The sequence below is a fragment of the Sorex araneus genome, chromosome 10, assembly GCF_027595985.1.
Source record: "Sorex araneus isolate mSorAra2 chromosome 10, mSorAra2.pri, whole genome shotgun sequence".
Classification (NCBI taxonomy): domain Eukaryota; kingdom Metazoa; phylum Chordata; class Mammalia; order Eulipotyphla; family Soricidae; genus Sorex; species Sorex araneus.
Genome location: NC_073311.1, coordinates 45,620,666 through 45,764,058, shown reverse-complemented (window position 1 = coordinate 45,764,058; position 143,393 = coordinate 45,620,666). Strand labels below are relative to the sequence as shown.

Below are 143,393 nucleotides of genomic sequence, written 5' to 3'. Positions count from 1 at the left end.
TTGCTCCTGGCTCTGCACTCGGGAATTACCCCAGCGGTGCTCGGGGGACCCTGTGGAATGTTGAAGACAGAACCCGGGTCAGCTACACGCAAGGCGAACACCCTACCCGCTGGGCCATCTCTCCAGTCCCAATTCCTGAGAGTTTACATCCCTGGATAGTTTTTGGGAGCCCCATTTTTGTTTGCTGTTGTGGCCTCACCGAATGACCCAAACTCAGTGATTTCACAAAATAGTCATTCTGTGCGTCGCAGGAACTCTGCTCTGTCAGGGGACACCAGCATCGCTGAGCTTGGAAATGCCCTCGGGGGGCACCCAATGGCTCTAGCCAGACCAGACCATGTGGAGCACTCGCCTCTGGGTGGAGATGACAAGGTGACTCATTCCATATCTCCCTGGAGCTTTGGGCACCTCCACATTGGGCCTCGTCACAGGGGGAGGTTGTGCTTTCAGAACCAGAACTTCCCTCCCCCTGCACACACCCCCAAAGTAAAGAAGGCAGCAGCTCCCTGTGTCACATCTCTGATAATCTGTTACTGGAGTGCGCTCTCCCTCTCTCCTCTCTCCTCTCTCCCCTCCCCCCCTCTCTCTCTCAATGTAGGAGTACTGCTATTTATTCAGCCATTGATTAAACTGATTGAATTAGGCATGGGCTCCACATTATTTTTTTTTTGATGCCACATTACTTTAATTTAAATTGAGCGGGTCAGGGAGGTAACAGGAGGGCTGGAGCGTGCCTCGCATGCACGTGGCCCCTGAGTCCCTCCTGGCGCCTGAGCCCTCAGGAATCAGGACTGGAGAGATGGCCCAGCGGGTAGGGTGTTCATCTTGCGTGTAACTGACCCAGGTTCTGTAAGTGGGGAAGGGGAGGCCGAGAAGAGGCGAGGGTGGAAGCAAGGTCAGACAGAAACAGGCTGAGGACTTGATGGGCCACGGCTGGCTCTGAAGATGGACCAAGGGAGCTGCCTCTGACTCTTAGAAGTCAAAGGACCTTGGGGCTGGAGAACCAGTGCGGCAGGTAGGATGTTTGCCTGGCACATGGCCGACCCAGGTTCGATCCCCGGCATCCCATAGGGTCCCCCAACCCGAGCACCTCCAGGAGTAACTCCTGAGTGCAGAGTCAGGAGTCACCCCGGAGCACCCTCGTCAGACTTGTTTTAGTCCAGTTAGGGGCCACACCTGGGTCTGTGCTCAGGGGCCACTCATGGCAGGGCTCAGGGGACCATACGTGGTGCTGGGATTCAAGTGAGTGGCCCAGCTGCAGCCACGTGCTGCAAGGGCCTTGACCTCAGGAATTATTCCCCCAGGGCGAGTCTTAACCTACAGGACCTAAGGTCCAAAATCCATTAGACTGTATTGGGAACGTACCTCCCGTCACCGGGCTCATGGCCCTGCATGCTCGAGGCACCCCAGGGCCTCCAAGTGGTATAGGGAGGGGATGGGGGCGGGGGTTAGCACCGCTGAGAGTAGCCCTATTTTTAAAAAGTCTAGAACACAGCATTTATGCGTGGTCACCGGAAGCAGCCCCTGGAAAGCCCTTGGGGGGCACGAGGGATGAGATGGTTGGCAACTCTCTTGCATTTATGAAGCAGCCCATCTCAAGCCAAAAGCCAGAGGCTGAGAATGACATGAGAGGTGGAAATAAAAAAAGCCACAGCTCACCGTGGAGCCTTCCTGGAACCCATCCGTAGACCCCTTGTTACGGGAGATAATTACACGTCTTTATTGCTGCAGCCGTTGTTAGGTGTTCTGGAACGTGCAGTTAGACATACCCTGACACCGCATTATAGAAATGAAAGACTTATTACGCTGCTCGTCTTTAAAGCAATTTTTTGAAGGATCACAAGAGACTTTCTAGACGCTTTTCCCCCAAACCATTATCTCAGACGCTGCCTCTGCCAGAATTTCGGCAGCTGCCCATTAATATAACTTCTGGAAGCAGGCAGGGGATCTGCAGGTAGTGTTGCTAATCTATAAAGCTGTTTTGATAGTGTAGTGTAGTATGTTATTAGCTGCAGAAAGCAGGGAGGCTAATTTCCGTTCCCTCTGAAATATACACAAAGAATAGGGTGTAATTCAGTCCTTTCTGAGTATTAAAGGGAAAATCATAAGGAACGTATTTTAAGCTTTCAGCGGGGGTTTTATTGGAATCACAAAAAGCCGGGGTTTTTTTTTGAAGATGACAAAGACACGAACATCTAACAATATGCTAAGACTCACTGGCAGCATTTGTGGAATAGTCTTTTGCTACATGAAAGCTTCTAGCTCTTCAGAAAGGTTTGCAAGCAACGGAATGATACGATCTGACCCACCCCTCTTAGCAATCCACAAACTTAACAGGAGCCCGGGAGTGGGGTTGGGGCTGATGTTTAGGGCTTAACGGTATTTTGGGGGGAGCTCTGAGAGGCTAGGCAGACGGGCACCCTGGAGGCAGCAAGGATGATATCCATTCGCCCGAGGAAGATGAGAAAACAAGTCCACTGAACAAGGTCACAGAACTCCAGTGGGGTGCCGGGTGCTATATTCGCAGGAATCTTGTGAACCAGATGTTAAGCCTCAGTAGCTTGAAATTAATATGGTGGGAATATTAACACCATAGAAATGGGCAAAGGCTGCCAAGTAGGAGCCTGGCTTCCCCCCGCCCCTCCCCGTCAACCAGCAACGCTGCTCCTGAGTGCCTAACGGACAGAATGGGAAGCCCCACACCAAAACAGGACGAGGTTCTGTTGATGGGGAGCGGCAGACGAGGTATGTTGTCAGTGGGTGGAGGCAGGGAACTGAAATAATAGGGCCCGGACAGATTCGGGCGAAGGAGTATAGGCAGGAGACAGGAAGGTGTTACGAGCACAAGAATCGTGTCTGTGCTTCAGCAAGTCTCCACGTTTCAAAAACAGTCAGTTCTTTAAAGCTTTAATCGATGTCACGGCCCCCAGCGCAGCCACCCGAGCTGTGTAAAAACACCAGACTTGAGATCTGGGGACTGGAGAATACACTTGCAAGACTAGAGCTATTTTAGAGACACTTGCAAGGGCTTTGGGATTTCAGAAAGGGTCCACCCAGTCGGTGACAAGAATTGAATCCTGGGCGCTGGGAGATGGCGCTGTGGTACAGTGTCTACCTCAAAAGCATGAGGCCCCGAGTCCGATCCCCAGAGCCGCCCACCTGTGCTGACTAGGACCCCTGGTGGCCCTGCTGTGTGTGACCCTCAGCTCCACGTGTGGTTTCCGCTGCACCCCAGCCAGGTGTGTGGGAATACTTCGACTAAAGAGTGGGACCCTCCCCTCTTGGGGCCAGTATAGCAGGTAAGGTGTTGGCCTTGCATGCGGCTGACCCAGGTCTGATTCCTGGCATCCCATAGGGTCCCCAGAGCACCGCCAGGAGTGATTCCTGAGTGCAGAGCCAGGAGTAACCCCTGAGCATCGCTGGGTGTGACTCAAAAAAAAAAAAAGCCAAAAAAGATAAAAAAGAGTGAGACCCCTGGTGAGCACTCCAACTGAAATAATGTGTGAGACTGGGGCCAGGCGTCCAACCCCTAGTGAACACATGTGTGAACAGCACGGCGACCCCAGCAAGCACTACATCCAGAGTGTCACGAGCACAGAAACTTATGTTCAGCCTTTCGCCAGCACCAAGACCTGATGCACGAGCCCTGGTGAGCACCCCCAGGTGAGCAAGCATGTGTGATCACTCCCCACTCCCGTTGCCACCCCATCTTGTCAATGACACCCACGGAGGCAGGAAGTAAGGGCCAGGAATTGAACCCATGTATGAGTCCAGGAATCAAAGGGGTGGCATGCCCGCCTGGCATTGTACTTAGAGAAATGTGAGAGGGGAGGGAGAGAGGTGTTCGAGGAAACATGGGCTTTTCTGGAGAGGAAAAAGCTCTATTTTTGCCTTTATCTGTATTGGTGGGGGTGTGGGTTGAGTGGTCATACCAGCTGTGCTCAGGGCTTACACCTCACTCTGTGCTCAAGGATCACTCCTGGTGGGGCACAGAGGCTGCCAAGGGCTGAACTGAAACCAGCCATGTGCAAGGCAAGTGCCTTGCTGGCGACACTGTCTTATCTCTCCAGCCTTCTACTTGTTTTATTTGGCCATTTCCCACCCTAAGGGTTTTATGTGATTCTGTAAACTCTCCCTCTCCCTTTCCCCTCTTTTCCTCCCTCCCTCCCTCCCTCCCTCTCTCTCTTTCCTCTCTCTCTCTCTCTCTCTCACACACACACACACACACGCGTGCGCGCGCGCATGCACACACACACACACACCTTAAGGGACCACATTTCTAATCTTTGATTCAATCTTCAGGTCTTGCCTTAAATGTCACCTCCTCTGAGAGGCCTCCCCTGATCCCCCCCCCCCCCCCCGCTTCTGAGACCACCTTCCCTCCCATCCTTAGTTCGAACTACTGGAATGACATACCTTAATTATCTGGGTGATTTTCATTGCTGTGGAGGCCACACCCAGTGGGGCTGGTGAGTGGGTAGTGGTGTGGGGCGGGGCGAGGTGTTCTACCACTTGGTCTATAATTAGGTGTTTGATGCCCCCCCACCCACCCCTGCTAAGAGCCAGAGCCCCTCACTCTCTTGGTCCCCTGCACTCAGCACACGGACTCATTCTCGGGGCTGAGTGAAGGATGCTCGGGTGAGCAGGGCGCAGGTGCCGTTCAGAGGGGCTTGTCAGGCTGCCTTCTGTAACGTCCAAGTGCAGGTAGGTAACACAACCCTTGCAAACGTAATGTGTTCTTGCAGGCAAACAAAATCACCAAGAGAATCCTGCACATCCTTCCCAATTTCAGGTAGATGGAAGAATTTTCCGGAACATTTATAGTAGGGAAGGGCTGGCTACTTCTCAAAACCTTGTTACCGGTTATATTGAAAATCAGAATCGGAGTAAAGTGAGCCTCCTGCCACCTGACCCTTGGCTTTATTAACCAGCCTGCCGTTAAAGAATGATGGACACTACAGGGGGCTGGAGCGATAGCACAGCGGGTAGGGCGTTTGCCTTGCACACGACCAACCAGGGTTCGATTCCCAGCATCCCATATGGTCCCCTGAGCACGGCCAGGGGTAATTCCTGAGTGCAGAGCCAGAAGTGACCCCTGAGCATCGCCCGTTGTGACCCAAAAAGCAAAAAAAAAAAAAAAAGAATGATCGACACGACATTCTCACCCATTTGTAATGCTTCCCCCTAACGTTTTGGGGGATGGGGGTGCAGGAGTGAGACCCCCCACTTGGTGGTATGCCAGGGCTTCCCCTGGACTCTGAACCCTGGCAGTGCCCAGGGGACCAGATTCCATGCTGGGGTGGAACTGGGCTTGGCCACCGCAAGCCAATGCTCCTTCTCTCTGGCCCCCAGCTTTCCAACTTGCTTTTACTTTTCTTTCTTTTTTTTTTTTTTTTTACTTTTTGGGTCACACCCAGCGATGCTCAGGGGCTACTCCTGGCTCTGCACTCAGGAACCCATCCTGGCAGCGCTCGGGGGACCATACGGGATGCCGGGGATGGAACTCGGGTCATCCATGTGCAAAGGCCAACGTCCTCCCCGCTGTACTATCGCTCTGGCCCACCAACTTCCTTCTTTTTTTTTTTTACCAGACCTGCTCCCACAAATTGCAGGGAGCTTTTCCTGAGGATTCAACAGCAACACTGCAGAATCCGAGCTCCCAATTGCCTATTACAGCAAGTACCGCGTTCTCACCCCCTGACACCCCTACGGGGTGGGGTGGCGGGAGGCAGGTCCTTAACAGCAACCGCCCCCGCCCCCCGGGGTTCCAGATAAGCTTGTGGGTCCCGAGTCTCCACAGAACCACGCACAGAGCACTCTCGGGGGCTCGTCAGCCCGTCTGTCTGTCCTGAATGCCGCGCGTCTTACTAACGGGCAAATGCTCCCGTCTCGTAGCCGTCAGCGCCGGCAGCCACAGATGTCCCGGCAGAGGCTGTAGCCGCTGCTGCCTTCTCTGCGCTGACTACAGAGACACGTGACACGGACCCCTGTGCCCACAGAGCCTGGGCAGGCCCAGAGCGCGGCTCCTCACTGTCCAGGCGAGGTCGAGACCCTCAGGCCGCCCGTCCCCTGCGACCTGTTTCCCTGCTGTGGGCCCCCTCAGCCCTCTGGTGAGCTGACCAATCTCCTGCCGTGCCCCGCCACCTACCTGGCTCTCGCCTGTGCCTCCCTGGAGATATCGGGGGGGGGGGGGGGGGGCTCACAGAGGCTACGTGACCTGTGGCTCCAGAGTTAAGTGTCTTCCAGGGAGTGGCAGAGACTTCAAAATGCCAGTGAGACAGGGCTAGAGCGATAGCACAGCAGGTAGGGCGTTTGCCTTGCATGCAGCCAAGCCGGGTTTGATTCCCAGCATCCCATATGGTCCCCTGAGCATGGCCAGGGGTGACTCCTGAGTGCAGAGCCAGGAGTAATCCCCTGTGCATTGCCGGGTGTGACACACACAAAAACAAACAAACAAACCAAACAAAATGTCAGTGAGATTCAAAATCGCCTCCATACCCCCGACTGGACTCCACCCTCTCAGGACGGATCTCACCAAGACATACTCAGCTGAATATTTGGGTATGTGGGTTTTGTGACTGAAATCTCCAAGCTGTCTCAGGGTCAGGATGGGCTACCTCCACCTCCCTCCGATCTCCCTGTACTTAGGGAAACCTCGGCAGTCACATCCATACCCCAAAGCTGCCACCCAATTAGAAAGCTACCCCAGGGGCTGGAGTGACAGCATAGCGGGTAGGGCATTTGCCTTGCACATGGGTGACCTGAGTTCAAATCCCAGCGTCCCATATGGTCCCCTGAGCACGGCCAGGGATAATTCCTGAGTGCAGAGCCAGGAGTAACCCCTGAGTATTGCTGGATGTGACCCAAAAAGAAAAAAAAAAAAACACCAAAAAACAAAAAACAAACAGAAAGCTACTCCAGCTTTCCCGTCCCGATAAAAAATACCAAATGCCCGGAACAAACACCAGGACCTCTTAGCCCCTGTAACGCCAACCATAATTTACAAAAGGAAAAGCAGAGAAGAGAGCAAGAAGGAACGTGCCTCCCATAGAGGGAGGCTGGGGTGGGGGGTGGGGGGTAGGGGGTGGTGGTGGGGAGACGGGGCACATTGGTGGAGGGATGGGTGCTGGATCATTACGGACAGATTTGTAATGTTCTATCTCACGGATATCCAATTTAAAAAAAAAAAGTAATGTGGAGTTCACGCCCAGTTCAATCAGCTTAATCAATGGCTGAATAAATATATCCTACATTAAAAAAAAAAAAAAGATGTCTGTGAGAACCACACCAGGCCGAGCTCAGGGCCCACTCCCTGGCATGCTGGGGGCAGGGGGGAAATTCGGGGCCAGGGACCAAACCCAGCACCACTCCCCCCTCCCACCCCACAACAAGGCATGTCTCCACCCCTGAGCAAAGCCAGTGTTTTTCCTTCTAACCTGAGGCCCCCAGATGGGTAAGCTTCCATGGAACTAAGTTGACACATTTTTATTGTCATTGACCTCAGTATTTGTAAAACCTGCAATTTTTCAACAAGAGGGAAGAAAAAATTGTTTTAGGGACAGAACACAGGGCGTCACACGTGTGAGATACGAGAAACGTTCCCCCCGCTGACGCGCATCCATGACACTGAAGTCACACATATCCGGGGCCCTCCCAAGCAGTGCTGGGGCGGGGGGTGGGGGGGACATGGGGACCTCAATACTGGCCAAGCAAGCTGGACGGTCAGTGCTAGGATGTACAGTTCCTGCTGTACTAGAAGCCGATGGAGCTGCCCCTCAGTGCTCAGGAGTCCCTGGGGCTCTGCCAGCATGCTGCTGGGGAAGGTCATGAGGTACCGGAGGCCGAGGCAGGGTCAGCCACGTGCAAGGCATGTGCCACACTATCTCTCGGCCACCAAAGTCAGATACCTAAGCTTCATTATAGCTGCTACATAGATACCCATCTGTTTGTTTGTGGAGGGGGAGGTCACACCCAACAGTAGTGCTTAGGACTTACTCCTGACTCTGGGACCAATCCTGGCAGGGTTCAGAGAACCATACGGGGTGCCTGGGATTGAACCCAAGCCCGCCACGTGCAAGGCAAGCCCCTTACCCACTGTACTGCCTCTCAGCCTTTGCTACAGAGTTTAGAATATCATTACCGCTCCTTCTTTCACCCATAGTCTTAGGTCCACGTTACTTTGTAACTGGGTTACTTTGTAACTGGGTTACAAAGTAACTTAGTTACAAAGTAACTAAGAACGCTCTTAGTCACTCTGTCCCTGTATCATAGTTCTATGTTGGTGTGCCACAATGCCGCCTGTCTATTTGGGCCGTGTGACTGGTAACTGGTGTGTTCTGATAGAGAATGGATATCCTGGGTCAGCCCATGTCTTTTATGCATCCGTGACTGTTCATCTGAGAAAGGGTCTGTTGCACAACAGAAGGAACTGTGACCTACCTGAGCAGCCTCCTGCCTCCCGGGCCCGGTTCCAGATAGTTCTTTTCTGCTCCCTGAGCAGCCTGGCAAGGTGCCGTGAAGCCTCCAAGATTCCTGCCAACCAGCAGCACCTGATGCTCGCCAGGTTTCTACTCAGTGGGCTGCAGCCCAGCAGTCTGCTCAGTCGGGCTGCCTCTGAGCGCAGGCTGGCACCCAGGAAGGCTCCCAGCCCCTTCCCACCTCCCCACTATGTGTGGGAGCGGAACCAGGAAGGCAGGAAGCTGGAGCACCCGGGGAGCGGGGCAGGTGGGTTTTACCACCAGGGCGGCGCTCTGGTACTGAGTGGCGTCTCCGCAGCAGCTCCTGGCCTGAAACCAGTGCTAGATGACAATGAAGATGATGATCGGGGGGTCATGGGATCGAACCCTCACACAAGGCCGGGGTTCTGCCCTGAGCCACACGGGAGCCTGGGAGCTGCGTTGTTAAGGCCGGGTCTGCTGCCTGTGTGGCCACCTTGCGGGGTGCAGGGTCCTGCGGGGCACCCCGTTGGCGTCCTTTGTGTCCTTGGGTGGGATGGGGGACCCCCATTTCCCTCCTGCCCCCCCAGCATGCCAGGGAGCGGGTCCCGGGCTCCCTAAGCTGCCAGGAAGCCGGGTCCCCTCGTGCTGGGTCCGCAGAACTGAAATTCAGAGCGGGAGCCTCTCCACAGGCTGCTGTCCAAAAGGCCATCTGTCCTTTCTCCCGTGATCATGTCCCTGGACAAGGGCCAGCAGACCGGGGACGCCTTCTTCACCCTCCACCCTCCCGGGAGAAGCTGCTCACCCACCTTGGCACCTCATCTCCCACCTGCCTTTTCTTTTTTCTTTTTATTTTTTCTTTTTTTTTTTTTTTTGCTTTTTGGGTCACACCCAGCGTTGCTCAGGGGTCACTCCTGGCTCTGCACTCAGGAACCACCCCTGGCCGTGCTCAGGGGACCTTATGGGATGCCAGGAATCAAACCCGGGTTGGCAACGTGCAAGGCAAATGCCCTCCCCGCTGCACTATCGCTCCAGCCCCCCACCTGCCTTTTCTTTTCTTTTTCTTTTCTTTTTTTTTTCTTTTTGGGTCACACCCGGCAATGCACAGAGGTTATTCCTGGCTCTGCACTCAGGAATCACCCCTGGCGGTGCTCAGGGGACCATATGGGATGCTGGGAATCGAAACCGGGTCGGCCGTGTGCAAGGCAAACGCCCTACCCGCTGTGCTATTGCTCCAGCCCCCCACCTGCCTTTTCTTAAAATTTTTTTTTTTTTGGTGGAGCTCAGGGCTTGCTCTCCGCTCTGCACGCAGGGACCAGGGGCCTGTAAGGGGTGCTGGGGATCATACCTGGGTCAGCTGTATGCCAGGCAAGCGCCCATCTCTGCTGTCCCATTTCTCAGCCCCTCCCCACTGCCGATGTAGCACCTCTGTCCTTGGGCCACAGCGCTGATCACTCACCTCTCCCCACATGCCAGCTTGCATCAGCCCCTCATTCTCAGAACCCCTGGACCCCCTGGTTCCTGCCCCCCGCAGACGGCTCTGCTCCAGCCACAGCCCCCATCAGCCCTCCTCAGGAACCCCCACCTAGTGCCACCTTCCTGCCCATCTCTGGCCCGTGGACCCCTGCCGGGCTGCAGATGTGAAGGGTTGAAGACCCAACAGACCCGTGTGTCTATGCGTCCTCGGGCTCCAAACTGGGTTCTTCATTCTATCCCCTGCTTTTGCTTGTGATCATTCCGTGGACGGGGCAGTCCTTGTGGGGTTCCCTCGGTTCCACCCCTCCGCTTCCTTCCTTTAGACTCGGGCTACTGGCTGAGCAGGGGGATGAGGAAACGCCACCAGCTTCTGTCTCTGGGGTCTTCTTCACCTTCTCCTGGGGGAGGCAGCTAGTGAGGAAACCAACGGGCAAGATGACCGCAGCTCTGCCGCCGTGACCTGGGAGCTGCAGACAAAGAGGCAAAGGCAGCAGCTGGGTTCCAGCTGGGCTTCCTGGGCAGCCCAGAGGGGGAGAGGAGGCGGCGAGGAAGCCTTTGGGTGGGCTGACCGCCGATTCTTTCCCTTTGGGAGTGGGCTGGGGCTGTGCTCCCGGGCTCCTCCCAGCAGTGCTCAGGGGACCTTGCGGCGTTGGGTATCGAACCCGGGCGTCGGTGCTCAGCTCATTAAACTGTCCGTCGGGGCCCCAAGCGAGGTTTCCTGTCTCTGCCTCCAGGGAGGACGTGTTGCAGAGTAACATCGGTGGGGAAGTAGCATGGGAAGTAGATCAGGCGAGGGGGCCCCTCTGAGCCGGGACTGCGGAAACGCTCCAGGCGCTAAGCCAGGAGAGACCAACCCGGGCGGAGGGTCTGGTGGGTACAGAGCCTGGGGCAGGGAGCAGGGACCGTCCATGTCCAGGCTGGGCTCAGGGGTTTGATGTGGCTGAAGGAGCAGGCGGGGTGCTACTCAAAGTGTCCTCCCCTCCAGAGAACGCACTGGAAACGCCCCTTAAGTCAGAGTTTGCCTTGAACGAGGTCCCCGGTTATTCACATGGGTGTCTTCATGCCGGGCCGGGCCCCAGAGAGCCCGTTAGAAGATGAAAAGGAATTTCAAATCCTTCCTGCCTCTCCCTCCAGGTCCAAGTGTTTACTTATCTGGGAAGCCCTTCCCGGCTCCCGTCCCTTGTAGCAATCTACCCCCTAACGGATGACTAAATGCCCTTGGCCCCGGTACCAGGATCCCGCCCGGGCGCTCTCGTCATCTCTGTCATGGCCAAATCCTCTTGCAACATCTTGTTCATCAGGGGTAAATTATGAAAAAAACAGAAAAGAAAAACAATAGTCATGCACTGGTGACATCAGAAGTCGTGACGCCGCTGTCTCCACTGGACTGTGAATGCGGGCGGGGTTCACTGTGATCATCTCTTGCTATCAGCAAGGACAGGAGGATGCAGAGTCTTTTCTAGCTGAAAGTACAGACTGAAAGTACAGTCTGGCTTCAGGCATGGCTGGGTCCAGGTGTTTCAAATAATGTGCTGAAACTGGGAGGTGGTTCTTTTCTCCAGTTCTCTACTCTTGTAAAACTTCATACACAGGAAGCCTACATCAATAAGGCTATGAGAATGTTTCTGAGCACGTGCAGTTGACAAACTATAGGACTCAGCATGCCTAGCTGGGAGGTAAGGTTACCTCCCTGGCCACGCGTAAGGAAGGAAGGGGATCCTTTCTGTGGAGTAACAGGCCCCCACTGTTACATCACATCACATGAGGCTGACACCCAAGGACAGTAGATACAAGGGCCAGGAGGATTGCCCCATAGCTGGAAGCCTGCTTCATGAGCAGAGAGGAAAAGGCAGATGAAACAGATAAGGGATTACTAAGAAAATGATGGCTGGAGGAACCAGCTGGGATGGGAGATGTGTGCCGAAAATAGATAATGGAACAACAAACATGATGACCTCTCAGTGTCTGTGCTGCAAGCCTTAATGCCCAAAAGGAGAGAGAGAGTATGGGGAATATTGTCTGCCATGGAGGCAGGGGAAGGGTGGGAAAGGGGGGATATACTGGGGATATTGGTGGTGGGGAATGTGCACTGGTGGAGGGATGGGTGTTTGATCATTGTGTGATTGTAACCCAAACACGAAAGCCTGTAACTATCTCACAGTGATTCAATAACATTTTAAAAATGAATAAATAAAATAAAAATTTAAATAAATAAAAAATAAGAGTTATATGAGAATTTTGTTATGGAACGGGACAAGGGTTTCACTATTAGGTCCTACTTTCTTTAATTTTATTATTACTTATTTTATTTATTTATTGCTTTTTGGGTCACACCCGGCGATGCTCAGGGGTTACTTACTCCTGGCTCTGCACTCAGGAATTACTCCTGGAGGTGCTCAGGGGACCCTACGGGATGCTGGGAATCGGACCCTGGTCGGCTGTGCTATTGCTCCACTTACATTATTATTATTATTATTAATATTATTATTATTATTCTATTTATGCTTTTAGTTACCATGAAATGACACAGTCATTCATGATTGGGCTTCAGGCATATAATGTGTCAACACCAATCCCTTCACCTATGTTCATTTCTGCCCACCAATGCCTCCCCCACCCCCCTTTTATCTCCTACCCACCAGTCTGCTCATACAAGAGGCTCTTTTTTCCACCCCCACCCTCAGGTGAATTTTGTTCTCTTTTTTAAAATCTTTATCTTTTAGTTTTTTTATTTTATAAAGTAGTTCACAATATTTGATTACATTTGATATTTGAACACCAATCCCACCACCATATTTCGGATGTTTCCATCCTGAACCCCAACCCCTGCTCCAAAGCAGAACCAAAATAATGTATTTTGTATTATTTGTTATGAAAAACCACTGAAAATGCTACAAAAAAGTTTCCTTAGAGGAAAGAGTGTGAAGATCATTGTGTTTCACTGAGCGGCCAGTAAACCCTTCTATAAGAGATCACTGACATGTTGTTAAAGGTTGAGCCTTGTGTGCTCTTTTATATATTTATATATAATATAAATAGATTCATATATCAATATTATAATTAAATATTTATTTTATATATTTATATATCTGTAAAAAATATTTCCCTCTAAGATTGGTTGAAGAAGCCCCTTTTGTTTCCTATTTTTGGGGGGATCACACCCGGCAATGTCCAGAGGTTACTCCTAAACTCAGTGCTTTGCACTCAGAAATTATTCTTGGCAGGCTCGGGGGCCCCTGTTGGATGCTGGGGATCAAACTTGGCTCAGCCACGTGTAAAGCAAGTGCCCTACTCACGGCACTATTGCTACAGCCCCAAGAGAGGCTCTTGGGGGCTGGAGTGATAGCACAGCGGGTAGGGCGTTTGCCTTGCATGCGGTCGACCCGGGTTCAAATCCCAGCATCCCATATGGTCCCCTGAGCACGGCCAGGGGTAATTCCTGAGTGCAGAGCCAGGAGTAACCCCTGTGCATCGCCAGGTGTGACCCAAAAAGCAAAAAAAAAAAAAAAAAAAAACCAAGAGAGGCTCTTTTTCGTTCTGAATATATATGCTTTGCACTGTGGCTTACTGTACCGCTGCTGCGAGGGTTTTGTACAGAACACTCTGCCACCTTTCAGCATCTCCTCCTCCTCCGGTTGATCTTCCCTCCACCCTAGACATTGCCCCTCCCTGCCCGCCCCCAGCCCCCCGAAATGGCATGTTTCCTACGGAAGCCCAGTTCTCATGCTGTCCCCGTTGTCTTTGGGCATTCATTCTTCCCCCGCGAGGTTCCCTTACATCCCGCATCTGAGAGAGATGGTTCTGTGTCGGCCTCTCTCCCTCTGGCTAACTCCACTCAGCACCCCCTCTCCAGGGCCCCCCACGGAGCAGCACGGGGCACGGCTTTATCTTTCCTCACGGCCGAGCAATGTCCCACTGTGTAGACGCACCACCGTTTCTTCATCCAGGCATCTACTCTCGGACCCTCTCGAGACCCTGCTTTCTAAACTGACTTTTCATGACTTGCTCTGGAGTTGGGAAGTGAGCGGAGAAGAACCTCTCCTCTGTGGAGTGTCATTTCAGGCAGGGCTGAGCGTGTGATGGTCAGCTTAGGGGGAGCAGAGGTCAGCCACGGAGGAGAGGGAGCAGCCCGATTGTTCACTTGTCATTAAACAAGGGCCCTTGTGTGAGCCATTAAGGCGGAAGCCACATACTCCTGAACTTACTTGGGGACCACATGTGGTGCTCAGGCTCCAACGGGGCTAGCGAGGCAAGTGCTGTGATCTCTGGCCCTCTGGATATACAAGCATGAGCTCTGGGAGTAGGTTGCTGGAGCGATAGCATAGCGGGTAGGGCGTTTGCCTTGCACGTGGCCAACCCGGGTTCGAGTCCCAGCATCCCATATGGTTCCCTGAGCACTGCCAGGAGTAATTCCTGAGTGCAGAGCCAGGAGTAACCCCTGTGCATTGCCGGGTGTGACCAAAAGCAAAAAAAAAAAAAAATTAAAAAATTTTTAAAAAATGCCAAGAGAAATAGTTACCACATCCCACGCGGCAAAGTCACGTGCAGGATCCAGAAACAGGCTGTTTTCCTCACGTGGCTTTCCCGCCACCGTCCTAACAGCTGGGGCATGTGGCCCGCCGTCCAGACACTGTGTTTCTCCCCCGCACGCCGAGTTCTGACATTAATGGGCAAACGCGTTCTTTCGTGACGCCAGAGCCGGCACATAGAAGGAGAAACATTTTCTTCTTGCCCTAGTAATTAAAAAATGGCAATTGCTAGTCATTAAAATGGGAAAGCAGATCGTCATGATAATTACCGCATTTTCCCCCCTCGGAGAAAAACAGCAATACTGTACATAGTCATTTTCGATTTAAATATAGAAAATAAGTAATTATTGCTGGAACTGTTCATTAGGAATCGCGAGCCCCGGCCTTGCTTATGTAAACACCATTCATCGCTTAACAGGATCATTCTGGAAGGGCAATCCCGACTTCTCACTACCAGCACCTCCGAGAGGGAAGCCCGGGGCAGCCTGGCTAGTGGGTTGTCCGGGTGCAGGGGATGAACGATTTCTTGGTGCGAGCACCCCCACCCCTGCCCCCACAGCGAGCGGGTTCCCCTGCGTCCTCACTCGGGGTGGCCGGAGTGAGGGTTCAGGGAGGGCTGGCTTTGGGTCCACAGCACCCACAACTGCTTCTTTCAGATCTCACCTTGACTGAACCCCATTTCTCAGAAACTCCAGCCCTGATGAGAAAAAATAAATTTCACGGAATTCGAATAGAGCCATTAAATGTCTCCGTTCTTGGGTCCTGAAACATTTATTTGCTCTAAAGCACACACACTCATCTCAGTTCTATTAAGAAGCGGGGCTGGCTTTTAGCTCCGGGAAGATTTATCTCTGTTCTGTTCTCCCCGTTCCAGCCTACCGCGCCCCCTCGCCCGACAGGGAGGCGCAGGAATGGGAGGTCAGTTCCTTATCACTGGTGGGAGAACCTTGGCCCTGCCCTGGGGGGCTACTTTTTCTTCTTTTTATTTTTTTTAATGTTGGGGCCACACTTGGCCATGCTGAGGGGTTACTCCTGGCTCTGCACTCAGGAGTCGCTCCTGGGGACCACAGGGGATGCTGGGGATCGAACCCGGGTCGGCGCATGCAAGGCTAGTGCCTTACCTGCCCTACCTGCTGTATTATCTCTCTGGCCCCTTCGGTGCTGCATCCTGACCAGGCCAAATCTCTACTCCAGAGTTCCGTTTTGTTGTTGTTGTTGTTGTTGTGTTTTAAAGGGGGTCACATCCATAGTACTCAGGGACTGTCCCTGGCCCTGTGCTCAGGAGTGAGCCCTGGGAGTGTTTGGGGACCAAATGAGGTGCCAAGAATGGAACTGGGGTCAACCACAGACACACAGACAAGGTAAGTGCCTTACCTCCTGTACTATTGTTTTGGTCCAAGCCCCATCACCCCCCGTTGTTGTTTTTTTCAGTGTGCTAGGATGAAACTCCAGGCCTCACACGCACCGGGCTACCACTGAGCCACACCCCCACCCCCTTCCTGATCTGCAAAGGAACCTGCATCAGTGACTGCTGAAGAACGGACCCGGGGGTCCCAGTTCTGCTCCTGCATTTGGGCCAATGACTGCCTCTCTGGGCTCTCCTTTCTCACCCATCCGGGATGGAGCAGCGGGTGGGACAGGGAGTCCCTCCGGGGTGCAATGGGGATCGGAGAGCACTGTTCCAACCCCAACTCCCCAGCACACACTGGCTAGTGTGGGCACTGGTCAGGGTACTAGATCCCCTGCAACACCCAGGATAGCTGAGGGTGCCATGAGACATCACTCCCCACGGGGTCAAAGAGATACAGAGGGCAAGGCATTTATTCACCTCGCACGCATCCAACCAGGTTTGATCATACCCTGGAGGTTCATACTTGGGGAAGTGTATTCAGTGCTGGGGACTGGGCTAGGTAGGGGCTGGTGGCCAGCAAGCTCCTGACTACGGTGCTCCCTCCTTCTCTCTGTCTCTCTCTGTCTCTGTTTCTCTGTCTTTCTGTCTCTGTCTCTGTCCGTCTCTGTCTCTGTCTCTATCTCTGTCTGTCTCTGTCTCTCTGTCTCTCTCTCTTGCCCCTGTGCCTTCTAATCTCCACCTGGGCTACCTTCATTTAAAGCCTCAGTAGGTGGTGCAAGCTTCTACGAGCACTGAATGACTCTGGTAACATAGAAATATATCCTCCTCGGGCTGACAAATATTCTTTCTCTTAAATGGCTTACATCGTCAATTTATTCCGGCAAGGCTTTTCCTTATAGAGATACAAAGATTAATTTTATCCCACTTTTTATGCAAACTGTAAAAGAGAATTTCTAAATGCGAGACATCAAAATTAATACAGTACTATATTTGATGTACTCTGTTTCTAGAAATAATATTGACTGAAATTATTATAGAACCTGGTTCTAAAATCCACTGACTAATGTTTTTTTAAAGCAGCTCATGGGAGAACATTTACATTATACATGTGGGTAGCTAAGTACAATTTGAAAAATTCAGGAGACGATTGAACGTGGAAGCAGAAATACACATGTATGATATAAATATCCAAACCGAATTTTCCACTTTCCCACATAAACCCCTCCCACCGGCACTCACGCTTTGATGAAGGGAACTATATCCTTCCTGTGACCCAGACCTAAAGCCTTACGTAAGAGTCAGGCAGTTACACAACCAACGTCTCCCAAATTCAACAGTTGAAAACATCTGGGTTTCCGCTCATGTTTCTTGATATCACCACCACCACCACCACCACCACCATCATCATCATCATCATCATCATTCTGTTCCTCACCGGAGACTCTTCACTCAGGAATTACTCCTGGCGGTGCTCAGGGGACCCTATGGGATGCTGGGAATCGAACCCAGATCGGCCACGTGCAAGGCAAACGCCCTACCTGCTGTGCTATAACTCCAGCCCCCTCACTGGGGACTCTAGACCGTAAGGTACTACACTGAGGTTTGAACTCAGAGTCTTGTTCTTGCCAGGCTCAGTGCTGTAAGCCCAGTCTGACGATGACAGTCTTACTGCTTATTCTGAGCAGTGCTGGGGCCACGCACAGGGCCTCACCCCTGCAAGGGCTGTGCACTGCCGCTGAGCCACACCCCTTTCCCTGTCACTGCCCTAAGACAACAGCTGAGCTGGGGCCTCCGTTCCAGCCCCTCAGGCAGCAACCGCTGTGCTGGAGGATGCAGAGGTCTCATCTGGAAGCTGGACCAGGGAAGGACCAAGCTCTAAGCTCATGCAGCCTGTAGCAGGACTCTGGTCTTCACAGGTGTTGGGCTGGGGGCGGGGGGCAGCAGCTCCCCACTGACCACTGCCCAGGGGTTGCCTCGGGCCATGCATAGGGGCCTCTTCTCCAAGGCAAGACCTCTTTCTCTGCATCTTCTGGATGCAGGAGTTGCTCGAGCAGGGAGGGTCAACAGGAAGAGCAAGACTTGCTCTTGCATCTTTTTTCTTCGCGGGGGAGGGGCTCACCTGGCCCCTCCCGGCTCTAGGCTCAGGGCTCACTTCTGGTGGAGCTCGGGGAGGACGAGATGAGTGGCAGGGCATTGAACCAGTATTGGCCGCAGGCAGGACAAGGCCTTGCCCACTGTGCTGTCGCGCTGGCCCTGAGACATGCTCCTTTACAGACCAATATAGACAGCCACGAAACCCCACCGGTGTGGACGAATTCTGCTTGTCATAAACAAGTCACGGGGCACAGCCCAGACTGAGGAGGAAGAACTGAATCCCAGCAGGTGGGCATCATGGGAGTCGGGCCCTACGCTGCCTGTCACACATTGAAATCACTCCCCCCGATTTCTCTCTTTATCTCACACCCTGCATCCAACCGGCCAACACACTTCCAATCAACAGACCCGGAAAGAAGCTGTTGTTCAAATGTCACCTGCTCCGTGATGATTGATCAGCCCCTGAGGAATCCCCCCGCCCACCCTCTTCTACTCCTGGCTCATGCTCTCAGGAATGACTCCTGGCGGTGCTCAGGGGACCGTATGGGATGCAGGGAATTGAACCCGGGTTGGCCGCATGCAAGGCAAATGCCCTACCCGCTGTGCAACACTCCAGCCCTTCGTTCTCCTCTTTACGGCCCTGGTCAGCCCCAGAGAGCTCAGCTCATTTCTGCTGACGGAGACAGAGGGAGTGACACACACAGGGTGTCAGCATAGACTTGGTCCCATGGAACGTTTCCTCTCACCTTGGCCTTGATTATGAAATTTTATTTTAATTTTATTTTTTGGGGGGGTTCACGTCCACTGGTGCTCCAGGCTTACCCTGGGCTCTGCACTCAGGGATCAGTCCTGGTGAGGTTCGGGGGACTCTAGAGGGGTGTTGGGGATCAAGCCCAGGTCAGCTGCGTGCAAGGCAAGTACCCTATCTGCCGTGCTCTTGTTCTAGTCGCGTATAACATAGTTTTGAACAGGCTCCAGGGGTCCACCCCGCCTGCCGGACTGGGAGTGCCCCTGGCGAGCACAGCTTTGCCCTCTGGGTCTCTGCAGACCCCCCTCCCCGTGGCTGTGAATAAGGCAGATCTCCCACCTTGGGCTTGGGAACCCATCAAGGACCTGTGAGGTGTACCAGGACCCGCCAGAGGTTCCCCGCCCCCAGAGAGACTGCACCAGACTCAGTGCTCCGAGCCCTGGAGGTCTGAAATGTTCCTTTTGAAAAAGCCCCAACAGGGAGCTGGAGCCATAGCACAGCGGGTAGGGCGTTTGCCTTGCACGAGGCCAACCCGGGTTCGATTCCCAGCATCCCATATGGTCCCCTGAGCACCGCCAGGGGTAATTCCTGAGTGCAGAGCCAGGAGTGACCCCTGTGCATTGCCGGGTGTGACCCAAAAAGAAAAGAAAAAATAAAGCATGCCCCAACAAGCTCCAGCCAAGAACGGACTCAGTGGCAGAGCAGCTGCCTGGCAGGCGTGAGGCCGCGAATTGGATCCCAGGCGCCAGCCCACGTGCCACCCACGCAAGATCCCACCGCCCTGTGGGACCCTCCGCGTGACAAAGGACACCGTGTGTTCCCCAGCACACCCTCCCCAGACCCTTTCCTGCACCACAGCCCAGTGTGCGAGCACCGGGCCCAGAGGAACAAGGAGGAGACGGGGTGAGGAAGGGACAGGCTCGTCCTTCACCGAGTCCTGAGCCTATCTGGACTGGACGTCCCCTTTTCTGGGGGCGGGGGGGGGGGGGACACGCCCGCGGGACTCAGGGGCTCCTGCATGCGAAGCCTGTGCCCCAGCACTTTGAATCATCTCCCTCCCTGCAGGCCAAGATCTTTTATGAAGGATCCAACAGTTGTGGCCTTTGGGGTCACATCTGGGGGAGCTCAAGACTAATGTCTGGTTCTGCACTCAGGAGTGAGCCCTGGTGCTGCTCTGTGGGGACCAACTGGGATGCCCGGGGTTGAATCAGGGTTGGCAGCATGCAAGGTCAGTACCCGACTATCTCTCTTGCCCCTAAGAAGAGGGTCTTGATCTTTGGCACGGTGCTGCATTGCCCGTATTAAGTAGCTCAGAAGTATTGTGGGTTGTGGGCCAGAGGAACAGTGCAGTGGGCAGGGCTCTTGCCTTGCACGTGGCTGACCCGGGCTAGATCCCTGGCATCCCAGATGGTCCCCAAGCCTGGCAGGAGTCATTTCTGAGTACAGAGCCAGGAGTAAGCCCCGGGCATGGCCAGGTGTGCCCCCCACCAAAAAACACACACACAAACACAAAACCAAGTGTTGTGGATTGAATGACTATTACAGTGGGGTGTGTGGATTCCCCCTTCTTTTAAAGGCCCAACACCAGAGGGAAAGCCTTACTCAAAGATCTGCAAAAATTCCATCCTCCAGCTCCACGTGGACGGACCCTGCTGGCTTCTCAAAGTGTCCGTGTCTCACCGTGCCCCCGGCCCCCCTGGGATGCCCCCTCCCGTGCCCACCAAGCCCCAGCAGGGACTGCTGAGAACAGTGAAAGGGCTCCATTTCAGTCGAGAAACTCTAGGGCGGTCTCCAAGTCAGCCCTGAAAACCGCACTCCTGAACCTCGGGGGGCTGGAACTCCAGGGAACATTCCACCGCAGGAGCCCTCCCTCCAAGCCCTTCCACCCCCCCCACACACACACACCCTCCCTGTGAATGGCAGGCCTTGGTGGTGCTGGGTCCGTGGGGTGGAAGGCAGCCCAGGACAGAAGGAACTGGCTGCTCCTGCGTAACCACCACAGCCATGAGACTCAAGGGACTCTTTGTCAAGCAGAAATCCTCAAACTTTTCCACATCGGTATACCTGAGGGCAACACACACACACACACACACACACACGCACAGACACACACGCATGCACACAAATGCACACGTGCACGCACACATGCATGCACACACATGCATACACGCATGCACACGCATGCACACATGCACACACATGTACACACATGAACACATGCACACATGTACATGCACACGCATGCATGCACACATGCACACACATACACATGTACACACATGAGCACACATGCACATATGTGCATGCACACATGTATGCACGCATGTGTGTAAATTCAACCTCAGGGACGGGGGAGGGGGAGTTGCTACCTGAATCTGACCAGAAAGCCAAAAATGTGAAATGTGTCTGCTATTTCTAAGCATCTCTTTAAAATACACCTCAATTTCATGGAATACAGCTGCATATACTTGAGGGCGAAAAGTCTAAATAACTTATTAACCAAAATCTTTTACTTTCGGGGGGGGGGGGGCGATCAGTGAATGGAATGCTAAAGTAGTGATGAATCTGTAGGTTGCAGGGAATTGGGGTGCTGCGGGGCCGGAATGATAGGCCAGCGGGTAGGGCACTTGCCTTGCACGCAGCTGACTTGGGTTAGAGTCCTGACATTCCAGTTGGTCCTGGGGGGCCTCGTCAGGAGTGGTCCCTAGGCACCGAGCTACGAGTAAGTTCTGGGCACTTCTGGGGGTGACCAAGAAGGAAATTGGTGCTGGAAGGAGGTGAGCGCATGAGGCGGGGGTCGGGGGGCAGCTCGGGAGCCAGACCACTGCTCTCCCCGGTGCAGAGCACCCCGCCCAGGGCGGGGCGGGGCACGAGGCTGAGCAGGGCCTCCATCCCCTCGGGGTGGCGTGGCTGAATCCCGGGTGCTGGGTGCGCTGACCCCGAGGCTGACTCGCCTCTGCCCGGGTTCTGCTCCCCAGTGGAACACGAGTTCCACGTGCAGAGGCTGTGTCCTGGGGGGCCGGGCCACTCAGCAGCCAGAGGGCAGGTGGGAGTGATGACTTCCAGCGTGGGACCCGGCATTTCATGTCATTCTCTGCTTCGTCCTCTAAACTTCCTCTCCCAGGACTGCAAGAAGCTGGGTCCAGGATGGGTGGTCAGGACCTGTGATCCCAGTATCTTTGGTTTTGGGGGTGTTTTACTTTGGGGAGCTCAAATGGAATTTTCCGTGAGTAAAGAGGCTGGGTTCTTTGGTTCCGGCTTTCTTGGTGAGCCTGTAACTCCCACCCCTGGAAATGAACCGAGTCTCAAATTCCAGCCCACAATCAACCTGGCTCACTCCTGTGCCCTGCCTCAGTGCCAGCCTGTTAATCTCGTCCTCAGCAAGGCAGACAGGAAGAGAAAATGTTGTATTTGGGAGCTGGAGTGATAGTAGAGCGGGTAGGGTGCCCACCTTACACACTGCCAACCCCATGTGATCTGCTGATCACCACCAGGAGTGACTCCTGAGCACAGAGCCAGGAGTAAGCCTTGAACATCACTGGATGTGCCCCCCACACACACAAAAGAAAGAAAACACTGCACTTAAACTTCTAACCATCACAACTATCGAATAGTCACACACACACCCTTTTTTTTTACACACCCCCTTTTTCCAGTCCAAATATTGGTTTATAACTTTTTCTTAAAGCCTCAGATGAGGTTCACACACCTGACTTTTTGGCACACACACAAATGTTTGGCATAAAAATCTGCTTAGAAATATGGTAAAATTGGGGCTGGAGTGATAGCACAGTGGGTAGGGCGTTTGCCTTGCACGTGGCTGACCCGGGTTCTAATCCCAGCATCCCATATGGTCCCCTGAGCACCACCAGGGGTAATTCCTGAGTGAGTGAAGAGCCAGGAGTAACCCCTGTGCATCACCCGGTGTAACCCAAAAACAAACAAACAAACAAACAAACAAACAAAAAGAAATATGGTAAAATGTGCACTGATTCAGCCTTTTTTTAAAAAAAAAAAATCTGCTCAATGAACATGGGCAATCAACACCCTGTATTTATTGGGGGGGTATCCACACTAGATGGCACTAGTCCATGTGGTGCCAGGGCTCAAATCCACGGCATCCACACATGCCATCCTGCCGTATAGCTCCCTCCAGCCCGGGAATAGAATGAGCTCAAACACTGAACTACATACTCCCCGCCTATAGACACTTTCCGAGGAATTCAACTCCCCGATTCAATCCTGGACTCTGACGAGGTGGGTGGCACTGCCATTGGATGAGAGGACCAGGTGCAGGCTGAGTCCAGAGGGAGCAAGAGCAGAAGCACTTGGAACAGAGCAAGTCGATGTTTGCTCTGCTTCTTTCTCCTTCCAAAGCTGAGTCAAGGGGCCAGAGAGATAGGACAGTGGGCAGGGCACTTGCCTTGCATGCAGCCCATCTGGACTCCGGCGCCTGCCCAAGGCAGTGGGTGGACATCAGCACAGGCTCAGGAGAACCAGTGGGACACACAGTGTTCGTCCCGCTGTTTTACACACATCATTGTGCGCGGTGAAAGGCAATGAGAAAACCTCCATTCAGAGGGGCCTGGGGCCAAAAGAGGCCGCGCTTGCTGGCAGCTGGGCTCAGTGCCCCTGCAGAGATGGGACAGCAGGGGAAAGCACTAACCTTGCACGCAGCTGACTTGGGTTCAACCCCCAGCACCCCCTATGGTTCCTGAACCCCTGAACCCCTCCTCCCACCACACACACACACACACACACACACACATACACACACACACACACGTACGCATGCACGAGGAGTGATCCCTGAGCATGAGGGCAGGAGTAAGCAAGCCCCAAGCACTTCTGGGTGTGGCCCTTTTTAGAAAGTTCTTAAAAATTAGGGAAAAAAAAGCCCCCCCCCCCCCCGCCATGCCGGGCTGCTTCCAGGCACAGAGCCGCCTTGTCTTCGCTCCGAGCTTGTCCTTTCCCTCGCATCAACGCTCTGCTCGGGCGGAAAATCCCCCCTGCTTCTTGTGGTGCACACCCAGTGGGCACACTCCTCAGAGAGCTCACAGAAGGGCTTGGTGGGCTCCCAGCCAGCGACCCCCGAGACTGGCTTGTGACCTCATCCCCTAGGAGTTTCCGTTTCCTTATTTAAGTGGGGCCAGCAAGGAGTAGGGTTTTGCATGAGTGGCTCTCTCGGAGTGCTGTGTGTGTGTGTGTGTGTGTGTGTGTGTGAGTGTGTGTGTGTGTGTGTGAGCCCTTCTTGCACCAACTGGCTGTCCAGTTAAGAAGACTCGTCATTTGACATAGTCCTAAGAACCCAAGGGCTGCAGCCAGAGAGATAGTGTAGGGGTAGTGAAGGCGCTAACCTTGCACGGGTTCAACCTCAGTTTGATCCCCAGAACCACACAGGGTCCCGCCAACACTGTCAAGAACACAGAGCCAGAAATAGCCTGAGCAGCCCCAGGTGTGCACAGACACACACCCCAAAAAGAGAGATAAAGACATTTAAAAAAAAATTTTTTCTTTTTAGGTCACACCCGGCGATGCACAGGGGTTACTCCTGGCTCATGCACTCAGGAATCACTCCTGGCAGTGCTGGGGAGACCATATGGGATGCCGGAGATCGAACCCAGGTCAGCCACGTGCAAGGCAACCCGTTGTGCTATCACTCCGGCCCCTTAATTTTTTTTATATTGGTTTGGGGTCACACCCAAAGTCCCCAAGGATCACTCCTGGTCAGGGGACCACATCAGAAGCTGGGGATGGAACCCAGCTCAGCCACGTGCTGGAAAGTGCCCTGCCCTGTACTATTTCTCCAGCCCCCGTGAAAATTTTTATTTAGTGCTTTATTTATACATAACACGTATAACCTCTGGGCACACCGTAAGAGGGAAATAAAGACGAGGATATCAAGCTCAGTTAGGTTATCCTCAAGACTTTTTCAGGGTACCAAATGTTCAGTTAGTGATCTTCAACTTCATGTTGCCCGCATTCCTATTTTCCACCCAAAGTCAGTTTTCTGGCAGGCATGATGAGGAAGCAGTTCCTCCGAGGGGACACACACACTCTGGCTCTTCCAAACAGTGTCACGACAGTGTGTTGGCAACAGTAGGACATTGGTCACAGCTCCCCTGAGAATCAGTGAAGTCGCGTGATCAAGGCGCAGGTCAGCCCTGCGTGCTGAACTAGTAGGATTGCCACGTCTGCTCATGTAGAACTCAGCCCAGTCGGGATCGAAACCAGCTCTCTTGGAGCACAGTCCCCGTGTCATTTCACCTGTTTGGCAACTCCGATCTCACCGCAATTGCATTCGAGGCAGTCTGGTCAGGACGAAGTTTCTCCAGGAGAGCTTCAAACCACAGACTGCGTTATTTTCAGAGAAAACATTGGGTCAGTTTTGATTTGTGAACTAGACTTTGCTTTTCTGTTGTTTGTTTGTCTGGGGACCACACCTTGGCAATGTTCAGGGGTTACTCCTGAGTCTGTACTCAGGAATCACTCCTGGTGGGGCTCCAATGATCGAACCCAGATGGGCTGCTGCAAGGCAAGCGCCCTGCCCACTGTACTATCTCTCTGGCCCCTTGACTCAGCTTTGGAAGGAGAAAGAGACATGCATCGTGTTGCTCAGTTCCAAGTGCTTCTGCTCTTGCTCCCTCTGGACTCAGCCTATGGGTCCAAGGCTGCACCCCTAAATAACAACCTGGTCCTCCCATCCAATGGCAGTGCCATCCCCCGTCCCCCGGAATGACAAGGGTACAGCCGCCCTCCCAGTGGGGAGGAAGAAAGAAGCAGAGCCTGGGAGGGAGCCCCCAAGCCCCCAGACCCCTCCCCCATGACTTCACGGGCTAGCCAAAGGTTCAGGAAAAGAGTTCTAGGAAAATAGAATGTAGCCGGGGAGGGGAAAATGAACGAAACATGGAGCTAGGGACACATGTGCAGGGAAGGGGGAGCACGGAAGGTCCTTTCTGCAGAACATGTTTTCTGACAAGGCTCTTTTTATTTTTTTTGGGGGGGTCACACCCGGCGATGCACAGGGGGTCACTCCTGGCTCATGTACTCAGGAATCACTCCTGGCGGTGCTCGGGGGACCATATGGGAGGCTGGGATTCGTCGAACCCTGGGTCAGTTGCGTGCAAGGCAAGCGCCCTACCTGCTGTGCTATCGCTCCAGCCCCAACGAGGAGGTTCTTTTTAGAGAGCCTTTTCAAGGTGCTCTCTCGAGTTTATGGAGCTGTACAAGGGGAGGGGAGTGTTGCAGGAGCCCAGGGATGGGGGTGGGCAGGGCTTGGATCAGCAGGAAAGAGGCGACTCCCTGAGGGTGGGGGCCAGGCTGCTCCTGCGGCTCTGGGACCAGCAGGGACTGGGTTCCTTGCCCTGCCGGGCCAGGCAGCGGCAGCCAACCGGCCCCTCCTGGGAAACGACCCTGTGGCTCTTTATTTGGTTCCCGATCCCGGCCCCGCCCCCACCTTCCGTCACAGGTGGTGTCGGTGTGGCGCTCCCAGGGGTTGGCACGCCTTCCGGTGTGGTGTCTGCACGCGTGCTGGCTGGGGAACACACTCGGAGCGGAGACGCACAGGTTCCGGCCGTGGTGCCCGCGGGAGGGGTGGAGGTGCCAAAGGGGCCGCCCTTCCCGCCCGCGCGCTCACGCACCTCTCTAGTGATGCTGCTCCCTGGGGGCGCACCCCTTTGTGTTGCTGACACACACCAGGCGGTGGTGCAGCTGAAAGCCTGTGAGGACACCAGGGATCCCAGCAGTAACTGGCCAGGACGGTGCTCAGCGCATGTGGGGCACTGGGGAATTGAACTCGTGACCCTCTGCCTTGAATCACTATGCTGACCCTCCAGGCCAAAAGGAACTATTTAAGAAGCGATAAAAATCTACAGGCCACTGTAGAATAGTGCAAAGGGTACATTTACCTACTCATAATCCCACCGCTGGAGCGATAGCACAGCGGTTGGGTGTTTGCCTTTCATGCAACGGACCCCAGTTTGATTCCTCTGCTCCTCTCAGAGAGCCCGGCAAGCTACCGAGAGTATCGAGCCCGCACGGCAGAGCCTGGCAAGCTACCCATGCGTACTGGATATGCCAAAAACAGTAACAATAAGTCTCTCAATGAGAGACGTTACTGGTGCCCACTTGAACAAATCGATGAGCAACGGGATGACAGTGACAGTGATAATCCCACCAGCCTTATGAAGTAATTATTTTCATTAATTAATCATTTCCATCTAATTTTAATTATTATAAGACTACATGATGTTTATATAGTCAGAGTTTTATATAATATATAGCTTTATGCATATTTCCTGATATTATATAAGTCTTCCTTTGTGGGTTTTTTTGGGGGACCACACCCAGCAATACTTAGGGCTTACTTCTGGCTCTGCACTCAGGAATCACTCTGGCAGTGCTCAGGGGACCATAAGGGATGTTGGGAATCGAACCTGGGTCAGCTACGTGCAAGGCAAATCCCTCCCACTGTTCTATCTCTCTGGCCCTGCCTTTTGGTGTGTTTTATAACCACCATAGAATTTTAAATAACAGCATGGCATTGGTTTGGTGTGTGTGTTGGGGGGTGGGGGAGCGAGGGGCATACCCAGCAGTGCTCAGGGCTTACTCCTGGCTCTGTGGTCAGGGACTCCTCCTGGTAGTGCTCAGTGGAACTTCTGTGGTCAGGGATGGTGTCCGGGCCGACCCCATTCAAGGCCCCCCACTCATCTCCTATATGACCCCACCCACCAGTTCTGTTTTATTTTGTTTTGGCGTCACACCCAGCGGTCCTCAGAGCTTATTCCTGATTCTGTGCTCAGAGATCACCCCTGGTGGGGCTCAGGGGACCATCCAGGGTTCCAGGGATGGAAGCCTGGGGGACTTCGTGCAAGACCAGCGTCCTGCTCGCTGGACAGTGGCTCGGTCCCAGCTCTGCTTTTCACTGACACACTCATCCTGACTCACTTAATCCAGCCCAGCCTGATGGCCTCCAGGCGCTCACACTTAGGGTCAGCGTGATAGAGATCTTTTGCATATGGCAGCCCACCTACGACTAAAACCCGTGGTCTCACTTAGGGTTTGCAGAAGCTTCCCAGGACTGGCCCTTGGACCACTCTCCTCTCATTGGTCACTCGTTTGCGAATCAATCACAGAAAGGGGGCGGGGAGTGGCCGAGAGAACCAATCATGTCCCAGAGCTGCCCAGCACAGGGGGTGGCCCTAGCTGGTGCGCTGTCACTACTGGGTGAATGAGTGAGGGATGGGTTCCCCAACACAGCCCCGCACCACTGAACCAGGTGTAAGACGGACGTGAGTCTTGGCATTTTTTAGGCTGTCATCTTGTTGACACACTCTTTGTTGTTGTTTAGTGGACGACTGAAAATTCATAACGAGGGCTGAGAGCACAGCAGAGAAGCCTGACTGGGGGAAATTATTAGATTGCATCAATTTCGCAGAAGCCTCCGCCCTAGTCTCACTGTCAGCTATCAGCCCCATTTTATTCGCTCCAGAAAGAGTTGTTTGGGGGAGGGCACAGTTGGTGGTGCTCAGGGACCACTCCTGGCTTCAGAGCAGGACTGTATGTAGTAGCTGGGACTGAACATGCGAGGAAGGCACGTTATCCCCGGTACTCTCTCTCTCTTTTGCCCCAGAAAGAAGAAGCGGGGGGGGGGGGGGGAGTAGGGCGCACCAGAAATGCTCAGGGACCACTCTTGGCAATGTTCTGGGGGACTATATGGGTTGCCAGGGATTGAGCCCGGGTAAGCCACATGCAAGGCAAGCGCCCTACCCACTGTACTGTCTCTCTGTTCCCCCAAAAGAAATGTTATGTCACAAGAATAGTAGGGATGGGGGGCCGGAGCGATAGCACAGCGGGTAGGGCATTCGCCTTGCACGTGGCCGACCCGGGTTCGATCCTCGGCATCCTATATGGTCCCCCAAGCACTGCCAGGAGTAATTCCTGAGTGCAAAGCCAGGAGTAACCCTGAGCATCGCTGGGTGTGACCCAAAAAAAGAATAGTAGGGATGGGATGGGGGAGGGAGGAGGAAGAAAAGAAAATACAATTGATCGTTCCCAGAGGAAGATGCAATCATAATAACTTAAGACCTTGTAAGTTACTTTCTACCCCCTTCATAAAGTTGACAACATGAGGTTGCTATCATTCGCATTTATGTCTATTAAATTGGATCAAATGAATGATCACCTTTGTACATAAAAGTTGAGGAGGAATAGAAAGAGGAGAAGAGAGATGAAGAAGAAGAAGAAGAAGAAGAAGAAGAAGAAGAAGAAGAAGAAGAAGAAGAAGAAGAAGAAGAAGAAGAAGAAGAAGAAGAAGAAGGAGGAGGAGGAGGAGGAGGAGGAGGAGGAGGAGGAGGAGGAGAATAAGAAGAAGAAGGAGGAGGAGGAGAAGAAGAAGAAGAAAAAGAAGGAGAAGGAGAAGAAGAAGAAGAAGAAGAAGAAGAAGAAGAAGAAGAAGAAGAAGAAGAAGAAGAAGAAGAAGAAGAAGAAGAAGAAGAAGAAGAAGAAGGAGGAGGAGGAGGAGGAGGAGGAGGAGGAGGAGGAGGAGGAGGAGGAGGAGGAGGGAAAAAAGAGGAAGAAGGGGATATCACTTAAATGTGGTATTTAGAATAACTGAATGAGGAAATGCAATGGTTTAGGGAGGAGAAGGTATAAATATACTCTTGGCCCCAGGGTATAGGCAGAAGGAAAGAAATAGAGTGAAGGGAAAGGGGACAGGAGAGAGATGAGAAGCAGCAGGATTAGGGGTCAGGAGGACCAGGTACATTGCTGGAGTTAGGGAATAACAGAAATATCCAAACTACAGAGTCAACAACACTGAAATCACGAGACCCAAATTTAAAAGGTTCCTGTCACTGGCAGACTGGGGCTGGGGCTAGGCCAGGTGGGTAGGAGAGGGCCCTCCTTCCCCACCCCTACCCTTGACGCTGCTGACAGAAACATGTACCTCAGGTGACCTGTGCTAGGCTCTGGCTTGAGGCCTCAGAATGGCTCCCTCGCTCACTCTCTCCCCCACCAACTGTCTGACAAGAGTGCCGTGGGTCTCCCATCTCGCCGGTGAGGAAGGGAAGTGCTGGCTTGGCGTGTTCTGTGTGTGATCAATCTACCCCCAGGCTCCTTCTCATCTGGACCCAAACATGCTGATGCCGGCTTGTACCACTGGTGGCTCACACTGGGAGGTGGTTTAGCTAAAAAATAATAATAATAATAGCAGTGCAGGTGTCAGTGTGTTAAGGGGCTGGAGAGATAGTACAGGGATTTTTTTTTATTTTATAAAGTAGTTCACAATATTTGATTACATTTAATATTCAAACACCAATCCCACCACCATTACACCTTCCCACCACTCAATTTTGGGTTGTTTCCATTCCGAAACCCAATCCCTGTCCCAAAGCAGAACCGAAATAATATAATATTTCCCACTAAGGTTGGTTGCCTCCTAATTTTTTTTTCTTTTTGGGTCACACCCAGCGATGCTCAGGGGGTTACTCCTGGCTTTGCACTCAGGAATTACTCCTGGTGGTGCTTGGGGGACCATATGGGATGCCGGGGATCGAACCCAAGTTGGCTGAGTGCAAGGCAAACGCCCTACCCGCTATGCTATCGCTCTGGCCCCTGCCTCCTAATTTGAATCCCATCAAATGTGGTGTGATACTCTTGTAGTAGTATGGCTAGGGTGTGTCCTATGAAGTGTCGTGCGGCAGCAAATGCGGCCACGTGGACCAGGAAAGGGTTCACTCATGGGTGAGGTTTGGCCCGAGCATGTGGAGAGCGGCTGTGAGCATAGGAGAGGTCGGGTTCTGGAGGTTTTCAGCTGCCAGGGCTGGGTCCCTTGGGGCGGGGAGGGCTCTCACTCGACCCCTCTGGGGCACCCTTCATGAAGCAACCTGGCAAGGGGTCTAGTGGCATCGTTATGGAGAGTGTCATGTTATACTCCTTTCCAGGAGGGAAGGACACGAGTACAAAAAATTAGGTGCTTGCCTTGCATGTGGCCAACCCCACCCCCATCCCCAGTATCACATGGTTTCCCCTTCCCTGCGCTGCTGGATGTGACTTGAATCTGCCTCACCCCAGAAGTACCCCACCGACCGGAACTTTAGAGATGGGGCAATTCCATGAGGTCATTGTGTTAGCTAAGATAGACCACGTGTGTTGGGACGAGAAGCAGGCCCCAGGCCTGAGTTGTTCAACACAGCCTCCATGGTTTTCTTGCTCGTAGAAGCAAGTGACAATCCAGGTCACCTGGCGTCTCTGGGCTGGCACCTAATTCTGTCCCCTGAGGCAGCTGATTGTGGAGGGGAGAGATGGACCGTGGGGAAGCCAGCCTGGGGGCCACACATGTTGCTCCTGCCTACTTTCCTTTTCTTTTTCTTTTTCTGTTTTTGGGCCTCACCTGGCAGTGATCAGAGCTTACTCCTGGCTCTGTGCTCAGGGATCACTCCTGGCAGGGCTCAGGGGACTGTATGGGGTGCTGGGAACCAAGCCTCGGTTAGCTGCGTGCAAGGCAAGTGCCCAACCAGCTGTACTATCTCTCCAGCCCTTCTGCTCCCCCTTGTTGGTCAGGGGGAGTCACTGGCCATGCACTGGACAAGGAAACAGAACTCAGTACCTATGACCACAGTAATGTCCAGTCATACTCATTCATTCATTCATTCATTCATTCATTCATTCATTCATTCATTCAATAAGCACCTTCAATGAGAGAAGACCAAGTGTGCAAGGCTACTGGGATTTAAAAACCAAAGATGGTATACTGAGCCCTTTCTCAGTGGCCCACCCTCCCTCCTTCCTTCCTTCCTTCCTTCCTTCCTTCCTTCCTTCCTTCCTTCCTTCCTCCCTCCCTCCCTCCCTCCCCCTCCTCCCTCCTTCCCTCCTTCCCTTCCTCCCTCCCTTCCTTCCTTCCTCTCTTCCTTCCTTCCTTCCTTCCTTCCTTCCTTCCTTCCTTCTTTCCTTCCTTCCTTCCTTCTGTCCTCCCTTCCTCCCTCCCTCCTTCCCTCCCTTCCTCCCTTCCTTCCTTCCTTCCTTCCTTCCTTCCTTCCTTCCTTCCTTCCTTCCTTCCTTCCTTCCTTCCTTCCTTCCCTCCTCCCTTCCTCCCTTCGTTCCTTCCTCCCCCTCCCTCCCTTCCTTCCTTCCTCCCCCTCCCTCTCTCCCTTCCTTCCTTCCTCCCTCCCTCCCTCCCTCCCTCCCTCCCTTCCTTCCCTCCTTCCCTTCCTTCCTTCCTTCCTTCCTTCCTTCCTTCCTTCCTTCCTTCCTTCCTTCCTTCCTTCCTTCCTTCCTTCCTTTCTTCCTTCCCTCCTTCTACTTCTTTTCCTTTTGTTTGTAAAAATAGACAACTGTGGGGGCTGGAGAGATAGTACAGTGGGTAAGGCATTGCTTTGCATGCAACCAACCCAAGTTTTATCTTTGGTATCCCTTATGGTCCCCTGAGCACCACCAGGAGTGATTCTTAAGTGCAAAGCCAAGAGTAGCCCCTGAGCATCACCAGGTATGGTCCAAAAAACAAAAGGCAACTATGTTTTCCCACTTTTGTAATCCGACTCACAACCCACCTGAGATGTCCTGATCCTGATCTTGCAAACCTTGGGAGAAAGCACGTTACATAGTGCAAGTCACGGGTGTGGAGGGTCTGAAGGAACCTGAGATGGGAAAAGCATCCTGGAACGTCTGAAGGGGGCAAAGGGCAAAGGGCACCCATAGAGAGATCTGTAGAGAGGAGCATTAGAAAGAGGAGCTGGGGGGCAGGTACCACCCCCAAATTAGCCCCTGAAGTCTCCAGAAAGAAGGCAGATGGCTTTGCAGGACCTTTGGCCTCTAGAACTGGGAGTTTAGTATGTCCTGAGTGTGTCATCATCTGTCACTGCAGCAGTGGGGAGCATACATCTACCAGCAGGGCTGGGAAGGGCAAGGCATGAAAAGTCATAAAAGGAGCAGTCCTCAAAATAAGCACAGCAATTGGGGGTCGGGGTGCCAGCCCACCATCTCGGCGGTAATGGAGGGGAGTCAGGTAATGTGTGACCTTATCTGCACGCCCCACCCCTAATCAGCTGGGGTGCGAGTGGTCATAAGAATTTAGACCTCTCTGAAGTGTGTGGGAGAGTCAGAGAAGAAAACCACGATCAAGGGCGTGCAAAGCTACAATGGACTCACTCACCATCACCCCAGAACCAAGGGAGAGAGCGCAACTCACGCGTGAGGTGCTCCGAGGATGTCTGGGAGCTGGGGGTGCTCAGTGGAAGAGACTGAGGAGGACCCAGAGGACCCGCCTGGCTTCTTCCACCAGCCCGTGTGGCCTTTGCCCGGGTTTCTAGCAGTGCTTCCCAGTTTCTGAAATTCATCCAAGATTGAGGCCAGGGGAAAAGGAGCAAAAGAAGAAAGAAACTCCAGCAAGAAAATATTGCAATAGCTAAGCCACTGAGGGGGGCGGGGAGGGCGGGGGGGAGAGATTGCGGAGATAAACCAGGTTCTGCAGCTGGAGGAAAATGCTTTGGAAAGTTGGGCAACCGAGGAAAGACTCCCCCGAGGCTTCTCGTGGGGATTTTATGTCTCTAGAAGGGCGTACGTGGAGAATTATGGTGACTCTGACCTCAAACTGTAGCCACTGCCCAGCTCTGTACAGAATCTGTTGACTGTCATCGTAAATACGCAAAAGGCTAAGATTTCTTCATCGCTGGCTTAGTCATCTGCGTCTTTGTAACTTATGGACTTAGGGGCCACATGAGAACATCCAGTGAGGGGAAATTAGTTTCGATTATGAAGAGTTATTCAAATAGTGACTTTCAATGGGTCCTATGCTGGACGAAAGAAACCAAGAATGTAAAAATTCAGAACTACTAGTCTCACTGCTAACTCCGAACTACTAACCTGAGCCATCACAGGCAGACTTGGTCTCTGGCGCCTTCTGGGGATGGGGGAGTCTGGGGAAAGGCGAGAACCCCACTCACACCCAGCACCCTTCAGCATATACATGGCCCAGCTTCATAACTAATCTCAAAGAGATGCCAAGCTGCTGAATCGTCCCAGTTCCACAGCACCCAGAGCATGTGGCTGAACGACATGTCCAAATTTCACAGTACTGACAGCCCAGTAGGAGCACAGAAAAATAGATAGGAAAGTAGCATAGAAGTCCACTTAGTGGATAAAAACAGCTACACAGACGCCTCAATGAAAACCTAACAGCTCAGTAAATCCTCAGATGACTTTAGCTTATGTTTATGAAAAATGAACTAATCCCTGATGTTCCATTTGCTCTCAATGGAAAGAACATCTCCGAATGCAGCAGCTATGTGTACCTGGGTTGAGAATTCAATATGAGGAACAACTTGGCGTCAGAATTGCGCAGGAGGAAGAGAGCAGCGTGGATCGCCTTTAAGAACGTCGAAGAAGTGGTTAAGAGGTTAAGCCAGAAGAACCTCTGGCTCTGGGAACATCTTTTCGATTCCACCGTTCTTCCCGTGCTAATGTATGCCTCAGGGTCCTGGGCCCCACGCAAACAGAACAAGAACGCTATTCGGGTCTCCCAAAGAGGAATCAAAAGAGCCATGCTAGGAGTATCATGTTTCACTCAAGTGAGAGAAGGAATCCAGAGTTCTGACCTCCTTCGACGATCAAGAATCAGGGACGCTGTCTCGTTTGCCAAGGCGTCAAAAATAAGATGGGCCGGACACGTAATGCGATTCAGAGATGACAGCTGGACTAGAGCTGTTACTGACTGGATTCCATGGAACATCAAAAGACCATGTGGCTGCCCACCAATGAGATGGTCAGACTTCTTCGTCAAAAACCTGAATGAACCATTTGAGGCTCTTCCTGTTCCTGGATTGAGCAGATATCATTGGGCTACACTCACACATGACAGGGACAAATGGAGACGTTACTGGCGCCCGTTCCAGCAAATTGAAGATCAACAGGATGACAAGTGATACAAGTGATACAAGTGACTTTAGTCACACCCTTGTGAGACATATCTTGTAACAAGTCACATAACAGTTAATTTTTTTGTGCCTGGTAAGGGGACAATCTGGGGTTGGGGGCAGGAAACTGGGGACACCGGTGGAGGGAAGGTGACACTGGTGGTGGGATGGGTATTGGGACATTGAATATCTGAGACAACTGTTTTTCAAACAGCAGGTAGGGATCTTGACTTGCATGCAGCTGAACTGGGTTTAGCCCCTGATATTTCCTATGGCCCCCCAATACCGCCAGGAATGACCCCTGAGCGAAGATCCAGGAGTCATCCCCGACTATTGCCAGGAATGGCCCCAAACCCAAAATATTTTTTTAATTTAATCCAGAACTTACCTCTCAGAGGTGAAAACATGCCAGAGCTTAAAATATTCATCACAGCTTTATCATTTATTGTGCCATAAGAGAGTAGAGTGGGTAGGGTGCCTGCCTTGCATCAGGCTGACCCAGGTTTGATCCCTGACAATGCGTATGATCCTCTGAGAACTTCCAGGAGTAAGCCCGGAGTACAGAGCCAAGAGTAAGCCCTGGAAATCACTCCATGTACCCCCCCCAAAAAAATAAATCATCATCATCATCATCATCATCATCATCATCATCATCATCATCATCATCCCGTTGATTGTCGAATTTCTCGAGCAGTCTCAGTAACGTCTCCATTTGTCCTAGCCCTGAGATTTTAGAAGCTTCTCTTTACTCATCCTTCCCAACAGTGCTGCATTGGAGGCTCTTTCAGGGTCAGGGGAATGAGACCCAGCTCGTTACTAGTTTTGGCATATGAATACACCATGAGGAGTTTTCGAGGCTCTCCCATGCGGGCAGGAAACTTTTGGTAGCTTGCCAGGTTCTCCCAGAGGGAGAAGTAGGCTATAAATAAAACAAAAAAATAAAATAAATAAATTTTTAAAAAATGCTAAATGTTTAAATCTTCTTTCATAAAAAAGTATTGTATCTTGGATGTGTAGAATAGCACCAACTATTATACAATCACTTTTGTACTTACTAATACTGTTATTTTCTTAGAGATGACTTATTAAGCAGCATAATATGACTTCAAGCTTCAGAAAGGGGTTCAGGACGGAGCACAGTGGTAGAGCCCTGTCTCACGTGTGTGAAGCTCTGGGTGTGATCCCCAGCAGCACAAAAATAAATGAAAAAGAGCAAGGGGTGATAGGAGAGGGGGGAGGGGCTGGGACCTGTGGACAGGGGGTGGAGGGAAGTTGACACAGGTGATGGGATGGGCGTTGGGACACCACACGCCTGAAACGCAACCACGAACAACTTTGTCAGTCACATTACCTTAAACAAAAATAGATAAAATAAAGTTCATTTAAAAAGGCTCCCTGGAGGGGCTGGAGCAATAGCACAGTGGGTAGGGCGTTTTGCCTTGCACGCGGCCGACCCGGGTTCTAATCCCAGCATCCCATATGGTCCCCTGAGCACCGCAAGGGGTAATTCCTGAGTGAAGAGCCAGGAGTAACCCCTGTGCATTGCCGGGTGTGACCCAAAAACCAAAAAAAAAAAAAAAAAAAGTTCATTTATTTTTTAAAAAAAAAAAGGCTCCCTGGACATTAACCTCCACCTCCCAAAGATCTAGAGGACTTTTTCCTGACTGCGTGGAAGTGTGTCCTGGAGGAACAGGGCTGAGGAGAGCTGGTGGGTTCCTTGGAACTGCCCCTCACTTTCCTTCCCTTTGTTGTTCTGATCCGGGGTCCCACACTCACGGTCGTGGTGCTCGCCAAAGGCTGCACTCTTTTATGGGGGGGAGGGTTGTATTGTTTGGGGGCCACACCTGAGGATGCTCAGGCCTTACTCCTGGCTCTGCACTCAGGGATCATTCCTGGCGGTGCTTGGGGGACCCTGTGGGATATGCCCAGGATTGAACCCGGGTCACAGCGGCGTGCAAGGCAAGCGCCCTCCCCGCGGCACTATCGCTCTGGCCCAGCTCACCTGCGTCTCTCTGACTCTCACTCACCTGCTCGCCAGGCGGCCGTTCTTGCACTCCTGGACTAGGTGCACGCACTGGGGGTGTTTCAGCTGCGACAGTAGACTCCTGGCTCGTAATCTCGGTAACGAAAGGACTCTGAGCCTCGTGCTCGCATGCCAGCGTCTTGCCACTGAGCCAGCCAGGACCCCAAGACGGCTCTTTTTTTTTGGAGGTGGGGCCTGGGGGGGAGGGATCCTTTCCCAGCCCAGGTGGGCAGGTTTGGTCCGCGGTGGGCACGGACATACACAACCAGCTCTTGGGTGCAGATGGCATTTGGCAGGCGCCTCTAGCCAGCGTCGCCCTCACAGGCCTCAGAAGTCAGAAACTGTTGCAAAAGGCCAGTCCCATCAAAGTCCTGGGAAAGCACTAAGAGACGGACAGAGCTCGCAGCGCCAACCCGGGGCCCTGGGGAGCAGCTGCGCGTGCGGAGCGCGCCACCTAGTGGTGATGTCGCCCCTGGGGTTGCTTCGCCAACGGTATCCTCAGGGAAAGGCGCCCACCCAGTCTATCTCCTTCCTGAGTTTCCTCGGGTGGGTCATGGGGGTGGGGGGTGGGTGTCTCCGGGGCTCCAGGGCGCTTTGGAAAAGCCAAGATCAGCTGGCTCCACGAAATGCTGCACGTTTCCACGGAATCTGCCTCCTCCCCAGCTCGGCTATAACTCTAAGGGTGTATGTCAAGAGCCAGAAAAACGGTTTTTCGATGTTTTATGAGTTCTGTGACCTGAAACGCCAGGGGAGAGAAAGAATGAGGGGAAAAGTGAAGTTTTTAAAAATTTATTTTAGTTTTGGGGCACACCCAGCTATTGTGCTCAGGGCTTACTTTTGATTCTGAGCTCGGGGATTACTCCTGGTGGGGGCTTTCACGGGGACCCATATTCGGTGTCCGGGATTGAACCCAGGTTGGTCGGATGCACATTCTATCTGCTGTACTATCTCACTCTGGCCCTGGGAAGTGAATTAAAAGCCACTGAGAACCGGCATTATTTGGACAACTCAGAATGGGCAAATTCTTCGAAATACAGCTCACTTGTGTGGGCTAGATCATTTGAATATGCCTACAACTGTTCAGGAAATTGAATTGTAATTAAAAGTCTCCAAAAAAGAAATCTCCAGCCCCAGATGATTTTAAGGAGAATTCTCTGAAACCTTGACTGAAGAGTCAACACTATCTCTTAGACATGCCTTGCCAGAAAATAGAAGAGGGATGTTAGTGTTATCTAATATCAAAACGAGAGGCAGCACAAGAGAAAAAAATTACAAATCAATATTCTCCTGAGACAATAATAGCAGCAAGCAAAATTTAGCAATATAGCCCACGAACGAGCCCTCTGGCGACAGAGCAAGCTGCTTAACGGCCGTGATCCCAGAGACCCAGAAACAAATCTTGGAACCCAGTGGCTTTTGACAGAAGCTCCTCCAGATTTAATTATTAAAACTTCAGAATTCCAAAATTGGCTGCTACATCATATGCTATTCATATTCAGCAATAGAAAACAAATTGTCTAATGTTGCCTTTTAGGGAGATCTGAATGTTGGGGTAAAATCCCAAATAATAATGGTGGGTCTGGTGTCGAAATATTGAATGTAATGAGAATAGAGAACAATGTGGAAATCATCTGCCACACAGGTGGGGGAGGGGCGGGATGGGGGTATTCTGGGTTTTTGGGTGGTGGAAAATGTGCACTGGTGAAGGGACGGGTGTTTTATCATTGTATGACCTAGACTTAAACCCGAAAGCTTTGTAACTGCCTTCACAGTGATTCAATAAATATTTTTTTTAAAAATTGAGCAGTATTTTTAAAGCCTCTATTCCAAGAGCAACGGGGGCTATTTTGGGTGCAAGAATGATCCAGTAGTTGAAAATCAGGGTCTGAAGTCATGCAATTACCTTGCATGCCACCGGCCTGAGTTTGATCCCAGGCAGCCCATATGGCCCCCGGAGCAACCCCAGGAATGATCCCTGAGTGCAGAACCAGAAGCAAGCCCTAAGCACCTCTGGGTGTGGCCCCGAAACAAACAAAAATATCAAAAGTGGAAAATCAGTGAAACGCACCATTTGAACAAGTTAGTGGAGGCAAATCACTTGCTACTCTAAGCCAACATTCAAGAGAGCTGAGCTGACATGAGCTGAAGAGAGTGTGTCCAGGGACTAGCAGACAGAGAAGATGGTGGGCTCACTCCCCCCACGCCCCTCTGCCCTGCCCCAAATCCCCACCTTCCTACATGTTTGGGTGGGGGGGTATATAGAAGAGCGTGGGCATAGCAGGAGGGGGGGGGGACTCTGCCTGCAGATGTGACAAATGGATCCTGGAGGATGATGCAGTGAATGGACCCTTAAAGGATGATTCAGGTGGATCCCTAAAGAATGATGCGGCGGATGGATCCCTAAAGGATGATGCGGCGGATGGATCCCTAAAGGATAATGCGGCGGATGGCTCCTTAAAGGATGATGCGGCGGATGGATCCTTAAAGGATGATGCGGCGGATGGACCCCTGAAGGATGATGCGGCGGATGGACCCCTGAAGGATGATGCGGCGGATGGACCCCTGAAGGATGATGTGGCGGATGGATCCTTAAAGGATGATGTGGCGGATGGATCCTTAAAGGATGATGTGGCGGATGGATCCCTGAAGGATGATGCGGCGGATGGACCCCTGAAGGATGATGCGGCGGATGGACCCCTGAAGGATGATGCAGCGGATGGACCCCTGAAGGATGATGCGGCGGATGGGTCCCTGAAGGATGATGCAGCGGATGGACCCCTGAAGGATGATGCGGCGGATGGGTCCATAAAGGCTGTGGTGGATGGATTCCTGGAGGACGACATCTTTTTGGAATCCCTAAAAGATGCTGCAACAGATGGGTGCTAGAGGATGATGCAGCTGATGGAGTGGGTGTTTGCCTCGCACAGAGCCACCTCGGGTTCTGTCTCTGGCATCCCCTTTGATTCTCTGAGCCCGCCCGGAGTGATAGCCCTGAGTGCCACCCAGTATGGCCCCCAAACCAAAGCAAAACAATGCCCTACCCGCTGTGCTATCTCTCCAGCCCCTATTTACTTACTTGGGGGCCACACCCAGTGGTACGCTGGGCTTACTTCTGGCTCTGTGCTCAGGGATCATTCCTGGTGCGGCTCGGGGAACCAAAAGGGGTGCCAGGAATCAAGTCAGGATAATCTCACGCGAGGCAGATGCCCTACCCACCGTGCTCCCTCTCCAGGCCCAGGGCACCAGCCTTGGGAAGGCACAAACCTCACAGGGCAGGCATGAGGCCAAAACTCTGACCCCTGGCCCCAGGTCACATGGGACTGGTGGCACGCTGTGCCCAACCCCCGGAGCCGCCACCACAAAGTGTGCTGTCTCGGGTACCACACGACCCAGTGAGTGTGACCGTCTCAGTCATGGCAACCACAAAGAGGGACGGGGGGGGGGGGGGGGGGGGGCCCGGGAGGAAGGTCCCAGGGCAGTCACTGATAAGGAAATTTCATGACTTAATTTTTTTAATGAAGAATATCATGCTAAGTGAGATGAGTGAGAAGGAGAGGGACAGACATAGAATGACTGTGCTCATTTGTGGAATATAAAATAACATAGTATGAGGCTGACATCCAAGGACGGTATAGCGACAAGGGTCTGGAGGATTGCTCCACGGTTGGCAGCCTGCCTCAGGAGCTGGGGGAGAGGGAAGCTGGGATGGAGAAGGGATCACTAAGTCAGTGATGGTTGGAGGGATCGCTCGGGATGGGAGATGTGTGCTGAAAGTAGACTAAGGACCAACCATGATGGCCTCTCAGCATCTGTATTACAAACCATGATGCCCAAACATAGAGAAAGAGAAAGAGAGTACGGGGAAAATTGTCTGCCATGGAGACAGAGGGTGGAGTGGAGTGGGGGGGGGTATACCGAGGACGCTGATGGTGGGAGTGGTACACTGGAGGCGGGATGAGTGTTCGATCATATGACTGAAACTCAATTATGAAAGCTTTGTAACTATCTCACGGTGATTTAATGAAACAAAAAGGCCTGGCAGCATCTCCTTAGACAATGCACGTGACCATACAGTCTGGCGTCAAGCTTCGGGGGGCAGTTCACGGGGTCCCTTGGAGGGTGCATGAACAGGCTGGACACGTCAGTGGCCCGTTCCTAAGGCTGTGTTCTGTCGGACCTTGGGGAACCCTGGGCTGTTGTTGGACCACACTGGCCACGGTGGGGGAGGGCGGGGGGAGGACACAGACTCCTGGGCCCAAGTTGAGCAGGAGCTCAGATGGCAGCGTGGGAAAGGCAGCCCGGACTCCATCAGAGACAGCGCCTCAGCCGGGGTCGGGGGGGGGCACTTGCCTTCCCCCTCCCCCGCTCACTAATTCTCCTCACCGTGCCCAGTACCTTCCGGAGGCCGGAACTGAATGCCGATGCTTGCTGCCGCCCCCAGGCTCTTCCAACCATGTGTGTTCAGTGTTGCAAAAGGAGAAGGGCTCCGTGGGGACACACACAGGGGTGTCCCCAGACTGGCCCCGGCCTGTTGGCTCCTGGTCGGTGCTATGCCTGCTGAGCACCGTTCCAGAGAGCACTCAGGAGAACACAAACAGGCGAGCCTGTGATTTCGTGCAGATTCAAACACAGGTCTCAAGAGGTCGGAGAGATAGTACAGCGGGGAGGGTGTTTGCCTTGCACACAGCCGACCCGGGTTCAATTCCCAGCATCCCATATGGTCCCCTCCACCGCCCCCCCCCCCCGCCCGCAAGTCCACCAGGGGTGATTCCTGAGCACAGAGTCTGGGCTAAGCCCTGAGCATGGCTAGGTGTGGCTCAAACACAAAAAACACAAAAACCAACCCGGGGTCTCAGGTCGGGGATGTGTCTCGAGTGGCAGAGCACTTTCCTGACGCGTGTGAGACCCTGAGTTTGATCCCCAGGACCACGCTGGACAGACAGCGCAGAGGCTAAGGTGCTTGCCGGGCACACGGCCGACACCAGTTCCATCCCCGGCACCACACCTGGTCTCCCCCCTCCCCGCCCCCAGCAATGCCAGAAGTGACTCACCCTGAGCATCCCTCGGTTTGGTCCAGCGCCCACGTCCCCAGAGTAAATCTCAGAGCCAGAATGACAGTGCGGGTAGGTCAGACCTTGCATGTGGCTGGCCTTGGTTCCACCCTGAGCACCACAGGGTCTCCGAGCATCAGCGGGTGCAGTGCTGGTGGTACCTTAGGACAGGGATAGCCCCCTGTCCCCGGCACCTGAGGGCCTGAGCAGAGCCACATCCTTGGAACTTTGCAATGGTTCACTGGGAGGGGCAACACTTGGGAGGCCCCACCCCCAACCCGGTCAAGCCCTCTGCAAAGATTCTGCAGCCCACCCAGTGGGGGCTGTTTTCAGCCCACCTGACTGTGCTAAACGGTTACTCCTGGCTCTGCAGTTCTGGCAGGGCTCAGGGAGCCCTATGGGGCGCTGGGGATCACAACTGGATCGGCTGCGTGCTAAGCCAGTGCCGTAACCCCTCCAAAAGAAGTTTTTCGGGGCTGGAGCGATAGCTGGAGCGATAGCACAGCGGGTAGGGCGTTTGCCTTGCATGCGGCCGACCCGGGTTTGATTCCCAGCATCCCATATGGTCCCCTGAGCACGGCCAGGAGTCATTCTTGAGTGCAGAGCCAGGAGTAACCCCTGTGCATTGCTGGGTGTGACCCAAAAAGAAAAAAAGACGTTTTTCTGGGGTGGAGTGATAGAACAGTGGGTAGGGCATGTGCCTTCCGGATAGCCAACCCGGGTTTGATCCCCAGCATCCCACATGGTCCCCCAAGCAGTGTCAGGAGTAATTCTTGAGTTCAGAGGCAGGAGTAACCCCTGAACATAGCTGGGTATGGGGGGGGAAAGTTTTTCCCTAGGCATCTGGTTAAGCCTGATGGTCTTTTTTTGTTTGTTTGAGGTGGGTCACACCCGGCTATGCTCAAGGGTTACTCCTGGCTCTGCACTCAGGAATTACTTCTGGCGTGGCTTGGGGGACTATATGAGATGCTGGGGATCAAGCCGGGGTCGGCCGTGTGCGTGGCAAATGCCCTACCCACTGTGCTATCGCTCCAGCCCCTCTGGTGAAATCTGGTTGGCAGAAGCCACGGCCTGTTCACCTATTGAACACTAGGGGGCACCACCTCCTTTTGGTTCCGCTTAACCTCCTGAGAGTTGGGACAAATGACAGAATGACACTGAACCTCATTTTTCCTCACCTGGAAAATGGGTCCAACCAGTCTCAGGTTTCTTAGAGATGGATTAGGCCCCTGCATGTAAAAGGACATGTTCTTTTTTTGTGTTTTTGTGCCACATCCGGTGGTGCTGAGGGCTTACTCCTGGCTCTGCAGGCAGGGGTCTTTCCGGGAAGGGCTCGGGGGACCCTACGGGGTGTTGGAGATCGAACCCGGGTCAGATGTGTGCACAGCAAACACCCTAGTCGCTGTACTACCTCTCTGTGCAAATGCTCCTTCTCCTCGCCCACTGACTCAGCATCTTCCTCCATGTCCTCGGGTCCCCCTGAGCACCGGCGCCCAGAGAAACATCCCTCCACCCCTGACATGGAAATGCACCCGCTCCCCAGACGGACAGAACGGAAAGAAACGGGACCTCAGCAACTCCATTCTGGAAAGCCAGGCTCATGAGTTGACCACCTAGCAAGGAATCCAGGCCAGAGCCCCAGGGCGCGGACATACATGCCCAGACACCTGACCGCAGATAACACGGAGATCCCAGGGAACGTAAGATGTGTTCACCGCTCTGGTTCGCTTCTGTAACCTCTTGCTGGCTCGAGGCCGTGAGAAGGCACGTAGGCACGTAGGCAGGAGGGCAAGGGCTTAAAAACCTCTCCCTGAGGGCGTTCGGGGTTCCAAGGTTCTTAGGCCTGTGAACCCTCCCTCAGCGCTGAGTCCCTTGTATGAATCTGTGTTGGTATGTGAATAATCACGATCACGATCACAAAATCCCATTAATCGTCGATTTCTCGAGCAGGTTCAGTAACCTCTCCATTCGTCCTTTCCCTGAGATCTTAGAAGTCTCTCTCGGCTCGGCCCTCCCAACGATGGATGTCATGGATGTCGCACTGGAGGCTCTTTCAGGGTCAGGGGAATGAGATCCAGCTTAATACTGGATTTAGCATATGAATACACCATGGGAAGCTTGCAAGGCTGTCCCATGTGGGCAGGAAATTCTCAGAAGCCTGCCAATTTCTCCCAGAGGGAGAAGTAGGCTACAAGATATTGCTTCTGGGAGCTCGCTTTTAAGTCTCTGGAGGTTGGCCGTTGATGGGATTACACACACCTGGGTTCCTCTGCCGGTACCTTCATGCGTGAGGCCTGTCTGAACGTGTGGACAGGGGCCTCGACCATGGCTGTGGCTAGGTTCCGGTGGTCCTCGGCCGCCGGGAGCTCTGCTCGGGGTGGGGAGGGAAGCTGGAGCCCATCCCCTCTGAGGGGTCCCGAGAAGACAGCCAGGTGTGCGGGCAAGAGACTTTTGTCTCTTGTGAATAAAACCTTGAAAAATCTGTTCCAGGGGCCGGAGCGATAGCACAGCGGGGAGGGCGTTTGCCTTGCACACAGCCAACCTGGGTTCGATCTCCGGCATCCCATATGGTCCCCTGAGCACCGCCAGGAGTAATTCCTGAGTGCAGAGCCAGGAGTAACCCAAGCGTCACCGATGTGTCCCAAAAATCAAAAGGAAAAGAAGAAAAGAAGAATCTGTCCCATCTCCGTGTCTCAGTCAGCAGCTGAGCTCAGGCTTGAGGCCACTTAACACCTGGAGCTGCCTCCGATACCTCTGGCACTTAACACAGATGCCAAGACCCTGCCTGCAGACTCGGGACTCCAGCCTCGGCTCCCTGCGGCCTTCACACGGCGCGGGTATCCCGAGCAGTTCTGCTGCACGTCTTGCCCTTCCTGCTCCGGCTCATGTTCTTTTGAGGGGTCTGTGCAGGCCACACAGGATGTCGCCAGCCCCTGGCCCTTGGTAGCCAGCACCCAGCAGCCTCGAGCTCCAAGCAGGAACTTCACGAGCCTGACCCTGTGCAGACCTGGACTCTGCACCTCGAGCCTCCCTGTCCTGATCCCAGACCCCCTAACCCACCCACGGGCGGAGCCCACCAAAGGTTGCCCCTACCCTCCACCAGATGTGGGACTTTCACTAGTGTTGTCTTGGACGACACTAGTGAAGAACCCAGGCTGGCCGCACGCAAGGCAAACGCCCTACCCACTGAGCTATCACTCCAGCCCTACCCGCTGCGCTATCACTCCAGCCCTACCCGCTGTGCTATCACTCCAGCCCTCTGAAGCCTTATTTTGTTTTGGCATCACCCAGGATGGGCCAGCTGGGCCTGGGCTGTGGTTCCACCTCCGGCTAGCTGTGGCCAGCTGTGGCCTGGCGTTTCCCCTTCCCAATGAGGGCACCGAACCTCATAGTCAGCTAAGGGACAGGAGGCACCGTGTGCTGAGGATGCGGGTGGGGAGGAGCCAGGCTGCCGGGTGCTGCCCGTGGCTCGGTTGCCCGCAGAGAATCCCACCTTCTCCCTAGGTCGCATCCTTGTGACCTCAAACGCGGCTTACTCCTTGAGACCACCTGGGCAGGGGGTAGTACTGAATCCGTTGGCTTAGGCTGGGACTCTGGAAGGTGTGTGCATGTGTATATGTTTGTAGTCTTGGTTTCTGGGTCACAGCCAGCGATGCTCAGGGCGTACTCCCAGCTCCGCGCTCAGCAATCACTCCTGGCAGGCTCGGGGGATCACAGGATGCCGGGGTCAAACCCGAGTCAGTCACACGCAAGGCAGGTGCCCTACCCGCGGTACCTGCTCCGGCCCCACTGGACTGCACTGTACCCAATGCTCAATCCCACATGCATGTTTCACTGACCTGAGACTCAGCCTCACTTCTGTCATCTGCTCCTCTGAGCTGCCCAGGGACAAAACTGCCTAGGGACTCTTACTCTTCAGTGTCTTTAACTGAAACCATATATATATATTTTCCCTTTTTGGGTCGCACCTGGCGATGCTCAGGGTTACTCCTGGCTCTGCACTAAGGAATCACCCCTGGCGGTGCTCAGGGGACCATACGGGATGCTGGGAGTTGAACTCGGGTTGGCCGAGTGCAAGGCAAATTGCCCTACCCGCTGTGCTATCACTCCGGCCCCCTGAAGCCTTATCTTTTTTGGCATCACCCAGTGATGCTCTGGGCTTATTCCTGGCTCTGTGCTCAGGGACCACTCCTGCTATTCAGGGGGTCATATGAAGTCCCTGGTCACTGTATAATCATTCTGGCGCCTTATTTTTCCCTAAAATAAGAAAGGTTTTCAACTTTCCTGAATGCAACCTGACTACATCCTACAAGCACTCTTTTCTGTTATTTGCAGTGACTCTATTTCTAATTAAACCTTTTGCCCAGTTTTTTAAAATGTATGTTTTTCTTGGGGCAGAGAGACAGCAGAGGGGTCATGGTGCGGTACCGGGGTCAAGGTGCAGTAAGGGGTTAAGATACTTGCCTTGCATGCAGTGGACTCCATTCGCAGTGCCTGGGGACCCCTCCCAGCTCGCCCACCCCTCAAGGAGGAGGCACACGGGCTGGGCATTAACACTTTTAATGTTTCACATTGCTTCTCTTCAGGAGACAGACAACAAAAACAGACGAGATCCTGGATGTGCGTCAGCGCACCGGGTGGGCAGACTCTGCACAAGGCTCGCCACGAGGCCTTCTGTGACCCTCCCGGTGGGGACAGAACGCTCTGCCCGCTCAGAGGGAGCCACAACATGATTAGACGGGACCCTGTCAGCTGTCTATTGTTTCCATGGCAGAGATGGGCAGATTCGGAGGGGGGAAAACAATTAAAAAAAATTAATAAGAATAAATAAAAATGCACCCGGCCTCCAGGGCCCCTTCTTTCCCTCCTTGCTTCCGGGGCCCAGGACGGGCGGGAGGCAGGGCCGGGTGGGCAGGGCCAGGTGCTCTGCCGACCGAGCGCCAGGAAGACGAGGGGGTTCCCTGAGGTGACCAAGAAATGCACTTGGAAGGAGCCGCTCAGGGTCGCCGCTGGGCCGGGCGGGCCGGGCTGAGCCGCCCGCAGAAGCCCCGCGGCCACTGGGCATTGTGTGTTCAGCCGGGCCGGGGGCAGCGCTGGCAGGAAGAGCCACTGTGGGCGGGCACCACCCGACAAAGCCCAGGGGCACAGAAAGTCAAAACCACTTGGGGTCTTTTTTTTTTTTGGGGGGGTGGTGTTATTTGGTTCCGGGGCCACACCAAGCTATGCTCAGGGGCTCTCCCCGGCTCAGTGCTCAGGGCTTGCTCCTGAGCAAGTGCTCAAAGGGCCGGATGAATGCTCGTCATCAGATTCGGCAAGGTGAGCGCCTTAAACCCTGTTCGATCTCGCTGGCTCCCAAACCACCAGGTTTGGTTTGGTTTTAGTTTTCTTCTGAAAATCCTTCACATCCACCTGTGTTGGAGAATAACTTAGGCGAGTACGCGTTTGCTTTAAAATGGGATGATTACAAAAGGGTGGAAAGAATTGTGTTCCTACGGGCACAGTTCTCAGAAAAAGGACACGACAGACAGACAGACAGATGGGAAAGCACAGCGGGACACTCTGTGTCCAGCTCCAGGGCCAAGCCAGCCGCCCCCTGCCCGCGAGCAGCCACGCCCGGGCCAGACCCAGCCTTCCACTGACTTGCTTTGGAAACGGGTTTTTTTTTTTTCTTTTAAATCAGGGGACACTGCTAAACAGGGAGGGGATGTCGTACACTGTTCACTGCGACTGGGTCTGGGCAGTGCTCCTTCACGGGGCAAGGTGCCCACCCAGCCCTAAGCCAGAGCCCACTGCTAACCTTTTTTCCTAACTAGGACCAGTAACGCCTTAAGACAGAGAGGGAGAGAAGAGGAGTCTATAGGGAGAGGGGGGGAGGGTCCTCCAGGCGGGGAAGGGCCCTCAGAGAGGGAGGCTGAAGAGCGCCGACAAGGTTCCATCACTGCCCACCCGCAGGCTTGAGGCCGGTGACTTCATGGACGCACCCTGGGGTGCCTGCCGGGCGCCGGGCTCAGCCGCTGGCGGGAACCCCAGTGCGGTGCCGTCTGCCTTCCGCCCGCTGCTTCCGACCCCCACGGAGAGCGCGAGGGGCGCCCCGGGCCGGAGAAGAAGTTCGAGACCGTTCCCGAAGTCTTCCTCGCCCTGGCTCGGGGCCGGAGGGGCGCGGGGCGGAGTGTGGCGGGCGGCACCCGCACCGGGGCTTAACCTCAGCAGCCGGCCTGCAGGATGTTGCCGCCAGAACGCTTGGTCACCGACAGCGTCGTGAAGACCTGCGGGGGGAGAGAACAGGGGACGCTCAGGCGCGGGGAGTGGGGCTCGGGGCAGGCACCTAGCTCAGGACCCGACCACACCTACCCCCACACACACACACACATGGGGAGTGGGGCTCAGGGCAGGCACCTAGCTCAGGACCCGACCCCACCTCCACACACACACCACACACACACACACACCACACCTACACACACTCACACCACACCCCTAGCTCAGGACCCGACCCCACCTCCACACACACACACACACACACACACACACACACACACACACACACACACACACACACACCCGCAGCCCCCGACCTCACCTCCACACACACACCACACACACACACACACCACACCCCTAGCTCAGGACCCGACCCCACCTACACACACACACACACACACACACACACACACCCCCGCAGCCCCCGACCCCACCTCCACACACACACCACACACACACACACACCACACCCCTAGCTCAGGACCCGACCCCACCTACACACACACACACACACACACACACACACACACACACACACACACACACACACACACACACACACACACACACACACACACACACACACACACACACACACACACACACACCACCCCCCCCCGCAGCCCCCGGCCAGGGAGAGCCGCTATTTCTCTGCAGGATCAAAGGTGGAAGCAAACTACAGAGGTGCAGACACCCCCAAGGTGGGCCCAGGAAAAAAAGGGTGAGGTTTGGGGGGGCGGGGGGGGCTTGGGGATCTACTCAGAGGGGGGCGGGCTGAGTTTCCCTCCCCGCCCCAGCAGCACCCCGGCAGCCGAAAACCTCCAGAACTCAAGGGCAGCCTTGCTCAAGGCCGCTCTCCACACAGGCTCGGAGCCTCGCCCACAAGGGAACCTGCAGAAAAAGCCAGGGGTGCAGGACCCGTGACTGAGATCTCCAAGCTCGCTCCGAGCAGGACTGGGCCTCTTCCTCCCGCCAGCTTTCTAGTTTTCCAGTAGCTTGGCAGTCACACCGACAAACTGCCCCCCCCACCCCAGCACAGTATCATCCCATCAACGGCCAAGAAGAGCGCGACATAGGCCTCACCCGCGAGAGAATCTGCTCTGTCATATTCTAAACCGATGAGCAATGGGGCGACAGTGATACAGGGATACAGAATTCCTAGAGCGTGCGACCACGAGTCTCTCAGACTCCGGCCCACTGATGTACCAAGAGTAGCTCACATTTGTTTGGGTGTAACATACGTGCTTGTAATCTCTTCTACGAGGGCCTGAATGGCTCCGGGATGAAATACGACAATCTCCACACACTTTCCTCTTAGGGTGGTGGGATTGGGGTTTGAATATTAAATGCAATGAATTATTGTGAACAACTTTGAAAAAAAAGGAAAGACTTGGGGTTCTGGAGGGAAGAAAGGTGGACGGGGCCACAGGTGCTCCCCCCCAGCTGGGGGGGGGGTCAGGAATAGCCACGGACGCCCCCCTCCCGGCACCTCGGAGCTGTCTAGCGCCCTTCTGCCCAGGCGCCTCTCCCGCTCTCAGCTCAGGCCCGTATTTCCTTGGGAGTGGGAGGCGCACCCAGAGATGCCCAGGGCTTGCTCCTGGCTCAGTGCTCAGGAATCACTCCTGGCGGTGCTCGGGGGACCATCCGGGGACGCTGGGATTGGAACCCAGGTCGGCTCCGTGCAAGGGCGGTGCGCTACCCGCGGTCTAGGACTCCGGCGGCTGCTCTGGACGTGTCGCTACAGACGGAGGCGCAGAGCACACCACAGTGCCCGGCATTCACGGACCAAATGCTTTACGAGGTGCCCGCCCGGGCACCCCTCCTGGCTCCCAAGTCGCTGCCAACGGGTGCTGGCAACAGGCCCGAGGCCTGCCAGGGCAGCTCCTGGCCCCGGAGCGGGAGGTTCAGCGGCCCAGTTGGCAGCCCCGGCGAGGCGCCCGCCCGGCTGCCATCCGCACTGGCAGGACCATCTCCCACGTCCACAGACCCTGGCTCGGAGCCTCCAGGGCCCCGGGGGGCTCTGACCCGCCCTCACATAACACTGCAAGGCGTTTGCCTTGCACGCGGTCAACCCGGGTTCGAATCCCAGCATCCCATATGATCCCCTGAGCACCGCCAAGGGTGATTCCTGAGTGCAGAGCCAGGAGTAACCCCAGGTGTGCATTGCCGGGTGTGACCCAAAACGCAAAAAAAAAAAAAAAAAAAAAAAAGAAATCCAGAGTGATCTTCACTCGGCTGCCGCGGGGCAGGGCCGAGGAAGCTCCTTCCCGGCGAGCGTCCCGAGTGCCTGCTTCTGAGTACGGGGGTTCTCGTACCACACAGAGTCAGCCATGCGCCGGGAACTCCTGGGGCCCACCGGAGTCAGCGGCCGATCTCCGTTATTTCCCCCAGACAGAAAAACCGACAGTCAAGACGGAACAAAACACAACACTTTCTATGCTCAGGGCTGGAGCAATATACAACAGCGGGGAGGGTGTCTGCCTTGCACGCAGCCAACTGGGGTTCGATCCCGGGCATCGTACCTTCAGGAGTCTGCCCTGAGCACCGCCGGGTGTGGCCCCCAAACAAACAGCAGCAACAGAAATACTCAGACATGCCCATTCCTGGCTGGACAGCCGCACGGGAGCCCCCCAGCCATCCCTGCTTCCACCGGAAGCCAGACAAAACACTGCTTTCGACAGCTCGGTCCTGCACACACGAGCGGCCGGTGTTGGACGCTGGGGTGACTCTGAGGGACTGAGTGGACAGCCTGCAGGGCAGAGTGGAGGGGCTCCCAGAGAAAAATAACTCCTGAAATCTGTGTGCTGGGGAGGCTGAGCACTGAGCAGTGAGTCTCAGGGACAAGCCCGGCCAAGTGAGGGAAACAAGACACCCAAACACACCTGGGGTGGGAGGCGAGCGCCTGGCGAGCAGAGCCCTGATCACACCCAGGCGGCCACGCCCGACACAGGGCGCTCCCAGCCCTGGAGTCAGTGCCAGAGGATTCCTCAAAGGCAACAAACAGTCAGGACGGACCCCCACGTGCGTGCTGAGAACAAACCCCTCAAACCCCTCGACTGGATGAACAACCTCAATTGCTGGAGTCAACGGCGCTATCCTCCCGAGAGGGAAAGGAAAACAGATCCTTCCACGACGGACAGACGCCAGGATGCGACGGTCACAATGCCCAGGGCCGGGGCTGCAGGACGGCAGGTGGGGCATCGTGCCCTGGCCAGGGCCGACACTGGCCGTGGGAAGTGCTTGCGGAGTGAGGGACGTTGTATGACCGAAACCCGGTCAGGAACAACTTTATAATCATGAATCTCACTGCAAATTTTTTTTCGATTAATAAAAAAAGTGTCTGAGATTCTGGGGATGGTAGGGGGTGGTGTGGGGAGTGGGGACAGGGGTGTGTAGGGGGGAGGCGGCTCCTGAGGGTGCCCTGGCAATGAAAGCAGCACTCCGAGGCCTGGGGGCCGGAGCGGCAGTACAGCAGGGAGGGCGTTTGCCTTGTACAAAGTCAACCCGGGTTCGATTCCCAGCATCCCATATGGCTGCCAGGAGTAACCCCTGAGCATCCCGGTGTGACACCCCCCCCCACCACCTCCGCCAAAAAAAAAAAAAATAAAAGACTCCGAGGCGAGGATTTCCCAGAGTGGGCGACTCGGCTCCGTGGGAGGCGGCAGTGAACCATCCGGGGAGGGGGTGGCCTTCTGTCTGTCCCCTTAAAGGAAACAGCTTTTTCTCCCCCCAAGAGGTGACAGTAGACAAATCTGGGCACCTCCAGGGTCTGTCCTTGCTGGCGGAGCAGACTCTTGGGACCGCTGTCTCTGCTTCCTAAGGACCAAGTAGTTTCCTGGCTTTTCCCTCAGAGTGACGACCAGGGGAGATTCAGGCCAAAGCAACACGGGTCAGCATCACCCGTACTTTTGGGGGGGAAAAAGAGGAAGTAACTTCCTGTGAAAGGGGGATCCTGACCACGGAAGCCCTGACTTCTTCCTTCTTCCTGAAGGTCAGCAGCACCGAGGAACATCCAGACCCAAGGAAACACCAGCCAGGATATTAAAATATTTAAACATGTACCCAGAGAAAAGACCAGTCATTCACATGCAAAAAAAAAAAAAAAAGAACAGCAAGAAAGAGCTTCAACCTTGTTAGCAAAAAAAAAAAAAAAAAAATCCTTGGAATAGTTACTTCTTTTATACTTATGGAAGAAAAAAAACCCATACTTACACTGAATTTTTCAAGAGTTTCATTAACACTTTTAAATGCAATGACGATGACACTGAAAGCTAGATCAGCTCAACTTTTGAAAAACACTGAATTTCCTTTGTTTAAAAAAAATGTGGCTTTTGTAAGAACAGAAGGACAATTTATATGACAATGGAAACGGCCGGGCACAGAGGAAGGGAAATAAAGAGCCAGGGAGCTCCACTAAAACAAATCTCAGGGTTATGAGCTGGTGAGCTTCACTTCTCAGAAATTTAGGAAAGGAACCTGGGGCCAGGGGTGAGCCTCTGAGCTCCATCCCCGGCACCATGAGAGCCCCAAATCAAGCAAAACAACAAATGGAGCTTGGGAAGGACTTGCAGAGTTAACACACCCCAACGCAAATGTGGAAAGAACTTGTCTTTTTCTCTAATACTGACGGGGATGGCAGAAGAGATGGGGGGGGGGGGGGGGCGGTAGCCGAACAACCACCCAGAGAGATGAACCTGAGCCTCAAGAAATGGCTAAAATCATCAGATGAAGTTCATTTTAACAAATGTTTTAGTCACTGCCTCTTCTGAATTTTCATAAAGACAATTTTTCGTTCTTGGGTGTTTGGGCTTTTTTTTTTGGGGGGGGGGGAAGGGGGTTGTACCACACCCAGCCGTGGCAGTGCTCAAGGCTTATTCCAGGCTCTGCACTCAGAAATTACTCCTGGTGGTGTTCAGGGTACCATCACGGATGCTGGGGATCAGACCCACATCAGCCATGGGCAAGGCAAGCACTTCTGCCCCTAAAAACACATTTTGAAACAGCTAAAAGCAGGGTCACCCCAATCCTGTCTTACTATGCAAGGTATACAACCCACAACACACACAACAGGGCGGTGGGAGTTATTTAAACATTTGATAGGGCACTAAAACTTATTTGGAGACATTCCACAGGGGTCTTTCAAACACACTTTCTTCTGGAGTTATCATTTTCCCTACAAACTTGATAAGTTGAAACGACTCCTCCAAATGAGGTGTAATTAGTTTCCTATCTGGATTCTCACTGCTCAGATGTCCAGAATACATTATCACCAGGAACTTCACGCTGAATAATGCTAATGCGTTTCTGCCTTGCAGGCTGACAAGGGCTGGTGAAACAGACTTCTCTCTCCTCCTCCTCTAGGACAATTCCAGGAGACCCTTGGGAATTTCTAAACTGAGGAACCTTGTCAGCTTTTCTAAGAAATTACTCCTTAACACACACACACACACACACACACGCACGCACTCCTTAACACACACACAGTTTGACAAAAGCCAGCCAGCCAGCCAGCCAGACACACACACACACACTGTTTAACAAAAGCCAGCTCGACAACTATAGAAAGATCCATGATTCATCCTACAAACCACCCACCTCAGGCCCTGGCCTGAGGCTACTTCTGAACTTGAGAACTAACCGTGCTCAGGGCTGGAGAGCTAGTACAGCAGGTAGGGCACTTGCCTTGCCTGTGGCCACGCTGGGTTCAATCCCCGGCTTCCCATACAGTCCCATGAGTACCACCAGCACTGAATCGTGAGTACAGAGCCAGGGGTAAGCCCTGAGCATCACTGGATATGGCCAAAAAACCAAAAGCAAAAACAACAACAAAAAATCCCCCGTAAACCAGACCCGGCAATGCTCAGGGCTTACTCCAGGCTCTCTGCGTTCAGGAATCACTCCTGGCTGGCTCAGGGACTATGTGGAATGCCAGAGATTGAACCTAGGTCAGCCGCATGCAAGGCAAACATCCTACCCATTGTGTAATGTATCACTCCAGCTCCCTTAGTTATTTCTAATTCACCCGAATGTGGTCTGGAACAACAGCACAGCGGGTAGGGCGTTTGCCTTGGACGTGGCCAACCAGGTTCGATTCCTCCGCCCCTCTCGAAGAGCCTGGCAAGCTACTGAGAGTATCTCGCCTGCACAGCAGAGCCTGGCAAGCTCCCCGTGGTGCATACTGATATGCCAAAAACAGTAACAAGTCTCACAATGGAGGCCGCTCAGCAAATTGATGAGCAATGGGATGACAGTGATACAGTGACAGTGATGTGAAAAATGAACCTCTAAAGGCATTTTTTGTTTAAAAAAAAAAAAAAGCACCTTAATCAGTCACTGTTAGTTTAACTGAAATGTCTCTCCAACGTTCTTCTTCCTGCCCAGCCACACGCCATCAAGGACGAGGACCCAAGAAGCCAAGAGCTGCAGGGCTCCGCGTCCCTGAGCCACCGCAGGGCTGAGGCTGGAGCCAGCAGGCAGGTGTGGAAGGCGCGACACCTCTCTCCACAGCACAGCCTCGTGCTGGGGCCAGAGCGGCAGCACAGCAGGGAGGGCGCTTGCCTTGCAGGCTGGGCTCCATCCCCGGCGACCCATAAGGTCCCCTGAGCACCACCAGGAGTGACCCCGAAGTGCAGAGCCAGGCGGTGAGCCCCAAACACTGCTGGCTGTGGCTCCCAAACCACAATCACCTTAAATATTAAATGAATAAAAATAAAGCACAGGCCTGCGGTAGAAACAGCGCCCAAGCCAGCCCCAAATCCAGCCGCAGTCCCAATGTGAAGCGACCCTCAGCAGGGGCTCCGGGACCCTTCCCGCAGAGTCAAGGTCACTCTCTCTCCAGGCAGACACGCCCACGGTGCGCAGGCAGAAGCCGGTGCGTGTTGAAAAATCAACTTGCTAACCTAGTAGTTCACCACCCGGGCCTAACCACTGTGCCAGGGGCTGGGGAGAGAATATGGTGGGCAGGCTGCTCGCCTTGCACGCGGTCGACTCAGTTTCCATCCCCAACATCCCTCATGGCCCACCCAAACACTGCCGGGAATAGTTCCTGAGTACAGAACCAGGAGTATAAATAATCCCTGAGCACTGCCAGGTGTGACCCCCCCCCCCAGAACAAACAAAATAAATTTTTAAAAAATCATTTTGCCAGAGAAGCTTTTTCAAATATACGTTCCCCTTGCTGAAATGTGGTTCATGGTCGAGCACTGACTTGCCCTGTAAGTATGAAGCCCCAGGTGTGCTCCCTAGCACCCGTGTGTAGAATGATATAGCTATAATATATAGCATGCGCGCACACACACATACACACACACACACAGCCACATCTGTGACAACGACACTCCTGCGGGGAACGCAGCCTCCAGGCAGTCACTGGACGCCTGGCCATGTGGGAGCTCTCCCAGACACCCCCGGGCGCTGCTACATCACCCCAGTATTCTGCACGCGGAAACCACGCTTCAGAGAGCTGAGCCACGCGGCCAGGTCCTGACACCATCTCTGTGCCGCCCAGGCTTGAGTCCCGAGGGGAAATACTGACACCCCCAAAGGCCCGCCCCGGGCTGCTTTAGACCCCCGTCACCTCCCAGTCACCTTCAGAACCCGCCCTTGGCTACACCTGACGTGGAGCGTGGCGCTTCCTCTCCAGGAAACTCAGCGCTAATCGGGCTTCAAGCCCGGCCTGGGCGTGAGGGCTCCCCGGGGAGGCGGGATAAAGGTAGGGCTGGCAGCGCCAGGCGGGAGCGGAGCTCAGCGGCAGGGCACATGGTTTATGCATGAGAGGCGCTGGGTTTAATCCCCGCAAATCCCTTTCAGCGCTTCCGCCCGCGGGGCCTGGCACCACTCCCCGGCTCCTCCCAGGAATGCGAAATAAGGAGAGGAGCCAAGACCGCGCCGGAGATGGCCGGCCGGGACCGTCTCCCGAGAGGCCCCCACTCCAGAGAGGCGGCGAGGGGAGAAAGAAGCAGAAGCACCTCGGGGGTCCTCAGTCCCTGGCCCGAGGTGGGGGTGGGGACCCACCTCTGCACACACGGGGTGGATCCCAATGGTGCTGTCCAGCTGGGCCTTGGTCAGTCCGCACTTGAGGGCGGCCGCGAAGCCCTGGGTCACCTCTCCAGCATTCGGGCCCAGGACGTGGAAGCCCACGACGCGCTCCTGAGAAGGGAAACAAAGCCAGAGGGTTACCAAGACGTTACTCACCCTGGGCTCCCCACCCACGGCCTAAAAACACGCCCCCCGTGGAATCTGAAACCCCCGAGGAATAATCTTTCCAAGGGCAGCTGTGCCCGAGTCTCCTCTACCTGGTTTCCTCAGGACGCCAGGTAACTCCCGCCTCCCTATAACACGTGACCAATTTTCAGAAGTGAGGGAGCTGGGGAGACACCCCAGAGGGCGGCAGGACAAGCTGGGCATGCGGAAGCCCCCAGCTGGAGGCCTGAACACCACCCGGTGTGGCACCAAAGCCTTTTTTTTTTTTTTTTTTGCTTTTTTGTGCATTTGGCAATGCACAGGGGTTACTCCTGGCTCTGCACTCGGGAATTACTCCTGGCGGTGCTCAGGGGACCATATGGGATGCTGGGATTCAAATCCGGGTTGGCCAAGTGCAAGGCAAATGCCCTACCCGCTGTGCTATCGCTCCAGCCCCCCAAAGCCATTTTTAAGGAAATTATGAAATTACTGCAGCTGACGTTTTGGGGGCAGACAGCACAACTCCACTTCAGACATTCACGATCTGGTAAGAGCCGTAAACTCAGAAAAGCTTGGCAAGTCTGCAATGCCCACGAAGGGGCTGATTCAGATCAATTCTAAGTCCCAAGCTGACTATGTGTAACGGGCTGCACAATGTTCATCAGCGGACAGGCTGTCAGCGCCGTCTCTGAAACTGGGGGAGGTGCCAGGATAATCCCCCCCTGGGTAGACTGTAACTAAATGGGCGCCATGGGGCAGGGGCGTGAAGTCGATCCAAAGTGCCACTATGGGGGGCCGGACCGATAGCACAGCGGGTAGGGCGTTTGCCTTGCACGCGGCCGACCTGGGTTCGATTCCCAGCATCCCATTTGGTCCCCTGAGCACTGTCAGGAGTGATTCCTGAGTGCAGAGACAGGAATAACCCCTGAGAATCGCCAGGTGTGACCCGAAAAGCAAAAACACAAAAACAGAAACAAAGTGCCACTGTGGGGGCTGAAGGGGACAGTATGGTGGGTCAGGCGCCTGCCTTGTACACGCCTGCCCTGGGTCCAATCCCAAGTGGTCCTCTGAGCACTGCCAGGAGTCACTGCTGAGCACAGAGCCAGGAGTGAGCACTGCAGGTGGCCCCAATGCCAAAAGAAAACAAACACCAACAAAGCAGAAGTGTTCCCTGGGAAAGAGGCAGGAAGGGGGTGTGGGGACAGCACGCTCTAAGCTGGAGTCATGTTGGCCATCGGGGCTTGAGTGTACGGACAAATGAAGTGCGAAATGTAGAAAGCATACAGAATACGCCGAGCTTACCAATCATCTCTAGCTCACTCTCAGTGATTTTTTTTTTTGCTTTTTTTTTGGGGGGGGGTGTCACACCCAGCGATGCTCTGGGGTTACTCCTGGCTCTGCACTCAGGAATTACTCCTGGCGGTGCTTGGGGGACCATATGGGATGTCGGGGATCGAACCCGGGTCGGTCGCGTGCAAGGCGAACGCCCTACCCGCTGTGCTATCGCTCCGGCCCCCACTCTCAGTGATTCTTAAACAGGCTGGGCCCCCTGACCCAGTCTGCACAATGCCAGCCGGAATTAGGAGGGAAACACACAGACAAACACCGTCGGGACACATGCCACCTCAGGACAATTGTCACTGGGGTTGGGAAGAAGTGAAGGGACAGGATGAGGGAGAGATACGACACAGGACTCGGGCACAGGATGGTGACGTCATCACCACACCGTCCCCATGGCCTGGCGCTGAATTCTAGCCCTGCCCTGAACCTGGACATGGAATCTGCAGGTGATTAAAAGTGGGGTGACACGAGCAGAGGCCTCGGGGCTGGGGGAGGATTCAGTGGGCTAATAAACCTTTCAGTAAAATGCTCGAAGGATGCCATGCGGATTTCTGGGACCCAGAGACTGTGACGCATGAAGGATCAAAGGGGCGGCGGGGACAATGCGGAAGGGACTTACGTTGTCTTTGATATGACAGATGACTTTCGCGTAACATTTGTTGTTATCTCTCGATGGGATCGTCCATTCCAAGGGCCAAAAGAAACTGTGGTAAACCTAGAAGATACAAGAATAAGCCCCATGACCTTCAGGGTGTGTCTGCCAGCCCCTAGGGGCGCGTGGAACCCTGACTCATCTCTCGGCTGGAATTGAACAGCAAGTTCACGAGCCACACAGGAATCGGGGCCAGGAAGGGGATGACTTCAAATTTCTGGAGTTATACCTCAACCGCTTCAAAGAGTAATTAAAGCTTTGTTAGCTAATAACAAAGCACAAGCTGAGAGAAAGAAAATAAGTGAAATTAAATGAAGGAAAGGAAGACAAGAACAGAAACCAATTGCAGAGACAGAGCCGAAGATCAGCAGTTGAACCAGGCCCGACCCTGGCGCCCCAGAGAGGGGAGGGAGAGAGAGGGAGAGGAGGAAAGGGAGAGGGAGAGAGGGAGGGAGGGAGGGAGAGAGAGAGAGAGAGAGAGAGAGAGAGAGAGAGAGAGAGAGCGCACGCACACACAATGTTGGGAGAGAATGTGTCACTATTCTACAGTTGTAGGACTGCAGTAAATGTTTAGTTTTTCTTGTATTTTCTATTTCAATGACCCTTTTAACGAAGCAGAGGCTGTGTCGGGGGGCCTACATTCAGCATTAAGGGCATCTGGCCGCATATGTGGGACCTGAAGTTCGATTCCCAGCACAGTCAAGCGTCAGGAGAAGTGGCCCCAGACTTTCCTGCACCGGGGAGGAAGGTCCTTGTTTCTAAAAAGTCAAAGTAAGTAACATTGGGTTGAGTAATAAAAACTGAAAAAAAATGTTCAGGAAGCATTATCAATATGAAATATGAGAAAGCGACTATATGGTAGATTAAAAAACAATTTTTTCCATCAGAAACACATGGGGCAGAGGAATCATATTTTTCAAACGGCTAAGACAAAAAAAAAAAAGTCCAGATATGAAGAAAAAAAATATAAAAAGGATAAAAAAAAAAAAAGCTCAGGTGCAATCTAGGTTGCTACGGGATCCCACTGCTGGTATTTCTGACGGCTGCGTTGGAAATGTGCAGAAAGCAGCCTTTAAGTTCAAGTTCCACGCTGAGAGGGCGTGAGCTACCACAGCCGTACTCAGGGGCCCGGGTGTGGAGAACGGCTGTCTTGGTTCTCGGCATCCAGTTACTCTGACATCAAAGATCTCAACACAGTACGAAGACGAGTGGCAGCAGGCTGTCTTCACCAGGAGGAGCGAAGGACTGCCGAGCAGGGCCCCGGGGGCCACTCCTGTCAGGCGCCGCTGCCGGGCTGGAGGGAATCGATGCTCAGGCCAGAGATGCGGCACAGTGAGGCTCAGGGATGCTGGGAGCCACGAAACACAGAGCTCAGACTCTGGTACCTGGACAAGACGTGTCCCTGACAGCCCAGCTGTCTCTGGCCCCTGGTGCCACTCCTCCAGAGGAGTTCTGTAAACGCCTTCTCTCGGAAGCTTACTGATCAAGAAGTTTATTAGCACTATGAAAATATTAGTACAGCAGCAGGCCGTTTGCCTTGCACACGGCTGAGCCAGGTTCAATTCCTCTGCCCCTCTCGGAGCCCGGCAAGCTACCGCAGAGTATGACGCCCGCACGGCAGAGCCTGGCAAGCTCCCCGTGCGTATTGGATATGCCAAAAACAGTAACAATAAGTCTCTCAATGAGAGACGTTACTGGTGCCCGCTCGAGCAAATTGATGAGCAACGAGATGACAGTGATACAGTGATACGAAAATATTAAATATGATTATAAGTAATTTTAAAGAGACGTTTGGAACAAATGAGGAAAATGTTATATGAATCTGGAGAATGGGCATATAAAAACAAGTTCTTTGCACTTTTTACAATTTTTTTCCCTGGATACTTCAAATTAAATCTTGAAAACACAATAGCGGAATAAAAAAGAATAAAACAATTACCTCAATATTTTCTTCCCCAAATTTCTCTATAGCTTTCTCTTCAGAAAGACCACAAGCACCATATTCCAATGGAGTAAATACAGTTGTTGGAACGTTTTCATAGTCACACTGTTTAAAAATGGAGAAAGGGAGTTATGAAAAGGGAAACTGTAATGCAAGAGGAATGGACTTCACAATCAGAGAAGGAAAGCAAACTAATAAACTCCACCAGAGTTCGGCAAGTCCAAGTCTCGGAGAGGAACGTACTGAACACCGTTACCCGAGGTCTGAGTTTGTGCGGACACCTGAGGACTGGGAGGGCTGGTTACCAGGGAGCCAACAGGCAGTTACAATTACTCGAAATGTTCACACGACGCCACTGCGGGGCCTCAGTTCATCAGGCAATGTGGGGTTCAAAACCCTTTTGCCCTTTATTTTGTTACTTTAAAATGAAAGATTCTTAAGATTACATAAAGGGGTAGGTGCTAAGATACACAAAGTGCTATAGTTCAACAATAAAACCAACACCCCGACCAGAACACAGGGAGGCCAGGGTCGGAGGGACAGTACAGAGGGCAGGGCGCCTTTGTAGGGTGTAGGGTTTGGTCCTCAGCATCCTGGAGGGTCCCGGTCCCCCGAGCTCACCGGGAGAGACCCCCGAGGGCAGAGCTGAGTTCAGCCCTGAGCACAGAGAGGAGCACCCGACCCCCCCCCAAAAAGGCATTCTCATTTTTTTTTAATCAGGAAAATGCTAATTAATCGAAATGACATAACACACCATTTCCCACCAGAGAGAACGACATTCATGGAAAAGACTGGAAACTCCATTGGTATTGCAGGGATGTGGTATAAAAGGAACGGTCATTCTCCGTGGGCGGGAAGCCATCTGGGACGACAGTGCTACAAGTGCTACCATCTAAGTACATTCAAAGAGTCTGTCATGAATTTTACTAGTAGCATTAACAAATGGTAGCGATCTCTGCTGATTTAAGCACTCCGGAAAATGAATAGGAACTAAGTAAGTTCTTTTAACCATTAGTGAAATTCCTTTTTAAAAAAAAGTAATTATGGGGGCTGGAGCAATAGCACAGCAGGTAGGGCGTTTGCCTTGCACGTGGCCGACCTGGGTTCAATCCCCAGCATCCCATATGGTCCCCTGAGCACTGCCAGGAGTAATTCCTGAGTGCAGAGCCAGCATTGCTCATAACCCCCAAGCATTGCTGGGTGTGACCCAAAAAGCAAAAATAAATAACTAGGGAGGCGATGTTGGTAATGGAGGATGTTATGTATATCCTGGGGTAGAAGGCCTAAGAAGAAATCTTTGCATGTTCCTCAATTTTGCTGTGAGCCAAAAAAATCCCGTTAATTTTTTTTAAGTGATTTTAGAACAAACTGATTTTCTCTGGCCAGCTAGACCTATGAAACCAATTCCCTTACAAATTCAAATCCATACAAAGACTTTTTAAAATCACTTAAAATATTATAACAAAACATTCGATATTCTAAAAAAAAAAAAAAAAACACAAAAAAAAACCCGAAGAGCACTCATGCTCTGAAAGAAGGGCATCAAGTCTCAGTCTTCATACAGCTCTGCCCCAGACCAGACCCCCAAGTCCCGTTAGGGCTGGTGTGGGCCCAGGAAGATTTAGAAAATTGTATTAAAATTGGCTAACAATAAAACTGACGTCAAATGCAATTACTACGAGGTCACGGAACACAGCAGTGTGGAAAGCGTCATTAACCAGCTCATTCCTAATGAGTGCGATTCCAAGAGTGTCTTTTTCACTTAAAAAAAAAAAAATCACTAAGGTAACTGCAGCTGTAATGACACCTTGGCTGCAGTCTGGCTATTAAGCCGTCTTGAAAAATGTGTTCCCCAGAACCCCACCATTACCCAAGACCGGGAAAGCTTGCTGACCGTCCTGGTCAGCTGCGGCGCTCACCTTTATCCTGGAGCCAGCGTACAGCCGCTGTGCCAGCAGCCTGCCCGCCTGGATGGCCACGGGGGTGAGCTCCAGCTTCCCCTCCAGGATATCGCCGATGGCGTAGATGTAAGGCACGTTGGTCTGCTCTTCATCGGTGACGGGCACTTTTCCAGTCCTGCAAATGCAACACCCGTCACCATCTTTAAGCAGGAACAAAAATCTCCCAGACACACACACACACACACACACACACACACACACAGCAAATGCAACACCCGTCACCATCTTTAAGCAGGAACAAAAATCTCCCAGACACACACACACACACACACACACACACACACACACACACACACACACACACACACACACACACACACACACACACACACACACACACAGTGACCATAGCTGAAAGCACTGTTTTCAGCACACTAAGAAAAAGTTCCGAGTGACCGAAAGATTAGGGACAATTCTGGCTGTTATTTTTAAAAGAAAAAAAAAAAAAGAATAGAATACAAAACGTGGGGGGTGAGAAGTCTAGAACAGCGTGGTAAAGAATGAGAACTAAAGGGAAACTAACGGGTCCGTGAGTACTCTGATGTTAGCAGTACTTTTGAGTATCTCTAACACTCATTTGTCCACCCGGAAATGGAAACAATCAGAACAGGAGCGACAGTAGGGAAGCAAGCCATCACTGGCCTCAGTGGCGCTGTGAACGCTGAGAGGCTGCGGGGAACGTTCAGCGCCAAGGCCACGGTTCCCGGTGAGTCCGGGATGATGACAGTCAGCACAGCCATCAACTAGCAGTTTACAAAAATCACAAACAGGGGCCAGCAAACTTTATGGGAGGACAGAATATCAGGTCTGCTAAAGCTTACCAGTGAACTCTGATTGGTCTCCCCCACCCCAGGAAAAATGAAGAGTCCCCACCCTCAGATTAGCTGCTGCTAGAGGAGAGAAGCAGGTGGCAGCTGCTCCCCAGAAATGACTTTTTAAAATCACTTTAAAAAATTAACAAAACATTCAACATTCTGGCGGTGCAAAGGTGGGGGTGGGCAACACCCCAGGGTGCTCAGCACTGCCAGCTCCCAGTTCTCACCGGCCCAGGCAGGGCCAGTTTCACTTTTAGGATCCTTCGTAACATAAAATCTCCTACTTGCAGCTGTTAAACCCGGCCAAGATCTCTGGAGAAGAATCACATGAAGCCGAGTTGCGATGCAATAAGCAAAGGGTCTTTACTGGCTAGCTCGAGCTAGGGTCCAAGCCTCATCCAATGCAGTGGCGTCTTGACAAAGACCCTGACTCCAAATCGCAAGCAGTTCATATAGGGTTCAGAGTTAAGAGCGGTTTATATCATTGTATCACCATTGCTCATCGATTTGCTCGAGCGGGCACCAGTAACGTCTCCATTGTGAGACTTGTTACTGTTTTTAGCATATCGAATACACCACGGGGAGCTTGCCAGGCTCTGCTGTGCGGGCAGGATACTCTTGGTAGCTTGCCAGGCTCTCCGAGAGGGACAGAAGAATCGAACCCGAATCGGCCGCGTGCAAGGCAAACGCCCTACCCACTGGTCTATTTTTAACACTGGCCTTATTATATCAGTGGCTAGCAATTAGATGGCAGGTACCAGTCCCAGTTTGGGGTTCTTTCCAAGAAGGGTGTGGCGACTCCTCAAGACTGGCCAGATCCAACTGCCCAGTTTCTTATCCAGGTGAATCAATCAATTGGGAGTTTACCAGAAAAGGCAAGTCCTGCCTCGGGGAAACAGAAACCGAGGCCCAGCTGAGACTTAATGTTAAGCTGCAGCTCACACAGCCATCACTGGAAATGCAGTGAGTATTCTAGAGACCTTGAAACTTGGGGACTCTGGGGGCCAGGGTTGTGGCTCAGACAAGAAGGGACAGGCCTTGTGTGGGGGAGATTGTGGGTCCCATTCCCGACACCATCAGCTGTGGCCCTGGGCTCTAGCACTGCCAGGAGTCCCGCTGTCCTGCAAAGTGGAAACGCGGTGGATTTATATGCAAGTGGCTCCAATCTACGTAGTTAAAGCAAAGCGCAGAGCATCTACTTGCAATTCACGATGAGGCTGGGTTCCTGTCTGGTATACGTGCACGGTACAGAAAGAATACCCAGTACAGACCGAGACATATTGCAAGGGTGTGTGTGGGGGGGGGGGAATAAAACAAACAGGAAGTATTTGTGTGAGGAGTACTGAAAAAAAAGTGTCTCCTCAGCTTAAAGCCTGCAACTACCGTACAAGTGAACTAAAAATCTAAAGCCCTCTATGATGTAGTAGATCAGCTTTAGTATAAAGCATAAGTAGTTTTTCTTACTTTTCATTTATCTTTACACCCACGGTTTCTAAACCAATTTTCCTCGTGCAGGCATCTCTTCCAATTGCCAGCAGGACCTTAAAAAAAAAAAGTATTAACATATTAGTAAGTATTAACCAAAAGTTCTGCATATGTTTTTCAATCCTACTTTTCTCTGCTCTTTAAGCCAATCCGATTTTCTCTCTTCCTTTATTTTTGCTTTCTTGGGTCACACCCAGTGATGCTCAAGGGTTACTCCTGGTGGTGTTTGTGGGGACCATATGGGATACCAGGGATTGAACCCAGGTTGGCCGAGTGCAAGGCAAATGCCCTACCCGCTGTACTATCGCTCCAGCCCCAATCAATCCAATTTTCTTGACCGAAACAGGAAAGAAATACTACACTGAGAATAATATAATGCAAGATTTAAAACAAAAGCTTCTTAAAATCCCTTGAACATAATTTAGCAAGAATCGTAATCCGGGCCGGAGCGATAGCACAGCGGGCAGGGCGTTTGCCTTGCACGCAGCCGACCTGGGTTCAATCCCCAGCATCCCATATGGTCCCCCAAGCACTGCCAGGAGCAATTCCTGAGTGCAAAGCCAGGAGTAACCCCTGAGCATCACTGGGTGTGACCCAAAAAGCAGAAACAAAAACAAAACAAAACAAAAAAGAATCCTAATGCATTAGTAACTAGTGCTCATTAAGAAAATGGAGCAGGGGCTGAGCGGGCAGCAGTTCGGCCACAAGCCAAGCATAGGCCCGGGCGTGGGTTCGATTCCTGGCACCTCACGCTCCTGAGTATTGCCAGGGGCAGCCCTGGCGGGCCCCAGCGAGGCCAGAGTGACGTGCGTATCCCCGGCACGGCAAGGCGCTGAGCAGGGCTGCGGCTCTGGTTCTCGCGCTACAATGCCGCCCTGGTGAACTGCCGGCCGGCACCCGGCACCACGTGGGGGGCTTCTCAGAATAAACACAGGGAAAAGGGAGCAGGGCTGGGTCCAAGGTGCTCGCTTCCACGTGGCCATCCCCAAGCCAATGATGGTCCCCCAAGAACAAGGGTGACCCCGAGTACAGGGTCAGAAGAAAACCTTGAGAACCACCAGGCAGGATCTAAAACCACCTCCTAACAAAACAAAACAAAAAACAAACTATGGGAGTGGGGGTGTGGGGCAGGGCACTTCGCTAACAATTCCTTAATAAACCTAGAGAAGTTCAAAGGTGAAGAGAGTCTGGGCTGGGGCAATAGCACAGCGGGTAGGGCATTTGCCTTGCACGCGGCCGACCCGGGTTTGATTCCCAGCATCCCATATGGTCTCCTGAGCACTGCCAGGAGTAATTCCTGAGTGCAGAGCCAGGAGTAACCCCTGTGCATCGCCGGGTGTGACCCAAAAAGCAAAAAAAATTAAAAATTCTGGGGGCTGGACTGAGCACAGCAGGCAGGGCCTTTGCCTTGCACGCAGCCAACCCGGGTTCGATTCCCAGCATCCCATATGGTCTCTGAGCACCGCCAGGAGTAATTCCTGAGTGCAGAGCCAGGAGTAACCCCTGTGCATCACTGGGTGTGACCCAAAGAGAAAAAAACAAAATCCGGGCCCAAGGGACAGCTCAACAGGTGGGTGAGCATGCGCTGCCCGAGCTGAATCCCTGGGGCCACGTGGCTCCCCGAGCACTGCCAGCAACGAGCACTGAGCACCGAGCAGAGAGGCGCCCCTGAGCACCCCCTGTGTGTGGCCCCACATGGGCATGTCTGATGCCCTCTCACAGGCGCCTGGTGGCATCCCAAGCTGGTAGAGGGAAGTGACGCCATCCCTGTAACCCAACCCAACGACCACCTCCCAAGGAGAGTGGCGAGCCTGCACAGGGACACAGGCAAGGCTTGGGAAGCCGCCAGCCGCCCCGCCCTGCTCCCCGCAGCCGCTCCTCACCGTGTTGTACTCTCCCTCGATGGTCTCGTCGCCCTCCGTGGACTTGGCCACCACCTTGAGTCGGCCAGGTGTCCCGGCTTCAATCTGTTCGATCTGTAAAAGCGACACGGGTCTGACGCCACCCCAAAGCCAGGCCTCCACCTGGGGCGCTCCTTGTCCTCTCTCTCCCCGGCCGGCCCAAAGCGGACCCCAAATCTGACCGCAGCTCCAGCCCCTCACCCTCACTGAAGCATCGCTGCACGGATCTGGGATTTTTTTTCTGTTTTGTTTTTTTAAACCTCGTACCTCTTAATGTCGGCAGGAGGAGCTAATTTCCAAACGGAATAAAATTCAGGGGACACAGCAGAAGAGGAAAGAGTCAGGAGAGAGCCCACGACAACCTCCCCAAGGGACGGCAACGCTACTGGCCCCTCCCGGGCACTGCTCTCGGAATGGCTCAGCACCGGGACAGTCCAGGGACGTCGCCACCACTCACACCTGGGACCGGGGAAGGAGGCTCGGCAGGGAGGCACCAGGGAGTGAGGTGGGGGAGGCCCCGGGCTCTTTTCCGGTACCCAGAAAAACAACTGAGATCTCTGAAGAGCCTCGGCACTGCCAACAAGGATCGGAGAGGGCGCGGTCGGAGGAGGGCAGCGTGTCACCGCAGGCCACTTATCTAAAGGACGGGTGTCTTTTGCTTATCCAGGACACTGGAATGCGCACGCCGTGGGCCGTGGCCCGTAGGGAAGGAGACTGGCGGGACTGACCGATGACGCTCAGGCCCGTGCGAGCAGCAGGCTGGAGCATGCGGTGAACACCTCAAGGTGAAGGGCCTCCACCACCTCAATTCCTCCCCTCCTTTACAGTCTACCTGGAACTATTTCTACACAGTGAGAGGACCTCTGCTCCCCCTGGCGCCTTTGCAGATACACTTCGTCCGAAGGCTGTCTGTAGGGGGCCCGGGGGCAAGTCTGTGACTTTTATTTGTGGCCGTGTTAAGAATATAAATTAGGGGGGCTGGAGAGATAGCACAGCAGGTAGGGCGTTTGCCTTGCACGCAGCCGAGCTGGGTTCAATTCCCAGCATCCCATATGGTCCCCTGAGCACGGCCAGGGGTAATTCCTGAGTGCAGAGCCAGGAGTGACCCCTGTGCATTGCCGGTGTAACCCAAAAAGCAAAATACATACATATACATATACATACATATATATATATATGTATTAGGATATTGTATGCACTTCTTAAAATATTAAATGAGAAAAAAAAAAGGCCAGTCCACATAACTACAAGAGACCGGTCGGGGAAGCAGAAGCACCTGCTGATTATCTACCGAGTGCCTCAGCAAGAAATGGCTCCGGAAAGGAAAAAAAAAAAAAAGAAAAAAAAAAAATCAGCCTGGCCTTGAACTCTCTTTTGAATCACTGATAGACACGAAACACAAAGACAGAGCTTAAGGGAAGAAAGTTGAGAGAGAAGAAAGGAAGGAACCTGCACGGAAAGCCTAAGCTCTTTAGGTTCCCAAGGGGAAGACAGAGCTGAGGAATTAAGCGCATCCTTAACCGGCTGTGGAAACCGTCTGTGGTTTCCAATCACAGCCTGCAGGGGGCGCGGGGCTGCAGGTGCAGAGTGGAAGAATGCTCAGAGACATACTGCCCCTACCCCCACCCCAACTTCCTCACGTCTGAGCAAGAGCACCCCATCAACAACCGGCAACTCCACTGACCTGTATTGGCACGAACTTTCTGATGAACTTGACACCGTGCTCTTCCATGTGTTCACCGATTTTTTCGGCCATGTCCTGGTCAAATCCTCTAAGGAGAATGGACCGCACCATAACCGTGACATCTAGGCCAATGCCAGCGAGAAACCCAGCACATTCCAAAGCAACGTAGGATGCTCCGACCACCAGAGTCTTCCCCGGGCAGTACGGTAAGGAGAAAAGGTCATCACTGAAAAGTAAAAAAAAAAAAAAAAATTAAAGGGCAAACCGTTTATATAATTAACAAAATTAAAGCAATTATTTATACTTTTAAAAAATTACAAGATTAGAAACATCTAATCACACACATTATCACATATGTCTTTATAAATCTTGGAAACATCCAATCACACACATTATCACTGATTAAGTCTTTGTAAGTCGTGGACAAGCTCCCTGTCATGCCACTCATTTGCTCCGGGAGCAGCTCGGCTAAGCACTTACCCCTGGAGCATCTGACTTCGATACAACTCACCGTCTAACAAAATGCTTGTGCACTACTCCTATGAGCCTTCATCTGTGGGCTCAAACTCCAACACCTGCAAACCGACGGCCCGGCCCCTTCTCATTCCACAACTCAGCTTTCTTCGGGGGTGAAAATCCTATGATGTGTCATCGTCTGCACATCCATTATCGAAAGGGGGGGTGGGGGGAGTTAAAAACCTTCAAAGTGTTACTTTGTAGTACTATAAAACCCAACTATACAACCTAGAATCTGACCAAACCTCCTAATCCTATGAAGAATGTACAAGACGAGTAAAATCATAAAAGCATTCTTGAGGAATGAGTTTTTTGTCTCCGGTGTACTTGTACTTTAAAAAAAAAAAGTTTTAACCGGCAGTGTAGTTAAGGAAACATGTTTGCCAGCTTTGTGAACGGTCACAGTCTTGATGGGGCGTGAGGCGGGAGACCACCTGGACAGCAATGACCGGAGCGACCCATGGCATGCGTTTATCAGTGATCTGCCACAAAACTTGTATAACCTCAAGTTTTAAAACCTCTGAACTCCAGCATCACCAGTTTTATCATCTGATGCACAGCAGTCACGGGGCCAAACTTTACTTCAGAAGGTCCCGTCCACTACACCAGCCGACTCAACAGCAGAGAACAGCTAACTCTGAGTAACCTCATCATCCGAGCTGGAGGACTGAGCTCTCTGGAACCCGTACAGCAAGTGTAAGAGCTTGACACAGAGGCTCTGTGCTTGGGAAGAGGGGGCCCATGCATACATTACTTTACGAAATGTCTGCGAATACTGACCTGGTTTCAGATCGCCTATAGCACATAAGCATATGTAAATACAAATATCCGTGTCCAGTACAAAGATTAAAGGAATGTATCTATGAACCGCAGTGATAGGAGCTCTGGATGGTAAAATAAACATTTGCAGTTTCAACTTCTTTAAAGGGGGGCTGGAGGACAGGACAGCAAAGAGGGCACTGCCCTGCACACAGCAGACCCCAGGTTAATCCCGGGCACCCACTCTAGTTCCAGAGTTTGCCTGGGGTCATCCCTCAGCATAGAGCCAGAAGTGAGCGTGAGTACCACGAGGCGCGGCCCCCAAGCCAAAATAATGGTAGTAGTAATAATAAGTTTTGTAAAAATTTTAAATGGGGGCCAGAGAGAGTACAGAGAGCAAGGTACTTGCCAGGTATGATCCCTGCACCCCATATACGGCCCCAAGCCCCACTAGGATTGGTAAATGCAAGTCAGGAATACATCCACCAGGTGTGGCCCCCGATTTTTTTTTTAATTTTAATGTTCTCTCTTTATTTTTTTTTTTTGCTTTTTTGGGTCACACCTGGCAATGTTCAGGGATTACTCCTGGCTCTGCACTCAGGAATTACTCCTGGCAGTGCTCAGAGAACCACATGGGATGCTGGGAATCGAACCCGGGTTGGCCGCGTGCAAGGCAAACGCCCTACCCGCTGTGCTATCGCTCCAGCCCCTAATTTTAATGTTCTCTTGGGTCAAACAGTTTTTCTTTTTCTTTTTCCCAATCTGTCCTCTTCACAGGTTAAAAAAAAAAAAAATACCATCTCTGAAGTTCCATGGAAGAGGTTAAAACAGGTTTGAAGAAAAAAGCAAAAGCACAAATCCACAACGGATTTTTCTTTTCCTGCTGCAGTCATCTTTCTTACCTGCTGATGCAGTATTCTCTGTCACCAGGGATTCCCAAATACCGCGGCCTTTCACCAGTGGCAATGAGAAACCTCTCCGCTGTATACGTTTTTTCTTGGCCTTTGTTATTTCTTGCCTATAAGGGAACCAATAAATCCACTTTAATGAACAACTATCCTTTAGAATTTAAAAAGCTATTCACCACATTGTCCAACAATTTACTCCTTAGGCACATGCAGCAAGGCTGTAACAAAGACTCTGAAGCAAAGGACTTGCTCAGGGTCCATGCCAGGAATGAGTCAAGCCTCAAATTCAGTGCTGACATGGGAGAAAGCCCCCCAAAAAATGAAACAATTGGAGGTCACGGTGGTTAGGACTTCTCACAATTTCTCACTGCAGTCTAAATAAAAAATTTTAATGTTTTTTATTGAAGTTCTGATTTCCAGTAGTGGTTTTTTTGGTTTTGTTTTTGGCCCACACCTGGTGATGTTCAGGGGTTACTCCTGGCTCTGCACTCAGGAATTATTCCAGGCACTGTTTGGGGGACCTCATGGGATGACGGAAATCAAACCCAGGTCGGAGATGTGCCAGGCAAACGCCCTACCTAGAATAATATTATTCAAGTCCAAGTTACAGTACTGTTAAGGATGTTTTCCTATGCACATAACTCCAACACCACACCCATCACTGGTGTACCCACCTCCCTCCCCCAAGGATCCCAGTGTCCCTCTCCCTTTCACCTCCCCCCACCCACAACTCAGTTGTGTGGATAAGTTCTTCCATTGTGATGCCTTTGAACTTTTGCTGCTACTTTGCTGTGTATCTTTAAGTCACAAATATTAGAGATCATTCTGTATTTATCCCTTTATCAGACTTCACTTAGCATATCCTAAGCTCCATCCATTTGTGTCAAAGGGCATGGTTTTTGTTCTTTTTTAGAGCAGCATAGTATTCCATTTCGTATATATACTACAACTTCTTGATCCATTCATCCATAGTGGGGCATTTGGGCACTGGGTCATTTCCATGTCTCGGTTATTGTACTAAAAGCAGTGGTGAACATAGGTGCGCTTATATCCCTTCAAAGTAATGTCTTTGTGTCTGGGGGATAGATGCCAAGAAGTGGTTTTGCTGGGCCATGTGGGAATTCTATTCCTACTTTTCAGAACTGCTCTCCATAAAGACTGAATCAGATGACACTCCCACCAGGGGGTGAGGGTTTCTCACAACGTCCCTGCCAAAATGAGGCATTGACAGACTTTTTAACATATGCCACTCCAGTTTTGCTTTCTTTTGTTTTGTTGTTTGGGGGCCACACTCAGCAATGCTCCTGGCAGTCCCAGGAGCCCATGAGGTGCAATGGATCCACCCCTCTGAGCTCTCTCTGAGGACCCACCCGCCCAGCTTTTACAGCAAAGCCAACCAATCTCCCGGGGCTGTCTCCCCAGTACCTTGATGGTGTGAGGACCAACAAACTGGCCATAGGCGTTCTCATAGGTGACCTTGCGCTCCCGCAGAGCCACCCGGTAGCCCCAGTTGAGCGAGCCAATGTGATTCTGCACAGCTTCTGTCATTTTCTCCCAGTCGTGTTTAACTGCAGAGAAAACAAGACCGGAAGGAAAAAAATAATAAAAGTTTAGCATTTCACCTGCCTCGTAAGGAGCATTTTCTCAGAAACTGTTCACCTGAAGTCAAAGAGTGAAGGGTTTTAGGCTAAAAGGGTTAAGTGCTTCATTTAAACAACCATTTTCACCCTCAAAAATTCACCTGTCTATTCCATAATGCTAGGTTTCCCAGTGAGCTTGAAGACGACAATAATCATACACAAGCTTTCTTTTTCTAATCTAGAAAGAAGAACTTTACTTTGGGATCGCAAATACTAACCGCAGGCAGTTTGGGGCATGGGGGAATGATGAGTGAGGTTTGGGGTCAGGCCTAGGATAATGTGTTTCTAATAGTCTCTCCAGTGCCGAGGCCCAGGACTGACAAACCAAGGTCCCACGGGCAAATTTAGCCCATCACAGTTCTGTTGTTTGGGGGCCACACCGGGCGGAGCTCAGGGGACCATACAGGATGCTGAGCATTGAACCCAGGTGGGTGGAGCCAAGGCACGCGCCCCCTGCCCACTGTGCTATCTCTCCGGCCTCCTGTACTTGCGCCTTTAAAGCCAACAAGTCCCTCCTCAAACTTTCTAAAATATCCTAAGTTTGTTCTTTTTTTTTTTTTTTAATCCAACAAAAACTAACCACTACCTCCCACAATACCTCCCCCCGCACTCCCAAAAACATCAGCTCACAAAAGACTTCTTGGAAAAGAGAGGACATTTTAATGCAGTTTCTAGAGAAAACAAAAGTTTCTAGAGAAAGCAAGTACCATTTGTGCTTCCTCAGGAAACACCACAGGAGAACTGATCTGAAAAAACTCTGGCTTTGTTACCGAAAAATGTCCCCCATAATGGTTAAGTACCTCTCTGACCCAGGATAACGGCATCGATTTGAACCATAAAAAAATAAAATGAAATAAAATAAAATCGCTTCCAGGGTTCTTCGCTGACTCCATGCAGACGGAGGGTCATGCGGGGCCGCAGCCCAAACCCCGCAGGCGCGCCGAGCAGGGCCGCTGCCCCGTACCTGAGTCCTGGATATCCCAGCCGTAGTTGCGAGAGTCGCGCACGGCCTGGCCCAGCAGAGCAGCCTGGTGCATGAGCTTCTTGGGGATGCAGCCCACGTTCACACACGTCCCGCCGAGACCTGCAGCGACAGGGAGGAACAGGCTCACGGCTCAGCTTCCAGAGAAACGGGTCGGCAGGAGTCACTGCTGCGACAAACACGCACATTCGCTTCATGGGGGCGAGTGTGTCGATGCTAACGTTGAAGCTGCCGTATCTGTGTGTAAGTCTCACTGGCAGTTCTAAGTGCAGAGAGTCTTAGGTACTCCAACAGTGACGTCCTCCTAAAACAGTATGTGGCTTTATTGCCACAATTTCCGCACCCATCAAAGATTCAGAATTGATGGCTGATAAAGACGCCAGGCTTCGGCGTTTAACAATGTGCTCGTCTCACACCTGCCACTGAGGCTATGCGCAGAGCGGGTAAAGGGCCGGTTAAGGAAACTGGCCTGGTCTGTTCCGCAGTGGATCTGGAACTACCCTGACCATCTGGCACAAATACTTATTTTGTCTTGCTTGGGGGCCAAATCCTGTGGTGCTGGGGTTAAGGGTCATTCCAATGTGCTCAAAGGACCGTGCAATGCCAGGGGTTAAACCTGGGCTTTCATATTATGAGGACTATTAAGCAGAACTTGGTGGCGCGGGAAGAAGGGGAAAAAAAAAGTTATGTACTTGGAACAGCGGGACTTCATATCTCTTCATTCTCAGCAATGAAAAACTAATTATCAAATGCTTCCTTGGCAATAGGGCTGTCTTTTTTGGGGGAAACTCCAACAACAATAGTGAGTTTTGTGTTGAAATATGGAATGTAATCAAGGTAAAGAGAAAATGAAGTGAAATTTATCAGTTACGCAGGCAGGGGTGGGGGGGCGGGGGGGTAGGAGGTATACAGGGGTTTTTGGTGGTGGAATATGGCACTGGTAAAGGGATGGGTGTTTGAGTATTGTATAACTGAGACATAAGCCTGAGAACTTTGTAACTTTCCACATGGTGATTCAATAAAATAAATTTAAAATAATAATAATAAAAATAAATAAATAATAAACCTGGGCTTTCTGCATGCAAAGCATACGCTCAGCCCGCTGAGCTATCTCCCCAGCCCCTGTAAGATGTCCACAGTTTACTACGGTTCACGTAAGAGAATTCATGTCAGGAAATGGAAATGGTTTAATATGCCTTCTGTGTTAAGCTTAGAGAATATGGTGATACCATTATTCATTGCTGCACTGTGTACAACAGCTAAGATATGGAATCAACCTAGGTGTCAATGGCAGGTGACCGGTTTATGAGGATGCAATATATATGCACAATGGGATACTCTGCAGCTGCAAGGAACATGACGTCATGCAATTTGCTGCCACACGGTTGGAAGTGGAAGGTCTCATGTAGAGTGAAGCAAGCCAGAAGCCACAGTAAGCCACAGGTTGATCTCACTTATCTGTGGTCTATAGGATACTGGTTCACACGAATGAACATATTCCTGGACACATCATCATAGAGGGAAATAAATATACATGCCTCTCGGGAAGCCTGGCAAGCTACCGAGAGTATCCCACCTGCACAGCAGAGTCTGGCAAACTCCCCGTGGCGTACTTGATACGCCAAAACAGTAACAATAACAGATCTCACTCCCCTGACCCTGAAAGAAGCCTCCAATCGTTGGGAAAGACGTGTAAGGAGAGGCTGCTAAAATCTCTGGGACAAATGGAGACGTTACTGACGCCCGCTTGAGTAAACCGATGAACAACAGGATGACAGTGAAACAGTGATACAGTGACAGAATACCGGATGAAGAAATGTACTGTAGCTAAGGGGGGATCTAGATCAGCCCTGACCCCAGTGTTTAGAAAGGAGAAGGACAGAAGGGGAAGAAATCCAGGGGAGAAGGAGAGAACGGGAAGTAGTGGGTGAACAGGCATCACTTACACTGGTGATACGGGTGAGCAATACAGTTATATATCTAAAACACAGGCTGGACAACTTGGAAAATATGAGATCTAAGCTGCAACCACTGAAACTCTGTAATGTGCCTGTCAAGTGGACACACGGGGATGGGGTGGGGGTGGAAAACGGGAACTGGTGGTGCTGAAACAGGCCTAAAAACTCAACTATCAGAAACTATATAAATCAGTTACTTAAAAACAAATAATGGTGATAGCGTATCTCCATTAAAATAAAAACTCAATGGGTGAGGAAATGGTCAAAAAGGCCGGAGCAGGAATGTGAGACTGTAGTAGATGCTGGAGGACACCCCCGCCCGCCCCAAACAGTACCGAGCACCCAGTACCGAGCACCACTCCACAGGCCAGCGAGGACAGGGCCAGACCACAAACATGCCTGACACAAAACTGACACCAACTGAATCTCAGCTGAATGGATGAGCTATGCAAAAAAAAAAACAAAAAAAACCCCAGCCGTTCTTAGTTAACCCGGCATCCTGTTCTTGCCTCAACTCCAGGGCCAAAGTCATCTTGACACCTACGTGTCCTGTCCCTCCTCCAGGGCGTCCCACAATGCTTTGGTTAGACACAGCTTCTCACATCTTTGTCTAGACAGTTCCAAGATTATCTGACACCTGTATTCCGCGCCAACCTCAGCTCATGCAACGTTCTCCAGCCCCACGACATCCGTGCCAGACAAGAGAACCCTTCACCTCCCCCAGGAGGGCCGTGAGAGCTCCTCTCCTGGGGCCAGGGATGCAGGGCACATGCCCGGCAGAGGCCAGAGGCCCCTGAGCACCAAAGGGACGGGCCCCGACGACGACAACGGTAATTATTTCCACTCGAAAATGCTTACCCCATCTAGTTCCGAGAGGGGTTGGAGTGACAAAATCCAGAACCATTACCTTCTTGTCATATTTGGCTGCCTCCTGGAAAACAGAAGTATTTAATTGCGTTGTGAATGTTAACGTGACCAGACCAGCAAAGGGTTGCTCAAGTCCCCATTCTTACTCAAGTCGTAAAGCCTAAAGCATAATCAGTCACTAATACCTGGGGATTTCACCGGTATAACTCAAGACAAAAACTAAGTGACAGTCCTAATAGTAGCCGGAACATAACAGATTATACTTGTAAAACTTGCCAGACTCATCAGCTGGAAAGTCTAAAATTCTATATAATTCCAAACTATAATAAATGATGCAATCTGAAAGACAGATGGCCATTCTAAGCCAGTAGTAACTGACTAATAAAATATATTTACTGACAGTCTACACCCTAGATTTAGCTTAGACCTATACGGTAATATCTTGGGAGCTGGGGCTGGTTTGGGTCACAATGAAGGATGTTTCAGGAATCATTCCAGGTGGTATTCAAACGACCAGAGCAGTGCTGGGGACTGAATTCAAACTTCCTTCATGCAAAGCACATGCTCCGGCCTGTTGAGCTGCTTTTAATGTACTTCTGCTATTGCCAAACACCATTCCCAAGAAGAAATCTTTCTCCTGACACTGCCAGGTATTCTGAAACTGTCATGTGAAAGACAACAAAAAAACTGATGATTATCGTCAATGTTCCTAAGTTTATCTTCAGGAAGTGATAACAAGTCACAAATTCACAATGCAGAGAATCCCCCTTATCTTTCTCAGAAAATAATCTTTTTGGATGGATATTCAGGTCTCAAAATGTTATTTCAGAGGAGCGAGTCTTTTGAGGACTGAGTCCATCGTCAAGTGAAATATAAGCAGTGTTGCTTCTGCTTTTTTTTGGGGGGGGGGAGGCGGTGACACCCGGCAATGCACAAGAGTTACTCCTGGCTCATGCAATCAGGAATTACTCCTGGCGGTGCTTGGGGGACGATATGGGATGCTGGGAATCGAACCCGGGTCAGCCACATGCAAGGCAAATACCCTACCCGCTATACTATCGCTCCAGCCCCAAGCAGTGTTGCTTCTGAATCCCTCAGAACACAGTGCTCCTCGAAATCAGACACTGATCTAGTCCGACTTTGGCTGGTTTTATTTGAATCAACTTTTACTGATTCCCTGTGGGTTCATCTTCAGGGACAGATCCATTCTCTCTCTTAAAAGAACCTGCCTGAGAAATGACAGCCCGAAGGTTCATTTCACTCATGGAAAAATGTACCTGATTCAGTCTGGAGTCCCCCTTCTTTCTCTCCTTCCTTATTTAGACATCTTCCTTCCTACCACACCCACTTCGTAGTTACTTGTTATTCTCTTAGCTGAGTTAAAAAAAATACACAGAATGCAAAAATAATTCTGTACTTTTCTTTGGGGGGGAGGGTTTGGTATGCAGCAGAGTCCAGTGGCCACTGACAGACTCAGAGCAGCCAAGCATGTCTGACTGGGGCATGGCACTGCACCGCCGCCTGGGCCCAGAAATTCCAGGGCCACTGGGGTCTACTGGGGTTTTTTGGGTTTTTTTTGTTTGTTTTTGTGCTTTTTGGGTCACACTGAGCAATGCAAAGGAGTTACTCATGGCTCTGCACTCCGGAATTACTCTCGGCAGTGCTTGGGGACCCTATGGGATGCTGGGGATTGAATCCGGGTCAGCCGCGTGCAAGGCCAATGCCCTACCCACTGTGCTATCGCTCCGGCCCTCTACTAGGGTTCTTTGGGGGACCGTGGCGTCTGCTGCTTGGCCAGGCATGCCACTTGGCCACAGAGCCCTGTAGAGTCATTCTTCTGGACCCATAAACAATTTTTATTTGAACTTAGCTGCAGGGCTGGAGAGATAGTACAGTGAGTAAAGCACTTGTCCTGCTACATGCCTGACATGGGCTCAATCCCTTGCACCCTGTATGTCCCCTGAGTGCAGAGCCAGAGCCGAGAGTAAGCCCTAAGCACCACTGGGTGTGCCAACCTCCCTGCCTGCAGCCTCCCTCCCACCGAAAAGAAATCCACCCGCTGTCCATCTTTCAACTGGGGAGGAAGGGTATGAATAGGGAAAAAAAAACACCATTAAAAAAAAAACACCTAATTGGGGCTGGAGCAATAGCACAGTGGGTAGGGCGTTTGCCTTGCATGAGGCCGACCTGGGTCCGATTCCCAGCATCCCATAGGGTCCTCCGAGCATCGCCAGGAGTGATTCCTGAGTGCAGAGCCAGGAGTAACCCCTGTGCATCGCCAGGTATGACCCAAAAAACAAAACAAAACAAAAAAACCAACACAACAACAACAAAAATATAATTGGGGCTGGAGCGATAGCACAGTGGGGAGGGTGTTTGCCTTGCATGAGGCTGACCCGGGTTCAATTCCCAGCATCCCATATGGTCCCCCGAGCACCTCCACGAGTGATTCCTGTGTGCAGAGCCAGGAGTAACCCCTGAGCATCGCCAGGTGTGACCCAAGGGAAAAAAAAAACAAACACATAATTTATAAATAGCATACCAACTTCACACCATTCTGATACAACACCCTTACTACCCCTGAAGAGTCGACCAAGTTTTATGACACAGGAACGAAATGTGCCCTAAATACCAGGCCCAATATCATGACTATAAAGTGTCCCCGTAACCTGACTGCCCAGATCAACGTGCCAAACATCACGAGAGGCTCAACCAAGTTCCAGAGGACCTCGGGCTCCTCTGGGCAAATGACATCCTCGAGCCGGAACCCAGAGCACTCAGGGGGCGGGGGAGTCTTGCCTTGGCAGCTGCCAGTCCTCCCGAGCCCCCGCCGACGATGATGAGGTCGTAGTCGTAGGACGTGGGGTGGTTCTCGGAGCCATTCATGGTCGGCTTCTGAAGGACGCCGTCTCGATTCCCCTGCAGAGGACAATCAAGAAAAGGGAACAGAATTGAACTTCAGAAGCAGGCCGGGAAGCTCTGAGGGAAACCTTTTCTGAAAAATGTGTCAGAGGATATGTCTGACAATGGCGCTGACATTTGTGACTCTGATATACAGTTACCACACGTGAGAAAAATCTATTTTTGCTTGTTTTTGTGCTCGAGGCTTACTCTTGGCTCTGCACACACGGGAATCACTCACCGGGGAGGGGAAGACGCTCGGGGACCGTACCAGGTGCTAGGGACAGAAGCCGGGTCAGCCGCGTGCAAGACAAGCATGCTACTTGCTGAACTGGTGTTCCAGCCCAGCGCGTCTTTTTGAAAGGGAAACAAAAGGAGCCATCGGAGGGAGAGTTCTGCGCTGCAGGTACACAAATGGCATGTGTGTACCTTCTAGTGATCTTCGTGGGACTCTACGGACAGCCACTGTCAATCTACAGCAGTCGCAACTGACACCTGCACGAAATCAACTCAGCCCTGGATGAAGAAGTCCACTGTCATGGCTTTCCCCTGGCATTTTCCCAGTCAGCCTTTCAATCAGCCTGAAGACGGCTCAAGGGTTTAAAGCGTCTGCCTGGCAGGCACACAAGGCAGAGTTCAAACCCCGGTGCCACCGCCCGTGCTGAGGTGATCACAGCAGTCTTGCCAATGAGACGCCTGGGAAGACGCACAGGGAAGATGGCTCAAGGGGCTCTGCCTCCCCGCATAGAGCCCTGAGGTACCACCTGGTGCCTCCCACACAGGCTGAGGAGACCCCAGTAGCTCTATCTGAGATCTGCAGTGAGAAAGGGCCCAGACAATGGCCAAGTCATTCAGGAGGCACTCAAGGCAGGGGTGAGGCCCTGAGCTAACTGCAGATCTGCACATGTGCCGAGGCAGTGCTGGCTACCCCTCGGCCCTGGGTCCTTCGGGAGGGAGCATATTCAGATGCATGCTCCAGCTGTGGTCACCCTACAGTCACCCTAACTCTCCCGGAAAACCAGCTCTCATGATGGTCCAGGCAAGACTGAAATAAGCAGTCGGCCGAGGTCTCATTAAAACAGGACCTTGGTATGTAGCGATGTCAACACATCCACAGAGCATTTAAGATTTCTCCTACACCTGTTCAGCTGAGACAGCAAATTAAGACCAAAGTCACTGACATAAACCTGTTTGAAAAGTTGAATGTGAAAGCTGCTGCCATGGTAAGGCATTGTAAGTAAGGGTGACTATTAAAAGTTCATTTGGTTACCTGTGCACAAACCCTCCTGCAGTATATGTTTAGTTTTCATGCCTTGGCATTTACTTATAATGAAAGTGTTAGATGTTTAAATTTTTTTTTTTTTTTTTTGCTTTTCGGGTCACACCTGACGATGCACAGGGGTTAATCCTGGCTCTGCACTCAGGGGACAATATGAAATGCTGGGAATCAAATCCGAGTCGGCCACGTGCAAGGCAAATGCCCTACCCACTGTGCTACTGCTCCAGCCCTAGATGTTTAGATTTTTTTAAAATGTTACTTTACTTCTTATTACACACCCATTCCCTTGCACAGTGGTCTGGAACACTGGGTAACAGATCTTTCCTTATCTTTCATTAAAACAGAATCTGTGCTAGCACGAAATCGTTGAGTGGAGACACCAACAGGCACAATAGAAGGCTTTTAACCCTCACCGGCCCCCAGCCCCACACTTACCACGCCAGTCTGCACAATTTTCTCCTGGCTACAGTCGCACGCCAGGGGTGGACGTGGAGGGCCAGCAGAATAGGGGGCCTGGGGCGTGGGCAGGGGTACGGTGGAGGAAGGCGGAGGAGGAGGAGGAGGCTCGGCGCTGGGGCTGCCCCGGGGTGGCATGGCAGGTACATAGCATGGCTCAGAGACAGAAGGGTGAGCCACCGGGCACCAGCAACAGTGAGGGAAGGACCACGTCACCCTGACCATCTGCACAAAAGGTCTGACATGAGAGGCGGGTAAGCACAGCCAGTATTCATCAACTGGCATGACGGCGGAAGTTCCTCCTCCAGTGTCAGGCACTGCAGGGGGGAAAGAATTGGGTAACAAATCCGTTACTTTCCACGCACAGGGCAGCTGCAGGGAACAGTGCTACTCCTCAGCTGGCCTCCAGGAGCCCTAGGCTAACTTGCCAGTTGCAAAGAGCTCAGAAAAGCAGCGAGCTGCCCTACAAGAAAAATAACAAAGCACTAAACCTCAACCTCATTCTATCTTTATGTCCTTGACAGTGCAGGAAAGCATCACCGTCTGCCTGGAAACCGACCCGTCGCCCCCGGCTAGAACAAAAGAAAATGTGTTGCCGAGCTGCAAAGTGGCATACTCCCTACCCCAGTGTTTAAAATCTACTCTCTACTGCAACTTTGTAGCAGGTCTGGGTTTTTATTATGGTTCCAGTTCCAAATGAAAGACCAAGCTGACGAGCACAGAGAAAGCTCAGAGAGAACAGGCTTAACTGTAACGAAGACCAGCTTCATGAAACATGTTTAAATTTAGAACTAAAATCTCTATCCTTCAGTTCCCCGTAAATGGCTCTCAGGAACCTCTTTAACAAGCTTATTAAGTTTATATTTTCGTAGGACTTGCCTAACAGTAAAATAGGAAAAATGGGTTGGCTGTGGTTTTTTGGAAACAAGATAGATTTTATAGGAACTTATTTAAGAGACGTGAGGAGAGAGAAAGGGAGAAGTGTGTGTTCACGAGAGAACCTAGGCTTCTCCAGAGGAAAAAGGCAAGGAAAGCAGCCGACAAGCAGGGGGGAGAAGTATTCACTCAAGGGAGAACATGGGCTTGACGAAAAATCCAGGAAAAAAGTATTTAGAAATCAAAAATTCTCAAGTTCTTTTTTAAAAGATCTCTTCCAAATTCTTCAACTTTTTATTTTTGACGGCTTACAATATTTATAATGGTTTCTAAACATTGTTAAATGAAGTATTTTAGTGTGGAGAGGGGTGTTGTTTTCCATCTCTGTAATTCTCAATCTCTTTCTGTGTCCCTTGTGTCACATGTTGCAACATCTCTCAGCGACCCTCTGGAAAACTCATAGCGGAATGAATGACGTGTGGAAAGGCAAGTATCGCCTTAGCATTATGGATGTATGTGTACAATCTCGCACACAAGTACACTCACACATACACCCTTCCTTGTCTGCAGCTTTCAAACATTCCTACACTGCTTTCATCTACCCCTCACACCAAGATCTTTCCCCGAGTTCACCACAAGGAAACTACTGTTGCAGGGCCGAGTGAGGGTCCAACAAGTAGGGCGCTTGCCTTGCATGTGGTTTACCCAGATTTATTACCCAGTACTCCAGATGGTCCGCAGAGCATGCCAGGAGTGATCCCTGAGCACAGAGCCAGGCGTTACACCATAAGCAGCCACATATGGCCCAAGATTCAAAAATAAAATCAGAGTGACTACTGGGGATCATGCTGCTTGCCTGCGCTGGACAACCCTGGTTCGATCTGTGGCACAGCAAGGCACCCTGAACACAGTCAGGAGTGGTCTTACGGGCACCACTGAAAACAATTTTAAAAATCAGAATTAGAATAGGAACCAGAGTACAGAAGAAGGTGGGGGACTTGCTTTGTAAGCAGCAGAACTGGGTTTGATCCTCAGGACCTCCTGTGTTCCTCCACGCCCATCAGGAGTGATCTCTGAGCACAGAGTCCGGAGTAAACCCTGAGCACAGCTGAGTGACCCGAAAACCCAAAACAAAAATAATAAGATTAGAATAAATCACAAAGATAGCTCTTCCCCAACCTGACAGTATTCCTAGCCTTTGTCGGGCAGGGGTTCGTACTAGCTTTCCCTTAGCATTATTCTTAAGTACTGCCACCACACACTGGATTTACACACAGATTGGTGGATTTTGGCACACAACCGCTGCTGGCTCACCCCTGGCCGTGGCTCTAACACGCCGCAGCGCCAGCAGCACATTAAAGAAAGCACTGCTCAACCGCGCTGGAGGCTACGAGGCTTCAATGACCACCTCATCCTTAGGAGTCTAAAATGATGCCCTCATTCTTAGGAGTCTAATTCTTTCATTTTGTAAACTGAAGTCTTCCACCCCCAAAGTACTAAGCGTAAGATCATTTACATCTGCACAGCGGTTGGGCGTTCACCTTTCACTCGGCCTATCCGTGTTGGACTCTTCCGCCCCTCTCGGAGAGCCCAGCAAGCTACCGAGAGTATCACGTCCGCACGGCAGAGCCTGGCAAGCTACCCCTGGCGTATTGGATACGCCAAAAACAGTAACAATAAGTCTCACAATGAGAGAAGACGTTACTGATGCCCGCTCGAACAAATCAATGAGCAACGGGATGACAGTGACAGTGAGAGTAGCACAGTGAATAGTTGGAAAAGCCTTTCGAGTTGGCTTATTTCCCCCATTCCTAAGGAGGGGATCTGGCCAGATCACAGCGCTGGAGTGTTTAATGGGCACCCCCGTGCTCTGCCTCCTGGACAGCACCCCCACCTAAAGTGCCCTTTTCCCCGCCAATTCTCTACTAGTGCTCTGGTATACACACTCAAGACTAAAGCAATCCTTTCAGGGTTAGGGAGTTCTTTGACCGACACCCAAAGACTCCAATACAATTACCTATCTCTCCCCCAAAGTTCCACGTCACAGCCACCCTCTTCCTGACAATCCCAACAGCGCTGGCTGTGGGGGAAGAGCCCTGGAGCTTTCGCTGCAGCCCCTGGTCCTTCAGTGTAGCTGGAAGCCCGTGCCTCACACAACCTAGGCTCCATCTCCCAGTCCCGTCACCTCTGCGAAGAAGGAACCTTGTCTCATCTCTGTGTAACACACGCCAAGCGGGCATGTATGTGACCAAGAACATCTTGGCACGGGCTGCTTTGTAGATACATACCAAGAGGCTCACACAGCCTTTCTCACGTACATAAAGCCAGTCCACCATAAGAGTGTGCAAGTTATGAGGGGGAAACTCAGCACTGTCACTTAATAGAATGATTCTTACCATTTTTAATGATAGACTTAATAATAATGTACTTCAAGACACATGCCAATTATTAGAAAACAGCCCTGGCTCGTTTGTTTCAATAGTACCAAGACAGCTGTAATATCTGAACCAAAACAGTGCTACCGGAAACAGCATGGCCCACAACACTTAACCTATTTACTACTGGCCCTTTTAGAAAAAAAGCATTTACTGGCTAATCTAGAGAAAGGCTGAGTTATTGATAGATGACATGAGGCGAAATTACAAGTCAGCCTGAGGGCAAATCACCTTCCTGCTCATGGGAGTAGAAATGCTTGAGACTGTATCTTCCAGGGTGAAAAAACCTGTCTGCAGTCTGCCAGTTAATCGCCTAGAATTACAACTATTAGGCACCTAAAATATCTAGAGCCCAGAGTAACATTCAGCATTTACTTTAACCATCCTGGCAAACATGCTCTCTGCCAGATTTCAAAGCCCCATCCCGTAGGCATGGCCACCTCAGTGTGCAAAAATGCATCATGTTCCATCTGATAGGGGGCAGTTTCCAGGCTGAGAGTTCTATTAAGAAATACAATTTTAAACTGGGAGTATCTGAGGCTGTTACAAAATGAAAGACGACAAGCTTGACAGCTCTGAAGGACACCCTGTACTAGCAGAAATTACGAAGGAAAACCAGGGGCCTGGGAAGAAACTAAGCACTACAGTAACTAAATATCTGAAGATAATGTGCTGCAGTTACCTGACAAGAAGTATCTTCCACAGGAAGATATAGGAAGGCAATTCAATTTGTTGCCAAAGTTTGAACATGCAAATAGATCCGGAGGCTCCCTGGTGCCCTAATTCCCACGGTACTTGATCTTCACAGACTTACTAGGAGAATGCCTTTATGCCTCCTCCTGGCATCTGCACCACCTATTTGTACTTTCACTGACCATAACCAAAGGAGGTCCTGTATTATTACCCACCCATGAACCCGAGTCCTCCTGCAACCAAGCAGGCCCCTGTCTTTTAACAGCATTAACAGCGCATATTCAAGGCCCCTTGAGCAGCGTTTCTTCCACCTGTTTCAACTTACACTTCCGGGTCTGAAGAACCCCCTGAGGGGGACAGCAGGGAGAGGGCCTGGAGTCCCTACTTCAGAGAAAGCTGAGCAGTATCCCAGATCACAAGCGACTTTCCCCCAATGATCAAATACATTTATGAAATGCAGAACGGATTTTTATTACTCCAGTCTCAAAAAGACACTGCAAAAACTTTCCCAGACACGTCAGTTGGTTTGTTTTGATATACGACCTCAATGACACCTTATCAAAGAAAAAAAAAAATCACACTGTACAAATGAAAGCATTTCTCACGTTCTTAGAAAATAGTTTCACCTTACAGGAGGGTATGCAAGCTAAGTGTCTGGCTTTGAATCTTGACTCTTCATTTCGAGATCTCCCACGGCCGGCACCCGCTACAAACTAGAAGCCCGGGCCTAGCAGGCGCTGGTGATCATGGCCTCGGAAATCTCAAAGGTCGCCACGATATTTTTCCAGTCCTGCAAGCTCAGCGAGATGACGCCCTGCTTCCGGCCGTGGTACCCGAAATCGCAGTCCTCGCCCCGCCGGCTGAAGCTGATGGGCTCCAGGATGGGCAGGCGGTCCTGGTCCAGCCGGAGGCGCGCGAAGCCGTCGCGGATGATGAAGGAGACGTAGAAGATGTTCTCCACCGTGCGCGAGAAGGACTTGGGGTCGATGACGAACTCGAAGTAGGACACGGGCGTGTCGGGGTACTTGCGGAAGTAGGTCTGCAGCAGCCCCAGGATCCTCTCCACCTCCTTCTCCGTCGCCTCGTGCTGGGCGTTCAGGTCCAGGCGCCGCAGCTTGGTGGGCATGGCCCGGACCTCGTCCGCCGGGCGGCGGGCCTTCCTGGCGGCGTGCAGCGCGGCGCGGGGCCGGGCCAGGGCCGAGGCCGCCGGCCGCTCGGGCTGGAAGGTGCCGAAGACGAAGTGGAAGGGCTCGGCGTGCCGGAGCCACGAGGCGGCCTCGCGCTGCAGCAGGGCCCAGAAGGAGCGGGCCACGCGGTCGTCGAAGCGCCGCCGGGGCTCGCCGCCGCCGGGGTCGCCGCGCTCCAGCCAGCTGAGGCCCACGGAGACCAGCAGGTAGTCGCAGAAGGCCACCTGGTTGAAGAAGCTCATGTCGGCGTTGAGCTGGCGCGCCTTCTCCTTGCCCAGGTCCGAGGCCAGCACGAGGAACTGCGCGTCCAGCGCCGCCTCCTGCGTGCGGCTCACCTCGTCGAACAGGACGTTGGCCTCCTCGAGCGCCTCGGACAGCGTGTCGCTGGCCGTGTGCACGATGTCGTCGCGGCTCTCCTGCACCGTGTGGATGAGGCGCCGGTACTGCTTGCGGATGCTGCGGCACTTCTCCTGGTCCACGGCGCCCAGCAGGAACGGGTGCAGCGCCGCCGCCCCCCCGAGGCCCAGCTCATCCGAGCTGCTGTCGCCGGCGCCCACGGCCACTTCCACCTTCATGGGCTCGTCTTCATCACTGTCAGTGTCGTCGTCGTCGTCGTCCCCCACCACCACCACCTCCTCGGCCCCCAGCAGCTTCCTCGAGGGCGCCACACCTGGCCCGCGCCCCGCCACCGCCACCGGCTCCTCGCCGCTCTCCGCCAGGAAATCGCTTTCTCGCTCAGACATGTCGGCGGCGCCCGTGCGGCGGTCGGCGGTCGGCGGCCAGCGGTCGGCGGTCAGCGGCCAGCCGTGCCCCCTCCCTCCCGCGGCGGAAACGGAGCCGAGCGCAGGGCGCGAGAGGACGCCCGCCCATGCGCACTGGGCGCCCACGCGGCCTTGCCCCCGCCCCTAGACGGGCAATCGGCCCCGCCCCCAGCAGGCCGGCGCCGCCCCGCCGACCCCGGGCCGCTCGCGCCCGCGCACGCCCGCGGGCACGCGCAAGGAGGCACAGGCGGCCGCGCGCAGCAATGGCTCCCGCCCCGCCGCTTCGGGCAGTTACTTCCGCCTCCCTCCCCGGGTCGCCGCCCCGCAGCGTAGGGTTGCAGCTGGGGGAGGGCTGCAAGCAACACTCCAGGTGGTGGTCTTGCCAAGTGTTCGTTTCTGTTGGCGGTTCCTTTCTGTTGGAGATTATCCCATAAAAGGCCCAAGGGGGGCCGGGAATGCAGAAAGGCATCACTGGGCCCCCGCTTGCAAACGGCGCTTGCAAACCGCGGGGAGGGGGGTTGGGGGACTTACTGTTAGAAAAACTAAACTGAGCCACCCCGCCTACTCCTACCCCCCAAACCCAAATCTCTCCCAACCCTGCCCTGCACCGGGTGGGGAAGGCTCCAGAGTTGCTGAGCTGGCAGTCTGCACACTACACGGGAAAAATCTATTTGTAATGGACAGCAGGCTGGTATCACCGAAAAGGGGCGGGGGCCCGAGCTAACGCTGTCACAATCACCTGCGAGTCACCGAGTTCGCCGGGGACACGTACTGGAACCCCCAAGGGCCAAGTACTCTCCTAATGGGAAGGAGTTCCTCTGTTTTTAAAGGCAACAAGGTGCACGGCCACACCCCCAGAGATGAAACGCGGGAGCCAAGGACACACACCCACAATCCACGGGCCAATGTTTATCGAGGCACCAGGTGCAAATTAGGCTCTCCTAAGGATCCAGGGCGGCTCCGTTTTCTTCACATTGGCAGGGGAGGGAAACCCAGAGACCCATCCCTCCCCACTGGCAAAAAGTTTCCTGTAAATGGAAAAACCTACTCTACTCTACTCTCAAGGCACACCAAAAAAAAAAAAATTTTTTTTTTTTTTCAAAAATACCACGCATCACGGTTACTTAGGCATATATTATGATTCCTCTCTATCAGACTGCTTTGCTGTTTTGGTTCGGTTTTTTATTTCATTGGGCCACATCCTGTGGTTCTTACTCCCGCACTCAGGAATCACTCCTGGCTGGCTCCAGGGACCATATGGTAATTGGGGGGGAGGGGTGGGGGGAGGGGTGGATCAAACACCAGAAGGGCAGGTACAAGGCAAGCGCCTTGCCCACTATACTATATCACTCCAGCCCCCAGTTTTGCTTTTTCATTTTATTACAGGGGCCTTACTGAGCCATGCCCAGTTACTCCCAGCTCAGCGCTCAGGAGTTACGCCTGGCAGTGCTCAGGAGCCATAAGGGATGCTGGGGATCAATTCAGGGTTGGCTACATGTAAGGCAGCCTTATCCACCCCTGCTATCTCTTCAGCTATGTTTGGGGTTTTTTTTTTTTTTTGCCTGTTTTAAAGCAAGAACTTGATTTAGACTTTGCAAGCATAATTTTCATAAGAATGTTTTGAATATGCACCTAAGACTAATTTGGACTAGTGGAAAAAACGGATCCTATCAAAATAAAAGACTCCTTTTCAAATTAGGCTGATCTCTGAAATAAAGAAAAAAGAGAAAAACATACTTGGGGCCCATTAACAAGGGGCCATATTTTCTCTCTTCTTTTTTTTATTTCTGGGCCACACCAGGTGGTACTCAGGGCTTACTGGTGGCTCTGCACTTGGGGATCAGTCCTGGTGGGTTTGGGAGAGTGCCAGGGATGGAACCCGGGTCAGCTGAGTGCAAGGCAAACATTCTACCCGCTGTGCTATTGCTCCAGCCACAGGACCATATTTTCCCCAAGTCTGGTCAATAACGAACTAATACTTATATCTGTTTAAGTCGAGATTAAAAACATGATTCATTGCAAGTACAAAATTCCAGGGTTTTTTTTTTTTCTTTTTGCTGTACTCTTGGGAGTTTCTGACACCCACTTTATTTTATTTTTTTTCTTTTTGGGTCACATCTGGCGATGCACAGGGGTCACTCCTGGCTTTGGACTCAGAAATTACCCCTGACGGTGCTCAGGGGACCATATGGGATGCTGAGAATCGAACCCGGGTTGGCCGAGTACAAGGCAAAAGCCCTACCCACTGTGCTATCACTTTAATCTCAATATCACTTTAATGTCAATACAAGCAGTTTATAAAAGAAACCCAGGGGGGTAGCTTGAGCCTTTCCACCTGAAGGAGAGTATTTTCTCCTTGGCTTTGTGATGGGGAAAGAGGCCGAGTGACACCAACTCCGTCTGTACAGTCTTTCATCTACAAATTTCAAAATGCTTTAGAAGAAATTCTTTCAACCCCCTTATAAAGTATTAATAATACAGTTTACAAGGATTTCTCAGGTGATAACTGCCTACACAACCTGCTCTGAGCAACGACCCATCAAGACAAGCGGCATATTATTATTAAGCCAGGATTGCCAGAGCTGAATGAATCCCTTCTCTCCTGGGTCCTGGTCCCTGAGGAGCCAAGGAACAGGCAACCTGGATCTCTCCAGAAAACCAGACAGTGGTGAGTGAAGTCTGCCTTCTGGAGCAGAAGAAGGTGCAGAGGTTGCTAGGAGATTTTAAATGTTTGTCTAATGATTCTTCTTTTTCTTAACCATTTTTAAGGAATTGAATATTTCTTAGGGTTTTTACTTGGTGTGGGGAGGGTCAACTCAGCAGGGCTCTGGGTCCCTCCCTGGCAGTGCAGGGGATTAACCTAAGGTCGGACGCATGCAAGGCAAGTGGCCGATATAATGAGATTTCATGCCCAGGAGATATCCCAAAGGATCGGGGCACTTGCTTTTGCAGGTCAGAGGCCTGGGTTGATGGTCCGGCACCACATGGTCAACGGGGCAAGCTGGACGCCAACCCCACGCACAGAGCTCAGAGTAACCCCCAGCCCAATAGCCAGGAGGCCTCCCGAGGGCCCTCTATCTTTTCTGGTGAGTTCTGTGTTTTGTTTAGAGTTTCCAGGTTTGGGGGACACCCTGGGCAACGCTCAGGGCTGACACGTGACATCCCTAGGCTGCCTGCCCGGGAAGCACCTTGCCCACTGGACCTTCCCTCTGGCCCACTGGCGGGCTTGTGTTGCAGGATTCACCTCTAATAAGTGCCTAAGACACAGTGCCACAGCCGAGAACCAGTCAAGTAAGAGCCTCAAGCCTGCCAGGCCATCCACCCACGATCGCCCACTTCCCTACACAGCTTCATTTGTCCCTTTCGCGGGCACTGTCCTCAAAGCCTCAGTCCAGCCGGGGTGCGCCTATGTGATACAGAGGTGTGGGGCGATGATAGATAAAGACCCAGGCTTAATTCCCAAGGAGGGCAACAGGATGTTTTAGGAATGGTTCCTCTTTCATCTGAGTCTCCTTCCAGGCTATGTTTGTGTTTGTGTATGTTGCTGTTTGGGAAACGTGGCTATCAGCAAGGCAGATACTAACATAAACTAACAGGTGGAGAGCCAGAGAGACAGTGTAGCAGATAAGGCACACCTAACCTGGGTTTGCAACCTGGCGTCCCATATGGTCCCTGAGTCCACCCTGAGCACAGAGACGAAAGTCAGCCCTTTGGTCTGGGTGTCACCACCCCCCCACACACCCACTGGTCTGGGTATCGCCACCCACCGACCCACCAAAAAAAAAAAAAAAAAACCAAGAAAGGAAGAAAAACTAAAAACAAATCAGAAAACAAAGCAGGCGGATGAGAACAGAAACTTTCCGGTGCTGAGAGCAATGATCAAGTCTGGGCTGAGACCCCTGGGAAGTCAGCCAGTGTGAGCAGTGCATAGTGATGGGCGAAATCACTGTATCACTGTCATCCCTTGTTCACAGATTTGCTCAAGAGGGCTCCACTAACGTTTCTATTGTGAGACTTGTTGTTACTTGTTTTTGGCATATCAAAGATGCCACGGGGAGCTTGCCAGGCTCTGCCGTGAGGGCCGGATACTCTCAGTAGCTTGCCTGCTCTCCAAGAGGGACAGAGGAATGGGGTGGAGGAGGGGTGGAGGAATCAAACCCCAAGCCCCCAGTTGGTGGCTGTGAGGCAAACACCCTACCCGCTGCTATAGCTCCAGGTGGTGGGGAGGGAGTGGGGTGTGGGGGGGGGGGGGAAGAATCAAACAAATCAAGACTTCAGAGCTAGAAAAGCACTGGAAGTGTAGCTTTGGAAGGAGGGAGCCTTAAAGGAACTCGGCTCTAGAGACTGAGCTCAAATCCCCTGGCTGCTCTGTCTGCCAAACAGCATGGCTGTAACTAATTGAAAATTCAAATATTAAAAAAAAAAAAAAAAAAAAAAGCGTTGCCCAGAATCTTCAAATGATCCACACTGCCCTAAGGCCAGTGAGGAGTAACAGAGGGCCAAGGCTTGGCATCCGATGTTGAGAACACACGTGCTCAGTAGACACGGTGTGACGTTTCCCTCCCCCCCCTTCCCCATGGCACTGCAGGGGGCCAGCCCTGTGCTCACACACAGATCTTCAAAATTCTCACCTGCTTTCCCAGATTTTCTAAACTCTCTCCCCAGCAAGTGAGGGCTGAGTCTCAGAGGACCGCCCACCCTTCAGAGGGGCTCAAAGGAAGCCTCACTGGCCCCCTGGAGTTATCCAGGCAACAAAGATTTTTCTCTTTTCCTGTTTTTGTCTCTGGGCCACACCTGGCGGCTGAGCTCACACGCAGGCCTCCTGCATGCAAAGCCCGTGCTTGCCAGCTGAGCCACCTCTCTGGGCCCTCAGCAAAGACCGCATGAGCGCATGCCAGGGGTCAGACACACAGGAAGACACGCAAGTCCATCGATCATCATCCTACAGGAACTCAGTGTCGTGGGCCCCGAAGAATGCCGCTCCCCGCAGCAAGCATCTCGCGAATGGGCGCCTGCCGGCCTACCCCGCCAGCGCCTCGGGAATACCGGGAATACCTCGAGCTGCTGCGTGGGCGCAGCCTCCGTGCAGGAGCCCTCAATGCCATCCACGGGGCTGGACACGCCTCCCAGCAGTGGTAACAGGAAGCAGGTGCCGGGCGCGCGAGGACACCTGAGTGAACTCTGCAGACCTGTCTGGATTCCACGCCCGGCTCTGCCACCCTACGCGGCTGTCTGTCTGGGCAGGCTCCGTCCACTCTCCCGCTCCCTCCAGCCTCTCCTCTTCAAACTGGACCATCCCGCCCACCCCATCCTGCAGCACCCGGAGGCTAGAGCGCGGCACGCAGGAAATGAGTGACGACTGCTACCACCTGAGGGTGATTCGCTGCTATCAACCACACGCCTGGGACCGTCAGGACGAACTCCAGGCCGGGGTGCCGCTGTAGCGCCCGCCTCGCACGGGTTCTATCCCCGGCATGGGAGACAGGAAAACACAACTGGTTTTCATACGAAGGCCAAAAGAAGTGACCACTAGCAGGCTTTCTCCTCGCGGGAGAGCCATGGGGACAGGGAGCAGGTCAGGCTGGCGGGCAGTACAGCGGGCGGGGCGCTAGCCTTGCACATGGCCGACCTGGGTTCAATCCCTGGCACCCCATGTGGTCCCCAGAGCTCTCCAGGAGTCATCCCTGAGCTCAAAGCCAGGAGCAAGCCCTGAATACAGGGGGGTGATCCTCCTCCCCCAAAATAACTGGCAGTTCAGTGAGGCAGCTGAGAGGGGTCAGTAAGTGACCGAAGGGAGGTGGAAGGGGGGAAACTTAAAGCACCATGGCTATAAAAGTATTCCCATGTGCTCCGGGAGGTATGGAAGTAGAGCAGGAAATAACCAGAAAAGCAGGTTGGAGCCAGACCCCGGGAGACAAAAGGCAGCAAAGTGCACTTTCTCCTCTGCTCCTGGGCAGGCAGAGGGGGAGACGGTTCTTTACAGCAGCGGATAATTGAGGAGGGGCAGCCAGTTCCCCGACTGGCTGCGGGGAGGGAGGGGGGCGGCTTCGGCAAGTGAGGACCTGAGAAGTCTGGGCGAAAGGTGAGAGGCACATGTGTGAGCAGCAGCCAGGCCTGCTCGAGGGTAGACGGGAAAGACAGACAGGAAAGACGAGAGGCGCGAGCAGGGGAGGGAGCACTGTGCAAACACAGGGGCCTGGGAGAGAGCTCTCAGGCTTTCCTCGGACAAGGCCCTTGTGTGGTCGCTGGCACTCCATGGTCCCCATCGCCCCGCAACCCCAGCACCACACACGGCGACCTCTGGGCGACTAAGACACAGGGAATCGCCCTTGGGGACCACCGGGGCTGGACCAACAAGTAACACAATAAAAACATCAGACACGGCATCAGGGGGGTTTGCATCCTCTATAGAAGCAGAAGGCAGCAGCACCTGGGCTTTATTTACCGTGGGTGTGGCACTGAGTCCATCTTCCTCTCTGAGCTGCACCACAGAAACGTGAATGAGGCCCACCAACAACACACCCTCTTTTTTTGTTGTTTTTTTTTGCTTTTTGGGTCACACCTGGCGATGCTCAGGAATTACCCCTGGCGGTGCTCGGGGGACCATATGGAATGCTGGGAATCGAACCCAGGTCAGCCGCGTGCAAGGCAAACACCCTCCCCGCTGTGCTATGGCTCCAGCCCAGTACACCCTCTTTTAGGCCCTGTGAGTCCTTGGGATCTTCCACAGAGGTCCCAGAGCCTGTTCCCTCCCCTCACCCTCACAGCAGTCTCCAGGGCCTGAGCTAGGCCCAAGGCAGCCAACGCCACCGTCTCCGCCACCGTCTCCGTCTCCCCAGCAGGGACTATCAGGGGGAAGAGCAGGTGGGAAAGCAGCTTCCTGTGTCAGCTGGGGTCGAGTGGCAAGAAAGGGGAGGGATGGAGTGATATGAAATTAGCTGACATCTCCTCCTGTCTACACGGTACGGAGCCTGACTTCGGAGAATTCCGGAGTTCGGCTTGGTTTCCGCGTCTACCGTTCCCCAGGAGAAGCTCGGGGTCCCAAGCCTGCCCCGTCCCCATCACATCCAGAGACGACAGCTGCCTGCGCCAACCCACCTGGAGGTCAGTCGATACGGCAGCGTCTATCTCCTCTCCTCTCTGACCTGGAAGAAACGTTCTAAGGGGCCGGAGGCACAGTTCAGCGGGTAAGGCGCTTGCCCCTGCACGCAGCAGGGCTGGGTTCAATCCCCGGCATCCCAAATTATCCCCCAAAACCAGCCAGGAGTAAAGTCCTGAGCACCGTCGAGTATAACCCCAAAACCCTCCCAAAAAAGAAATAAACTGAAGTCCCCTGTTGCCAGTTTTAGTCCAACGCCTGCGACCACTGCGGTCGACTCCTAAAGTCTCATCTCTGCCCAGGGCTGCACGGTCCTCGGGCACTGCTGGGCTTGTCCCTGGGGGTCCCCGCCAGGCCCAAGCTCCACTGACAGTGCTCCAAAAGTTAAAACATTTATGAGTGAGCAGCTCTAAGAAACAGGAACTCTTTCCGGTGCCCAGAGTTCGGTAACCCCCTGCTGCCAATTTCACACGTGGACACGTAAGCGCTAGCCACAGCCGGCTGCTGTCCCGTGCGTCTAAGCAGGAACTGTCGCATTACCAGCTGCAAACTTCCAACCTCTGTCTTCCAGGTAGGAAAGATTAGTTCTCTGGGGCTGCAGGAGCGATGGCACGTGGGTAGGGTGTGTGCCTTGCACTGGACCCACCCAGGTCTAATTCCCGGCACTCTGTATGGTCTCAGAGTCTGCCTGGAATAAGTCCTGAGCACCACTGGGTAAGGCCCAAAACAAAAACAAAAACATTAGTTGTTTTGCTTTTCCCAATTCTGATAACTTAGTCATCGATCTTGACCCAACTACCTTGGGTGTCAAGTCTCAAATTTGAGATCTGTGAGAATGACCTGAGGGGACCCCAGGGACACAGCACAGCCACAAAGCACTTGCCTCCCGTATATCCTAACCACCACAAGGTCCCCAAGCACCTTTAGGAGGCGCAAGCCACCTTCCCCCGACCCCACCGCACAAGCAAGAGCCATGCCTGGTAGGCCCACAGACACAGCCCCAAATGCAGTTCCCTTAAAAAGCCCTGCAGTGTGGCGGCCAGCCGCAGAATCCCCGGGAGTGCTCCGTGCTCATTAAACACTCAGGTCTGGGCTTTCCCCTCCTCATCAGCCCCTGTGGGAGCTGGGCTCTGCCTTGTAAGTTTTTACGCAAGGCGCCTCAGGTGGTCTGTTTCCAAGTTCCATCCCTCTGAGCCATCTCCCCGGCCCTGAACTAGATGTCTTCAAAGCCATCTGCCTAGATGCGGGTCGGCTAAACTCTCGGGAACTTCCAGAGACTCCTGCGGCCCAAACAAGGGGTCAGGTCAAAGGTATTGCACAGAAAGGGGAAAAAGGAGCAGGTGAGAAACAGAATGAAGAGACGATGAGCAGGGACTCAAAAGAGCTCCCTCTTCAGTGCTCATCCTGCACTTTCAAAGGATGGAATCTTGTTTAAAGGTACGAATTTCAGGGTGATAGCACAAAAAAGAAAACTATTCTCTGATAAATGTCTTTCGTCATTCAAACCCAACGTTTCCTTAAACATTTTTCAGAACTGGGCTAGAAAGATATTACAGGGGTTACTTAAGCACAGCGGCTGGGCGCTCGCCTTTCACTCGGCCAACCCGAGTTGATTCCTCTGCCCCTCTCAGAGAGCCCGGCAGGCTACCGAGAGTATCGAGCCCGCCCGCGCAGCAGAGCCTGGCAAGCTACCCGTGCATATTGGATATGCCAAAAGCAGTAACAATAAGTCTCTCAATGAGAGACGTTACTGGTGCCCGCTCGAACAAATCAATGAGCACCGGGATGACAGTGACAGTGACTTAAAGTGCTTGACCCTTCAACCTGGGTTCCACTTATGGTCCCCTAAACACAGAGCCAGGAACAACCCCTGAACACCAAACACACACAAAGATTTTCAGAACTCAGGTGTAGCCCCAAAACACACACACACACACACACACACACACACACACACACACACACACACACACACACACACACACACTCTTTCAGAATTCAACTTGGCTGGAAATTCACGAATACTCTCAACCAAGAGTCCTTACCATGTCTCTTTTCTCCCAATGTTTAATACTCAATTAAAAACTAAAATGATACTAAAAAAGTAGTAACTTGACCTAAAAGAGGTGTGCTATGTAGGCGAGAGTGATAGATAGTACGGCGGGTCTGGGGATTGCTGCTTTGCATGCGACCAACCCGGGTTCGATCCCCGGCACCCCATATAGTCCCAAGTCCTGCCAATAGTGATCTCTGAGCACAGCCAGATGTGCCCCTGCCCCAGGAAGAGAGGTGTGGGAAATGATTTTAAATATGAAATAGTATGCTTTCCACTCATGATCCTGTACTTGTCTGAAACTAACACCCATCACATGAAGTTCAAGTTATCACATCATACTAATAAAGTGGGTTAAAGCTTACAAAAGGAGTCATTCTAATTAATTCCTACTGATTGTTAAAACCACGGGCCACAGCAGACTTCAATCATCTATCTACAAAACTTTTCAAGGGTAAATGTATGACAAGTGGAGAAAACAGATCAGGCACGAGGGCATTATTTACGGGTCTGTCTTGTTTTACTTGCAAAGTAAAGATACGAATAACAAAGCATCTGAAATCCGTCTTTTCATTTCCTTTCATTATTACCTATTAATTTGCTATTTGTCCTTGAGGTCTAGCCCCACTTCCCAGACCCATTCTTCAAAAAGAAAAACTAGACTCTTTGAAAAGGGGAGTAAATTAAAAAAAATAATAAATAAAATAATAATAATAATAATAATAAATACCAGCTATTCCTATCCTTCCTCAAAGTGTCCACGTCTAAATTCATTTTTACACTGAACTGAGGTCTTGGGGGCGTACCTTCAGGAAGGTTCAAGTGGGAGTTATGTGTCTTAATAAGGATCACAGATTTAAAAAAAGGGACACCCTTCTCCCCTCCAAATCAGAAAAAAAAAAACAGAGGTGGAAGTGTGCAGGTGATGGGACCTGCACCTCAGCAGGTCGCCATGCAGCCTCTTCTGCAGGCGCCCAGCCCCCCAGCCCCCCAGCCCCGACGGCCAGCAGCTGCCCAGCCCCGGGAGGGTCCAGCGGGAAGACCCCCGGCAGCTGCTGGGGGGGATTCCTTTCTCCGGGTCCCCGCGCCGCAGCCTCAGCTCTGGGCGGGGAAAGCGGCACCCAAAGAGGAAATTCACTGGCCCCGGGTCGCTTTCTGCGGGAAAACGTTGTTTTTTCAAAGTATCAAAACGCTAAGATCTGATAAAGACGGATATTTCCCGATCTCTTAAAAAAAAACTACTTCCCTCATCAACTTCTCTTTCAGCAATTTTCACTGCTAACATTTTTTTTTTATGAAGAGGCGAAGTGGAGGAGGGGAGGAAACAGGAAGACAAAAATGCTTAAAAAAAAAAAAAAAAGAAAGAAACCCCAAAACGTACTTTTCTACGAAGAGGGTTCAGCAAGCGCTTCCACGAGGCGGACCCCATCTCGAAAGCGCCCGTCTCCGGGGGGGAGGGAGGGGGAGGCCCCGGCCCAGACCCGCGCTGGGGCGGCGGGTTCGGTTCGGAGGGGCGCGGGCCCTCCGCAGGCCGCCGGCCCCGCACCTACCTGCAGGATCGGGCGGTGGCCGCCGACGGGCCTCCGTGTCACCACCAGCACCGGCGCGTCGGTCGCGGGCGCTCAGTGCCCGGAGCGCTCCCTCGAGGCCGCGCGCGCGTCTTCTGCGGCACAAAAGCACACGGGGCCGCGGGTCAGCGCCGGCGCGGGCGGCGGGAAGTGCGCGCCGGGGGGCGGGGCCTCGGCGCCCCAACCGCGCCTCCCCGCGCGCCCCCGGCCCGGCCCCCCGCGCGCGCCCCGGCCCGGCCCCGCGCGCACCCCGGCCCGTCCTCGCGCGCACCCCGGCACGGCCCCGCGCGCACCCCAGCAGGGCCCCCGCGCGCACCCCGGCCCGTCCTCGCGCGCACCCCGGCACGGCCCCGTGCGCACCCCTGACCGGTCCCCGCGCGCACTCTGGCCCGTCCCCCGCGGACCCTGGCCCGTCCCCGCGCGCACTCTGGCCCGTCCCCCCGCGCGCACCCTGCCCCGCCGGCCTGGACGCCGCGCGCCGCCCGCTCCGTTTCCAGCCCGACTCCCCGCCGCGCGCGGCCGCCGCTTCCCAAAGGCTGCCCGGAAGGTACCGCGCTCTCGGCTCCCCCGCGGCGCCGCCTCCCCGCCCCGTCCATCCTCCTCCGCCCAGCCAGCCCAGCGTCTGGGGGGAACTGCCCCAACCCAACTTCGCTTTCTTTGAAATCTAAAGGCACCGGGCAAAAGGGAGAAAAAGGAAAAAGAAAAAAAGGGGGGCGGGGGGGAAAGTGCCCAACCCACCTGGGCTGCTCGGCCCTAGAAACCTCCAGGCGACCTAGCAACATCCGACCTGACTTAGCCGGGGTGTAACCAACGGGAGCGCTCGGAGGAGAGCGCCCGTGAGTCAGAATTTAAAGAGACTCCAGTTACCCCGGCAGCAGGCCGGCTCACGACACCCCCCAAACCATACCCACTGCCCCCCACTGCAGCACACTCGCGCCGGGTGACAGCTGCCCAGACGCGTGCCGCGGCCCGCGCAGACTGACATCTGGTCAATCACAACGACCCTCCTGGGGCCGCTGCTCGCGGGGTCCGTGTCACAGACGGGGAAACTGAGGCCCGGGACCCTCCCGCGAGCCTCGCCCACGTTCGAGCAGCTCTCGCTGCGGAGCGCCAGAAAGGCAGGGCCGGGGTTCCAGACGAGGCAACGTGCGCGGTGCACGCTTTGCCACCCGCGAGCCGCCGCCGGAGGTTCCCCTTTGGAGCCCTGGAGCAAGTCACGTGTTTCTGGGGCCTCGGTTTCCCCGCCCTCGCCGGTTTTTAATATTAAAAAAAAAAAATGGAGGCACACAGGATTGGCCCATCTCTCCCGGATCTCTTAAGATCCGATGGGGGGCACGTTCCTAGCGAGGCATCCTGCAAGTGTTGGGGAGCCCTTCCAGCGCGGTTCTGGATCTGTCAGCGCCTTCGGCAGCTTCCAGTCTACACTGCCAAGCCTCGGGGATCCTGAGCCGCCCCGGCGCCCATGTTCTCCGATCCTGCACCGTCTCCACAAAGGCGCGCGAGGAAGCAGAGCACCTTGCGCCCCACCCCTCCCCACCGCGCGCCGCGCCGGGACTGACAATCGTGGGCTTGGGGGGGAGTGGAGGTGCAAGGAGCGGGTCCGAGCAGCACCCCCACCCCCGCCCTGGCCCGCCGTGCAAACGCCTCCCCGGCCCCAGCACCCCGGCCCGGCCCCGAGCTGCTCCCCTCCGCGCGCTCCCGGGAGGCGCCGGCCCGGGCTTACGTGCACGCCGGCCGCTCGGACGTCAGCTCTGTCCCCGCGCCGGCCCGCCGCACACTGAGTGTGGCCCGGCCGCCGCCTCCCTCCGCGCCGGCTAGCGCCAGGCCACGCCTGGCAGGGGCGGGCGGGCGCCCCGCCAGAGTCAGGATGACGAAGCAAAAAAACCTGCCCGCCGCGTGCGGCCCGGCTCGGGCTGGGCGCGCGCTCCTCGCCGGCCGGGCGCCCCCCGACCCCAGCCCAGGGCCCACCCCGGCCGAGCGCGCGCGAAGGTCGGGGAGCGGAGACCCCCGGGGCGTGTGCTTTCAGGCAATTGGGCTGGGCTCTGCCCCCCAGGCAGGGACTCCGGATCCGGCCGGACTGGGCCGCCCCAGAGAGGGTTTGAAGGTCCCGACCCCGTTGCCCGGCTCCCAGGCCCAAGACATTCTGATGTAACCAGTGCAGGGCGGGGCCTGAGCTCCTGGTACTCTCCTGAAGGTGCCACTGCCAAAAGCTGGGCGCCCCCCCACCCCGCCCCCCAGTCGTGGAGCCGCTGGCCTCAGGAGTGGGGGTAATGAATGGGTCCGTCGGGCAATTCCCTAAAGGAAGTGATGCGCTCGGGTTCCGAAACTTCCTAGCCGGCCTGACTCAGCCTGGAAAGAAGTGACAAATGGTCCCTGCACACAACTTCCCCGTCTCGTCCTTCCGAGCCGGTCCGCGCAGGTCTCAGTGCGTCCTCAGGGTTTTAAGGCAAACGCGGAGTGTTTAACTGCAGCCCGGCCTAGCGGCCCCAGGGAACCGAGCTGCCCAGAGTGCCCCAGGGAGCCCGCTCTTACTCACTCTTACTCAGCACCTGGCACTGGCCCGTGGCTTGCGGGTATTTGCTGAATAAATAAGCGAACGCTTTCCACTGCTTCGTCTGGAAGCGCCCTGGGCGGGGAGAGTGGCTGGTTTCTCGGGGCTGCCAAGGCCCAGACCTTCTTTCCCCCACAAGCCGCTCGGTGGAGCCCCGTCCAAGACGCACGTCGGGGGGCCAAGGTGCTGCGTCGGGGGCCAAGGTGCGTGCGCGCAGGCACAGGTGCACCGCGCGCGCGTTCTCCCCCACCGCGGCTCTGCACAGGAGCCCCCCTCTCCAGACTCGGGGGTCCTTAGGAAAGGACCCTAGGAATCAGCGAACAGTGGGACTAAAAGAACAAGGCGAGGAAAAGCTGGGACTATGGGAGAAGACTCCAGAATGGGGTGCCAAACTACCCTAACCATTTTACATAACATTTTTAACCGACACAGTGACAAGCCCTCGGACCAGAAGCATAAACTCATTCTCAAAAACGAATTCATAAGACACTGCTGAGAGGGGCTGGAGTGATAGCACAGCGGGTAGGGTGTTTGCCTTGCACGCGGCTGACCCAGGTTCGATTTCCAGCATCCCATATGGTCCCCCGAGCACCACCAGGAGTGATTCCTGAGTGTAGAGCCAGGAGTGACCCCTGTGCATTGCCGGGTGTGACCCAAAAAGAAAAAAAAAAAAAAACACTGCTGAGAACTTCAGGAGAAAGACGGACTTTGAAATGATACTAAAAGCAACTGATAAGGATGATTTATAAGGATCTGTGACAGGAGTTCATTCAGTTAATATTCTCTAAGAAGCCTATCAAAAACAGCTCAATAGGGAATTTTAACTTCACACTATTTGGGGCAGGGCAGTGGAGGGCACACCCAGTAATGCTCAGGGCTTATTCCTGGCTAGATTCTCAGGGATCACTCCTGGCAGGGCTAGGAGGACCATACGGAGTGCCAGGGATCAAATCTAGGTAGGCCGCATGCAAGGCAAGCAGCCTCCCTCCTGCACTGTCCAACCGGTTCCAACTTGACACTATTTTCAAATGAGCAAAATAAAGCCCCAAACCCTAGGCTACGGGCCCGAGAGCTAATACAAGGAGAGTCAGAATAGATAAATTTGGCACTATGTGCAGTTGGAGAACCCTGGGAGTGACCCCAGAGTCACGAAGCTAGGGATATCTCTGAGCACTGCCAGTGTGACTGAAAACCCTCTCAAAAAAAAAAAGAAACAAAAAACCCAAACGACAGCACAAAACCCTAGTCTAGCTCCATATGATAATGTTTAAGTTAAAAAAGTCACTGGGGGTGAAGCAATAGTACAGCAGGTAGGGCACTTGCCTTGCATGTACCAGACCAGGGTTTGATCCCCCATATCACAAATGGTCCCCTGAGCATCGTCAGGTGTGATCTGGGAGCACAGAGTTAGGAGTAAACCAAAACAAAAATATTTAAATCTTTTCCCCCATAGGGGCCACATCTTGAGCTTCAGGATTTTGTTATAGGGTGAGGTGGGGTTGCAGCAGATGCCAAGGAACAACTATAACATTTTAGGAATCAAAATGTATGCTCAGCTGGAAAATCACTTGCCTTGCATGCAGCAGCAACCCAGTTTGATCCTTGGCACCATATAAGGTAACAGCAGGCGTGGACCCTGAGTGCAGAGCTAGGAGAAAACCCTGAGCATCACGGGGTGTGTCCTCCCCATAAAACTAAGTTATACTCAGGCCAAATAGATAGTTCAGGGGTTAAAGAGCTTGCCTTCTACCCAGGAGACCCTGGTTCAGTCCCTGGCATGGACTACAGTCTTCAGGCACCGCCAAGAGTGATCCCAGCTGTGCTCCCAAATAAAAAAAAATTGCTTTTTGGACCACACCTGGCGATGCACAGGGGTTACTCCTAGCTCTGCACTCAGGAATTACCCCTGGCAGTGCTCAGGGGACTATATGAAATGCTGGGAATCGAACCTGGGTTGGCCGTGTGCAGCAAACGCCCTACCCGCTGGGCTATTGCTCCAGTCCCTCCCAAATAAAAATTTTTAAGTGCTACTCTGATTTTCAAAAACCTCAGTGCCCTTTGCCCAGTGATGTTGAACTGTACGAACTGATCTATACAGGCCATTGATCCAGGGTCCTATTACATTCAGGCAATAGGACCCACTGTTTTTTTTCTACTGTTCAGATCCTGCTGTTCCTGCTACAATCAGACACACACCTCTTTCTGACACCTAAATATTCCCTGCTCAAATTGTCAGGCGCTCTCTAGGTTCCTCAAGAACAAAGTCCAGACGTCTCCATTGTACTGACTTGTAAACGCTACCCTGTTAAGCCTTGCTCTCCACAGATTTTGCATGTTACTCCCAGGCAGGGAAAGTGATTTCATTTTAAAGACCATAAACCTCAATCTGTCCCAATTACCATCCAGGAATTCTTCGTATCTCTGCTGTAGATGTTTTCCTAGTTTCCAAAGTGACGGTCTCATTCCCCTTTCGTCTCGAGGCCTACACCGGCTCCTGACCTGCCTCCAAATACTTTAGGAAAACAAACTCAGACACGTACAACTTCCTCCTGCTATTTCCCTCAACCACCAAGCTGCCTTATTCCCCCACTTTCATTCCTGTTGTAATGAAAGCCAACTTCTCCGCTTGGGAGTGATTTCTCCTCTCTTCCTGCCTTCCCAATCTTCAATAACTTCACGGGTGGAGCTCAGTTGTACAGCCTTGCTTGCAAGAGACCTGAGTTCAATCTCCAGGACCACAAAAATTAAAATTATGGGGAAAAAAATCTCACAGGGGTAGCAGCAGGTAAGGCACTTGAGTATGCTAACACCTGAGCCCAGAGTCAGGAATAACCCTGAACACAGCCAGGAGTGGTCCCAAACCAAAATATTCATTTCTCTCCTGAAACTAAACTTCCTCTCTGGCACCTTCATTTTCTTCTTCTCTACATGATCTTTCCCATCACCATTCAAACAAACACTATAGACTGTTCATTCTGCTCCAAGCCTCCCATGATCTCATCTACGAAATCCCCCAAACATGTTATCACCCCATTTCCCATTTTGTTGTTTCCCTTCACAGGAAACAGCTCATCTGAAAAATTATTTATTTCTTAAGGAAAAATACAAAAGGGCCGGAGTGATAGTACAGTGGGTAGGGTGTTTGCCTTGCATACAGTCGACCCGGGATCAATCCCCAGCATCCCATAGGGTCCCCCAAGCACTGCCAGGAGTAATTCCTGAGTTCAGAGCCAGGACTAACCCCTGAGCATAGCTGGGTCTGATCCAGAAAAAAAGCAAAAAAAAAAAAAAAAAATACAAAAGAGTAGGGAGCTAAGAACATAGCATTTGAGCAGAAACCAGAATGCAGTTCAAGGAACGTAGGGGAGTAATGAAGGCCCAGGAGGGGTCTGGAAGGACTAACGCAGAAGTTGAAAGATGCACTTTGACTTGAAGTCCAAAGATCTGTAAGAGAACTTTGGAAATAGATGTGGAGCGGGCGAGGGGAAAGCTATAAGTAGTAAAATTAGGGGAGTGGCAAGAGTCAGATCCAAAGGCGACAATCAAGATTGAAATTTCATTCACAGTGTGGTGCAGAGCCTAAGAGTCCCGTGAGGCTCGGGGGATGACCCGGCCTGAATCCTTCTCAAGGAGCACTGTGTCGTGTGCAGAGTAAACTAAGCAAGTGGGGTTTTGGAGCAGAGAAAGTCAGGAAGCTGCTGTAGTGACCCCACGCTAGGGAGGATGAAGCCTTAGTGAAATGGAAATGATCTATGTGAAGATAAAGCTAAGTGTGACAGGGCCGGAGAGACAGTACAGCAGGTAAGGTGCTTGCTTCGCATGCAGCCAACCTGGGTTTGACCCTTGGCACTGCATATGGTCCCCTGAGCACCTCCAGGATTGGTCCTGAGTGCAGAGCCAGGAGTAACCCCTGAGCATCATAAAGTATGACCCCCAAACTGTATATATGTATATTGCTAGGTTAATTTTGACAGAAGGAAGTGATGACTCCAGAGTTTTGGCAACTGGGTAAATGACTACACTCTTTAATGAGAAGGTAGATCACTCAGCAGGAGGAAAGAACATGGGAATGGGCCCACTGAAAAGCATAGTTTGGGGCCTATCCAGGATCAAGAGTGAGAGAACTATTAAGTTACCCCAATGCAAGGTGTTAATAGGAAACTGGATATGAAAATCTGGAGTTCAAGAAAGAAATCAGGTCTAGGAATTAATATTTCAGAGTCAGGGAAATTGAGGGCCTAAATGAAGCTAATATGAGAAATGCCCAGGGTTTATACCCCCCCCCCAAAAAAAAGAAAAAGAACAAAGAAAGAAAGTTATTTACCATTAGGTTCTACCTGCAACCCTTGTATCTTGGGGAGTTTACTAAATCTTTGAGGTTCCAAAGTGTTCAAAGGCTACTTCGTGATCCTGTAAGAAACCCTTTAAACAAGTCATTAACTGGACTGGAGTAATAGCACAGCAGGTAGGGCGTCTGCCTTGCACGTGGCGAACCCGGGTTCGATTCCCAGCATCCCAGCATCCCAAGCACCGCCAGGAGTAATTCCTGAGTGCAGAGCCAGGTGTGACCCAAAAAGAAAAAAAAAAAACAAAAGAAACAAGTCATTAACCTATTTTTGTTACAGTCAATCTTAATTTCTAAAGTAAATTGTCTTTGATAGCCCAACAAATATATCAAAATTATAACCAGTTCCCGTTACTACAAAGACAAAACATTGTTTGTCTTCCTGTTTCTGCACATATATCGCCATGAAGTATAAAAACAGAGAATCAAGTATTTCCATTATTTTCATGATACAGATCAAAATTCATTCAATAATCCATTTAGTCCCATGTAAAAAATCTCTATCTCCTGAAATTTTCAAGCGTCCAGCTTTTCCATAAACTCTGAAATTTTATCTTCAGTTCCATAACAAGTCTGTGCTCTGGAACATCATCAAGGCCTTTTCCCCCATCAGTTCCTCTGAACAAGGTACTAGAACAATTTGACAAGTGGCGAATGGCTTTAGAATACTCATAATTAAGGATAATATAACACACCTGGCAAAGAAATGTGCTCAGGGGGCTGGAGCGATAGCACAGCGGGTAGGGCGTTTGCCTTGCACGCGGCCAACCCGGGTTGGAATCCCAGCATCCCATATGGTCCCCCGAGCACCACCAGGAGTAATTCCTGAGTGCATGAGCCAGGAGTGATCCCTGTGCATTGCCGGGTGTGACCCAAAAACCAAAAAAAAAAAAAAAGTCCTCAGTATTTCAAGATCCATGTTGTGACAAATGACAAGTTTTCACCTTCATAATAACTGCATAGACGTACACTACTAATTTCACAATATCTTATTTTTTTTGCAGTGCTGGGATCAAAGCAGGGCCTCACATGCAAGACATACACAGGTCAGCCTCCCTACAACACTCCCTTGCCCAGTCACCCATCAATAAACGCTTACTTCCGTATTTGGCCACTGTAAGTAGTGCTGTGATAAATATAGGGGTGCATATATATTTTTGAACTAATGTTTGTATCGTCTTTAGATAGATTCCGAGAAGTGGAATTTCTTGATCATATGGTAGTTCTATTTTTAATTTTTAAAGACTGTATTTCCATAACGTTTACCATAGAGAAGGCACCAATTTACATGGCCAGCAACAGTGTCTCAGGGTTCCTTTTTCTCTGCACCTTTGCCAATACCTATTTATTTCTGGTTTCCTTGACATGCATTCTCATAGATATGAGGTGATATTCACAGTGATTTTGGATTTGCATTTTCCTAATAATAAATGATCATGGGCAATTTTTCCTGTGCCTTTGGCCAACTGTGTAACTTCATTGGAGAAGTGAATGTTCACATCTTTTATTTTACCTTTATTTTTTTTGTAAATTTTTTAAAAATACATATTTATTTTTAAATTTTTATTGAATCACAGTGAGATAAACAGTTACAAGGTTGATCATGATTGGATTTTAGTATATAATGTTCCAAGACCCATCCCTTCTACCATTGTACCAATGTCCAATGTCCCCAGTTTCCCTCCTGCGACTGCCCGTCCCCCCACCCCCACCTCTGTGTCAGGCACTTTTCTCCTCTTTCTGTCTCTCTCTCTCTCCCACCCTCCTTTCCTCCCTCCCTCCCCACTCTCTCCCTCCTTTCCTCCCTCCCTCCCGCCCCCCATCTCTCTCTTTGGCCCTTATGGTTTAAAATACAAATACTAAAAAGCTATCATATTTATTCCTTTGCCTACTTTCATCACTCACTCAGTCCTTGTTCATACTGCCTATATCTTGGTTGGGTTGTTTGCTTTGCAGTTAGTGTTTGATTTTTTAAAAAAATATATCTCTCCTATTAATCTGTTGTCAGATAGAGGATATGTAAGTATTTTCTCTCTATAGGATGTTGTTTCATCTTCATGCAAGTTTAATTGTGCATAAACTTTTTGTTTGATTGAATCTTATTTGCTTAGATTTTTTTTTTTTGAGGGGGTGCATACACCTCAATGTAATGCTCAGCGCTTGCTCCTGGCCCTGAACTCAGGAATTACTCTTCCTCTCAGCAGTGCACAGGGGACTGTGCGGGATGCCGGGGATCGGACCCAGCTGGCCCTGTGGAAGGTAAGTGCCCTACCCGCTGTACTATCGCTCCTGCCCCTTAGTTTTACTTTTGCTGCCCCTGCTGTCAGAGTTTATTTCGAAAAGACATTTCTAAGGTGAATAATCCCTTAGAGGAGATGTCCCCTATATTTTCTTCTAAGAATTTTACGGTTTCAGGTCTTATTTCAAATCCTTTAATCCATTTTGAATTGCTTTTGTACACGTTATATAATAGTGGTCTAGTTTCATTCTTTTGGCTGTTCCATTTTCCCAGAACCATTTTTTCTTTTTCTTTTTCCCTTTATGTTTTTTTTGGGCTACAGCTGACTGTGCTCAGGGCTTACTCCTGACTCTGTGGCCAGGGATCACTCCTGGAGGTTGTTGAGGGGACCAGATGTGGTGCCAGAGATAGAACCCAGGATGGTTGGTTACACGCAAAGCAAGAACCTTGCCTGCTGTACTATCACTCTGGAACCCCAAACCACTCTTTGAAGAAACTTTCCTTTCTCCATATATGCTCTTGGTTCCTTTGTCATTAATTTGAACTTATATATATATATATATACATAGGCCAAAGCGATAGCACAGCAGTTGGGCATTCGCCTTTCATGCAGCCGACCCGAGTTCAGATTCCTCCGCCCCTCTCGGAGAGCCTGGCAAGCTACCAAGAGTATCGAGCCTGCGCGGCAGAGCCTAGCAAGCTACCCTTGCGTATTGGATATTGGGTATGCCAAAAACAGTAACAATAAGTCTCTCAATGAGAGACATTACTGGTGCCCGCTCGAACAAATCGATGAGCAATGGGATGACAAGTGACAAGTATATATATATATATATATATATATATATATATATATATATATATATATATACATATAAGCATACATATACATATGTATATGGTTTGTTTTGGAGTTCTCGGTTCTATTTCATTGATCTGTCTTTTCATTTTTTGGGGGGCCATACCCAGTTGTGCTCAGGGCTTACTCCTGGCTCTGTGCTCAGGAATCAATCAAGGCAGTGCTCAGGGGACCATATGTGGTGCCAGAGATCAAACCCAGGTTGACCACATGTAACACAAGCGCCCTATCTTCTGTACTATCACATCAGCTCCCTAACTATGGGTCTTGAAAATTCAGTACCACTTGGGGGACAGAGTGATGGTACAACAGATAGGGTGCTTGCCTTGCACATGGCCCACCTGGGTGCCATCCCAGCGTCCCCTATGGTCCCCCAACCCTACCAGGGCTGATCTCTAAGTGTAGAGCCAGGAGCAAGCCCTGAGCACAGTAGGATGTGGCCCCAAAATAAAGCAAACGAAAAAATTTAATACCATCTTGGGTTTTGTTTTGTTTTTGCGGTCATATCTGGTGATGCACAAGGGTTACTCCTGGCTCTGCACTCAGGAATTACTCCTGGCGGTGCTCAGGGGACCATATGAGATGCTGGGAATTGAACCTGGGTCAGCCGCGTGCAAGGCAAACGCCCAACCTGCTGTGCTATCACTCCAGGCCCAACCATCTTGTTTTGATAGCTATCACTTTATAGGCTGTTTTGAAGTCAGGAACTATAAGTACATATTCTTCCTTTCTCTTTGGTATGCTTTCAGGATTTTTTTTTTTTACTGTCGTTCTTTAGGGTCATTTACAGTTTCATACAAAGTTTAGAGATATTTGTTGTGTTTCCTTGAAGAATGACATTGGCATTTTGGTAGGGTTTGCCTTGAGTCTGTGCTTTACTTTGGGTAAAATGGCCATCCTAACAGCTAATTCTTCCCATTCAGAGCACAGAATATCTTTCTACTTGTTTGTAACTTTTATTTCTTTCTGTGTTTGTTTTTTTGTTTTTGGGCCACACCAGGTGATGCTCAGGGGTTACTCCTGGCAGTGTGCAGGGGACCATATGGGGATGCTGGGGATCGAACCCAGGTCAGCAGTATGCAAGGCAAGTGTCCTATCTTCTCTATTATCTCTCCAGCCTAATTTTCTTTAAAGAATTTCTTACAGTTTTTATTGTGTAGGTCTTTCACCTCCTTTATTAAGTTTATTTCTATGCAGTTGATCCTTTTTGATGTGATTCAAATAATGGTGTTTCTTTTTTTAATTCTATTTTTTTTCTTTCTTTGTTTTTTATTTGTTTTGATTTTGATCCATACCCAGCAGTACTCAGACTTACTCCTAACTCTGCATTCAGGGATCACTCCTGGCAGTTCTTGAGGGACTAAATAGGATGCTATAATTCAAGCCGGGGTTAGCTGTGTGCCAAGCAAGCACCCTACCAGCTGTATAATCTCTCCAGTACCGAAGGGGTGGTTTTCTTGATCTGTCTGGATCATAGCAGGTGCCCAAAGTGTAGTAGTACATCAACTTCACATCAGGGAGGCAGGTAATGGTGTGGGAAAATTGAGGAGGGCTTCAGCAATCAAATTACTTCTGAACCAAAATTTGAGGAATAATAAAGACCAAGATAATGTAAGCGAAAGAATTTTTCAGGGCTCTGGCAGACTCAGCATAAATCTAGGTTTTTACATGACAAATTTAATCACCACAACAATCCAATGAGTGACGTATGTTATTTTCCCCATTTTATAGCTAAAAAACCTGAAGGGCCAGAGCCACAGACAGTGGGTAGGGTGCTCGCCTTGCGTGCATTTGACCCAGGTTTGTCCTGGGCACCACACATGGTCTCCTGACCAAGGACCACCAGGGTGATCTCGAATACAGGGCCAGGAATAAGCCCTGAGCATAGCCAGTCTGGCCTCAACCCAATAAAAAAAAGCCTGACTCTGAAGAGGATAATTATCTTGCCATAGTCGCCTTGCTAATGATTGATAAGACTGAGACCGACATTTGTTTCTCACTGGCTCTGCTCTGGTCCTCAGCAGAATTTCCTGGGCAGAGGAAAATACACTGAAAGAGAGGAAACGAGGAAAGATATGGTCTGCCTTTGCACGGGATGCAAACACCTAGGAGGAGATGAAACTAATGTTGGATTCACCCTGGGGTTCAGAAAGCAGGTAGGTGCCAGGCTCTTTGCCCTATGTCTCGGTTAATCTTTGGAACCATCCAACCTGTGCCACAGAATTAGAAACCAAGATTCCAGGAAGTTAAGAATCTTGCCAAAGGTCACAGAACAGGTGACTAGGATTGGGCTATGGATCCAGGAATGCCATCTCCAAATCCACTCTTGGTCCTACAACTCAGGAATGAATGGTGAGGGACACACACACAAGAAAAGCAACATGCTACAGAGACAAATAAACTAAAATAAATGCACTGTAGCACTGTCCTCTGTTATTCATAGATTTGCTTGAGCGGGCACCAGTAACGTCTCCATTGTGAGACTAGTTGTTACTGTTTTTGGCATATCGAATACACCACAGGTAGCTTGCCAGGCTCTGCTATTCGGGCGGGATACTCTCAGTAGCTTGCTGGGCTCTCCGAGAGGGACAAAGGAATAGAACCCGGGTCAGCCCTGTGCAAGGCAAACGCCTTACCTGCTGTTCTATTGCTCCAGTCCAAAATAAATGAAATAAATGAAATAAAGCAGTAGCTTTCTGACAAGACCAGAGAAGACTTTCTCTATGAAATACCTGCTCTGAAAGTTCACTTTATTTTGTTTCATTGTTTGGGGGCCACACCTGGTTGTGCTCCGGGCTACTCCTGGCTTTGTGCTCAGCGGTGCTCAGGGAACTGTGCTGTGTCAGGGATTGAACCCAGGGCTCCAGCATGCAAAGCACGTGCTCCAGCCCTTTGAGCCCGCTCCCAGGCCCCACCTGAGAATTTCCGAAATCCTCCTGGAGGGAACCATGATCTCTGTGAAGTCTCCTTAGAAGAAATATAAAAACTAGTTACAGCTCTTATCCTTACAGCAAGCCACATAAAGTCGTCTGTTTACATATCTGTCTTCCTCAGAACTGTCACGTATGAAGCATAGCTGTGCCGGGATCTTTATGTGTTCTCATTAATCATCTCGAAAACCCTTTGGGACATGCATTATCTTCTCCCTTTACAGATGAGTAAGCCCGTGTGAAGTGAGTGGCCCCAGGTCTGGTTCAGGATCTAAACCCTCTCACACGCCTCTCTTCACCCAGTGTTTTCCCTTGAGGGCTTGGCCTTTCTCTCCATTCTCAGTGACTGGCACGGTGCCACGCTTACAAGACTTGAACCTGAACTTGGCATTTCAGAACACTTTCAAGGGAGAAGCAAGTCTACGGGGTTCTGGGGAGCCAGCCCTAATGTGCGATGGTCAGAGGCAATGATGCTGATTTGAACAGCACAAATAGTCCCACTTGGGCAGACTTCAAGCTACCAACTTGACCTCAAAACCCGTGAATGGTTAACCAGGGCTCCCTGGAGCTGGCAGGGGCCATGCCCCCACACGCTGCCCCAAAGTGCAAGGTAAGAGCTGTTTCTCCTTCCATTTCTTCTCTTTTCAGCCGCTGCCCAGACTTGAGACTTCCTGCAACCTCAAAAGACGTAGCCAAGTGCTGTTCTATTTCTGTCACAGCTCGACTTTACCAGAAGCGTCCACAGTAAGTGGACTTGGGAAACCCCACACCCCTACCGGGACCCCAAACTAGCTAAGTCCTTCTGCCTTCAAACGTGCAGGGGCTCCTGCTCTCTAAACATCTGAGCTGGTACCACAGACTCATCTAGCTTCCTACCTTTGCCAATCAGTGTGGCCCCAGGAGAGTTGGGGTGGGGGGAGGGGGCGGGAGTCTGTCCTGGGAAGCAGGAAGTCATCTGAGCTGGCAACATGCCCCGAGGCCGGTTCAATTACCTTTGTGCCTTGGTTTATTCATCTGTAAAATGGCGATATTAAGGAGAGTACCTCCACTTCAAGCGGTGTGGTTGTGGGAAATTAGATGAGTAAACAGGTGCAAAGGGTTGAGAATGAGACAGGTATTCAGATTTTGAGGTATTGTCTTAATGACGTCCTGGTGTAAATCTGGGAAAAACCTCACTGTGGATCAGAGTTTGGGTTTTCCCCATTTACAAGTTAGTCATTCACAGTAACTGTCAACAATGCGTGCCCCTGGATGCTGTTCAGAGCCTGATTCAAAAGGGCCCCCAGTCATCTCTTAACGAGCTGTCTGGGATAGCCCCCTTGTCCCCTGTGCCCGGCTCCCTTACTCAGAGCTTCTTTCTCTGGCAGGTGTCAAACATAATCACCTTACGCTGCTTGCTGAAAGTAAAAAGTGCGTAAGGAATTATTTATTGTGGGTTTTCCTTTTTGTTTGGGGGGATTTCTTTCTTTTTGGGGACCCACACCCCTTGATGCTCAGTGCTGACCCCTGGTTCTGCACTCAGGAATTACTCCTGGAGGTCCTCAGGGGGTGCCACACTGGATGCCAGGGATCAAACCCGGTTGGCCATGTAAAAACAGATAAGCGCCCTGCTCGTCTTAAAGTGCTCTCGCCCTGCTCATCTTAAAGTGCTCTTGCCCTGCTCGTCTTAAAGTGCTCTCTTAAAGAACTCCTGTAAGAGCATATGTACACACATCTTTCACACTTGTTGTATGATTGTGGAGATCCACACACGAGGCCCAGGCACAGCAGCAGGCAGCCACACGCCCCTCTTCACGCTGTGAGGGCCGTGCAGGAAAGATAACTCCCACCCACGTCAGAGCCATTAGCCTGGTGAGCCTTAGCATGCACGAGCTCCACTGCCGTAAACCCTCCCACAGGCCGGGGAATTATGTGAGTGCCAATTAATAATCATAAATCTCTCTTAGATCCTACAGATGAAAGAAGCACCATATAACTTATCACTATCATTATTATTATTATTATTACTATTATTATTATTATTATCCTCTAAAGTCTTACACCCTATGAGGCAGCTGACGTGGAGCGGAAGCTGCCCCTTTCAATTTTCCCAGAGCAGAAACCCAAGTGCCCCAGATAGTAGACGGGTGTAAGTCAGTGATGAAGGGCTTGGGCAACCCATTCACAGAGCGAAACCGGAAGGGATCCTAGATCTTCCTGCTCCTGGTTTGAACTGAGGGTGGCTGGCTCCCATCTCATTTAATTATTTTTCAAAGATTTAAATTTATCTTAAAAGTTGCACCATCAGGGGGCTAGAGCGATAGCACAGCGGGTAGGGCGTTTGCCTTGCACGTGGCCGACCCGGGTTCGATTCCCAGCATCCCACATGGTCCCTCGAGCACCGCCAGGAGTTATTCCTGAGTGGAGAGCCAGGAGTTAACCCCTGTGTATCGCCGGGTATGACCCAAAAAGCAAAACAAAAAAAAAGGTTCGCCACCCCTTAGTTTAGAAGCCCTAGGTAGGTGATCTCCATGGAGAGTTCTGTTATATGAGAGAAAAGAAACAAAACTATCCCGTTAAAGGCAAGAGAGATCGTTCGACAGGGCTGAACACATACTTCGTATGCACGAGGCCCCGGTTCTATCTCCGGTGCTCAGCTAGGAGTGACCCCAAGCTCAGGAGCACTGCCAGGTATGGCCCAGAAACAAGAACAGACACAATTACCTCTAATTTAAATAACTATTATTTTGCATTTGCTATCACCTGTGACCAAACCTAATCCTAACTCTCCTAAGACAGAAGAAAGCAAAGGAAGGAAAGGGGTGTCTCAGAACCTCATCACCCAGATGCAGTCACAGTTGAAGGCTCTTGTCTGACTCGACAGACTCTCCCTGAGTGCTCTTACTCACCCCACAACTTCTAGCAAACTTCTAGCAATCGGCTAAAGCTGCCCGTTCATCAGATCCATCAGCAGCCTGTAATGCCAACATCAGACTATCTCAAGGTGTCCTAATCCAGATTCATCATCTTCTCTAGTCTAAGCCCTTTGGCTGCTGGACACCAGCCTCTCTCCTCCGTCAAGACAGAAGTCAAAGACTATGTTACGTGAACAGAAAATGATCTCGTTAAAGGCCTTGACTTGTCATTCGACTTTATCCCACACTGGATTGTGATGGCCTGTCTCCTTTATCATTTTCCCTAAACTATAAGAAGAACAAATCTTACTCACCTCTATTTCCTGAGTATCTGTTGTACCAGCAAGATAGACACATTAATATTTATGTGATTATGAATATTTTGTGTATTTCTTTCCTGTTCTTTCCCTATTTTTTTTTTTACTGTTGTTTGTGGAGGGTCAGGAGGTTTGGGGACCACACCTAGAGGTCCTCTGGGACTATTCCTGGCTCTGTGCTCAGATGTGACACTTGGCTGTGTTTAGGGGATCATTTGTAGCGCAGGATGGAACCAGGTTTGGCCAGATGCCAGGCAAGCACCTTACCCCCTGTTCTATCACTCCAGCTACTTCAAGTTTTCTGAAAAACTACAATGTGTAGGTCTGGAGAGATAGTACAGGAGGTAGGATGTTTGTCTTGCATGCGGCCACCCTCAGTTCGAATCCTGGCATCCCTTATGGTCCCCCATGCACTGTCAGAAATGATTATTGAGCAAAAAGGCAAAATTTATGCCTGAGCATCACCAGGTATGGTCCCAAAAACCCAAAATTAAAAATAAAAATTACAGTGTGTAGGGGGCAGAGAGGTAATACAATGAGTAAAGTGCTTGGCTTTCACACAGTTGACACTGGTTCGATCTCCACACCTCACATAGTCCCCTGACAACAACCAGTAGTGACCCCTGAGCACAGAGCCAGGAGTAAGCCCTGAGCACCACCAGGTGTGGCCCCAAAGCAAACAAACAAAAAAACTACAATATGTACACTACAGAAACAAATTTTCCCATGTTCTTAAAGAGTCTATATGAATCACTTTTAATAGTTGCATAACATGATTATGTGAGTTAGCAAGACTACTCTGTGTCAGGGATAGTCATAGTCATGTAAATGTCTCCTCATTAGCTCTCCACTTTAAAGAGGAAGAAACAAAGGCTCAGAGGAGCCAAGAGCCCTCTCCTTGTGACTATGACCAATGGTCTTAAATATCATGTGCCATGAAAGACAGAATCACACCATTTAGGTGTAAAGCCAACCCTCAAACAGTTGTTGAAAGAATGGAAAGAACTAAAAACTTACTCAAATGCATATCTAGAATTTTTGTTTTGTTTGTTTGGGGACCATACCCCACAGTACTCCTGATTCTGCACTCAGGAATTTTGGCAGGTTCAGGGAACCATATGGGATGCCAAATATCAAACTCATGTTGGCTACATGCAAGGCAAGCACCTCACCCACTGTACTGTACTACTTCTTTACCCCTCCTATATCTGGAAATTTAAAAAAGACTTATGCCTTATAAAAGGTTTAATCTGGATCTATTCTTTTCATGTTTAAGTATACATTGGGAAGAAAAAATAATTAAATACCATGCTAGATGCATTACAAATATTGTTTTATGTGGTTCTAATAGCTAAAATAATGTAGTAACACTAGCCTTACTTTTCAGGGTTTTGTATCTGGGATATGAAATATCATTTTCATGGGGCTCAGTGGTAGAAGTGCATGTTTTGTACTGTGTTTGATTCCTAGCACCACACACACAAATATAAACTATAAATATTACATAACATAATTTCTACTACACATTTACAAGGAATTCTTTTATAATTTGTGTAAGTTGTTTTCTTTTTTTGTTTGTTTTGACTGTGTGTCTATTAGCTGTGTTCAAGGCTTATCCCTACCTCTGTGTTCAGGGATCACTCCTGGCAGTGCTTAGAGAAACAGCCGTCCAATATAGATTGGGCACATGCAAGGCAATTGTCTCACCCATTATACTATCTTTCTGGCCCTTAAGTTGTTTTTATTTTTTTTTAAGGGGAAGCATAGGTCAGAGCAATAACCTCCAGTAGGCTGCTTGCTTTGCATGAGGCTGACCAGGATTTAATCCTCAGCATCCCATATGGAAGTCAATGACCTCATACTTCAATGCATGTATTCTTATGAGTTACTAGGATCTATCCCTGGTCCTCTATATGGATTATTATGTGAATACTATGTAACAATTGATGCTAGGTTATATATTAAAATGGTATCTAGGGGCTAGAGCCATAGTACAGTGGGTAGAACATTTGCCTTGTACACAGCTTGTTGGATAACATTGGGTTATCCTTGCTCCTCCCGTAGGGAGCTTAAGGTTTATTGAGTCACTCCCACAACAGTGTCCCTGAGGCACACCCAATTCCATCAAGCACTAATAATCCTACATTGCTTTTCTCTTTCCTTTATGTCATTTGCATGCTTTAGTAATATCCACTTTGTATAGACACAGGAAGACAGTTGATGTTATGCTTTTGTAACTTAGGAGTTAACTGACTCCAAATAATATTTACTCCTGGGCACCCATCACATTTACTTGACTCAAGCCTCAGTTGCCTTTACTTCTTATCAGCCCCAAAAGGAGGGTCATGATGAAGGGACTGGATGGATCGGGGCAAGCTGTACACTACCTTGGCATCGAAAGAGGACAAGCTAAGCACCATAATAAGTTACGAGCATGGTCATGGAACAAACTCTATCATGACCAAAAAAGAAGTAACTGAATAAGGACCCTGCTGGGGTTAGGAAAGACTAATTTTGCCTGAGGACTGTGGTCTGAAATATACAGCCAACCCTCTTTGCCCATTTATAAAGCACACACCATGCATCAGGAATCTAATCAGTGCAGTGATTATCTCTACAGATTGCAATAATACAAGTATAGAAAGCAACTGGGGCCGTGTGTGTGTGTGTGTGTGTGTGTGTGTGTGTGTGTGTGTGTACAAGTTATTAGGAAGCACCATAACTGACCAAATAATAAACACAGATTAGATCAGAGAATGGTTTTTGTTTTGTTTTGTTTTGTTTTGTTTTGTTTGCTTTTTGGGTCGCACCCAGCGGTGCACAGGGGTTATTCCTGGCTCATGCACACAGGAATTACTCCTGGCAGTACTCAGGGGACCATATGGGATGCTGAGAATCGAACTCAGGTCAGCCGAGTGCAAGGCAAACGCCCTACCTGCTGTGCTATCACTCCAGCCCCAGAATGGTTCTTTTTTTGAAGAAGAGCCTAGACTTTGGAGTCAGAGATTCTTGGTTCCAAGTTCAAGCTGGAGCCAGTTACCATAACAGGATCTCCCAGCAAGTTAGTTCTGTCTCACAGGATAGTATTATTAAGCTAGTTAACACTTAAGGGCGTAGAGCAATGGCTCAAAGAAATTTTCCGGATCATGGATGTGGCTCAGAGGCAAAGCAGATGCCTCACATGTTTGAGGCCCTGAGTTTGATCCCAAGTACCACAAGAAAAGAAAAAGAAATTGCCATAAAGCCTTTCCTGCTACTATTGTTATTCCATGAGGACTATGAACAGAAAATTCGCATCATGAACATACAATAAGTAAAATACAATTCCACTAAGGTAATACAAAACAGAAAAATATTTTAACTTCTTAATAAATACTAGTTAAAATAAATAAATAAATAAATAAATAAATAAATACTAGTTAAAATGGACACCCTCTTATCTCTCAATTTACAAAACAAGCATATACACTCCCGATTATTATCTTTTCATTTGTTTGTTTGGGGACCACACACAATGATGCTTGGGTCACTCCTGGCTCTGCACTGAGGAATTGCTGCTGATTCACGGGACCATATGGGATGCTTGAAATCAAACCGGGTTGACCGAGTGCAAGGTAAGTGCCCTCACCACTGTACTGTCTCCCCAGCCCCTGTTATTAATACTAAAAATGGAAAGCTTGCTGAGGATGTGGGTTATCAGACCAAATACTTAAGACTCTAGGACCTTGGACCTTGTCCATACATGGAAACAGAAACTCATTCCATTCAGCTAGCCTAAGAACACAGTTCTACATACAAAAAAAAAAAGAAAATACTTCATGTGGAAAAAAAAAAGCAGAAGCTTGGCAACACACTATTTGTCTAATCATAGTGACCTGGACAAGCGATTATAAGATATAAAACATTTATAGCAACTAAGAAATGCATTATGAACTTGTAATAATACACTAAGTGTTTGCTTTTGGTGACGCTGGGGCTTGAACCTGAGTTTCTCACACTTCCCACCTCAGTGTCTATTAAATAACCAGATGGAACACAAGACATGTAGAAGTTACACAAAAATACGAGTGGTTATCCATAGATGTAACTGCATGTGATTTTTGTGAATTTTGTTTTATTACAGTGGATTTCACTGTCTTATTACAGTGAAATCCAAAGTCTGGGGGTTCAGGAGAGACTGGTTTGGGCCACATCCAGATGTGCTGAGTTGGTACCAGAGGAAGGAATTGAACCCAGGGCTTCACATAGGCAAGGCTTCCCCTTGAGCCCCATCCCAGATGTTATTCAACCTTTTTTTCCTTTTTATTCATTTATTTTTTCATTCATTTTTGCTTTTTGGGTCACACCCAGCGATGTTCAGGGGTTACTCCTGGCTCTGTGCTCAGGAATTACTCCTGGTGGTACATGGGGGAACCATATGGGATGCCGAGGATTGAATGTTTTCCTTTTTAAATAATGCATTTACATATAAAATGAAAATGCTTGAAAATGTTTTAAGGGTCATCTTATAAAACAAAACAATCTCCCCTGAATATCTCTACTTCCTATAGAATTAATACCTCTTCACTTTTCCAGCAATTCTCAGCCACTGGGCCAGTGGTTCAGTGAGCAGGTCTGAGGGTGATCAGGGAACCCTGTGGGCTGGGGACTGAACAGGGGTCAGCCGCATGCAAGATGCCCACTTTAACCCTGGACTCTCTCTCCAGTCCCTCCTTTTCTGCCTAAGTCGCCGCAGTCTGTCTGCCCAGCACCCTTTACTGGATTGACTGGAATAGGTGTGCCATGACATTTTCTAACTTGTTTTTGTTTGCAGTCACCAACTCCTTACTAAGATTCTCCCTCCCCTAGGGGAGACCCCTATAGCACACGGCATCACAGCTCTTCTGCAGGCCTAGGACTGGCCTACATACCAGATCACACGGAGATGAGAAAGGAAGCAAGAGAAGCAGAGGCAAGCAGAGAAAAGGTCTCACTCATCTTTACCTCCTGTAGGAGCCTGGCACATAAACAGGCACCTGAAGCCCATCTGCTGACCGAAAGCATCATGCCTCAGGTGGTGAGGTTGGATCCCTCCATGGCTACGTCTGCATGTAAGGGGTTTTTCTTGCTTAAGACCACAAATTACTGAAGAGAAAACTGGGGGACCAGACAGGCCTGGGCTTGACATAGCAACACTGAAGAAGTCATCCACGTGCACCGTCTTGCGTCCTCGCTCATGAAAAACAGGATTAAACCCAACAACCTCTCAAGCCACGGTGAGGACTGAGTGAGAGAGGTGAAAAGGGAACGCGAATGGGTGTTGCTCTCCCCCTGGCTGAAGGCAGTAAAGCCATGCCCAAAGCTGAATTCAGGGGACAGGATGGCCCTCGGCTGGTGACATACGGTATTCAGGTACACAATGATATCCCAAGCCCTCTCAAACCTTTGATCTGTTTCCCACGTCTGCAGAATGGCACCAGCTGGAGGGCCACTCTAGTTCAAAGTCAATGGGAAGACACCGGGGGCAGATGCAGCTCTTCCCGGGCAGTGAGCCTCCTAAGGGGACAGCTACAGAGCAGCTGGCACAGTGGCAGGTCACACACCCTCCAGAGGCAACAACAAGCACATCACGTCTAGGGTCACGGATCACAGCATCAATATCACAGGCAACACAGAATGCAGGGAAGGTTCCAGGATACAGTCCAAGGAGGCAGAGGAAGGGGGTCAGGGTGACCAGTGGGTCCCTGAGCAAGTTCTTGAGGTTGGCTCTTCTGTACTTTAGCTCCTCCTCATCAGACGGTGACATCACCACCTACTTCCTTGGTGCTTTTTTTTTTTTTTTTAACATTTTGGGTCACACCTGGTGATGCTCAGGGATTCCTCCTGGCTCTGCACTCAGGAATTACTCCTGGTGGTGCACGGGTGGACCCTAAGGGATGCTGGGGATTGAACCCAAGCCAACTGCATGCAAGGCAAAGGCCCTACCCACTGTGTTATCACTCCAGCCCTCTCCTTGGTGCTATTTTGAAGATGAAATAGGAGATTGGGCACAGCCTCTGGCCCGGGAAGACAGTATTTATGACCGTGACCACTGTCCACATATTGGTACGAGCATCACAACTCCTGGGCGCTGGGCTGTCTCCTAACACCAAGACCTGGGTCAGTCTCCATGCCCGTTCTCAAACAACAACCTTAATCTGTGGGCCGTCCACAGCACAGCCCCTCGGAAGGGAGCCGAGGTGGCGTCCAGTTCAGCTTCCTTCCTTGGTTCTCTCTGCGCCAGGAGACTCCCGCACACAGAGGGGTTCAGTCCACACTCAGCCAACCCAGTTGGGTGACACAAGGGACCAGCAGCCAGGCCTTCAGATCCAAAGGAAGAGAAAGAGGATTTTGGAGAAAAATAGGGAAAACAAGTCTGTCCGTGCAGGAAGCACATCTGCTTGTGTTCCTCCCGCAGCTCCCGAGCTCTGTCCTGAGCCAAGTGCTCAGCAAGCATCTACTAGACGGGTACATGAACAAGGGGGGGGGTCACTTGTTCTCTGCCAGATGCCCCACCGACAGCTGGCCTCTGGCCCCAAGAAGCTGGTATGACCCCTGCACTAGGGAAATTCGGAAGCCATGAGCAGATCACGCCTGTGGAGGGTAAGCTGTTCGCTCATAAAATTAAGAGTCCACATCAGCGATTCCAGGAATTCTAAGCACCGCGAGAACACAGACCCGCTCATACATCCCTCCCATAGCGTCAGCTTCTGACGCCCAGTAGACACTCGACAGGGCTACCGGGAGGCTGGGATAAGTCCTCAGATAGAATCAGAAGCCTGAACTAACATCTGTGCTCCCTGCTTGCCTAGAACAGATGAGGCCAAGCAGACTTTTAGGCTTTTTTTTTTGGGGGGGGAAGTCACACCCGGAAATGCTCAGGGGTTACTCCTGGCAGTGCTCAGGACACCCTAAGGGATGCTGGGAATCGAACCCAGGTTAGCCATATGCAAGGCAAATAAATGCCCTCCCTGCTGCACTATGGTTCTGGCCCAAGCAGATTTTTTTTTTTTTTTTTGCTTTTTGGGTCACACCCGGTGATGCACAGGGGTTACTCCTGGCTCTGCACTCAGGAATTACCCCTGGCGGCGCTCAGGGGTCCATATGGGATGCTGGGAATCGAACCCGGGTCAACCGCGTGCAAGGCAAACGCCCTACCCGCTGTGCTATTGCTCCAGCCCCCTCAAGCAGATTTTTTTTTTCTTTTTGCACAGGGGCTACTCCTGGCTCTGCACTCAGGAATTACTCCTGGCAGTGCTTGGGGGACCATATAGGACGCTGGGAATCGAACCCGGGATGGCTGGGTGCAAGGCAAACGCCCTACCCACAAGCAGACTTTTAAAAACTATTTATGAGACCTCCAGAAGGACCCTGGGATTTGGGGGGGTGGGGGGGGAGAGGGGACAACTTCCCACCCCAACAAAGCCCCAGTGGCTGTATCCACACACCCCGCCGCCACTGCCATGCCTTGGGCCACACAGCCCCAATAAACATTCTGAATTTTCGGGAGCTCACAACCCTATTTGCAGCTGCACAACATCTCCAAATCCTACAACAGTAACGTCCCAGTAGGAGCACACCAGATTGGATGAACGCCAACTCATCTTGACTAACAGAAACAGTAACACAGAAGGGTAAGCTAGCAACAATAACTTAGCAAAGCCTCAGATAAGGACTTAATGTCCCCCATGCGGAGATACAACAACTTTCACAATTTTTCTTTGACGGGAGGGTCTTGTGATTGTTCCATTAGCTATTTGGTGGTAGAAAGCAATAGAAAATAAAATCTTGTAGACGAGAGCAGTACACTGCAGAGATGCCTCCAAACCCCAAAGTCACTATCCAGTTAAAAATTTAACTCTATCTGTATCACTCTATTAAAAATTTTAGAAATCTTGGCGCACAGCTGCTTTCACAGCTGCGTGACATCTCCTACTCCAGGCCACTGATGTGCCAAAAGTAGCACACCATATTTGAATCGGTGTAAAGAAGTACTTGGCAACCAATCTCGATCAAAAAAAAAAAAAAAGTTAGCACACAAGGCTCAACTTGTAACAACATGTTAGTACGCTCTTATACCAGGGCTAAATGGCTACCGGTTTGGTATAACAATCTCCACACACTTCCCTCTAGGGAAACTTTTTTGGATCATTCTTAGAGGATTATTCACAACAAGCAATACAAAATAAATTATTTAAGACCTGCTTTGGAGGCAGGCTTGGTTGGTGGTGGGAAAATTCAAAATAATGGTGGTGGGAAGGTGTAATGATGGTGCTGGAATAGTAAATGTAATAAATTATCATGAGCAACTTTAGAAAAATCAAATTAAATTAAAAAAATTTTTTTAATAAATTCTTGTGGGTCTGCTATGGGGGCGGGCTTGAGGGGTGGCTGGGAAAATGGAGACAGTGGGGGAGAGAAGGTGACAGTGGTGGTGGGATTGGGGTTGGAATATTGAGTGTCTACGACCACCAGCAATGACTTTGTAAACCACGGTGCATATATAAAGTGGGGGTGGAGGGAGAAGTGTGTGTTTATTAATTCACTTTTAAAAAGGGGACTGGAGGTGGAGGGTGGGGGTGATGGGAGGGAAGCCAGGGACACTGGTGCTGGGAAATGTACACAGGTGGAGGGATGGGTGTGGAACACTGTATGACTGAAACCTAATCATGAACAGCTTTGTAAGGTCTATCTCACAGTGATTCAATACAAAAGTTTTTTTTAAAAGTTTTTTAAAAAGAGAGGGGGCCTGGACCAAAGACAGTACAGGAAGTTAAGACACTTGTGTCACATGTGCCAGGAGTGATCCCCGAGCACTACTGGGTGTGGCAGAAGGAAGAGGAGGAGGAGGAGGAGGAGGAGAAGGGGGAGGAAGAGGAGGAGGGGGAGACGGAGGAAGAGGAGGAGGAGAGAGAGAAAGAAAGAAGGAAGGAAGGAAGAAAGAAAGAAAGAAGGGAGGGAGGAAGGAAGGAAGGAAGGAAGAAAGAAAGAAAGAAAGAAAGAAAGAAAGAAAGAAAGAAAGAAAGAAAGAAAGAAAGAAAGAAAGAAGGAAGGAAGGAAGGAAGGAAGGAAGGAAGGAAGGAAGGAAGGAAGGAAGGAAGAAAGAAAGAAAGAAAGAAAGAAAGAAAGAAAGAAAGAAAGAAAGAAAGAAAGAAAGAAAGAAAGAAAGAAAGAAAGAAAGAAAGAGGGGCCAGAGCGATAGCACAGCGGGTAGGGCGTTTGCTTTGCACGCGGCCGACCTGGGTTCGATCCCCGGCATCCCATATGGTCCCCCAAGCACTGCCAGGAGCAATTCCTGAGTGCAAAGCCAGGAGTAACCCCTGAGCATTGCTGGGTGTGACCCAAAAAGCAAAAAAAAAGAAAGAAAGAAAGAAAGAAAGAAAGAAAGAAAGAAAGAAAGAAAGAAAGAAAGAAAGAAAGAAAGAAAGAAAGAAAGAAAGAAAGAAAGAAAGAAGGAAAGAAAGAAAGGCAAGGAGAGAGAAAAGAAAAGAAGGGAAAAGGAAAGAAAAGAAAAAGAAAAATAAAGAAAAGAAGAGAAGAGAAAAGGTGTGTGGGACTGGGGACAGGGCAAGCTCAGCAGCAGACGATGTGCCTCCATGGGTGAGGTAGTGGGGTTGATCCCAAGCACCATGAAATCCAAAGCCAACCCACAAAAGCCGTGCATCCCTCTCTCATCTCGCACAATAGGAAGAAGACAAATGCCCAAAGAACTAGGATTTAATAAAGATAACTTGCGCTACTTCTTCCAGAAGAGTTAACCAAAGCTGATGTTTTCCTTTACCCTGAGTGTGGAATGGTCAAAACCACGATCTAACTAGCACAGTGTGGTGCCCAGCTTTGACTTCTGCTAAGCCACCACCAAATTTTCCACTGCTCTTGGACCATAAATAAAAGCGTCAAAGCCATAACATGGTAAATTAGCAGCTGAACATGACTCCCCAAATCACTTTGAACCTTGCAGAGCTCCTCAATGTCAGAGGCTCCTCCTCCCAAGGGCCGGCAGGTCCCACTGGTCAGGAACTGCTGACTTACTCCCTAATTCCTGGTCGGCCCCTGTCTGCCCCAAGTGCCAGGCTCCAGGAGCAGAGGAGGAGGGCTTCTGGGTGGTGAAGCAATGCGGGAGGGCACGGAGGATCAAAGACACCCAGTTTTAGCAGGAGTTTCCCATCCTTCAGCTCCAGAAACTGGCTCCAGGCAAGCCCGGCCCAACTCAACGTACTTCAGGTTTCCTCGGGCAGAGCAGTGAGGGCGAGAACCCCGGAGCCACGGCTGGCCGGGGCTCCCCGCTGAGCTCTGTCCATCTATGGCCACTTGCACAGACCAGGTAAGGAGCCTCCTGTCTGCTCAGGGTTGGCAGAATTAAAATTTCTGGAGTGGCAGCTTGCTTGGACTGACCTCCAGCTACCCTCTGGCACCCGCCCCGACCTCCTCTCCTTCTGACTCACACAGCCCGAGCATGTGGAGCCTCGGTGCCACCCACCTGATTTCTCTAAATTTCCCCCTTCTTTTGGTTTGGTTTGGTTTTGGTTTGTGGGGGAGGGGCATCTGGCAGTGCCCAAGGGCTAGTTCCTATTCTGTGCTGGGGGGTCACTCTTGCTACTGCCCTGGGGGCCATGGCTTTTCTCATTTTTAACAAACACATTCATTATGCACACACACACACACACAACACAACACATTCTTGTTATTGTCATGAGTTTGTTGTGGTTTTGCTGTTGTTGCTTTTCCTAATTCACACCAAGTTGCAAATTACTTCACACTCCCAAGAAAACTTGGTTTTGTGTGTATATGTGTGTGTGTGTGTGTGTGTTTAAGATTACTTTTTTTGGCCCAGCTTACATATACTTATTGTTGGAATTTCCTCCCATACAATATAGACGATTCAAGAACAAGAGTCTTCTTGATGGAGACATAGGAAGGTCAGGGTAGAAGAAACAGATAACATGATACTCTCGAAGAATATGAACTGGGGCATCAGACAGGCCTGTGTCCAGAATATAGATCTATTACTTAGTTGGGTTTGGGGGGAAGTTGTTGGGCTTTTCTAGGGCTCCGTTTCCTCGTCTGTGAAATGTGGACAGAAGGATCCTGGCAGAGCCCTCGTGAGGGTTACTGTCTGCATAGAAGCCCAGAATAATCCCTATTAAACTGGAGGCACTCAGTGATCGAGGCTATTATTTGAGTCTGTGTTAGGGAATCTGTGTTAAGAGACTCTAAATAATAGCTTCCTACCACACTCTACCTCCTATTCCTCTGACCCAAGAAATGAGATTTTTGTCCTAATTGCTATCTCTCTCTCTCTTTTGCTAAGACTTTAAATATCCAGGACTCTGAGTCCCCAGGCTACTAGGCATAAAGCTTATCAATTAATACTGATTTGAAGGAGCCCATTTTTCCTAATAGAAAGAAGATGGTAACGGACCCTTGGTCAAATCCTTAGATAAAGCTTAGGGTTTTTTTGTTGTTGTTGTTCTTTGGTTTTTGGGTGTTTTTTTTTTTAACCATGAGTAAAAGTCTGAGCATCATATTTCTTCCATTTTTCCCCCCTAAACTTTCTTTCCCCGGGATATTTAGCCACCTGCAACTCAATAGCTTGATTCACGTGTCTCTGTCTAAACCAATCTTTCTATACCTTTGCTACAATTTCTGAATGTACTTCAATTTATGAATTGAATTCAAATACGATGTAGTCTGACTTGCCAGAAAGGAGGAAATTTGTAAAAATTAAATTAGCATAAAACCAGCAAATACTACCCCCCCAACCTGATTCAAGGTTAACAGAAAGATTTCAACATCAGGAAATGCAGCATAAAACTAAGGTGTGCATTAAAAGAAAATATGATGAGTTCCAGGAGAATGGCCAAACTAAACAGTACGAACAATCAATAGAGGAATCAACGTATGAAACAACTGCCTGGCTTAGCTCACTAAGTAATAATTTCAAGAATGAAAAAGAAAGCAAGGGAAAAGAGATTAAGAAAAATGTAGCCAGCAGATATACAATAAATGGAAGCTTACCTGTTTCATCGAGTTCGACTAAAAAGTAAGGAACACACATAGACTCAAATAATTTCTTTACCTGGAAGAAAAGTAAGAAGAATGTAAAAAAGTTTATAACCAGCAGCAGAATCCCGGATCCAGCTTTGTTACTTTGTTACTTTCCTCCTCAGCCGCCCTTCACCTATAGAAACTGCCCAGTCCATATAACCCACACTTTATATAACCCACAAGATTCTCCTGGTTGTCAGTAATGATGTTTAAAAGGGCACCTGACATCTGTGATACTATCCTACTTACAATGATTCACCCGTATGAGTTCACAAAATACATTTTACATGTTTTACTGACTCGGTCAACCCCCCTTTAAATTGGGGTGAATCCAGTTTAAGAAGGCACTGGAATACTTAATGTTTCCAAAACATCATGTGACCAACCCTGAGGGAAAAAGAACATATTCAAAATATCAACCTTTTGGGCTTCGTAGTCTTTAACCAACGAATCAGTCATAAAATTTTTTATTCAAGATTATACACTGGTTGGAAAACAAATTTAAATTGAAAGGTTGCTTTTTTCACTTTATACCACTAAATAACATTTAGACTATGAAAAAAAGATACTTTACTGTGACATTTATGTACAAGATACAAACCCGCCATCATTAATTCTTTTTTGAGGGGGGTCACACTCGGTGATGCACAGGGGTTCCTCCTGGATCTGCACTCAGGAATTACTCCTGGTGGTGCTCGGGAAACCATATGGGATGCTGGGATTTGAACCCAGGTTAGCCGCGTGCAAGGCAAATGCGCTCCCCACTGTGCTATCACTCCAGCCCCTCCATCATTAATTCTTTTTTTTTAATTTACTTATTTTTAATTAGTGAATCACTGTGAGGGTACAGTTACATATTTATACATTTTTGTGCTCATGTTTCCCTCATACAAAGTTCGAGAACCCATCCCTTCACCAGTGCCCATTCTCCACCACCAGTAAACCCAGCATCCCTCCTACCCTCCCCAACCCCATCTCCCCCCACCCCACCCTGCCACTGTGGCAGGGTATTCCCCTTTGTTCTCTCTCTCTAATTAGGTGTTGTGGTTCAAAATAGAGGTGTTGAGTGGCCACTGTGTTCAGTCTCTAGTCTACATTCAGCCCACATCACCCTTCCCCCACATGGCCTCCGACTGCATTATACTTGGTGATCCCTTCTCTGAGTTGCCCTCTCCCCAGAATGTGAGGCCAGCCTCCAAACCATGGAGTCAACCTCCTGGTACTTATTTCTATTATTCTTCTATTCTTGGGTGTTAGTCTCCTACTCTGTTATTCTATATTCCACAGATGAGTGCAATCTTTCTATGTCTGTCTCTCTCTTTCTGACTCATTTCACTTAGCATGATACTTTCCATGCCGATCCACTTATATGCAAAATTCATGACCTCCTTTTTTCTAACAGCTGCATAGTATTCTATTGTATAGATGTACCAAAGTTTCTTCAACCAGTCATCTGTTCTAGGGCACTCGGGTGTTTTCCAGATTCTGGCTATTGTAAACAGTGCTTTGATCCATCATTAATTCTTAAGAAAATTTAGAACCATATTCTTCTGGCTTACACACCTGAGTGAAGAAACAATCTAAACTTCAGGGAAATCGAGACAGACAACATTACCTTTGATAATTTAACTTCACAAAATTGCATTCATAGAAATACACTAAAAGGTTTCTCTTCTTTTTTTAGGACAAGGTACAACATTGGAACAAAAACAAGAGAATGAGTCTATTTCCACACCTTCCTCGTGGTCTCATACTCTCTCGGGGCAGCGCCTGTGCCCAGAGCTAATTTCAGCTTCCTGGGATAATAGACAATTTTTTTAAAACTTTGTTTTTCATTGAATTACCATGAATGACAATGTTACAAAGTTATTCATAATTAAGTTTCAGTTGTAAAATGTTTGTTTTGTTTTGTTTTTGCTTTTTGGGTCACACCCGGTGATGCACAGGGGTTACTCCTGGCTCTGCACTCAGGAATCACTCCTGGTGGTGCTCGGGGGACCATATGGGATGCTGGGAATCGAACCTGGGTTGGCTGCGTGCAAGGCAAACGCTGTACCCACTGTGCTATTGCTCCAGCCCCTAAGGTGTAAATGTTCAAACACCTATCCCTTCACCAGTCCCAACTACCCTCCTCCAGGATCCCAAATTTCCCCCCAGATCCCAATCTATCTCTGTGACAGGCACCTTTTTCTTTTTCCTTTCCCTATTAGGCACGGTGGCTTACTATACTGTTGCTGATAGGGTATTATACTTTCATACTATTCAGAAGGGATTTGTTTGTGTGTTTGTGGGCCATGGACTGGAGCGATAGCACAGAGGGTAGGGCATTCGCCTTGCACACAGCCAACCCGGGTTCAATTCCTCTGTCCCTCTTGGGGAGCCTGGCAAGCTACCGAGAGTATCCCACCCACATGGCAGAGCCTGGCAAGCTCCCCCCGTGGCATATTCGATATGACAAAAACAGTAACAACAAGTCTCACAATGGAGATGTTACTGATGCCCACTCGAGCAAATCGATAAACAACAGGACGACAGAGCTACAGTGCTACAGTTTGTGGGCCACACCTGGCAATGCTCAGAGGTTACTCCTGGTTCTCTGTTGATTGTTCCTGGTAGTACTCTAGGGGACCAGTTGGGGTCACAGGGATCGAACCCCAGTTGGCCATACGCAAACAAGTACCCTTAGCCACTACACTATGGCTCTGGCCCTGTACATTAAACAAATTAAACATCCTGTTGAAGAATGACAAGGTGAGTGAACTCCAAGGAAAGGCAAGAAAAGTGAGAGCTGGAAGATCAGCAGAGAAAAAAACATCCACCTAGTATGGGCAGGGAGCTAGTACAGAGGTCAGGGGAAGTTTGGAACCCAGCTTTGACCGTGGGCACCATATGTCCTCTGAGCACTGCAGAGGGTCATGGAGCCTGCACACCTAGGAGCATCACGGGGCCTAAGCATCACAGCCTTCTCCAGCCCCAGCACTGACCTGCCCAGCCCGGCTGGCCAAGCAACACAGAGAGTGCCCCGACCCCCATGAGCAGTGCTTGGTACGACCCTCTTAAAAAAAACACATCAATTAGTGTATACGCCAATGTTTGCTTTCTAAGACCAAAACAACGAAATGTTCACCCATATATAAAACAATGACTGGGCAGGATCAAATGATAGGAAATCCTTGGCTTTGGATTACAAACCTGAGATGACCGAGTGGGGGATGTGGAGGGGGTGAGGGAGAGGCAAACTAGAAATCCTATCAGGTCCTGAACAGAGGGGCTAAGGCTCTTTGGTGGGGTGAAGTGGGATAACTGTACATCAAGACCAGGATCGTAAATGTAGGGCTGGAGAAATAGTACAGTGGGTAAGGTGCTTGCCTTGCATGTGGCTGACCCAGGTTCAATCCCCGGCATCCTATATGGTCCCCTAAACACTGCCAGGAGTCATTCCTGACTGCAGAGACCTGAGCACTGCCTGGTGCGGTGGCAAAAAAAAAGAAAAAAAATCATAAACATGAATGCTACTGTCAACATATTACCTAAACTATAGAAATGAAAGGACTGAAGCAATAGCACAGCGGGGAGGGTGTTTGCCTTGCACTCGGCTGACCCGGGTTCAATTCCTCCATCCCTCTTGGAGAGCCCAGCAAGCTACCGAGAGTATCCCGCCCTCACGGCAGAGCCTGGCAAGTTACCCATGGTGTATTCGATATGCCAAAAACCATCACAACCAGTCTCACAATGGAGACATTACTGGTGCTCGCTCGAGCAAATTGATGAGTAATGGGATGACAGTGATACAGTGATACAGTTGAAAAATGTATAAGAAACAAAGATCACATTTTTCTGGAAAGCAGGGAGGGCTCATCTTTGCAATTTAAAGGCAATCCAGGGGCTGGAGCAATAGTACAGCGGGTAGGGCATTTGCCTTGCACGTGGCCAACCCAGGTTTGAGCCCCAGCATCCCATATGGTCCCCCGAGCACCGCCAGGAGTAATTCCTGAGTGCAGAGCCAGGAGTACCCCCCGAGCATCTCCAGGTGTGACCCAAAAAGCAAAAACAAAAAGGCACTCTAGCCAGGGAGGTAGTTCATGGTCAGAGGATGTGGCTTGCAGGTAGGAGGCCCAAGTGCAACCCTCAGCACTCCACGGTCCCCTAAGCATGACTGTAAGCCAGGGGAAGCCCCTGAGCACTGGTGGATATGGCTCACAAACAAACAAACAAACAAATAAGGCCCGCACTAAAGTCTTGCAGATCATTCTATGGAATTTTCAATTGAGTAAAACTGCAAAAAAAAAAAAAATTGTTTTCCAAGAGTACAGTTTTCGGACCAAAGCAGGTTGCTGATGGTGGGTCCATCTCCGGCATCCCCTCTGGTCCCCAGAGCCGCCAGGAGTGACCCTGAGTGCAGAGCCAGGAGTAAACCCTCAGCCCCGCTGGGTGTGGCCCCCAAAGGAAACAAAACAAAAGAGCAAGAGCTTCGTTTTGCCTTTTCCCAGACAGGGTGGGAGTGGGGGGGAAGCTGGGAGGTGAGGAAGCTCACAGATCAGGAACTGGAGCGAGGGCAAGAGAAATCATACTTCGGTGCCCTGTGACGGCAGGCACGTGGGCAACCTGCCCGCCCGTCCCCACGGCAAGTCCGCTGCACTATCCCGCCTGGTCACTGAGAACCAGAGCGGGGCGGAGGCTGGAATTCCCCAGTTCTCTAGAACTATTTTATGTTTTTTTTTTTTGCTTTTTGCTTTTTGGGTCACACCTGGCGATGCACAGGGGTTACTCCTGGTTTTGTGCTCAGGAATTACTCCTGGCAGTGCTCAAGGGACCATATGGGATGCTGGGAATCGAACCCGGATTGGCCGTGTGCAAGGCAAATGCCCTACCCGCTGTGCTATTGCTCCAGCCCCTCTCTAGAACTATTTGGAAACAGACGGTTGAGTGACTTCCTAGAGCCCCGCACACTGCGGGCTCTCCGATGGAGGCCGTTATTACCAGGAGTCCGTGTAGCTTTCCTCTCTGCAGCGGGGGTCATTATGAACGTAGGTCCACACAGCTTTTGTCACTAGAGCCGAATGGCCCTCTCTGGGGCCCCAGAATATTTCAGTGGTGAAAAGCATACAAGTGGGGGTCATGATAGAAGACCAGGGCGGGGGTGGGGGGATTGACAAGTGGGACAGGAGGACCACAGGAGGGAAACGAGGTCCAGACAAGGGCTGAGAAGTTTTGGTCTATACCGAAGGCTCCTGGGAGCTTTTATATATATGCAAATTTTTTTGGTCTCCCTAATAAAGCTGTGCGTCCGACTAGAACAGTAGCCAGAAAAGGGGACACTGTCACCCTTATTTTATTACTGAAAAAATATTCAAGGTGAACAGAATGATAAATGTAGTTTTTCTTTTTTTTTTCTTTCTCTTGGGGGCCAGGGGCTCCCAAACAGTGCTCAGGAGGCCCGGGGCTCCACAGGGCTGTTGTCAGCCCAGACGGGCAGTGGTTCAATGCCAGGGTTCTGGCTGTGGTGCTGCTCAGGAGCTCAGGAGACCCGGGCCACCCCAGGGTCACACCTGGCAGTGTTGGGGAGCCACCCGGGCTACCTCCAGCAATGCTCAGGGGGACGATGTGATGTTGGGAATTGGGCAGAGGCATGCACCCTAACCCCACTACTATGTCCCCGCCTGATATATGGTCTTTTCATTCCAATTTTCCTTCCGTGACTATATGAATGCGGCCTTGGGGCTTCGAAGGGAGAGCGTAGATCGGCCCAAGAACCTCTTCCTTTTTTCCCCCTGAACCACGTTTACTGAGGAAGCCAGCTGCCACCCCAGACTCACAGGGTCACGATCCCTCTACCTTCCCCCCAAGGTCCCTGCCACCATCTTTTTCCTTAGCCTCCTTGGCTCCCAGTTCTACTGACTGTATTTCAGGATTTCTTTCCACCAGGAATGAGCTAATCCCTTTTCTTGTCTTTTCTATACACTTGCACATGAGCAAGATCATCTAAGATTTGTCTTTCTTTGTGACTCTGTTGAGAGTAATCAGTTTTTTTGCTTTTTGGGTCACACCGGACGATGCACAGGAGTCACTCCTGGCTCTGCACTCAGGAATTATCCCTGGCGGTGCTCAAGAGACCATATGGGATGCTGGGAATCGAACCCGGGTTGGCCGCGTGCAAGGCAAACGCCCTACCCGCTGTGTTATCACTCCAGCCCCAAGGGAGTAATCAGTTTTTAACTAGAGTAATTCTTCCTGGAACAGAATCAGATATTTGTCAATTGCCTTTTGATCACAGGAAGATCGATTTTCAAGATTTTAAGCCCTGATAGGAAAACAGGGAAAACAGGTCATTATTTCATGCTACAAGCCCTTACACAGCATTTCCTATGTGCCTGGCAAATTCAATGGCCTGCGATGTGCCTATGAGACAGGTCCTCTTAACCACACTTTGAGGAGATGGGGGTTCATTAGGTCAAAGATTTCCCTGGTGTCACGTGACCAGGGAAAAGTCACAGGCAGGATCCAAATCTGACTTCAGAATTTCAGCTTTTAACGATTATTTGGCAACAGGAGAGTTTAAACCACAACACATTTTCAAAGCTAAAAGAAGTCTCAAAAATTAATTCAATGGAGTGGAGTGATTGTACAGTGGGGAGGGCGTTTGCCTTGCAGGCGGCTGACCTGGGTTTGATCCCCAATATCCCGTATGGTCCCCTGAGCACCGCCACGAGTGACTCCTGAGTGCAGAACCAGGAATAATTCCTGAGTATCTCTGGGTGTGACCCGAAAAGAAAATAATTAAAACCCTTCATTTTAAAGATTAAACAAAAAAGATGGGCCTTGAAAAGCAGAAAAGATCATCAGAACCAGATCATGAAACTGCCGGAAACCAAGAATTATATAACCGACATCTAATACCCAACCCTGCTCTAAATTCTCTAACATTTAATGCCCATACCAGTCACTTGGAATTTAGCATGGCTTATCTTAGATCATTTTTCCTTTCTCACTCTCTCTCTCTCTCTCTCTCTCTCTCTCTCTCTCTCTTTTTGGTGCCAGGAATCAGATTATTTTTCTTTTTAGGCCTATGTTCTGCATTCTCAGCTGACTACATCCTGGAAGGACCCGGTTTGTGTCTCCCACCTCCTGGGAACCCTCTGCCTCACCCCGCCCACGCAGAAGACCCCCTGGAAGCACGTGCTGGCCCTGGCCCACCGGAGTTCTTCCTTCGGCGGCCAGGACACCGGATGTCCCATGAGAAACAAAGATGAAATGTTCCTCCTTTCAAAGTGCTCCCGTTATCCCTCCACCATCCCTTTTGGTTAAGGGATGTGTTTTTTTTTTTCCCTTGGGAGCTATACCCCAAATCAACCCAGTGATGCCTAGGGGTTACTCCTGATTCTGAACTCAGGAATTATTCCTGGCAGTGCCATGTGCAAGGGAAGTGCCTTATGAGCTGTACTATCGCTCTGGTTCCAGTCCACCTTCCCTTTTGTAAGAAAAAAGAGTGCAACACACACACAGACACACAGACACACACACACACACACATACACACACACACTTACACACAGAGAGAGTAAAAAAAAAAAATGCCCCTACACAGAATTTCTAGAATAAAAAGCATCTGAACTCAGCCTTCCTGAGAGTCTAAAAACAGGAAAAATACGAATTTAAATAACTACCCTGTGGGGGCTGGAGCGATAGCACAGCAGGTAGGGCGTTTGCCTTGCACACAGCCGACCCGGATTCGATTCCCAGCATCCCATAGGGTCCCCTGAGCACCACCAGGAGTAATTCCTGAGCAAAGAGCCAGGAGCAACCCCTCTGCATCGCTGAGTGTGACCCAAAAACCAAAACAAAACTAAAACAAACAAACAAACTACCCTGTGGGTAAACAGATGCCAGTTTTGTTACGTTCAGAGTCAATTCTCTGGAGTCTCTCAGTCACAGTGAAAAGAATCTAAAGCCGGACTTCAGTGACCTTGAAATGTCCCAACCTTCTCACAGCGCCTGGGAGCAGGTTCTGCCTTTCAGTTCTCAGTCTCATGCCCCGGTCAATGCCACGGTCAATGCCCCGGTCAATGCCAGGTGGATCCGGCCTTTCCCGGCTGTGATCACTCTGGTCACCAAGTAGGCAGCATAGCTCGTTCATTCCTCATGAAATCATTTTCCCCCATAATAAACCAGAGTATAAAGAGATTAAAATTTAGGAAGTCTTTAGGAAATCCCCCCGCCTGCCCGCCCCTCAAGTCTGCTAAGAGAGCTGCAAATAGCCTGGCTGGTAGCTGCCCACTTACCCCAGACCTTAACCACCTAAAAACCTACAGCATTTGGCAAAAACTCCCAAAGAGATGGGAAGATAACTAGATGACTGGATTGTAACCAAAAGAGAAAACAACAGGGCCCGAGCAATAGCACAGCTGGGAGTGAATTTGCCTTGCACGCAGCCATGCGGGTTTGGTTCAGTTCCCAGCATCCCAGCGGGTCCCCCAAGTACCACCAGGAGTAACTCCTGAGTGCTGAGCCAAGAGTAACCCCTGAGCATCGCCAGGTGTGACCCAACAACAAACCAAGAAAACAACAACCACCACCCAAAAACCTGTTTTGCTCTCAAATCAACAACTGGTCCAAAGTCCTTTGGAACAACTCACACCTACACCGCCCGCCTTCTTGAGAGAAAATCCAGTTGTTTATACCTGAGTTCCCAGAGTCTGTCCTGCTTCTTTAATCAAAAACGTGTCACGGGCCGTCAGCGTGAAGGCCTTCCTTCAGCGCAGGGCTTTCCCGTGGACTTCCTGAAGAGGACCAGGGGGTGACTGTCCACTCAGGCCCGAGCTGGGCTTTGGGACCTCTGAGGGGGTGCTGACGAGGGCCTGCTCACGGTGGTGGCTGGGGGGTTCTGACGACGCAGACGATGCTTAGCTGGAAGGAATGGAAGCCAAAATGGTAATTATCAGAAAGGAAAACACGATGAGGCATTTCTCTAATATTAGGTTCATCCTAAAAAGCCTTCTAGTTTTAGCCCCAAGGGCCCTAGGAAGGAATCTGAGGAAGGACTCTACCACGCATGATAACTCAGTTCCGTCATCTGACGGGAGACTTCTGGCAGCTCTCCCAAGTATTCCCAACTCGTCCTGTCACGCTCCCGATCAGTCCTCAGGCCATGCTGAGAACTGGCAGCCGGCACGGGAACCCACGGCAAGGGGAAGAAGAAGGGACGGGTTCCACACTCGGACAAGCTCCTGGTATTATTTTGTTTTGTTCGGGGTCCACTCCTGGTTGTGCTCAGGGCTCGCTCCTGAAAGCCCAGGGGACCCCACGGGGCGCCAGGGATCGAACTGTGGTCAGCCCCGTGCAAGGCAGGTGCCCGAGACACAGGAGCAGACCAGGAGGACGCTTTTCATTCTCCAGGGAACTCTCGGAGAGGAGGACGTGGGGTCTTCCAGCTTCACCCTGGGCATGTTTTTGAAACAAAAACCCTTGGGATGGCCTATTTCCTCCCGAGGATTCTGCTGTGGCACCGCAGCACACATGGTCCAGCTTAGTGGCACGGCCGCCCCACGTGACAGCTCGGTCACGCCGGGCTCTGTCGCCAGCCAACGCCGCTGAGAGATTGCTACCTCTGGCTTGTAAATATCGACACTAGCTATTTGCTTCGGGACCATGAACCAACCACGCTTCAGCCTGCCCCGATGAGCTGCACGCCACGTGACTCCGCGTGTCTCTGTTTCTCGGAGCCCGGCATTTTCAGAGCTGATGTTCAGAACGAGACCGGGCTTAGTGTCTGCCCGGCCCGTCTCTCTCCATCCATGCCGGGAAGCCTTCTGGTAGGCACTGCACCCACCGAGCATACTGGACAAAGAAGGACCTGGAGGTTTGGCATCAGCTTCCAAGTGGCAGACGCCAGTGAGGGCTGGAATTGGGATTTACATGCAGGTTCTAATTCTCTAAGCCAACATGTTTCTTTAAGAATGTTATTGGCCTACATGAGCCCAGCGCCATAGAAACCAATCTCGGAATGCGGCGGCTGCTGGCAGAAATACCTCTGGACTTAATACCAGAATTCCAAATCTGGGTAGCCGCTTTCGTGACCATGCAACATCAGATGCTCTTTGTTACCAACAATAGAAAACATACCATCTAATGATGCCATTCCGACAGGGCTGACTGTTGGGCAAAAAACTCCAAATAATGGTAGTGAGTTTCCTGTCGAAAATTGAATGTTGGGTCTGGAGCGATAGCACAGCGGGTAGGGCGTTTGCCTCGCACGCGGTCGACCCGGGTTCGATTCCCAGCATCCCATATGGTCCCCTGAGCACCGCCAGGAGTAATTCCTGAGTGCATGAGCCAGGAGTAACACCTGTGCATCGCCAGGTGTGACCCAAAAAGCAAAAAAAAAAAAAAAAAATTGAATGTAATCAAAGTAAGGAAAGAGTGAAGTGAAAATCATCTGCCACACAGGCAGAGGGGGAGTGGGAGGGAGAGGTATCCTGGGGTTATTGGTGGAACATGTGCACTGGTGAAGGGATGGGTGTTTGAGCATAGTATGACTGAGACTCGATCCCAAAAGCCCTGTAACTGTTCTCACGTTGACTCAATTAAAAATAAATAAATAAGTAAATAAATAAATAAATAAATAAAAGAATTTTATTGGCCTAGACTTCTTGTGACATAGAATTCAGCATACAATTCAAGGTATTGTATTACTTTGTTTTGTTTTTGCTTTTTGGGTCACACCTGGCACTGCACAGGGGTTACTCCTGGCTCTGCACTCAGGAATCACTCTTGGCAGTGCTCAGGGGACCATATGGGATGCTGGGAATCGAACCCCGGTTGGCCGCATGTAAGGCAAATGCCTTACCCGCTGTGCTATTGCTCCAGCCCTGTATTGTATTGTTTTGTTTTGTCTCTTGAGTATATTCACGGCATTGTGTGACCAACTTTATGATCAATTTGTTGTTTGTTTTTTGGGACATCTCCAACAATGCTCAGGGGTCACTCCTGGCTCTGCACCTAGGAATCACTTCTGGTGAGACTCGGGGGACTGTATAGGATGCTGGGGATCAAACTCGGACCGTCTTGGTGCAAGGCAAGTGTCCTCCCTCTTATGCCATTGCTCCAGCCCCTATAAGACCAACTTTAGAATATTTTAATCCCTTCAGGAAGAAACCAATTTTTCATTTTAAGTCCCTCCCCAGCAGAACCCCATCTCTAAGAGACCACTAACCTACACCCTGGAGTCACACACACACACACACACACACACACAATGCGCTAGCACACATGCACAGGGTCTTGGTGACTGCCATCTTTAGCTTAGCATATTGTTAAGGCTTATATCCAAGTCATACGCTTAATGGGACTTCACTTCTTTATCTTTACCTTGCCAAATAATATTCCCTTGTATGGATGTACTGCCTTATTTTTCCCCCTGTTCACCAATTGATGGAAGTTTGAATTGTTTCTAGCTTTTGCAGTCACTTTCAGGCTTCTGTCTGAATACCTGCTTTCAATTCTCTCGAGTAAATACTGGGAATTGTGAGGTCATGCTCTTTTTTTAAAAAAATTTTTATTAGAGAATCACTGTGATGCACAGTTACAAACTTATGAACTTTTGTGTTTGATTTCACTCATACAGTGATCGTTTTACCCATCCCTCCACCAGTACCCATTTACCTCCACCAATGATCCCAGTATCCCTCTCACCACCCCCACCCATCCCCCACCACACCATCCCCCACCACCCCACCCTGCCTCTGCAGCAGGGCATTCCCTTTTGTTCTCTCTCCTTTTGGGTGTTGTAGCTTGCAATAGAGGTATTGAGTGGCCTTCATGTTGGGTCTATAGTCTACTTTCAGCTCGCATCTTCCAACCCAAAAGGGTCCTCCCAACATCCTCTACTCCGTGTTCCCTTGCTAGCTCTTTTGAAGAAATGCCTAACTTTTCCCGTGCAGGGACACTATTTTGCATTTCCATCAGCCAAGCCTGAGGGCACCAATTTCTCCAAGGGTGTCTCATTGTGGCATTGATTTGCATTTCTGCTTCTGGCTAATATTGTTGAGCAAGTTTTCATATGTCTATTGACTGTGCAGACATACCTTCTAGGAAAAATAGTTCACATCTTTTCCCTATTTGGTAATGGAACTCTTTGTCTTTTTCCTGTTAAATATCAAGAAACCTTTACATATTCTGGATCCAAGTCTCTTATTGGATACACTAGCTGCAAATATGGTCTTCCGTTCCCCAGGTCTTCTCCTTTGTTTTCTTGTTTACTTATTTGATGATAATTTGATGCTATTCTTTGAAGCATAGTTGCTTTGTTTTTTAATTTGGTGCAAGGGATCAAATCCAGAGTCTTATATGCAAATACATTCAAAATTTTCCTAAAGTTCAATGTATCCATTGTTCTCTCTCTCTCTCTCTCTCTCTCTCTCTCTCTCTCTCTCTCTCTCTCTCTCTCTCTCTCTCTCTCTCTCTCTCTCTCTCTCTCTCTCTCTCTCTTCTCTCTGTCTCTGTTTCTCTCTCTGGTTTTCAGGCCACGTGCAGTGGTGCTCAGGGCTTACTCCTATCGCTGTGCTCGGGGGACCATATGGGGTGCTGGGGATTGAATCTGGGTCCAATGTGTGCAAGTCAGGTGCCCTTCCAGGTGTACTATTGCTCTGGCCCCATGTTTTCCCTTTTGCTTGTGCTTTTGGTATTATGTCATTGCCTAATCCAATGTCATTACTTCTTTTTTTTTTTTTCTTCAGAGCTTTATAGTTTTAGTCCCTACATTTAGTTCTGTGATTCATTTTGAGTTTATTTGTTTGCACGTGCACGGGGGACTTACTCTATCCTTCACATGAGGTATCCTATTATTCATCACCATTTGCTCTAAAGATATTCTTTGAAAAAAACAAACCTTTTTTGTTTTGCTTTTTGGGCCACATCCAACAGTGCTCTGTGGTTACTGCTGGCTCTGCACTCAGGAATCACTCCTAGTGCAGGGATACTGGGGATTGAACCCAGGTCAGCCGCATGTGAGACAAATGCCCTCCCTGCTGTGCTATTGCTCTGGCCCCTGCTCGCAAGATATTATTACCATACTGAAATGTCCTGGAACTTTTATCAAAAATAAATAAAAGGGTAGAAATCATGTTTGCTTTACTGTCCTTGCACCCAGATTGATCCTCAAACAAAAGTTAGCAAAATGAACTGATTTCAAGAAAAGTTAATGGTTATCTTATCTAAGGAGGACTTTCACCTTCCTCATAAACTCTTTTGTGTTGCTATTCTTAAAATCAAGAACGTGGTTTTTTTTTATATATATAAAAATTAAATTTTGAGGGGCTGGAGTGATAGCACAGCAGGTAGGGCGTTTGCCTTGCACGCGGTCGACCCGGGTTCGATTCCCAAGCATCCCATATGGTCCCTTGCGCACTGCCAGGGGTGATTCCTGAGTGCATCGCCGGGTGTGACCTAAAAAGAAAAAAAAAATTTTTAATTAAAATTTGAAAATAATTTTATCATTATCAAGATAGAATAAGCTGGGGCAGAGAGATAAGACACTAGGTCGGGTACTTGCTTTTTATTTGGCTGACCCAGGTTCAATGCCCAGAATCCCCTACGGTCCCCCAAGTCCACCAGGGGTGATTCCTGAGTGCAGAACCAGGAGTAATCCCTAAGCACTGCCAGGTGTGTCCCCAAACCAAAATAAATAAATAAACATCAAGAATAAGCAAGTCTATATGTCAAGGCAGAATAAAAAAGAGACCAGACAATCAAATATTACTAACACCTGAAATACAAATAGAAAAATGAAAGGGGTGGAGGGGTAGAGAGATATTATAGTGGGTAGGGCACTTGCCTTGCACACAGTTGACCCAGATTTGGTCCCCGGCACCTCATATGCGCACCAGGAATGACCCCTGACCACAGAGCCTGGAGTAAGCCCTGGGCATTGCTGAGTGTGGGTCTCCCCCACACTCTCCAAAAAGAAAGAAAAACTAAACTGCATACCAGTTGATTACAAGATCCCAAAGAGCACCAGAGCTTGTATCGAAAGCAGATTTTACCAAAGCAGGAACGGGTGTTTCCAAGCTTGTAACGGAAGCTTCTTGGCCCTTTTTGCATCAGAATCACTGGGATCCCAAGGTCTCATTCTTGATTTACAGACCAGAATCGCAAGGTCAGGGGCCCAGACATGTACATTTGTGTGTGTGTGTGTGTGTGTGTGTATGTGTATATATTTACATATACCCATGCATTTTTAATAGGTACATTTAAAAAGATGTTCACTGGTAGTTCTAATGCATACTACTAGTTAAAAACTGTTGTAGGAGACTGTGGTATATCTACACAATGGAATACTACACAGCTGTTAGGAAAAATGAAGTCATGAAATTTGCTTATAAATGAATAACACGGAGAGTATCATGCTGAGTGAAGTAAGTCAGAAGGAGAGGTATAGGTATAGAGTGACTGCATTCATTTGTGGGATATTAAAAAAAATAGTATGAGACTATTATTATGGCCTATATTCAAGGCAAGGGGTAAAAGGGGCCAGGAGGACTGATAAGTGATTGGAAGCTTTGCCCCTAGTGTGTTTTTTGGGGAGGGGGGCCGACAAAGGGCAGTTAGAATAGAGAAGGAACCAGTATGACAGTAATAGTTAGAAATGATCACTCTGGACAAGAGCTGAAGAGCTGAGTGTTGAAAGTAGGTAAAGGGATATACATGACAAGCATCCAGTCTCTGTATTGCAAAGCATAATGCGGGTGGGGGAGGGGAGAGAGAGACAGAGAGAGAGAGAGAGAGACAGAGACAGAGACAGAGAGACAGAGACAGAGACAGAGACAGAGGTTCCTGCCATAGCGGCAGGAGGTGGGGGGTGATGGAAACTTGGTGGGAAATGTACACTGGTGGAGGGATGGGTGTTGGCACGTTTTGTGCCTGAAATCCGGTCATAAGCAACTTTGTAACTGTGTATCTCACAGTCGTTCAATTAAAAAAAAAAACAAAACTGTTGTCAGGGCCAGAAAGATGGTATAGTGGGTAGGGTGCTCGCATTGCACAAGCCCGACCCAGATGTGATCCACAGCGCCTCATTTGGTTCCCCAAGGCCAACAGGAATGATCCCTGAGAGCAGAGCCTGAAGTAAGCCCTGAGTCCCACCGCTGCTTCCCCAATGCAAGCAAACAAAAAAATTGCACTAAATCCATCAACTAAAACCTGTTGGAATAAAACATATCACATGCCCATCGCTCCAGCTATGATACTTTAAATTTTTTAAAATTAAACCCATTTAAAATTTTTTTCTTTCGGGCTGGAGTGATAGCACAGCGGGTAGGGTGTTTGCCTTGCACACGGCTGACCTGGGTTCGAACCCCAGCATCCCATATGGTCCCCTGAGCACCGCCAGGAGTAATTCCTGCGTGCAGAGCCAGGAGTAACCCCTGTACATTGCCAGGTGTGACCCAAAAAGCAAAAAAAAAAAATTTTTTTTTTAAGAAGACCATGTGGAAATAAGGACCCCTAGGACAACATTCATAAAAGAGAATCACAGAATGTCAATGATATCCCGGGTCACCAGACAAACTCATTTATCCTACTGATGAGGAAACTGAGGTCCAGACAGGTCATTAATTGGTGTTGGAGTCAGGACTGCCACACAAGCTCCCAATTCCATTATGTCTTACTTCACTGACTCCACCAAGCCCACATTTGTACAATGACTGGCTATAAAAGTAGGTGGCGGTTTCTCACAGAACAACCATGCCGGGAGCTCCACCCTCTTACTAAGCTCAGATATTTGCCAACACACAAAACACAGTACTCAAGGCCATCACAAGGAAAGGAATCACTGCCATAAGCAAAAGGAACTACAATCTTACTGAACGATTCTCACTATTGAGAATCAAAAAGGTATAAAGGTAGTAGATATATTCAATATGGTCACACAATTCTTTAGGAAAACAGTTTGAAGGAATGCATCAAAAACCACTGGAATGGTCATTCCTTTAAACCCACCATTCTTCTTCTTCTTCTTCTTCTTCTTGATTTTCTTTTTACACTTTTATATAATCATTGTGGCTTACAAAGTTGCTTATCATGATTTGTTACAGGCATTCCATATTCTAACATCAATCCCACCAGCATGACACTTTCCCTCCGCTCTTGTCTCCAATTTTCCCAACCACCCCTCAAGTCTGACCCCATAGAAGGCCCTCAATCATTAATTTTATACTGCTTTTTTAAAAAAAATCAATAACTGGTTAACAGAATGATCAAAAAATGTTTCCTTAGAAGAAAGTTAGTGACAATTGTATCTCACCATGGAGCCATTAAGTCCATGTATAGGAGATTACAAGATGTTGTTACAAGTTGAGCCTTCTGTGTTTATATTTTGTTAATCAAGATTTAAGCCCAGCATTCTTACTTGTGGAAAATTAGCATTAAAAAAAACCCAAAAACCTAGGAGCCTGGAGCAATAGCACATCGGGTAGGACATTTGCCTTGCACACGGCCGACCCGGTTTCGATTCCCAACATCCCATATGGTCCCCTGAGCACCTCCAGGGGTAATTCCTGAGTGCAGAGCCAGGAGTAACCCCTGTGCATCGCCCGGTGTGACCCAAAAAGCACACACACACACAAAAAGAAACCTAACATAGGGGACAGAGAGATAGTACAGCAGGTAGGAGGTTGCTTGCCTTGCACGTGACTGATCTGGGTTAGATCCTCAGGATCCCATATGGTCCCCTAAGTGCCTCCAGGAGTGATTCCTGAGTGCAGAGCCAGGAGTAACCCCTGAGCATCACTGGGTGTGGCAAAAAAAAAAAACCAAACCCCCAAAAACAAACAATATAAAACAGAGCTGGAGAGACAATATAGTAAGGCACTTACCTTGCATGCAGTGACCTGGATTCGATCCCAAGCAGCATTTGGTCCCTCAGACCCACCAGGAGTGGTCCCTGAGCAGAGAGCCAGGAGTCAGCCCTGAGAAAAACCCAGTGTGTCCCCCAAACAAAACCTAAAATAATAAATACGCAATATGCCCGAGTGACCCACACTCCTCTCTCACCCTCTCACAGGGAAAAAAAATGATTGGTAGTTTTCATTAACATAATTATCATCATCTAATTAACAGAGAAATTTCTAAATCCCTTTTAGACATGAGTTCTATAGCTTTCGGATTAATCCCATTAACTTCCTATCAAACCCAGGGGAACAAAAACAGACTAGTGACCTGTGAGCACTCTCCCCTCTCCTGCTGTGTAAGTCACTTTTCCAGGGAAAAAGTTTCATCTTGCTTTACCTACTTCTCTCCTTCCAAAGGTTGAGCTGTAAGCAGATTCGAGCTTACTTCCCTCACCAGTCATTAATGCCCTCTTTTAATTTTTTTTTTTTAGCAATTGTTTCATCAGAGCATCAGTGGAAAAAGCACATGTCCAACATCAGGGGAATGGCTAACCCATAGGAGCTCTCTGCTTCTTCCAAAATTCTAATGGCTAACATGATGACCTCTCAGTGTCTGTGTTGCAAGACATAATGCCCAAAAGTAGAGAGAGAGTATGGGGAATATTGTCTGCCATGGAGGCAGGGGGAGGGTGGGAAAGGGGGGGTATACCTGGGATATTGGTGGTGGGGAATGTGCACTGGCCGAGGGATGGGTGTTTGATCATTGTGTGATTGTAACCCAAACATGAAAGCTTGTAACTATCTCACGGTAATTCATTAAAATTTAAATTTTTTTTTTAAATTCCAATGGCTGCAACTATTTGAAAGGTTGAAATGAAATAACATCAAGTCAGCTCAAGAGAAATCCAATACCAAGTCCTACTTGCCACAGTTTTACAGTGATGAGAAACGCCCTAGAGGGCTTCTCAGAGGGATATGCAGAATGCTTCTGATATTGCTGTGACCGGAAAAGATTACAGCTTTTCCTTTCTTGTGTTGAAACTTAAAGTTTTCGTTTTACAAAACACAACTAACCATGAATTGAAACCCATGGTCTTTGAAACAAAAAATAAAAAAGTAAATTTTCATGATGACTTATAAGGGATGACTAGTAAGCTGGATTGCCAGTGAGCCCCGGGCATACTGGTCAGTCTGTAGCTAATTCGGGGTCTCTGGGACTGAGGTATTTTATTTATTCATTTATTTATTTATTTATTGCTTTTTGGGTCACACCCTGCAATGCACAGGGGTCACTCCTGGCTCATGCACTCAGGAATCACTCCAGGCGGTGCTCAGGGGACCATATGGGATGCTGGGAATCGAACTCGGGTCGGCCGCGTGCAAGGCATACGCTCTACCCGCTGTGCTATCGCTCCAGCCCCAACTGAGGTATTTTATTTGCCGTGGTCAGGCAGAATCCCAGAGACTTCTCGAAAGCAGCATCAACAACTCTCATGAGTTTCCTAGACTAGAGGCCTTCAACACTCGGCAGGCACA

The 143,393-nt window shown here is 50.7% G+C and overlaps 2 protein-coding genes across 5 annotated transcripts; both read right to left on the bottom strand.

Moving 5' to 3' along the window:
* Positions 1–46,159: 46,159 nt before the first annotated feature.
* Positions 46,160–98,639, bottom strand: TXNRD1 (thioredoxin reductase 1). Of its 4 annotated transcripts, none has more exons than XM_055118180.1 (15): positions 98,500–98,634; positions 96,759–96,871; positions 78,268–78,387; positions 75,460–75,532; positions 72,626–72,745; positions 71,447–71,589; positions 70,016–70,131; positions 67,839–68,064; positions 66,137–66,229; positions 64,233–64,309; positions 61,912–62,068; positions 59,990–60,097; positions 58,018–58,113; positions 55,890–56,024; positions 46,160–47,881 (listed from the first exon to the last, which is right to left on the bottom strand). In XM_055118180.1, exons 3-15 carry the CDS (start codon positions 78,352–78,354, stop codon positions 47,819–47,821), a joined length of 1,494 nt encoding a protein of 497 aa, XP_054974155.1. In that variant the 5' UTR covers positions 78,355–78,387; positions 96,759–96,871; positions 98,500–98,634; the 3' UTR covers positions 46,160–47,818. The 4 variants fall into 4 exon arrangements, with proteins under 4 accessions (XP_054974155.1, XP_054974157.1, XP_054974156.1 ...); XM_055118182.1 differs by lacking the exon at positions 98,500–98,634 and adding an exon at positions 97,515–97,968; XM_055118181.1 differs by lacking the exon at positions 98,500–98,634 and adding an exon at positions 97,227–97,371.
* Positions 84,488–86,154, bottom strand: EID3 (EP300 interacting inhibitor of differentiation 3). The gene has a single exon (XM_004602863.2). The coding sequence runs from the start codon at positions 86,036–86,038 to the stop codon at positions 84,836–84,838; it is 1,203 nt and encodes a 400-aa protein (XP_004602920.2). The 5' UTR covers positions 86,039–86,154; the 3' UTR covers positions 84,488–84,835.
* Positions 98,640–143,393: the final 44,754 nt, after the last annotated feature.

What these genes read in the sequence shown, in the direction of transcription:
- TXNRD1 (XM_055118183.1), bottom strand. Translation starts at nt 78,354, where the DNA reads ATGAATGGCTCCGAGAACCACCCCACGTCCTACGACTACGACCTCATC. An exon ending in CCCTCTCGGAACTAGATGGG is followed by an intron (nt 72,746 to 75,459) that starts GTAAGCATTTTC and finishes CTGTCGCTGCAG; the next exon opens with GTCTCGGCGGGACGTGTGTG. An exon ending in TTGGGGAAGAAAATATTGAG is followed by an intron (nt 58,114 to 59,989) that starts GTAATTGTTTTA and finishes TGTATCTTCTAG; the next exon opens with GTTTACCACAGTTTCTTTTG.
- EID3 (XM_004602863.2), bottom strand. Translation starts at nt 86,038, where the DNA reads ATGTCTGAGCGAGAAAGCGATTTCCTGGCGGAGAGCGGCGAGGAGCCG.